We start from the raw sequence: 131,555 nt of genomic DNA on the forward strand, positions 1-131,555 counted from the left end.
TATAATCTCTATATATCTAAAGAACCTGATTAGTCTAATTATAAATGACAAACTTAGATGACTATTAGTCTATATAATTCTCAATATCTATCTAACTTAAAGATTAAGACAATAAACAACTGTGAAACAAATGAGGACAATGACCTCCAAATATAAACAATGTACAAATATACATTGCAGTAGGTAAATATATATCAATACACAAACATTATATAAGTATCTTAATCAGAGGTAGAAATGTACACAGCAATATGGTAAATATATACAATATATGTCAATACATAAAAATGTTTTAAACAGAGGTAGAAACATGAATGCATACAATAGTCAATACAATTTAACTTTGTATCAATATACAAGAATCTATATCAATATATTTGTCTAACAACAGTAACTCACAATTACAAATCTATTATCCCATCATCCCTCTTTTTTTTTTTTTTTTTTTTTTCAAAATGATCCCTGAGCTTATAAAATTCCTCCCCCAACCCTCAATCGTATACTAATTATAATCAACCCCTAAATGATGTCCCTAAACCCAAGGGCAAACTTTACTGGGAGAGGGGACGTCGTCCTCTAGAATTACTTCCAGCTGTCATGGGGGCGACGTTCTTTCTGGGGGATCCTGTGAAAGTAAAATGATGGTTAAATTTCAAGATCAATGTCTTTTAAAATTGCCAATAGTCTCTGAGTATTTTGTGCAGGTCTGGCCAAAATGTTGTATAAGATGTGCACCATTTCAGCTAACCAAGTTGGAACTGTCTTGTGCGGCTGGTATCCAAAGCAGGTCTTGTTGTAGCGCTATCAGTATCATGACGTCATATCAACCAGGTGGAGTTGTTGTTATGGGGCCCCATCTTCTTCCTGGAAACTTCAAATGTCACTTCAGGAAAAACTCATTGTTCATTATGAAAAACTTAAGCATTAATCATATGGACATATATATATATATATTCAATGAAAGACATGATAGATATATTCAATGAAAAGTATGATAGATATGAAGAAAAGCAAAGATGTTTTCTAAACTCATATTTCTTTCTGTCCCACATCATGGCTCTTGACATGAGACAGAAACTCCAGAAACTCTGGGTTTTTCTCTTACTAACAGGCTTGGAATTGGAGAGGGACTGAGCCAGAGTCCAACTTCAAAACCAGCTTTATAAATTTAGAAATATGGTTTAATATTACTTACACAACCCATTCAGTTTTCTTGATATTTCCTATCGGGCAGGTACTTTTCCATCTGTCAGTATCCAAACATCCAGGGTCCCTTGAATTTTTCAAAGATGAGTGTTTTCCTGTGGAGATAAGAACAGAACCCTGCCCCCATTCTATATGTTTTTCTTACCATCTGTATGAATATCATCATTGTAGATAAGTTGTCATTTCTCCTTTCCAAGAGGTTTTTCCTCTTCAAATCGAAACTTTATTAATTTTGATGGTATCCACAATTTTTCTTCTCCTGTGGAAACAAGAGCAAAACCCCTTCCCCAACGTAGCACATCTCCTGGCTTCCATTGAGAGGTCAGCACATCTTTGAAATAAATCGGTTGATTTAGTTCAGCAGACTTTTCCATTATCCAATGTCTCTCTGCTGCTGTCGTTCCTTTCTCATTAGCGTTAAGAAAATTCAAGGTTAATAAAGCATTATGTAATCTATTTCTGGGGGTATTTTCGGTCCCTTTCTGTTTGTTCAGCATATCCTTTATAGTACGATTTGATCTTTCTATAACTGCCTGACCTGTAGGATTATTTGGTATACCTGTAATATGTTTTATATTATAATAATCAAAAAAGCGTTTCATTTTCTTAGATACATATGCTGGACCATTATCTGTCTTTATTTGCGCAGGTATACCCATGATGGCCATAACTTCCAATAAATGTGTGATTACTGAATCAGCCTTTTCTGAGCTCAGGGCAGTAGCCCATTGAAAACCTGAATACGTGTCTATGGTGTGGTGTACATATTTTAATTTACCAAATTCTATAAAGTGGAACACATCCATCTGCCAGATTTCATTTCTCTTAGTGCCCTTTGGGTTACTCCCTGCAGGCAACGGTGTTTGATTATAGAAAGAACAAGTAGGACATCTCTTTATAATGTCCTTAGCTTGTTGCCAAGTAATGGAAAATTCTTTCTTTAGGCCTTTACTATTGACATGATGCTTCTTATGAAATTCTGAGGCCTGCAACACACTTCCAATCAATAATTGATCAATCTCAGCGTTGCCTTGGGCTAGAGGACCAGGCAGACCTGTATGGGACCGGATGTGTGTTATGTACATCGGACAAAGCCTGTTCCTGATTATGTCTTGTACCTGGATAAACAATGAAGTCAACTCTGTGTCATCTGGTATAAATTCAGCGGTTTCAATATGCAAGATAACTCTTTCTGCATATTGTGAATCTGTAACTATATTAAGAGGTTCTTTAAAATCCCTTAGCACCATAAGAATGGCATATAATTCTGCCTTCTGGACAGAATTATAAGGGCTTTGTTCCACCTTACTCAATTCATCTGACTTGTAACCTGCTTTCCCTGATTTATTTGCATCAGTATAGAACGTACGGGCTCCAGTTATTGGAGCATCACGTACAATTCTAGGAAGAATCCAAGAAGTTCTTTTTATGAGGTTAAGTCTACCACTTTTGGGATAGTTGCTATTAATTTCTCCCAAAAAATTAGCACAAGCTCTTTGCCACGGTTCATTGTCTTCCCATAACTTTTTTATTTCTTCAGTAGTAAAAGGCACTATAATTTCTGCTGGGTCTATACCTGCTAGTTGACGAAGTCTCAGCTTACCTTTTATAATTAATTCAGAGACTTTTTCCACATAAGTTTTTAATTTTTTACTTGGTTTATTAGGTATAAATATCCACTCTAAAATAATATCTTCCCTCTGCATTAGAATCCCTGTAGGAGAAATTCTGGAAGGCAATATGACTAGGATGCAGCTAAGATTTGGGTTCACCCTATCCACATGTGCCTCCTGTAATTTTTCCTCAATCATTGTCAGTTCCTTTTCTGCTTCAGCTGTCAGTTCTCTTGGACTATTCAAATCTTTATCACCATCTAAGGTTTTGTTTAAATGAACTATTAGATCAGGTGTTATCCCAACAGCTGGTCGTAGACTGGAAATGTCTCCTAACAATCTTTGGAAGTCATTAAGAGTCTTTAACCGGTCTCTCCTAATTTGTGCCTTTTGCGTTTTAATTTTCTCTAACCCTATTCTGTAACCTAGGTAATTAATAGAATTTCCTCTTTGAATCTTTTCAGGGGCAATTTGTAATCCCCACCTAGGCAAGACTTTCTTTACTTCTTCAAACATCCTTTCTAAAGTATCTTTATTTGGATCAGATAACAAGATGTCATCCATGTAATGATAAATAATGGACTTGGGGAATTGTTTACGAATTATTTCCAATGGCTTACTTACAAAATATTGGCACAGTGTAGGACTATTGAGCATACCCTGTGGGAGGACAGTCCATTGATATCTCCTATTGGGCTGAGAATTATTATAAGTAGGCACTGTGAAGGCAAATTTTTCTCTATCCTTTTCTTGTAACGGTATAGTGAAAAAACAATCTTTCAAATCAATAACTATAAGAGGCCATCCTTTTGGTAACAGAGAAGGCAAAGGAATTCCAGATTGTAGTGAGCCCATAGGTTGAATTACTTTGTTGACAGCTCTTAGATCTGTCACCATTCTCCATTTACCAGATTTCTTTTTTACAACAAACACAGGAAAATTCCAAGGGCTGGTTGATTCTTCAATGTGGTGAGCATCTAGTTGCTCCTGCACCAGCTGTTCCAATGCCTGTAGTTTATCTTCAGCTAGAGGCCACTGTTTGATCCATATTGGCTTCTCAGTTAGCCATTTTAAAGGTAGGGCTGTTGGTACCTCTAAAGGTTTGGTATTTGCTGTATGTTCTTGTACAGCCTGAATGGCTAGTGACCTTTTTCCATAATACCTCATCATATACTTCCCAGAATTATGAGTTCCTGGAACTACAGGAATGTTAATCTGGGTATTCCATTGCTGTAGCAGGTCACGGCCCCATAAATTTATGGCAATATTGGCTATATATGGCCTTAGTCTTCCTATTTGCCCTTCGGGCCCTATGCATTCAACCCATCTTGTGCTTTGTTTTACACGAGATAGGGTTCCAATTCCCAGGAACTGAACATCTACCTCTTGAAGAGGCCAATTCGGATGCCAAGATTCTGGGGTAATGATACTTACATCCGCACCTGTGTCTAATAAGCCTTCAATAAAAGTGCCATTTATACAGACTCTTAGCTTTGGTCTTTGATCATTAATAGAAGTCTGCCAAAATATACGTTTACTCTGTCCAACTGGGTTTTTTGACTCATCCTCCACATGGATTTCATCATTTAGACCAGTATTACTTTTTACAGCAGAAATTGGAGCTTTTAATTTTCTTGGTGAGGCACGTTCTCCACTGTGACTGGGAATGACTGGGCCACTGTTGGCTTGGGGGCCTGCGAGAGGCCCCTCAAGGAGTTTCCCGACGGTATCGGGTTGCCTTGTTTGTCTGTTGTTGACCTGCATTCATTGGACCAATGTCGGCCTTTACCGCATCTCCTACATATACCTGAAGGCCTAGGTCTCCTATCTTTGTCATTCCCAGAGGAGATAATATTCCTAGAAATTCTGTGCCTGCAATCCCTTTTCAGATGTCCTAATTTACCACAATTAAAACACCTGGCAGTTTGATGTCTCCTCATTGCTGTGGAAATCGCTTCTCCTACCCAAGATTCATCGTTATAGCTAAACGTCTCAACATTCATCGTATGCTGAATCCATTCATCCATAGGTGCTGATCTAGACTTTAAAGGCCCAATTATCTTTTTGCATTCTATGTTTGCATTCTCAAAAGCTAGAGATTCAAGAAGTATTCGTCTAGCTTCTGGGTCTGTTACCCCTATGTCCAGAGCCTTAATTAATCTTTGCAAAAAGTCAATAAAGGGTTCTCTCTGTCCCTGCCTAATTCTGGTATATGATTCAACCCTTTTTGCTGGATCTTGTATCCTATTCCAAGCATTTAAAGCTGCTTGGTGACATAGACACAGTACTTCATCATCATAAAGAGCTTGGACCTGTGGATCAGCATATTCTCCTGCACCAAGAATTTGATCTTGGGAAACCTCAATACCTTTTGCTCTTCCTTGCTGTTCCATATGTTTGGATTCTTCTCTAAAATAAATTCCAAACATCAAGGAAGGTCCATTATCTAAAACTGCAGACACTAACTGATGGAAATCATGGGGGGTAGCTCTAGCATTAGAAGCCCAAGTCCTTATCATTTCCTTTACGTATGCAGAGTGCAAGCCAAAATTAACAATAGCTTGCTTAATTTCTTTTAGATCATTCATTGCTATTGGCGTCCATCTAGCTTCTCTGACTCCCTTTGAGCCTTTAGAAGTTGACGCTTTGTCAGAATTAAGTATAGGGTATGCTGCTAAAACCTTTGGTAAGCCAGTTCTAATAGCTGGTGTTGGCATTGTATCCTGTCCTTGTGCCTTATTACTCTGTTCACCAGCTCCAATCATTTCTTCAATCATTTCAAGTCTTCTTATTATTGTCTTTATTATTGTCTCTTTTGAATCCTGAATCTCCTGACCTGCATGAGTTTCTAGTAAAGATTGTATGGTTCTTAGGAGTGCCATGATCTTCCTAAATGATAGAATATTCAAAAGAATACTGAAACCTAGTAACCAGTAAATTAAGTTATCCCCATAGTGATATAAACCTTGCATGATATAACCCATTGTATTGGTAACCAGAACAGTAAAATTCGCGTTGGAAACGAGAACTGCCATATTACCTATTATCCAGCAGGTGGCGCTGTTGCCAAGTCTCGACGAAAACACGGTCCTGTTTCAGAGTCCGCCTAGTATTTGTTAAAAACTGGAAAATGTAAGTTGCTCAACAAAGTAAATGTAATTAAATCAATTCCAGAGATGGAACCAGAAACCTAGAATCCAGGGGTAGAGAAGAGCAATCTGGAAGCTACTTATGCCTCCACGTGACAGAGTCACCCTGAGGGGTTGCAGCTTTCAGCAACCGCGTGCTCTGGTTCGCGCCACTTAAGAGCTGTGCTTGCAAGGGAGATTTGAAAACGACTCAGAAAAGAGCAAATCACGCGGGCAGAGACTACGCGGGCCTGTGGAGTTTAAATCCACAGGCAGCAGCTGAGGAAGCAAGGGCTCCCGCCAAGCCGAACAAGCGCCCGCCAAGCCGAACTTGCGGCCGCCAAGCCGAACTTCCGGCCGCCAAGCCGAACTCGCGGCTGCGAGCCGGGAGAGGTTCTAAAACCAAACGTTGGGCGCCAAATGAAGGCGTAAGTCACAAACAATGCCACACCAACTTGGGATTATGATTAATAGGGTGATATTTATTAAAAGGGGAAAAAACTTACAGATCACTGTCAGCCCTCTGCGTAACCCGGAAGGAAGTCAAGTCACCGGCGGAGCAGGAAGTGAAGAGAGCGAGGAGAGGGAAGTGGCCGCTTTTTTAAAGGGAGAGAGACCACACCCCAAGGGGCTGGTATCTCAGCGGCGATAGGCTGGAGGAGTGGGAGGACCTCCCGTAACATGTCCCTGTGGAACTTTCCGTCTCTCCATCCTGTCAAGGCCCCTGTGAGATCACTGGCTCCCCACTGGTTCGGTTTGACAGAGGTTTTCTAATAGCCCCCTGCTCATCAGCCTCTCACTGCTCAAATCCATTCTATAAAAAACACAATAAAGTTCATGCTCTTGGTGTAATGACGGCATGATTCATGCTCAGCCAAGAAAACAGGAAAATAGATTTTTAAAGTAGAGAGAAGAATACCGCCTATTTTATTTTATTTTATTTTTTTTTTTGGTTTTTCGAGACAGGGTTTCTCTGTAGCTTTGGAGCCTGTCCTGGAACTAGCTCTGTAGACCAGGTTGGTCTCGAACTCAGAGATCTGCCTGCCTCTGCCTCCCGAGTGCTGGAATTAAAGGCGTGCGCCACCACCGCCCGGCAGAATACCGCCTATTATGTTGTCATTTTAGTCCAGTTTTTTTGTCCTAAAGAAAGGGGTGTGTGTGTGTGTGTGTGTGTGTGTGTGTGCGCGCACGTGTGTGTGCACACACATGCTCCATAACATTTAGGGAAGTGAATGGGAAGCTATGGTGATGGAGACCTGTGAACACAGCTAAGACTGAGGAATGTGGACTCAACAAAGAAAGCCCGGGCAGACTCTGGCCAAAGGGTGGAAACAGAGGAAAATTGCACATGACGAAAGACTCAATTTAAAGACAACAAAGGGCAAAAGCAATAGAATATGGGTGTCATAAGGAAGAGGGGAACCAGAGATTCCTCCCCAGGGCAGCAGCTGGGTGACTGGGTAAAATGTGGTGGCATGTTAAGACCCAGAGATAAAAACAGATTTGGGAGGCAGAAGCAGAGAATCAGGAGTTCAAGACCATCCTCAGAGAACTGAGGTAGTAAAGCCCAGCCTACTGCTAGACCTTGGCTATATAAGAAAGGTGTCTGAGTCAGCTAGCAAACATTGCTGTCCCGTGGTCTCTGTTCTAGTTCCTGCCTCCAGGTTCCTCCTTCAGTTTCCCTCGATGGTGGATTATAACCTGTAAGCCAAACCAACCCTTTCTTTCCCAAGCTGTTTTGATCACTATTTATCACAACAATAGAACAGCAAACTAGAACACTGTTCTCCCAGCACCCACCTCAGGTAGTTCACAGCTACCTATGACTCCAGCTCCAGGGGATCCAATGCTCTCTTCTGATCTCTGTGAGCACCCACACTTTCATGCACACAACCACACACAGACACACAAGTAAAATTAAAAATAAAATTAAAGCTTAAAAATGACTTCCGGCATAATGAGCACTTCCCCATCCTGTCCTGTTCGTCCCTTGGGCTCCACACCATGTCCCTAATTTGTGTATGCAGGGCTTATTTTATTAACTGGATTACAAGGCCATTGTCATGTAAGTATATGCATGAGCATATCCATGAGCACACATGTTGAACATATTGCCTTCCATACCCATGATCCTCCCTTTCTCATCTCCTGTTCTCCTAGACAGTTTTTTAAAAAGTAGTTATGTGTATGGACATTTTACTTGCATGTATATAAGTGCACTACTTGCATGCCTGGTGCCTGAGGGCATCAGAGAGGGCATTAGATCTGAAGGTACGGGTGGTTGGGAATCAAATGCCATGCTGTGGGTACTAGGAATCAAATCTGGGTCCTCGGGGCAGCAATCAGCATTTTCTTGGTCGCCACTGTTCTGACGGAGGAGAGGAAATATTCATGTACTTTTCTTTTACATTTCTCAGATGTCTATTGAAGTTGAACATTTTTTTCAAATATTCATTGACCATTTGTACTTTTTTTTTCAAAAAAACCTTTTTTATTGATTCTTTGAGGATTTTACATCATGCATCCTGATCCCTCTCATCTCCCTGTCCCCCCACAACTTCACTTCTACCCTCTGCCTTGCAATCTCCCCTCCCCAAAAACAAAATTTAAAAGTGAAACAACAAAACAAAACAAAAGACAGAAAACCAAAGAACAAAACAAAGCAAAAAACCTTGGCAGGGAAGCTGTAGTGTGGCTAGGTGAGCAACACTGACCCTTATACTCCATCTTTTAACAATTGTCTGCTCATTTCATTAGATTATTTGTTGATTGGGTTGATTTTATGTGTGCATTTATTTTCTTGAGTTCTTTTTTATATTCTAGATATTAGCTAACTACCAAATATATAATCAGCAAGATTTTCATAGACTTTTTTTCTGAGATAGTGTTTCACTTTATTGCCCAGACTGACCTGAAACTGGCTATACAGATCAGACTGGCCTCATACTCAAAGAGATCCACCTGCCTCTGCTTCTTGAGTGCTAGTGTTAAAGATAAGAGGCATAATGTCTGACTTCAAAGAGCACTTAAAAACTTTTCACTTTAAAAAATATGTATTTATTTTATTAAAATAAAGAAGAGAACATCAGAACCCCTCTGGATGGAGTTTCAGATGGATATGATCTGCCATATGGGTGCTGGAAATCGAACCCAGGTCCTCTGCAATAGTATCTAGTGCTCTTAACCACTGACCCATCATCTCTCCAGCCCCTCTTTCTACCTTTTCGTGGGTTCTCAGGATGGAACTCAGGTTTCCAGGATTATAGGAAATCCCTCTACCCACTGAGCTATCTAAACAGCCACCATAGACTATGTTTGATGTCCATATCCGACTTCTGCCCTAATGCCAGTCCCAGGTGGGGCTCTGTTCTACCTGACCTATGTGTCAGGTTTACATGGCTAAGTCACGGTGACTAACCGAGTCCCTGTGCCAATGGAGAGATAAGAATTTTAAATGGCCCCTAATTTCAAACCTCAGAGGCAGAAGATGGACGAGGTCAGTCTGGATCATGGAGCTTTGGGACCCACTCTCGTTAGTGAGCAGAGCAAAACTCTCCCTCCGGAAATGAACTGAGGATCACCAGGAAGTCAGGCACGTCTAGAGGGTTTGGGGATGTTCCAATAGATGTGATTGCTGAGCCTGTGGAGACAGAAAAGAGCTGAACCAAGAAATCTGGACATTCGGGTGCAACCTTCATCTGCCATGCAGCTAGAAGTTCCCAGGAGTCGCCTAGACTAGACTCTCAAACAGACTCGTCTCTCTCAGGTCCCAAATGGCATCCATTCTAGCTCTCCCATGCAGGGGGCACCTTTTCTGCACCTTTTCACATATATCTTGGGTTCTTTATTTATAGTTCTTTGTAGTGAAAAAGAAATTGAAGACACATTCTTCAGGCTGGAGAGCTTGCTCGGTGGTTAAGACTCTTGAGTTGCTGCTCTCAGAGGACACAGATTCAGTCCCAGAACCCACAGCTTGCTCGGTGGTTAAGACTCTTGAGTTGCTGCTCTCAGAGGACACAGATTCAGTCCCAGAACCCACAGCTCACGCTCACAACTGCCTGCGTCTCCTTGCTCAGGGAATCTGAAACCTTCTGGTCTCCAACGGCACCTCCATGCAAATGACGTGCACACATAAAAGAAATAAATAACATTTTAAAACTTTATATTCTTCGTATTTCTAAATATTTAAAAGTACTTTTTATGTGGGGCTGGAGAGATGGCTCAGTGGTTAAGAGCACTGACTGTTCTTCCAGAGGACCTGGGTTCAATTTCCAGCACCCACATGGCAGCTCACAACTGTCTGTAACTTCAGTTCCAGGGGATCTGATACCTTCACAGCAATGCACATAAAGTTAAATAAATTGTTTAAAAAATACTTTTATGTACTCTCTATGTATGTTTGCATTCCACTTTCGAGCCTGGTGCTGGCAGAAGCCAGACGAAGGTGTTGGATCTTCTGGAACTGGGGTTATAGACACTTGTGAGCCACCATATGAGTGCTGGGAATCCAACCTGAGGCCTCTAGAAAAATAACAGATCAGGTGGGTTTTTTTTTTTTTAATTATTTTTCAAGACAGGGTTTCTCTGTATAGCTTTGGAGCCTGTCATGGAATTCGCTCTGTAGCCTAGGCTGGCCTCAAACTCACAGCAATCCACCTGCCTCTGCCTCCCAAGTGCTGGGATTAAAGGCATGCACCACCACCACCAGCCCAAACCAAGTATTCTTAACCCCTGGACCATCTCTCTAGCCATCCCCCCCCCCCTTCATTCTTTCCTCTTGAGATAGAAAGTCATGTAGCCTATGCTGGCCTCAAATGCTCTATGTACGGGGTGGTCTTGAACTTATGACCCTCCTTCCTTCACCTCCCAAGTGCTGAGATTACAGACATATGTCACCATCTCTGGCATATGTGTTTCTGGGGATCAAACCCCAAGGCTTCATGCTAGATAAGTACTCTACCAATTGAACTATATCCCAGACTCAAAAGTATTTCTCTACACAAAATGTAAACCTCAGTAACAAAACCCACGGCAGAAATAAACATTTCCCTTCTGAAGTTCACTATAATGAAAAGCAGAGGAATTTGAAAAATGTAAACAACCTAGAACAATGACAACCTTGGAGGAGACATAACTGATAAAACACTGGTGACTGTCTGGGTGTCCCTCAGGGGCAGATCCTATGTTTAGCAGTGCCAGACCTGGGTTCAGTTCCAACACTGATGCAAGTCGTCTGTCAGTGGCAACTGAATTAGAAGACATGAGAAGACCAAATCCTGTCTGCTGTGAGAAAATCGAGAAGCAACTCATTTGCACCAAGGACCCCTGCGAGGCCTGGGATCCAGATGTGCCAGGGAACGGCTGACTGGCTGACTCATGGTTAGAGCTGCACCTAAAGGGAGGAAGGCCGAGTTAAAGTCTGTTAGAAGCGGCTAAAACATCACCACCCGGTTCCTCGCTGTCCTTCGGGAGTGGACAAGTTGCCCCTTTTCCACTCAGAAAAAGGGACTAGGCTTCTTCAGGGAAATTTTACAGAACGAACAGGGTTTCTGGGCGGGGAACATGCCTCACAGATCGGTGCTCTGGGACCTTCGTGGAAGCTGGAAGTTTAAGTAGATCGTTGTCCTCACACCCCGCATAAAGATGCTGAGGTCATAGCTCTCTTCCTCTACTCAGCGAGGGTAGTATTCAGACTCATTCCCTCTCGACAGGAAACTAAGGGAAGCTTTTCCAGGAAATTTGGACAAGCCAGGAGGGAGAAAAGTTCCTACAGCTGTTAATACCAGAGGCTTCCCAAGGACTCTCCAGTGAAGCGCCCAGCTCATGTGCCCCGCGTGTACAAATGGAGAGTCCAGTGAGTGTCCCTCTCTTAACTATGTCGGTAGACAGTCCCCAGAAGGTGGCCAAATAAGATCCCAAGGCCCCTGCCTAAGAGGCAAAGAGAGCAACCGCAGAGACGGGAGTGGGTCAAAGGCTCTGGGAGAGATTCCTTCAAATCGCGGCAGTTGATGGGATGCCTGCTGTATTTGAGCTTATTGAGAGATTTACACTACCTAGGGAGCTGGAGGGGCAGGGCTGAATTAGCAGCAAGCACATAGAAACCAGACAAATGACACACAATCCTCCAGACGAGGAAAGGGAAGGCAATCCATTGGGATGGCTGGAAGGTGCGGGGACGTCTGAGAACGGTGGTCCTCACTTTCAGTTGAGCCAGCGGCTGGGACTCAAGAGTAGAGCTCTTGCTCAGCGTGTGCAAAGCCGTGAGATCGATTCCCAGCACTGAAAAACAGAACAAAACCAGAGTCGGTGTATACCACCCACTTTCCACAGAGACTGGTAAGGTGGCTCAGTGGTAAAGGTGCTCGCTCCTAGTGTGATGACCTGAGCTCAGCCCCTGGTACGAAGGGAGAACCAACCTCCACAGGTCTGCTGCGGTACACGCACAGCCCTCCCAAACACCGGACAAATGAAAATCCAGCAAAAATGGAAGCAAACTGCCCCGCAGATACAAAGAACAATAGGGTCTCATGTACCCCAGGCTAGACCTTGAGCGCCATCATTCCCAGTTTACGGGGTACTGGGGATTAAACCCACAGCTTTGGTTTTGTGCATTCTAAGCAAGCTCCTCTACCTTTTGAGCTACACCGTCAAGCCCCGCCTTCCCAGTGTATCCCTCCTTTTCAGTGAGCACCCCAGAGTTGTCCTCTGGTGGATGAAGCAGAAAGAATGTTAGTTCCGTGGGTCTCTGAATACTCGTGATTCCTTATCACCTCAGGTTGTTACTCATCCTCTTTCTTCTCCCCGGCCCTGACCCCACCCTCCTTCCAGTATCCATCACACCCAGTTACCCAAACCGGGTTTCCTTTGAATGTGTGGGTGCGGGTTGTATCATGGCCTGGATTATGTCATCAGGAAGACTTTGAAAAACTTCCAAACTGAGGTACCTGTCTAGGCAGTCCCTGAGGGACGGGCCCTGAATTTCTACTCTTTAGATGTATTCCATGCTTTGTCAAGTTTCAATTTATAATTATATTTTTTCTTTATTCCCCTTTCCCTTCCTTTCTTATTTGCTTTTTTTTTCTGAGACAGGGCTTCTCTGGAACTAGCTCTTGTAGACCAGGTTGGCCTCAAACTCACGGAGACCTGCCTGCCTCTGCTTCCCAGTGCTGGCATTAAAGGCCTGCACCACCACCGTCTGACGCCCCTCCCCTTTGTTTTCTTGTGGCCCATATACCACCCCTGGCTTTATTCGATACTAGGTATCAAACCTAGGACCTCATGCACGCTAGGAAAGCATTCCACTAACCGAGATACATCTCCAGTCCCAGGAAATATTAATGATGCCGTTTTCCTGTTTGATATTTCCCTCCAACTGAGCCTAGGACTATGCGCACACTAGACAGGCTCTCTCCCAATGAGCTACATACCCAGACCCGCTTGGATTCACAGTTATAATGGTCTACGCTTTCCATTGCAAATTGACTTACTCAGGGTGAGGGCTGTCACAAGATCTCCCTACTGTAGCCAGGCTGATCTTAAATGTGAGAACCTCCTGCTTTGGTCTCCCAAGTGCTGGAGTCACAGAGGTGTGCCACCATAGTTGGGTTGCAAATTGTTTTTTATTTTTAATTTACATTCTACATTCCCCATAGATAAATTTAAATGAACTTTACACACCCAATAAGATAAAGATAATAGTAATTAGAATATAAAACCAGACCAAAGTGAAAAGGACATGGAAGTGAGTGTTTCAGGGGACCTGTGGTAAAGTGATGTCATAAACTGCTGATACTCTTCCAAGGTCATTGGAGAGTAAGACGGTCCCCCGTGACGGGCGGAGATACAGCGCCACACTGCTGCCAGCATAGCCCCAGGGAGGTCTCCCCTTTAGGGAGAGACTCCACTCAGGTAGGAGCAGGCTTTTTGACTTGGTTGTAGAAAAGAATTTCAGAATAAGCCCGTTTAAAGTAGAATTGGAATTTATTAAGAGATAACAATGTATATTTTAAGTGTGACATTAATAGAAAGAGACTCAGAAAAGGGAAGACATACCCAAGTATGGGCATGGGTTCCCCAGAGGACAGCTAGCCCGTAGTTCTTACAGTGGCTTGGACTATCGTCCTGTGGTTTCTGGGTTCCACGCTCAGAGGTGTAATTAAAGGTTATGGAACCCGCTTTTGTAAACAAAGTGGTAAGGTGAGTTTACAGGGGTATTACCCGACTTAGTGGTCAGGGATCATTCTCAAACCCAGTGTATTTATTGCCTCGGATCTCTCTACCTGTGGGGCCCAGGAACAACTCAATCATTAGATCTGACAGCAAACGCCTTTCCTTGTAGAGCCATCTCATGGGCCCCAGTTCTTTTAGAATGCTCCTGCGTCTGTGGGCAGCTGGCTATTTCAGTGGTGTGTCAAGTTTCCTGATCCTGTCAGAAGAAAAAGCTAACCAGGTCTTTGGGTGAAGGGCCTTTTCTGTCCCTCTCATTTCCTTCTCTCATCTCCTTCATTTTCTGCCCTTCTGACCTGCCTTCAGCTAAGCTAGAAGTCTCAGGATTTAGGAGTTACCCCACAACAGCAAAGACAATTGCGATGGTTCGAATGAGAACTTTCCCCCTGACCTTAGCCTTTGAACACTTGGTCCTTGGTTGAGATGCTCTTTGGGAGGGCGGGAGGCTTAGGAGGTGTGGCCTTGTTGGAGGATGTGTGTAGGCCGGAGGTGGGCTTCCAGAGCTAAAAGACTAGAGCCTGGCGGAGTTCTTTCTGCTTGTGCTTAAAGATGTGAACCCTCAGCTGCTGCTCCCGAACCACGTCCTTGCCACCATCATGAACTCCAACTCTCTGGAACCATAAGACCATATAAACCCTTTCTCCTTTTGGGTGCCTTGGTCATGGTTTATCGCTGCAACAGAAAAGTAGCTAATACGCCTTCTGAGTACTGAAACTGTCAAGATTATGGTGAGCCACATCTAAAAGAGAAGAAGCTAAAATGTTCTTTTTGGGCACTGGTGTTTTTTACGTCTACTGATGGGGGTGTGCCATAATGTGTATGTGGAGGTGAGAGGATTCCTGAGGCTCCATCCAGGTGGTTTCCCAAGATACTGCTGTCATATTTGCATCCCAGGCAGATAGAAAAGATCAAAAGTGAGGAAGGAGTTTCCCTTCTCTATTATGGGTTTGCCCAGGAAGTCCATTTTTATTACCATGTCCCAAAGTAACCACAGGACACTGTAGTAGTACTTTTTCATCAGAACCACTAGCCTGAAAAGTATGACACAGAGACTTATTATTAATTAGGAAGCCTAAGTCATATAGCTTATGCTTGTTTCCAACTATAACTTAAATTAACACATTTATTTTAATCTACTTTCTGATACATGGCTTATGGCTGTTACCTCTCCTCCTGCATGTCCTGCTTCCTCTGTGTCTGACTGGTGACTCCATCTTTCTTCTTTCCAGAGTTCTCTCTCTGCCTGGAAGTCCTGCCTATACTTCTTACCTAGCTACTGGCTGTTCAGCTTTTTATTACAGCAATCATAGCAACACATCTTCACACAGTGTGCAAATATCCCACGAAGTTTCCCCTATTGTCTAACTGAAGAAGAAAGGTTTAATTTTAATACAGTAAGGACAATTATTAGGTAAGAATTACTTTCACAATGTTTAGCCCATATGTATTTTGGCAAATTTGGAGAAAGTACTGTATTATCTTAGTGAGTCCAAAGTTTTATACCTAAACTACTTTTTATCATAAGTATGTATTACCATCCTAAAATATCTTTTTAGACCTTAAAACATCTTTTTAGATAAACAACTTAAGCTCTTAAGTTTTTCAACCTTATAAACTTTACATCTCTTATGTAAGTTTTTTCTTTCTGAATTTGGTAACAAGGGAAACTGCAAGCTATAACTATCCAGTTTGTTTTGTATGAAGACCCCAAAATGTGAGCCTATTTCCAACTTGTCTGAAGGTCAGAGAGTTTACGCTTGTTCAAAGTTGTTGACAAGTGTGGCTATACACCCTGACCGAAGGGTGCAGTTAGTAGGTGTTTGGGCCATTAAGATGGCCCAGACAGGTAGATCCACTTCACCCTGACCAAAGGTCAGGAAATTCAAGCATGCTTCTGCTCCTTCTTTTGAACTGAGAGGTTTGACCTAGGGAGTGGCTACCTTCAGGATACTTGGTCTAGGATGGGTTCACAGTCTAAACAACAGAATGCTTTTCTCATGAATTAATGGCTTAATGTCTCAAAGTATTGAAGCAAGTAACAGTTCTAGCTGTCCTTTGTATCATGTTAAAACAGTCTTTTGTCTTTTTCCCCTGTTGTATTAGGGTTTAGAACAGAGTTTGAAGTCAGTCTGAGCAACACTATGAAACCAGCATAAAAGCAAAACAAAGCAAAATGGCACTAAACAAGGAAAACAAAAGCTGGGGCCTGGACAGATGGCCCAGTGGTTAAGAGCTTTGGCTGTTCTTACTGAAGACTTGTGTTCGAGTCCCAGCACCCACATGAGGCCTCACAACCATTTGTAATTCCAGTTCCCGGAGATCTGATGCCTCTTCTGGTTTCCAAGAATACCAGGCACCCAAGTGGTGTAGATATACATGCAGAAAGAACCCATACACACCAAGAAGAGGAGGAGGAGGAAAGAGGAGGAGGAAGAGGAAGAAGGAGGAGGAAGAAGGCAGAGAGAGGAGGAGGAAGAAGGAAGAGGAGGAAGGAGGAGGAGGAGGAAGAAGGAGGAGGAGGAAGAGAAACAGCAGCAGCAGCAGTAACTTTTGAACTTGAGAGCCTATTTCCTGAACAAGAATGAAACTTCCTGCTAGATGTTGTGGAACGTGCCTGTACCCCCAGCACTGGGGAGGGTGAAGCAAGAGGATTCAGAGTTCAAGGTCATCCTTCATGTACAGAGAGTTGGAGATCAATGGAGCTACAAGAGACCCTGTTTCCAAAGTCCAAAGAATAAACAAAACTGAACAAAAACCAACCCAACCCAACCAAAATAAAACCAATGCATTTCAATATTAGACAATATCTGCTGGGTTCTAGCCAAGGACGCAAGCTATCATACCCTCAGCCCTCTCTTCTTCTCCTGCCTCTCCTGATTGTGCTGGCAGTGCCATTTTCATACAGGAAAGGCTAACAGTATTCACTTTCGATTCTCATACCACAATCCCCATAGTGTCCGCTGGGCTCTGTGTCTAAACCTGGTGTTCATTACTGGTCTTCTCCCATGACAGGCTTATTCCTATTCTTGGAGTCATCGGTTTACTGGTGGTCTTTCCTTGTCAAATAGTCTTTTCCATACTGGTGAAGTCTTTAAAGTGTCTTTATTTATGTACTTATTTTTAAGGCAGGATGTCACTATAGAGTGCTGGTTTTCCTAGAGCTAGCTGTATAGACCAGGGTGGCCTTGGATTCATGGAGATCTGCCTGCCTCTGTCTACCCGGTGCTGGTATTAAAGGTGTGTGTCATCACACCAGGCTGTCTTTATAGTTAAAGAATAAGTTGGCTCAAAAATGATTGGTTTGTTTTTTTTCCCCCTTAGTTTCTATTGCTGTTAAAAGACACCATGACCACGGAAACTCTTAAAAGGAAAACATTTAATTAAGGGTGCTTGCTTACAGTTTCTGAAGTTCAGCCCATTGCCATCATGTCAGGGAACATGATGTTATTTATGCAGGCAGACATGGTGCTGGAGGAATAGCTGAGAGTCCTACATCTTGCAGCCAACAGGAAGTAAATCAAGACTCTGGGCAGTATCCTGAGTATAGGAAACCTCAAAACCTGCCCCAGCAATGCATACTTCCTCCAAGGCCATAACCACTCCAACAAACCACACCTCCTAATAGTGCCACTCTCTATGAGATCATGGGGCCAATTACATTCAAACTACCACACATTGTTTCTTTGAATATTGCAGTTGGTTAAATCAAAGACTAAGTGAGGTTTTGTTTGTTTTGTTTGTTTGTTGGTAGACAGGGTTTCACTTTGTAGCCCTGGCCGTTCTGTAATTCACTTTGTAGATCAGGCTGGCCTCAAACTCATGTGTGCTGGGACTAAAGGCATGCACCACCACGTCAGGCAAGATTTATTCCCTCATATATGATTTATTCCTTTTACATGGATATAATACATTTCTCTATCTCTGGCATTCAGCAACTTTACCAATATGTACCTTAATCTGCATATTATTTATAACAATAGGCTTATTTATTTACGTATTTCATTATTGTGTGTGTGATAGAGAGAGAGCATCATCTAACATTTAGCACTCTATCTTCACGACAGACTTCCCTTAGTGACAGGGAAAGGTCTGGGAAAGCAGCACTTGGGAGATGCCCTAATGGAAAGGACGTGGAAACACTTCCCTGGTAAACACATTGGACAGCGGCTGGCATGAGAGGCTTGTTTCTCCCTGCTTTGTCATGTTCTGTATTGAAATGATTTCTTGGTAATCAAATTCATATTTCTCTCTTGTTCACATAAGCTATAGTATTAAATATATATCTATCTGATGTAATGTGACTCCTATTAGACAACCCAAACACTGGCGTGCTCTTACAGACAGGTGCAAAGGGGAACAGACGTATAATCCACCTGCCTCGGCCTCCCACGTGCTAGAATTACACTCATGGCTAGAGCACAATTCTTACTTTATTTACATTTGTCTATTTGTATGTATGTGTGAAGGTCAGAGGACAATTTTCTTCTACCATGTGTGTCCAAGGAACTGAACTCAAGTCTTTAGGCTTGGCAACATGTACCCTTACTCACAACGCAATCTCACCAGTCCAGGGCACACTTTTAAATCAGCTCCTCACAAAATCTGTTTTCTCCTATCTGGGGCTATACCACACACGTCCCTCAGTTTTCGAGATGTTGTGGTCATAACCCCTAAGAACACATTTGTGACCATTGCTGGTCCCTTAGTCTCTCTCCCTTAGATCCCTCATCTGAATCAAGTTCCTCAGCCTGGAGGCTGGAACCTGGATCATTAGGGTGGCATTTGCACGTGGCTCCTGTGGTATTTCTGCTTCCCCTTTTGTCTGCTGATTTAGGGAGGAGCTGGCATCTCTGCAGGCATTCCAGCTGCTTTACTCGTGGCTGACAATGGACCCATTAAACTGGGCATTCCTAAACAGTGCCTCTATCTTTTAAAAATTCTTCCTCTTCCTTCTCCTCCTCCTCTTCTTTGAGTCAGGGCCTCACTGTGTAGCCTTGGCTGCTCTAGAACTCACTTAGGTACACTGGGCTGGCCTCAAACTCTGTAGGTTCCAGGAACAGTGAGGCAGCCTATCTCCAAAAAGAAGGTTGAGGAAGACATACTGTATGCACAATACACATAACAACACACACACACAAGAATGTATGCATAAAACCAAAGAAAAAACACAAAAATCAATTGAATGTTAAATCACAAAAAAAATACAGACCTAGCGTTATAATTTTGCTGGCCTTCCCTGTCAGTACCCTGTCCCTTTAAGAGACAAGCTCTGCCCACTCCCAATCTTGAGGTAAACTGGTCTGTTCTCCCCCCCCCTCCCTTTCTCCCCCTACATGCCCCTTTAATAAAACTTCACACTCACTCGCTGTCTGCATGGTGTATTGTTTCCTACCCACCGTGGCCAGGATCACTCGAAATCTTTCACCTAGTAATTTCACTTATATAACATGCAAGAACTCATCCCACTGTGATAGTACACGTCTATAATCCTAGTATTTGGGAGACAGAGGCAGGAAGATCAGAAATTAAAGGCTAGCCCAAGCTATATAACAAATTCAAGGTCAGCCTGGGCTACTTGAAAATCTGTCTCAAAACAAAACGAACCCCCAAAACAAGAAAAAACAAAACAAAAAGAAAACAAAGCAAAGCACAGGAAAAGTAAAATTCTGGGGAAAAAAAAGAATGGTAGAACTGTTAAATTCAGAGAATAATTGATTCTGGAAGTACAAGGAGGTGGACCTCCTAAAACTCCAACTAAATTTAGGTACTTTAAAACTGAGTAATAGCGCATGTTTCACCTTTGATTTTTAAACTGCATATTTATGTGTAGACGTGTTTGCAGGTGCACATGTGAGGTGGTGTGGATAGAGGCCAGAGGTCAGAGGTCAGTCTCAGGCATCTTAGCTCAGAAATACCTTTCACACACACGCCCTTTAAAAAGATTTTATTTATTTATTTACTGAGACAGTCTCACTATGTAGCTCTGGCTGGCCTGCAAGTCTCTCTGCAGACCAGGCTGGCTTCAAACTCCTGACTCTGCCTCCCGAGTGCTGGGGTTAAAGACATGGGCCACCACACCCAGCCTTACCCCATTGTTTTAAAAGATCAGATAGGGACAGTGTGGTGACTCAACCAGTCCCGCACTTGTCACAGAGCCTGAAGGCCTGATTCCTTGGACCCACACAGTAGAGAGAACTGACTCTCAAAAATGTCTCCTACCCCAAGTGTTCCCCTCCCTCCAAACACACAAAAGATCAAAACCAACTGCAATTTTTAAAGCAACTGTAAAAGATGGAGTTTTCTCTCTTTGGGGAGACTTTAAAGGTAGGGAGAGAAGAGAGAAGCTCTCGCTCCTTCATGTCCTCTCTCTCTCTGTCTTTCTGGCTTCTTTCTTTCTTTCTTTCTTTCTTTCTTTCTTTCTTTCTTTCTTTCTTTCTTCCTTTTTCTTTTTTCTGACAAGGTCTGATCACTGTAGCTCAGGCTGACCAGGACCTCCATGCCACCCAGCTCCTACAGGAGAACATCTGAACAAGAAAGTACATGAAGAAAAGAAAAAGACTGGTTGTTGGAGGCTGAGGAAGGGGGATGGCCACAAACTCCAGGACAACCTTGTTGATGTTAGAATCTCTCCTGAGTGAATCACAACAGCATCTGCACAGATTCTAGTTCTGTCCATACATTGGTAAAACACATTTCATTCTGCATTCTACTTGGGGCTTGCACAGACAGGAAAACACTCGGCAAAACCTCTCGGCTGGTGTCTCCTTCTCCTCCAGCACTCAGATGTCCAGTTTGGGCATGACGGTTCTAATTAACATTAGCAATTGTTCCCTCTCTCTCCTGTCTCCCTTTCTCTTTTTTTTTTCTTTCATGCAAGGGTCTTGTCCATGCCAGGCAAGCATTCTACCACTGAGCCCTGAGCTAACGTACTTCCTAACAGCAATTAGCAATAAGTGTTTTTTCTCTCCTAAGGTTAGTAAGCCTACGTCCCCCAGGTAGTGTTAGGATGAGGGAAGGAGACTTCTTCCTTTTTCTAGTAATGAGCACAAGAGATACAATGGTTTTTGTTTCTAGCATTTTTTTAAAAAAATTTATCCCTTTTAATGTTTGCATGTTTTGCCTGCATGTATGTATGTGTATCTTGTATGTGCAGTGCCCACAGAGGTCAGAAGAAGGTGTCAGATACCTAGAACTGGAGTTGGGAGCCACCATGTGAGTTCTGGGAATCAAACCTGAATTCCCTGCAAGAGCAACAAGTGCTCTTAACTGCTGAGCTATGTCTCCAAGCCCTGCTTCTAATATTTTAAGTATATTCAAAACATAGTCCAGGCATAGTGGCAAATGTCTGCAATCCCAGCATCATAGGAAGATTAGCAAGTCTATCATTACCCATTTTGCTTGACTGATTAGTGTGTATGCTTGATATGTGTACATGTTCATGTGTGTAGTGGTTCATGTGTATATGACTGGAATTCAACACAGGGTAACTTGCTTTGTCAACATCTACCTTAAGGTCTTTCACTGGCCCTGGGACTCACCAATTGCTAGACTGGCTAGCACACCCAGCTTTTCGATGAGTGGAGCAAGTGCTTTAGCCATTGAGCCATCTTCAGAGATTCCCTTAAAATATTTTTGACTTTTGTCTGTTTGTACATGTATCCACATACGTGTGATGTGTGTGAAGGAGTGCTGGTGTGTGTGCACAGCACATGCATGGAGATCAGAGGAAGACTTTAGGGAGGGGGTTCTCTCTTCCCACTGTGAGTTCCAAGGACTGAACTCAAGTCTCCACGCATGTGAATCAACAGCATCCTGCTCACTAGGGCCTTCCTATGTATCCAACGCTGGGCTCAAGCTCATTTTGTAGTCCAGGCTGGCTCTGAACGCATGACCTCCAGCCTCAGTCTCCTATGTGCTATGATTACAGACAGGTACCACCATGTCTGGTCCATTTAACTTTAATGCAGTATTATAATACCAGTTTTAATTTCCTGACTGCACATTGACTCATTTAATCTTCATATCTGCTGAGGTAAGAGTTTTTATTGCAATTGTGATGAGTTACTTAATTACACAGGTAGTAGAGTACACATTACATAGATCTTGAGTCATTTCATATATATATATATATACACATATACAGTATATATATATATATATGTAGTGTGTGTGTGTGTTTGTGTGTGTGTGTGTGTCAGGTACATGAGAATGTCCAAGGACACCAGAAGAGGACGTCAGCTCCCAGGATGCTGGCATTACAGGCAGTTGTGAATTGTTTCACCTGGGTGCTGGGAACTGAACTCACGTCTTTTTAAAGAGCAGCATTCACTCTTAACTGCTGAGCCATCTTGCTCATGAATCACTTGCCGAGTATGGAGCATATCTGTTTTGTTTACCCCATGCTCCACATGCCTAGGACACTGCCTAAAATGTATTTGTTGAGTGAATTCTGCAAGCAAAGGCTTATATATGTTAACAGCTTACCAACCATCAGTTACCAGTTAATACAAACATCATTTGGATTCATCTTCTTATTGGCACCCACAAAGTCTAGGATCACATGGTAAATTCCTAGCTACTAAGCAGTGAGCTGTTGAGAAGCGACGGCCACCTTTGAAAAGATATTACTTGATTTTGAAGTGTTTTAAGACAATGAAACAGGATTCAGAGGCAAGCGGCAGGCACAGCAGCATGTAACGTGCTAGGTTTCGGGGAGAAAGTGCATAAGAAACTCACTCCTAGCTTTGGAGGAAGTATTCTCAGGTTTGTCACAGCTACGACTTCCTTGGCATCTTGTCTGTAAGGAATGCTTTTTTTTTTAAAGATTTATTTATTATGCATACAACATTCTGCCTCCACGTGTGCCCACACGCCAGAGGAGGGCACCAGATCTCATTACAGATGGTTGTAAGCCACCATGTGGTTGCTGGGAATTGAACTCAGAACCTCTGGAAGAACAGACAGTGCTCTTAACCACTGAGCCATCTCTCCAGCCCCAGGAATGCTTTTCTTAACCTAGAGATCATTTGATTGTTCACAGGTTTTGCTTCTCAAATGATAGCTGCTGGTAGTGGGCTCCAGTTTGTATAGGCTGCCTTGGCACACTGTTCTTTCTTTCTCTCTCTCTTTCTTTCTTTCTTTCTTTCTTTCTTTCTTTCTTTCTTTCTTTCTTCCTTCCTTCCTTCCTTCCTTCCTTCCTTCCCTCCCTCCCTCCCTCCTTCCCTCCCTCCCTCCTTCCCTCCCTCCCTCTCTCCTTCCCTCCTTCTCTATCTCTATCTCTATTTTCTCTCTCCCTAGCTCTCTCTCTCTTCCTTTCTTTCTCCTTCCTTCCTTCCTTCCTTCCTTCCTTCCTTCCTTCCTTCCTTCCTTTCAGATTTACTTATTTCATTTTATGTGTGTGGGTGTTCTTGGAGGTCAGAAGAAGACATCAGATTCCCTAGAACTGGAGTTAGATGGTTGTGAGCCACGAGGTGGGTGCCAAGAACTGAACCCAGGCCTCTGTAAGAGCAACAAATGCTCCTAACCACTGAGCCATATCGGTAGCCACCCTCCTTATTCTTACCAAACTTGCTTCAAATAATTGGCCAAGAGAGCTGGATGGAGAACTGATGGCAGACCAAACAGTAACATGGTGAATTGGGTTTACCAAAGATGGAAGATTTTAATTTCAGAGGGAAGTATTACACAATAGAGGTGATAGTGATTGCCTATAACCTCAGTACTTGGAGGTCGAGGCAGGAGAATCAAGAGTTTAATGTCATCTCCCAGTATACAGGGAATCCAAGGCCAGCCCAGACTTCATGACACCCCATCTGAGTAAAGCAATTTGAAGGACTGGAGAGTTGCTCAGGGGTTAAGAGCACTTGTTGCTCTTCTGGAGATCTAAGTAGGGTTTCCAGCACCCATATCAGGCCACTCCCAACTGTCTGTAACTCCAGCTTCAGGGGATCTGGTGCTCTTTTCTGAGCTTCATAGGACACACACACACACACACACACACACACACACACACACACACACTGCTTCTTTCCACATTCAGCATGAGTAAGAGGAACAGTGAGAAACTAGCTCACCTCCATGCTCCCTCTTCTCACTGCAGCGCTGGTAGATGTCTGGATGCAGAGATCTCAGAACCTTGAATTCCCAACCAGACATCTGCCCAGAATACCAGCACTTGGAGGGCAGAATCAGGAGGTTGGTGAGCTTGAGGCAAGCCTGGGCTACACAGTGAGACCAAGAAAGAAAGAGAGAGGGATGGAGGGAGAAGGAAGGGGTGGAGGGAGAAGGAAGGAAGCAGGGGAAAGTGATGTGAATTCTCCAGTTCTAGTAACTACATAGGCATAAATTCTGAGGATTGCATCATGTCTAGAGCCATGGCATCCCCATAAAACAGTCTCTTGGTAGACTGTTGCTGAGTCATGGTGTTTGGCCTTTCTCCCTCTTCAAGTCAATTATCTACTACTTTTTGCACAGGCAGAAGAATTAAAACAAAAAACAGCAACAGAACATTTTCTAGTACATGGAGAAATTTGCATTTTATAAATTTGTAAAGCTTCATGATGGAATTTTCTTAGATTGTGTTAAGTTAATTTTCTTAGATGTAGTATGGTGTTTATTTTTGAAGGAGAGTATCCTGGTTATTTTTTTCTTGAGAGAAGGTTTTATTTATTCAGTTCTGGCCTTGAACTCACTGTGTAGCTGAAAATGACCTTAAACTTCTGATCCTACTGCCTGTGCCTCCTGAACACCAGGATTACAGGCACGCACTGCCAGAGACTAAACACAGCACTTGGTGCATGCTCGGCAAGCACTCTACCAATTGCAAGTACGTTTTCCTTTTTCCTTCGTTTTCTTTCTTTTTGCGTGTGGTGTATTTGCGTGTGCATATTTTTGCAGGCATTTTACTAACAACCATCTCCCCGCCCCATGCAGACTAATTTTTAAACCAAGATTCATGGTTCACATAACACATTGGTTGTTATCTACCTTTGGCCTTTGCTTTCTCTCTCTCTCTTTCAGTCACTAACATGGAGACAGGATCTCGCCTCATAATCCAAACTGGTCTAAATTCACTATGTACTCAAGAATAATTCAAACTCTGCCTTCCAAGTGCTGGGATTACAGATGTGCACCACCATATCCAGTTCACACGGGGCTAGCGTCTGAACCCAGGACTTCAGCATGCTAGGCTGAGCTATGTCCCAGTCCCAGAACTTCAGCATGCTAGGCTGAGCTATGCCCCAGTCCCAGGACTTCAGCATGCTAGGCTGAGCTATGCCCCAGTCCCAGAACTTCAGCATGCTAGGCTGAGCTATGTCCCAGTCCCAGGACTTCAGCATGCTAGGCTGAGCTATGTCCCAGTCCCAGGACTTCACGCATGCTAGGCTGAGCTATGCCCCAGTCCCAGGACTTCACGCATGCTAGGTTGAGCTATGTCCCAGTCCCAGGACTTCACGCATGCTAGGCTGAGCTATGCCCCAGTCCTATGCTGGTTTTTTAAAAGACAATGCCTAAGGATGGAGTCCTCATTGTGCTTTCAACTGAACCAGGAAAAATATACAGAAACTTCTAAGATTGAACCATACAGAATTTGCATATATGGAGAGAGCCAGGGTTTCATGTTTCAAAGGCTGGTCTTGAACTCAATATGGTGCCAAAGATGACCTTGAACTCCAGACCCTTCTATGTCTACCTGCTAAGAGCTTCCGTTACAATGGGTGCACCACCATGCCTGCCTTATTGGAATTATTTAAATAATATAAATTAAGATAACTTGGTAAATGATATTCAAACTAGAACAAAATTACTGGAATAGTTCAGAGACCCAGTATATACCAGCAGGGGAAATAAAGAAAGCCAGTGTTGGGTTTTCTTTAAGAGGAAAGTGCCACACTTCTATACCTTACCTGAGCACATGGCTCCTCTGTAAAGACTCCTACTGCCAAGGATGCTGACCTGAGTTTGATCCCTATGATCCACATGGGTGGAGGGACAGGAGCAGCTTTTACAAGTTGTCCTCTGACCTCCATGCACACCCACAGGGCGGCATGTGCACGTCCACACAGCTACACAGGCACACAAAATTAATTGATAGAATGTATAGAGATAAAAGGAGGCTAGTGCTGTGCTTGGCTAGCCTGCTGCTCTGGCCACGTCTCCTTAGGCACATCCTGGGGGCTGGTGCTGCCTTCTATATCACTCGCTACTTCTGTTAGTGCAGTCTTCATGCTCCCCCAAGCATCCATGAGTCAGGGAAGCTGGCCAAATAGAACTGCTGCCCCCATCCGCTTCCCTTTCTAAATTCGCTCCAATTCAGTTCCCTTTTCAGCCTTGGTCTCATGAAAAACCACCATTGGGAAATGACTCTGTGCCTTGAGGTGGGTGAAGAAGGGCCAGATATGCAGTTTCTCCCACTCAAGAAACAAGATGAGCTAGGCGGTGATGGCAAATGCCTTCAATCCCAGCACTTGGGAGGGAGAGACAGGTGGATCTCTGTGAGTTTGAGGCCAGTCTGGTCTACAGAGTGAGTTCCAGGACAGTTAGGGCTGTTACACAGAGAAACCCTGTGTGTGTGTGTGTGTGTGTGTGTGTGTGTGAGAGAGAGAGAGAGAGAGAGAGAGAGAGAGAGAGAGAGAGAGAGGATGAACATCCAAGAAATTGAATACCAGTTTCCTTCTTCATGCTCAGAGAACCCTGAGATCCCAAACAAAGCTGGCTAAGCCAGAATTCCTTGTGTCTTTTCCATGCCAAGCATTTCCAACTGTTGTGTGGTTGGAAACCTGTGGACTTCATCATTTGTGGGTTTTATGTTTTCAGTCTTACTGGGAAAGAGCTTTCCTACACTCAGGCTTTACCAAACACAAAGCAGAGAACTGATCTGAGAGAAAGGCAGCCAGGGCTTGCAGGTGTAGCTCAGCAATACAGTGTGTGCTTAGCAGGCAGGAACGCCAGGCTCAACACAGTAGCAACTGAGGGCCGTGCCCACAAGCCAGCACCAGCGGTGTGACCTACGGAAATAACTCGGCCTGCTTCAGTTTCCTTCCAAAACATGACCAGTAATGGTCATGTTATGGGGCTATGTTGAAGATTAAATATGTTAGTGTGTGTTACATACTAGGAACCTAGTACTCTCTCCCCCTTCCTTTCTATATTATTTGTTTGCTTGCTTTTCACACCAGGTCTCTCTCCATGACCCTGGCTGCCCTAGAACTCACTATGTAGACCAGGTTGGTCTTGAACTCACAGAGACTTGCCTGTCTCTGCCTCTCAAGTGCTGGAATTAAAGGCATGCCTGGCAGGGCCCTTCATTTATTTATTTGAACTTTTGGATACAGAGTCTGGATATGTAGCCCCAGTTGGCCTTGAACTCACTGTCCTGCCAAAACTGGGCTTGAATTAGATCAGTCCTCCTACCCCAGTTCCTCAGTGCTGGAGGACAAGTGTGCACCAGCAAGCGCAGGGATTTTTGTTGTTGTTTTGTTCTGTTTCTTCTGCAACAGTGGGGATTGAACTTGTGGCCTCACACACGGTAGGCCAGCACTCTACCACTGACCATATTACCTGTTACTGTTTTTGCCTGAAGCAGGGTCTCATTCTATAGCCCAGCCTGGCCTAGAATTCAGTATGTAGCCCAAGTTGGCTTTGAACTCTCAGCAATCCTCCTTCCTCCATATCCCAACTGCTGTGACCACTAGAACAGGCCAACTATGTCTGGTTAAGTTGATTGACTTGTGGTTGCTATTGCTGCTCTCAGGGCTAGGGATCAAACCTTGTGCATGCTAAGCAAGCACTCTTGCCCCTGAGCCTTCGTGAGCATTTTAATAATGAATATTTTTATCTTTATATAAAGTGGAGACAATAGCCATCTTACCAAGTCATGGTTGACACTAAGTGACTATAAAATGTTGGTGTGGGGTTAACGCAATACAAGGTCCTTTGCCAGCATTAGCTCTCTCTGTACCCATGGTTCATCCTGAGAATAGGTGCAGTATTGTCTATAGCTGATGATAATGGTGGCCATAACCTGGGAAAAAGAAGGAGGCAGATTTCTCAAGACAGAATTGGAGTTTAGGATTTAGACAGTGCAGACTACATAATAGTCCAGCAGTCCTGTGTCTTGTTTGTTTGTTGATTCTGTAGCCAGGATTAAGATGAGGCTGTCTCAATTTATTCTGGGACTCTTCCAACTAATGCCCCAGGCTGCCTCCCACAAGCATGTGTGAACAAAGGCAATAAATAACTGTGGAATGGAGTTGGCCTTGACTCCCAACTGTACGTGGAGAAGGAAGAGGAGCACAGAAAGTCACAATCAGAGGCAGAGTCCAAGTCCAGCTTCCCTGAACGTTGATGAATCTGCAGTCCTGACTCCCTGCTTTACCTAGACCCTTCCCAGAGCATGCACAGAGCAGAGGGTCACCGGGAGAGGCCACAATGCCCAGTGAAAGAGGCTCACCCACCCAGCTTTGCCCTAGGACAATCATACTTTCTTCTGGAAGACAGGAACCCTGGCAGGTAGAATCTTGCTCCAAAACTATAGTGCTAATCAACCCACTGCCTCAGCTGCCCACTCAAGGCCTGGTTGGCATCCACACTTGCCCCTGGCACTCCAGTCTGCAGAGGCCTTCACTTGAATGGGCATGGAAGGCTGGCAGGGTGCACAGGACATTAAAAATTAGGAGCTGAGATAATAAAACTGCCATCATTGCTTGCCAAACACTTCTACAAAAATATCTCTGCCTACTTTTCACTTAGGCAAGGTCTGGGCAGTGCTGGCCTCCGATGCAATTCTTTTCACTAGTTTTAATTGGGAACTTGCTCCTTTTGGGTTTTTTAGTGTGTGTGTGTGTGTGTGTGTGTGTGTGTATACCAGAGGGTATCCTTGGGTATCAATCTCAGGAATGCCTTTTACCTTCTTTTAGACTAGACCAGTAGGCTAGACTTGCTGGTCAGAGAACCCCAGGGATCCTCCTGTTTCTACCTCCCGGAACTGGGGTTACAATCATGTGATATTGTGACCAGCCTTTGTATGCATTTTCTGGAGATCAATCTCAGGTCCTTGCTCTTGCAAGGCAGGATATTTACCTACTAAACCATCTCCCCAGTGTTGGTGAAATCAGTGTTGTATGCCCACTGGTAGAGCAGGTATATGCAAGACTTTTGCTTGTTTGTCTTCAGATTTGCAGACTCTACACTCAATTAGTTTGGTATTAGCTTGGCACACAGGCCTTTTCTCTTTAGCCTGAGATGGGAGGCCACCATGTGTCCTGTCTTCTTGGGCAACATCTGGGGCAAGTCTTTGGGGTCCAGGTAACCTAGGCTGCCCACACTACTGCCCACATTTTCTGGACTCCTGGTGGCTACCCCACCCTGCCCTTTGCTCAGAGGTCACTGTGTGCCTGAGAGCCAGGAGAAAAAGCAGATGCATGAATCAGACACCCGAACAAACATTAACGGCCTTGCCACGGACTCTTCCAGTCTCCACAGCAAGTTATTCACTGGTTTATTTCCTTGTGCTTAGTCTGTCATGGCTCTAGAACAAACCAGACTTAATCCTGCCTTGTGGCCTTTGTGCAGTTCTTCACCCAGATGGCCCGTGCCTCTTCTCCTAGTTTCTTCTTCCCCTTGCATTTAAGTCATTTCTCCCCTGAGGTCTTTCTTAGCTGTGTTCTCTGCAAGGCATGCCGGCCCCCCAACCACCCCTTCTTTGCCCTGCCGTACTTCTCTTATCTATAGTTGGTCTCCCCAAACCGAAGTAGCTTTGCCTGTTTATTCTCACTGTGTCACTGGCCCAGTTATAACACAGGAAACAGCATGCTGTCTGCGGTATCTGTCAATTCCGTGAATGAATGTGGCAGATCTGTGAGCTGATAGGGCTTTCCCTATGCTGACGCTAGGCAGCCATGTGGTTTGGGTTAATCTTGTTCCCTTCTGTCCCTGGCTCGTCCATCTGTCCAATAAAGCAGGCACATGAGTTGCAGCGTAAGCTGCTTTCCAGCCGTAATAATTGATGAGTCCAGGCCATATCCACTTACCGCTGCAGAGGCCCAAGAAGAAGGCAAGAAGAGAAGGGAAGGGAGGCAGGAAGCAGCTGCCAGGATGACTAATTGGGATCTCAAGTCATCCCCCTGTGCCGATCCTTACAGGCCTCAGCAAAGCTTGGGACTAGCTTTTGAGACTCACATGCTCTCTTGGCCTGACTTGTCCCGAAATGACCACGGGTTACACTGAGAAAGTAAACCCATGTGTTACAGTGGTGGCCCTGGGGGTGGAGCAGGACTAGAGGAGTGCTAACTTGGTGCAGACCTTTTGTAAAACCAGATTTGTGCTCGCCTGGACCTTCTGGGCAGCAGGCTGGGTAGGAGCAGAGCGTGAAACGTGAGGGCAAGCGCCTCCCTTGGGTCACGAATTTGTCACGTGCTTGTCAGGCTGACCCACAGGCTTTCCTTGACTCCTGCTCTTCAGTAGTCTTCTATCTTCCCAGCTCTATCTATGGAGGCAGACGGATCCTTCTCATTTAAAAACGTGCCTGTTATATCCTGCTCTGCCAGTGGACAGAACTGACTGATTTCACCACAGTCCCCTCGGATATCCCAGAAGTGTCTCTTGTTCTTCTGGAATGCAACTCTAAATCCTGCCTCCATCTCTCACCTCCTGCCCCACACCTGGCCTTGGTCCTACTAACCCCTGACTTGTTCATGCTAGGCAAGACCTCTTCAGGGGAGCTCTGGGACTGTGGTGAAATCTGGGACCTTTTAGAGACTCCACTGAAGCCATATTTACATACAAAGAGTTAATCAATGGGGAAAAGAACCCAAAGCCCCTCCCCATTACAAATGTGAATTCTCTGGGGGAAGAGACAGAAAAGGCCAATAACCGAGCAGAGCTGTGTGGGTTGTAAGAATTCCCCATTCTCAGCAATAGGAACATGGAGTCCCTGCTTTTCGGCTTCCCAGTGTTTTATACTCTGAAGCTACAGAGTAGTCTGGACGAGGGAGAAAAGCTATAAGCATCTACCAGGCAAGGACTGTTTTGTCATGAGTCTTTCCCATTCCTTAACCTGTGGTGTGTGTGTGTGTGTGTGTGTACATGTTCTTATGAGTGTGTGCGCCTGTGCATGTAGTACATATATACACATATGTGTGGTTAGAGGTTGACACTAGGTACTTTCTTAAATCTCTTTCCTTATTTTTATCCTTAATTTAATTTTATGTGTGGGGGTGTGTCGTCTGCATGTACGTCTGTGCATTGCATGTGTGCCTAATGCCTGTATGGTTCAGAACAGGATATTAGATCCCCTGGAACTAGAGTTACAGATGGTTGTGAGCTACCATATGGGTGCTGGGAACCAAACCCAGGTCCTCTGCAAGAGCAACAAGTACTGAGCCATCTCTCCAGCCCAATCCTCCCCTCCTCCTTTGAGACAGGGTTTCACTATAGCCGTGGCTGGCCTGAAGCTCTCTTTGTAGACCAGGCTGGCCTCGAACTCACAGAAATCTGCCTGCCTCTGCCTCCTGAGTGCTGGGATTAAAGGTATGTGCCACCGTAACTGTTCCTCCTCATTTTAAGATCTTTTAAAAATTGTGTCTTTATATTTGTGTAAGAGCACATGGGCCAGAGGCCTTGGGTACCCTGCAACCGGAGTTTCAGGCAGTTATGAGCCAGCAATGGGTGCTGGGAACTAGCATAGGTCCCCTGGAAGAGCAGCAAAGTGCTGTTAATAGCTGAACCATCCCTCAAGCACCTCCTTATTTTCCTTATTTTTTGAGATAAAGTCCCTCAATGAACCTGAACTGGATGATCCGAGTGGGCTGTCTAGCCAGTGAGCTTTCAAGACCTGTCTGAGTCTGCCCTCTGCCCCCCAGCACTGGGGTTACAGATTCTCAGCACTCACGTGGGTTCTGGATGTCCAAATTCAGCCTTCATGCTTGCACGACGGTACAACAGACACTTGGCTGACCTACCTCCCAGTCCCATGGGTTGCTTGTTGTCTGGGCTTTTTTGTTTTTTGTTATTTGCTAGAGTCTCCTGAAGCTCAGGCTAAACAAGACTCATTATGAAGCCACAAAGTGTGACCTTGAACTTTTGAATTCCTGGCCTCCCTTCTGAGTGTTGGGATTTGGGGACCGCAAATATATTCTCCCATGTCTGATTTATTTATCGTTGGGGATTAAGCCCAAGGTTTTCTCCCTGTTAAGCAACCACTGTACTGAGTTATATTCCCAGACTTCTTTTCTAATTTCTTGAAACTGGATCTCACATAGTCTAGGCTAGCCTTGAATTTGCTAAGCCTGGCATTGAACTCCTTGATCCATGTACCTTTACCCCACAAAGCCAGGATTACAGGAGTATACCACACACTGGACCTTAACTCCTCTTTATATCTTTATTTCACCTCTATCACACTGCGAGCGCTCAAAGCTTCCTGCTAAGGGCTTGATCCACAGCATATGCACTACCTAAGAGAAAGCCAGCAGGTCTCAGGTCCAATATTCTCATTAGAACAGAAGAAACAGGCTCTTGTCAAGACCATATGTGCGGGAATTCTCCATGTAATTAGTCCTGGAAAGCTCTGGGCTGCTCAAGTGCAGTGACTACTTAGGCACTACGCAACGGGACCATCGCTTTCCTGTGTCTACTGAGCCTATACACATCTCCAGGGCTGGAGAGACAGCAAAGACAATGGTGGCAGAGGACCAGTGACAACCTAAAGATGGCTCAATGGGTAAAAGTACAAGACCGATGACCTAACTTCACCCACTGGAACCTTTTTTTAAAAAGGAGATTTGGTGTACATCTAATCCCATTAATCCTATGGGAGGTAGAGGCAGGAGAGTTACATAATTAGGACAACTAGCCTTGAGTGTGCAGGGCAGCAGCAGAAACAATAGCGAGAGGCTGAAGAGAGAACTCAGTGGTTAAGAACCCCAGTTTGGCTGCCAGCACCCATGTTAGACAGTTCACAGCCTCCTATGACTCTAGCTCCAGGCTTTGAAGGCCTCTTCTGGACTCTGATAGACACATAATTTAAAACAAAATAAATCTAAAAAATAAATGAGAGCCACTGCCTCAATGAGATAGAAGGAGAACAGATTTCCCAAAGTTGTTCTTTGACCTGCACACATAGTCTCCTAACACACACACACACACACACACATACACACACAATTTGAAAGCTTCCAGTGTTAAGGAAGTTAGTACTCAGAGATGCTTTCCAGCTCGCAGACAACCAGACGACAAAGCATAAAGGAGGAAGCATTGCAAGATGGTTCTCACGATAGGGACCAAAGAAAGCTATGTGGGTATTAAGCTAGGCTTGAAGGTTCAGGATGATGCAAAACTGAGGTCAGAAGCACCAAGCCAGCTCATTCATTTAACAAATCCTTACTAATCTGGTTACCATGTGCAAACGTCTAAGTATTCAGAAGTGAATCCCCACAGTTGCGGAGCTGCCATCCAAGTGCGGGTGGAAAAGCCACTAAATAAACTAATATATAAGCAACAGTAGGTTAGAGGGGTCGATGGGAGGTAAAACAACGCAGCCCCAACATGGCAGTCTCCGAAAACTGAACATTAGACTTACCACTTGAGAGGACTAGAGAGATGGCTCAGAAGTTAGAAACACTTGTTGCTCTTAAAGAGGATTCAGGTTCAGTTCCCAGCATCCACATAAGTGGTCTACAGCTCCCAGGAACTCCAGTTCCAGGAAATCTGGTGTTCTTCTCTGGCCTCTAGAGGCACCTGTATACACATAGTATACATATAGACATGCAGGCTTATACACATAGAAGGAAATAAAAAGTAGAATGGTTTTAGGAAAGGAACATGGCTCAGTGGTAGTGAAACTATGCATTTTAGGTTTTCTTTCAGTAACCTGAGTTTGGCAGTCAGGAGGGCCTCGAGGAGGCTGCCCCAGTTGGATAGCACATTACGTAATACGCCAGGAACTCAGAAACCTCACGGGAGGAAACAACTGATGACAAGGATAGCGCGCAGAAATAATGATCTTTGTTCTCGGGGTCTGCAGAACGGAAAAGGATCTTGTGAGCAGTCACAGGACAGCACATGTCTGCTCAGGTTCACCCACGTGAGCAGGCACTGCAATCAGCCTTTCCCACCAGGAGTCTGGGGACACCCGGCAACCATTTGCCTTTATTCTTTATGATTTATTTATGTGTGTGTGGGGGGGGGTTGCCTGCATGTATGTATATGCACCATGTGTGTGCCTGGTGCCCAAGGAGGCCAGAATAGGGTGTCAGATCCCCTGAAATTGAAGTTACAGATGGTTGTGAGACACCGTGTGGGTGCTGGGAATTGAAACCAGGTCCTCTGCAAAACCAACAAGTGCTCTTAGCTGCTGAGCCATCTCCCAGCCGGGTCCACGTTTTATAAACCACTCCTAATTGAACTTTCTGTCAGGAAAACTATGGACAAGGGTCCTCCATCTTCTCACTGAGCTGACTCTCCCAACAGAACCACCCACCTGGCCTCAACACCTTGTTTCCCAGCTTGGACTGGCCTGTCATGCAACAGGTAACTGGACTTGAGTTTGGCAACAGTAGATACACCTAACTTAACCAGTACAAGATCTTGGATTTAAAAAATTGCCATTTGATCCAGCATTTAAAAAATTGCCATTTAATTCAGTTTTTTTATGTTAGCATATATTAAGTTCATATTATAATAGGTCTCATGATGACATTTTCATACATGTATATTGTTGTAACCTAACTGCCCTCACTCCCTCTGACCGACAGTGGAACTTCCTGTGGTCTGTAATTGACAAGGATGTTTGTGTTCTTTCTGGATGGTGGTTTCCTACAGACACAGTAGAGGTATAAAAGGCTTTAGCTCGGGGCTGATTGCTGTGCCTGCTGTTCTTCCACCTGAAAAGAAGCCTTCATGTCTCAATCCAGGCACCCCCCTCCCCCGCCAGTCTCAGCATCCAGACGCGGCAGTATATAATGTATTTGGATCGTATTCACCCTCATTCTTCTTCCTTGCTTTCCTCACACTCTGATCCCCTCCTTTCCAGTGAGTTCCCCTTTTATTTTTATGTATTCTTGTGTATGTGTGAGTGCATGTGTGTATGTGTGTGTACGTATGTATGTATATATTTGTGTAGGTGTGTGCATAGGTGTGTGTGTGTATGTGTATATGTGTGTAGGTGTGTGTATATGTATGTGTATATGTGTGTATGTGTGTGTATGCATGTGGATATGTGTGTGTTTGTGTGTATGTATGTGTGTACTGTGCGTGCACGCATGAACTTGTGTCCCAATGACTTACAGTAGGGTTATTTACAGAAGTATGGACAACTTACCAGTGGTTACAACACTGAAGAAAATGTCTCTCCCTCCTCGAAGTGACCATTAGCTGACTACTGATTCTCCTGTTTGGTTTTTGAGTCAGGGTCTCAGGGTAGGCCACGTAGGTCTCAAACTCACTATGTGGGTAAGGATGACCTTGAACTCCAGATTCCCCTGCCTCATCTCTCAAGTACTAGAATAGCAGGCATGCATTAGAACACCTGGCTGGATCCAGTGATTCCACTTGTAGGACAGAGCACAGAAGATTTGAAAGCAGGGGCTTGAAGACAAAGAACTGAACTCGGGTACTCACGGTGGTATCATTCACAATAGCCAACGGGTAGAATCAACTCAGACGTCCGTTGTCCCGTGTACAAACAAGCATGGACTCAACATACGAATAAATACTATGGAGCTTTGAAAAGGAATGAACTCTCACATATGCTACAGTGTGTATTAGCTCTTGAAGCCCTTATGCTGAGTGAAATAAACCAGCCTCTAGAACACAAATGCTGCACGAGGTACCCAGTAGAGTCCAGATTATAGACAGGCTGAGCCTGGCAGCACAGACCTGCACACAATCCAGCTATTTGGGGATGACAGTTCAAGGCCTGTCTGAGTTACACCATAAGCTCAAGACTAGCCCTTGAGCTTGGGAGACCGGCTCAAAATAAAAAGAAGTTTGTTTGTTTTTAAAGGAACTGAGGGCATGGCTCAGTGGTAGAGAACTTGCTTATCATGGCTGAGGACCTAAGCTTTAATTCCCAGAGCCAGAAAAAGAAACCACGGAAGCAGGAAGTAGTATGAGGACTGGAGGGGCCAGGAGGGTTGGTTTTAAAAGTGCTTAGTGCTTAAAAGGCACAGTTTCAGCTGAGAAGACGGAAAAGCTCTGGAGATGCTACTGGTAGTGGCTGTGTTACCTAGCCTGTGCATGCACTTAATGTAACGGAGCCAGGAAGGCAGCTTAGTGGGGTATGCCTGCCTAGCATGCAGGAGGCTGTGGGTTTGATGACCAGTACTGGAAAACAGTAACAAGCACCCTAAGAGGAAAGAGGAAAGTGACAATGATAAATTTTATGTCATGTATATTTTACTATAATAAGAACAAGTCAGTAGGATTGGCTCACTCCTGAAGTCCCAGTACTCCGAGGGCAAAGGCAAGATCAGCTATATAGAGAATTAGAAGCTGGCCTGAAAACCAACCAGAAAACTAAGCCGTTAAGTAAAGAAAGAAAGAAGGTGGACCACTCACCTAGTATGCACAGGCCCTGAGTTCAATCCCCAGAACTAAACAGAAACAACAGCAAAGCCGAGTGCATGGAATTCAAGGCCAAGTGGGTCCACACGAAACCTTGAATGAAAAAAACAAAAACAGGGGGTGGGAGAGATTGGAGAGATGGTCAGCACTTAAGAGCACCAATTGCTCTTCCAGAGGCCCTGATTCAGTTCCTCAAACTCCTATCACAAACATCTGTAACTCCAGTTTCAGGGGATTTGATACTCTATTATGGCCTCTTTGGGCACCAGGTATATACATGGTGCTCAGATACGCTCACAGGCAAAACACTCGCGCACATAAAATAAAAATAATAAATATATCTAAAAAAATTTTAAAGGCACAAACAAGGGAATTGAAAAGGTGGCTCAGTGGTTGAAGAGCGCTCACTACTCTGGCAAAGGGTTGGCTCCAGCACCCACAAGACAGCTCACAACTGCCTCTAGCTCTACTTCCAAGAGATCACATGCCTCTTCTGAATTCTCTAGGTTCCCGCGCATACATGGTGCACATATCAGACATCCACATACATACATTAAATAAGTAAACAAACAAACAAAGACCGGTGGGTGGCACAGGTAAAGTAAAGGTGCCTGCTGCCAAGCCTGATGACCCGAGTTCAATCCCCAGGACCCACATGGCGGAAGGAGAGAGCTGACTCATGTAAGTTGTGTATACACACACACACACACACACGCGCACGCACACTCATGCACACACAGGCACACAAAATGTAATTAAAATATCTCTAAAATAAATAACAAACAAATCAGCAAATGCAAAAGTCCTGAGGCAGGAACATCTTGTCTGAAGCAATTTTATGAGAAATCATTGGTTTAGCTTTACAATTCTTTATAATTATAATCAGTTTTAATAGTGCCAGAGAAATAGCTTATGAATAGAGTAGTGGGGGGAACATCCTCACCTGCAGTAGGAAGGCATACACCGTGCATAGGGTAGTATTTGGTTGAGATGTGGGAGAAAGACTTTAGTTTTATTAGTCTCCTAAGAGCAGCCACTTAGGACCTGGTCAGATGTCCTCATCAGCTTAGACCATGAAACCCAATATGGACAAGTTCAACAGAACCGCCATATACGGGCAGCCATGCATGCTTCAGCATTGCCAGGGTTAAAAAAAATTTTTTTTTCAAGTGCAGGCACAGGACTAGAGAGACAGGTTGGCAGTTTAAAGCACTGACTGCTGCTCTTGCAGAAGACCTGGGTTTGATTTCCAGCACCCACATGGTAGCTCACAACTATCAGTAGCGCCAGTTCCAGGGAATCCAAAGCCCTCCTTTGACCTCTGCGAGCACCAGGCCCACATGTGGTATACATAGATACACACATCCAGGCAAGACATTCATACACATAAGAAAGTCCTTTTTCTTTTTCTCTTTTTTCTCCCTTTCTTTTCTTGTTTCCTTGGGCTACTGTTTGTAGACTCCAGTGACATTTCTTTCGGGAACAGGAGCACCCAGCCCCCTGAGAGCTGCATGTGACCATCACTTCATTTCTCTGGAATCAATTCTGCCAGGACAGGAACTGAGAATTCTTTCTCCATGACGTCTGGATGTGTGCTTTCTGAGAACACTGGGTTCCTGCAGTTCTCATTACCCTACCCTCTAAGCTCCAGGGTCTGGAAGAGGTCACTGCCATGAAACTCTTTTATGACTTTTGCCCCCAGAGAACTGGGGAGAAAGGTAAATAAAAACCTCATCCAAGATAGAAGGTTCTGCCCCGAAGATGTTTCCTCTCATAAAACCCAGAGTCTCATGCCACCATAAAACCCAGAGTCTCATGCCAGGGGCGTTTCAGAGAAAGGCGGTGCAGCCAAGTGTCAATTGCACCATCTTCGGAGCCAATGGTGCGAGGCAGCTCTCCTGGGGGTTCTTCAGCTGGCAGGTGCAGTAGGTAGTAAGATTGGCTCCCCCCCCCCAAGCTCTGACAGCCAGTGGCTAGTGCCCAGTGTAGCTGCCTTAAAGACTGCAGGGCACCTTTGACAGAGGTGATGGCTGTGGACCAGCAATGCTTGCAGAGAAAGCTTTCTTAACCTCCTGACCCCACCATCTTGGCCCAGTCCACCATCCAGCTGCCTGGACTCATTCTGATTGCAATTCCCAGGGGATTGCTTGCCTACTACTTGTAGAAACTAATACAAACACTACCCTTTTTAAGGAAACTAACTTAAAATGTAATGCTGAGGGATACTGTGGGTCCGTGGGTAATCTCTCATGGAACTTCCCCTAGAATTCTACGCTTGGACTATGTCTAAGTCATAGTGTGGTGGAAAGTCCATAGCAAGCAGGGATCAGAAGTCTGAGGTTGTCAAGAGTGGTTTTGCTTTTAATAATTGATGTCATTATTGTGGAATAGCTGACAAATTATTATATTTAATGCATATAACCATTGCTTCATATAATAATTTTATTTCTGTTTATTATTATTTTGCCTTTAAGAACTTGAAGGTTTAGCGAGGATATACCTCTGTACATACTATTTCTGCTTGTTGACTTCACCTCCAAGCCACTTTTTACTTCTGTCCCTTGTTTTGTGCCCCGGAGGCTGACCCATACATGGACTTCAACATAACCTCTTAATATTTGACATCCAAAGAGGCCAAAGAGGATCTCTCCAGAGCCAGTGGGGAAAAGGCAAGAGGAATCGGACTCAGTTCCTCTCCATTCTCTGACCTGGATGGTGTCGGCAGCTTTCTGGGTTCCAGTATCTTTCAAAGCCTCCCCATCTCCCATGCAGACCTCACAGAGTCTCAAAACTAGCCCTACAGTTGCCGCACCCTGACCTTACGTTGACATTCTCACGTTGAATTCTGCTGAAATGATCAGACCAGAGTGGACCTTCTGTTTCTCGACACGATTCTGACAGATACTGTCACTTAATGAGTCAGGGGACCCGGGTTATGTCTTATAGGCACTATAGCCTTCACACTCAATGGCATTTTTATCTCCACTTTGAAGATGAGCTCAGCATGAAAAGGCACCTGTCACCAAGCATGAAGACCTGGGTTTAGTCCCTCAAGACCCATATGGTGGAGAGAGAGTACAAACTCCCACAGTTGTCCCCTGACCTCTGTGGCCACCATTACACACACATGCACACACACACACACACACACACACACACACACACACACACAAAATGAATAAATAAATGTGTGCTAAAAAGTTTTAAAGCCAGTTCTTGCTGGGGGCCTGGCTCAGTAATAAAGTTTTTTCTCAGCATGTACAAGACCCTAGGTTCAAGAATTAGCATTGGATAAAAGAGACTAGTTTGTTTGTTTGAGACAGGGGATTTTGTAGCCCAAGCTGGCTTGGAATGTGCTATGAAACCGAGGCTGGTCCTGAACTCATGACCCTTCTGCTTCCACCTGCTAAATGCTGGGATTGCCATCCTGTGAGACCCTGCTTGGCAAAATGCCAGTTCTTACTTCTCCCCTCAGATATTTCACCAGGAAGCACATGCACTTTAAAAAACAAAACAAAACCCATTATTCTGTGTGCTCTGTGTTTGTGCTTTCTGAGTTTCACAATTTCAGGAACAACTTAAAATAACGTGCTGGGTTTTTGTTTAGTTGTTGCTATGTGAGCAGGAGCGGTGCCATGCACCTTTAATCCCAGCACTTGGGAGGCCGAGGCAAGCAGAGCTCTGAGTTTAAGACCAGCCTGCTCTACCTATCGACTTCCAGGCCAGCCGGGACCCTGTCTCAAAGAAACAAACCAACAAAAGTTGATACTGCCACTAAAAGGCAGGCACTTGAAGTCTTCTTCCTAAAATGCTCATGAGTGCTGAGTTCCAAAAGAGCTGGATCTCACAGCGATAAACACAATAATAGGTGGCCTGACAATATTTTATTTCTAAACTTGACCACAAAGTCAGGAAGGTAAAACAAAAATGTTTTTAATATTTTGGTTCAAACTGACTGGTATTTACTAATAGAATGTTAAAGAAAAATCTTGGTGTGTTCTTCTTTTCTTGGTTGGTTTAGTGATCCTTTTGCCTTGACCGCCAAGCTCTGTGGTCACAGGCATGTATCACTAAGGAGGTTGAGATTTTTCCTTTTTAGTTGACACATAATAACTGTCCATATTTATGGGGCAAAGTGTAACAGTACAATGCATATATAGTGTCATAGTCAAATCAAGAAAATTAGCATTTTCTCTCTTTATTTCTCTGTTCAGATTTCTATCTTCTGAAGAAACTGTTCAGCAAGAAAGATGCTGGCTGTCAGGCTTCATGACCTGAGCTCTATTCCTGAAACCCACATGGTAGAAGGAGAGAGCTGACTCCTACAAACTGACCTTTGACCTCCACACATGCATTATGGTATGTGTGCACACATACCACTCATAAATAAACGTAAAAAAAACCCTCTTCTAGTTCTTTGTAAAATATACAGTAAGCTATTGTAAACTGTAGTCAGACAAAGGATGTTAGTAGTTATTCCTCAAAGCTTGTTTAAAGAACTCAATCTCTCATTGTTTTCATCTGATTTAGAGACAGGGTGGATAGGGTTCTGAGGACTGCTCACAGTGAGACTCAGAGGGAGGTCTAGGTCTTGGGCGAAAGCCCTCACAGTGAGGGGACCTAGGGAAAGTCAGATGTCCCCATTCACCTACCACTTAAGAGGACTACACAGCATCCCAGCTACAGTCTAGATTTACAGGGGAATTGAGGGACCCTTCACATGCAAACAATCCTAATTACTGAGTTCTGAATGCTTCAGACTAGTAGGGTATGCACAGAGAAACAACTGCCAACAAGCATGGTAAGGAATACTATATTTGTCTCAAGTGGGAATCATCACTCTGGTCTTTCAAAAACTGCAGAGACTCTGTCAGAATAAATGGAGGGGCTCTGGATGGGCCTTTGAGGCTTGAATAAGAGTTAATGAGGTAGATAACATGGTTTAAGGTGGAAAAGAAGAGATAATGCCCATTTGTGGCTTGAAATAACTACCTAGAAGTGAATGTGCTAAGACAAGGAGCCATCCACACTGGCCGACACTGGCTGGGTTATTTATCATTGGATGTTGCACAGCCTAGAGGTAGAAGGCTGGACCACAACTGAGACCAGGAGAGGAGATCTTCCAAACTGATGGCTCTGGAATCAGAGGTGACTACCTACCTGAAGCAATATTTAGAGTGAATAAGACCATGCATAAACTAGAGTGACATGCAGCACAAACTAAAATCAAAAACCAGGTTTCTGCCCATTAGTGGTCCTCAGGTTCTTGCCCTTGAGAACTTCCCTTCTACTGGGTTACTTGATTTAACAGAAAGACAATGATTGATGAGGGGCTACACTTGCCAAATAATATGGGTCACACAGAGCTTTTCATGCAGAATATCAGCTACAGGCAGCAAAGAACTGCTGAGCCCCCAAGCAGAGCTGGGGACAAGGCAGGACATGGTATCCGGTGCCTCAAGTAGCGAGGAGACTGGCCATGTGAAGGGAACAAGGAGTCCTATGAAGGCAGAAGCTGGTCGGGTTGCCAAGGGCTTGGTTTAGACTCAGCCATAAGGAACAGCCCCAAGGTGAAAGGGAAGTTTTATAAAGATGGGATTTGCCGATATGGGCAGAATGAAATAAGGAAATGCAAGAAAACACATCCCGAACTCTCAAAGTCTTTGATAGCCATCAATCCATGTAGGTCTTGAGCTGAGTGTTTCTTCACAGAGATGTCCTTCCTAGGACAATGTTTGTTCTTTTCACCCTTTGTGAACTTGCTGTGTAATGGACGGTGATCTTGAATTTCTGATCTTCCTGCTTCCACTTCACAGCGCTAGGATTATGAGCATATACCACTATTCCTGGGTCACAGCGCCAGAGACCAAACCCAGGTCTGTATGCACAGTAGAGTCACTGTACCAAATGAACACCTTCCTAGCCCTGTCTTCTCTTCAATGAACTTTACTTATCCTCCCAAACACTTCTGTGAACCGGGCACGGTAGCACACGTCCTGAAGTCCCTGTGTTCAGGGGGAGAGGCAGAGGGCCACTGCAAGTCCAGGACCAGACTCACTTACAGAGCAAGCGCTTGGCCAGCCAGGGAGATATATTGAAGTCCTGCCTCAAAAAAGCCCAGAATGAGTCTGATGTGGTGGCACAAGCCTGTTCCTGAGCACTTAGAGACAGGCAGACTAATCTCTTCACCTCATCTATTGATAAATAGTGAGTTCCAGGCCAGCCAGAGCAACTTAGTGAGTCTCTGTCTCAAAAACAAAATAAAACAACAACAAAAATGGAAAACCCTAGAGAAGCAGGCCTTTCCACCTTTCTTTTGGATGGCGACCTGAGTCGAAGTATGCTTTTTCCAGTACTTTGGACTTTTTCACTTTTTCTAAAGCTCCCCTTTCTGCCTCATGACTGACTTCAAGCCTAACTCAAACAGTGTGGCTCTCCCTCCCTCTTTAAGCTCCCATCTATGAATATATAATAAACCTTTCTCTAAAACTCAAAGCAACAGTAACAACGACAACACAATGTTCCTGCCCTGGAGCCCCTATCAATCTCAGAAGTTCTTTTTCACATTTTCTTAGTGAATATATTCACTGTTGGGAGAAAACAAAACAAAACAAAAAAATTCCACAAGTACAAAACCAAGTTCAGAGTCAACTTATTGAGACAACTTATTATATTATTATTATAAGAGACAACTTATTGAGGCCAGCCTAAGAATAAAACCCTGATTTAAAAAAGCCACACAGTGGCAGGGCAAGGACTGTAGCTGGGTGGTAGAGCTTTTGCCTGCTATACATGGAGCTCTGGATGCAGCCCCCATACCACAGAACAAATAACAATTAAAAACAACCCCCCATGGATCATGTCTTTAATCCCAGCACTCAAAAGGCAGAGGCAGGTAGGTTTCTGGGCCACCATGTCTGACTTTTTGTGATTTTTGTTGTTGTGACCGATTGTCATACAGCCAAGGCTGGTTTTGAACTCCTAATTCTCCTGCCTCCACCTTTTAAGGACTGGAATTACAGGCATGCACCATTATGCCCAAACCTCCTGCCTTGGCATCCTGATGACTGGGATTACAGATGTGTGTCACCACCTCTGGATTTGATATGCCGACATTTGCTCACACATAGTACTGATCAACTGGTGTTTCAGGGCCGGGTCTAGGGATTTGGTTTGAGACTCTGGCTGATAAACTTTCCTTCCACAACTCACCCCAGCCCAGGCTTTGGCCTGCTGAGCCTCAGAGGCACCTGGCCTGCTTCCCTCAACAGCTGCTGACCTTTTGTCCCGGGTCCAGCTGCTTGTTTATCTTTCCTAGGCCATCCGAGTCATTAAAAGAATGGATTAGTTTGTTTTTCAGCTTCCCTGTTCTTTAGACTTCTGTTTCCTTGCTTGACAAGATAAAGAAGTTGGACTGATCTGTCTTTAACAGATATTTTTGTTGTTGTTGTTATCAGGGGGAGGGTCAGGAAGGAATGCTCAATGTGAAACAGAGAATGAGAGACTTACTCTGTTGTTTTCTACTGCGATGTTTATCATTGCATCCTAAAACAGTAGTTATTGGACAGAGTGTGTGGAGGCCCTGTGTGTTGCAAGTTGGTGCCATTATTCCTGACCTATAGGATCTAAAGCCCACCCAACAGTCTGTGCAGAGCTAGCTTTATGCTCTGGGTCAGAAGAAAAGTTGAGAAGAGACAGTCAAAGGTCTGAAGGTTTAGAGGTAGACCTCAGAAAATGGGTGGGTGGGGCTTGAAAATGGGAAACTGGGATTACAGGCAAGAGAGAGGCCCAAATCAAAGTTGCAAGGGCTGACATAGGCCAGCTGTGTCTGAGAACCTTAGTGTTGGGAGTTTATTGGAGAAGACAGGACGGTGGATGCAGACAATAGATAGTAATGAAGACAGGGACTCAGGTTTTTTTTAATTGCAGCTATTTATTGTCTGTGTATCTACGTGTGTTTGTGCATGCGCTCACATTTACAGTATACAAAGGTCAAAGGACAACTTACAAGAATTGGTTGTCTCCTTCTATCATGTGGATCCTGGGAATAAAATGCAGATTGTCAAGCCTGGTAGCAAGTTCCTCTATGTACTAAGCCATCCCGCTAGACTAAAGGAGAGCCGCGTCTCTAAGCGGGAATTTCAAACCCACTCTGTGGCTGACTCTGAGGGTCTTGCACTGGGCAAATGCTTCTGTGACATGTGTTTGTACAGGCTGCTGCAGGGGGGTGTAAAGGGTCAAATGACTTGGGGAAAAGCCTTGCATGCTTTGGCAGGCTGGTTTTTAAATTTTATTCCGTGGGAATGGATGAGTTTGGTAGTGGAGCAAAAGAGAGGTAATGAAAAAGTAGGTTTCCTACACGGGTTTGTGTTGTTGCTGGTACGAACAGTTTATATGCACCACATTCCAGTGAGAAGGGGCGGACAACTTGCAGGAGTCTGTTCTCTTCTCCCACCTCGTGGGTCCCAGGGATCAAATTCAGACGGCCAGGCTTGGCTGCAAGTGCCTCTCCCCTCTGATCCACCTCATAGCCCTCTTTAACATACATTTAATATTGAATTACAATTTGAAAAACTTGATAGGGACAGAGGTCCCCTGCAAAAGACTTGATTATAAAGCTTTATCCTCATGATCCCGGAACTCCAAACTCATCAGTCTCTCTCTGTTTAACAGTCAGACCAACCACATGAAAAGGCCAAGTTTACAGACTGAGCAAACACAGATGAAGGAGAGACTGACCTGCGGGCCTGAGAGTCTGTTTTCTGGATCCCAGCTGGGTTTTAGGATTTCTTCTTTCAGAGAGTTCATTTCTTATCATAGGCACAAACATTTCTTGAGTGTTTGAGAGGCCGAGATGGTTTAGGTTGTAAAGACTGGGAAGTTCCTGGTCTGATGGAGGAAGCGATCATTAAGCCACAAAGATAAACAAAGACTGAGCTAGAGGAGCACAGAAGGCTCAGGCAGTCAAGCTGGAGAGCGGCCGGGTGGATGCACAGCTACTGAACACTTTGCCGTGGTCCATACAGTCCGCACTAACTCATTTGCTCCTCAGCTCACAACAGCCTGAATGGGGTCGGTTTCTTCCCATGTCCCCCTGCTTTTTCTTTACTGGGGATTAACGTCTAGGGAGGTGCTCTTCCACAGATCTTTACCCCTAGACCTCCATTTACTTACGAATTGAGATGAGATTTCAACAGGTTGCTCAGGCTTGGCTCGGTAGTTCAAACAGAACTTGAACTTGAGACCTTCTTGCCTCAACCTCTCACTAGCTAGGGTTACAGGCCTGCACCACAACGTTAGCTATACATTGTGTTATACTATATATATTTTGGTGTTGTTGTTGGATGTTTGTTTCGTTTTGTTTTTAAACAGGGTCTCTTGTAGCTCAGGTTGCCCTGGAACTTGTCATGATATAAACTACTTTTTTTTCTATGACCATTTAGACCCATTTTTTTTTAAGCCCACATTTTTTTAAACACACTGTAACCTGTTTAGAGTTTTTTTCCCCATCCGCCTCTGTCTTTACCGAGCATCTGCAGCATTCTCTGAGCAAGTGAGACAAATCTTAAACTGCTACGTCAGCTGCTGGCATGGCTCGGCTTAGTGCACGGCGCTGGCACATGGTGCTGGTGGCTGGTTCCAGCAGGCAGGCAGTCTCCATACACCAAGCCTACCCAAGAGACGCGGTCACCAGGAAGCTGTGTCTGATTCCATGTCCCCAACTTTTCTTTTAAGCTTTTTTAGGCCTTACATGAATATACAGGGCCAGAAGTTGGGTACTGTATGTAGTGAATCTTTCTCTGTCCCACCAGTCAGCTCACAAATCAAGGAGATTATAATTAATATAATTATGAAAACTCAGCCAATAGCTTAGGCTTGTTTCTAACTAGCTTTTATAACTTAAATAAACCCCTCTCTTTTATTTTTTTTTTATTTTTTATTTTTTTTGCTTTTTCGAGACAGGGTTTCTCTGTGGCTTTGGAGCCTGTCCTGGAACTAGCTCTGTAGACCAGGCTGGTCTCGAACTCACAGAGATCCACCTGCCTCTGCCTCCCGAGTGCTGGGATTAAAGGCATGCGCCACCATCGCCCGGCTAACCCCTCTCTTTTAATCTACATTGTGTTACATGGCTCAGGTACTTATACTCTGTGCTGCCCATGCAGCTGCCTCTCCATCTGGCTGGCGACTCCACCTTTCTTTTTCCCAGCGTCCTCTGTGCCTGGAAATCCTGCCTTGCTATTGACTACTCAGCTTTTTATTAAATAAATCAGAGTGACACATCTTCACATTGAACAAAAAGATTATTCCACAATAGTCTCTTGTAGGTCAGGTTGCCCTAGAACCTGCCATGATATAGCAAAGGAATCCCTTTAGCTCCTGGTCCTTCTGCTAGAAACACAGGCATTCACTGCACACTGTGCTCTGAAGCTCCATATGTTTCTTTCCCTCATTTCCCCCCAGAAAGTGACATTCAAGCTGTGAGCTGATGATAAAAGAGTAAGACTAGAAGGGGGTGAGATGCCCTGTATGTATCACCTGAAGTTTATACAAAGAGCGAGAATATTCAGCCACAAAAGGTGTGCAATATTCCACTAGGCGGTGAGATGTCACTGCTGAGGACACAGCATGCTCTGGCTGTAGGACACACTGAAATCCAGCTGTGGCCCTGGGAGCCACAGCATGGACCCACTAGGTGAGAGGAGCCCACTGGTGCAATGGTGTCAAGTCTGCTGTGGGGTAACCAGTTGCTTTCTAATTGCATTTGAGGCCCACTCCATGGAAAGGAATTCTTAGAATGTCTGGGATTGTAAAACTGGACAAAAATGCATGGTTCAGAGGCCATAGGCTACAGGGAGGAAGCTACTGCTGTCGCTTGGTAACGGGTATGATACGCCTGTCAAATTATCTTCTAAATAACTATGCTTACACCCATAAGTTAGTGCTGCTCTCAGCTAAGCTTCTTTTTGCAATGGGCAGCTGTTAATAAGATGACTATCTGGTCACCGTGCTGGACTCAGTGAGCACTGAATGCTCAGCCATAAATTGGGGGTTCCTATCACCCCCTTTTTTGGCTTAGGAAATGCTACACAGGGCATGGCAGAAAGAGCTGAAGAAGCAGAGGAAGAGGCTGACTTTCTGAACACTATCCCCAGTATGTGGCCATGGCTACTGCATTTGTGAACTCTCAGCAAGTGTGGTTGCTGACACAGGGCAAGCACTAACTCGGGCCCATCAGCAATCCCTCATGAAGCAAGGAGAAGCTCACCAAGTTCCACCCATCCTTAACAGTTAATAGGGTGAGGGAGAGACATTTTTTTCAGTGTGTAGCAACTGTTAAGTTGTCCATGTACCTTCCTAAGAACAACCATTTACCCATGCCCCATCCGTAGCCCTAATGAAACTCACTGGGACACACGTGCACATGCACACGCACACATCACAAAAACCACGAGAGCAGAAGACCAGCTGAGAAGAGGAAGAAGATCAGTGAGCATGGGAAAGGCACAGAGAAGGAGAAAGGGGACTCATGTGATCAAAATACATTTTATTCACATATGAAAATGCCTTAATGAAACCCATTACTAAGTAAATTGATATAAAACTTTGAGAGAGAAAAAAATCCTCAAAAAGTGTGAAGACCGCTCTTGGTGGGAACAGTTCTCCGTTTGATTTCTCTTCTTTCAGACTCAGTATGAGCAGAGGCAGCCCAGGGCTGCAGTGCACTCTGGGGGACGTGGGTTAAATGATGTGGTTATTTTCTCTGCGTGACACTTAGACCTTGGTGCCAGGATCTGCGGGTTTCATGGCAACAACTGCCAGGGCTCCTGGGACAGTCTCCAGGCATCTAGAGCCCTGCAGTCTTGGCAGCCCCTGTTCCCCAAATGGACACAGCCGCAATCGAGGCCAAGAACCCAAGCATGACCTAGCAAACAGCTGGCAGGCTATTTTTAAAATCCAATTTAAAGTCATGTATGTATAAGCCCCAGTGGATTTCCCCGGGGAATCTTATCCTCAAGTGGAAAATGCTTTACGTCAAATAAGGTAATCTCTGCTTTGATTGCCAGCAAGCCCAAGTGCAGGGCCCTGTTGCCTACAGCACTGAGTGCTAATCCAGTTTAAGCACAAGTGAGGCAGAGCTGGGGAGTCAGCGTGACTGGAGGGCCTGGAGAGAAAGGTCAGGCCTACTGATATTTATCGGGTTAACCCGGTTACCGTGTGTCTGGATTGGTTCAGTAAAAGAAAAGAAAACAAGGACATGAGCTGAAGCTCAGGGAAGAGAGAGTGAGGTGTGGATCTGCCTGCCCTATGCCACCATGGTCTGGCAACCTTAGATTCCCTCATGTCCCTGCCCAGAAATTAAAAATACAATTAGAGGACTCCGAAGAAAGAGGAGGGAGGGAAACCGTGGTTCTGGAAGGAGTGGGCAGACAGGGCGGGAGGTAGCAGCCCAGCTCTGTACAGCCAGCTTGTCTGGCTCTGGTCACCGCCTCTTTTTGTGATCTTGTCACCCAGCTTAGGTGTCAGGCGCCAATGGGAAGATAAAGTATCTTATCCCTGGACCAGAGGCACAGTGCACCCTGCAAGGACAAGCATTTTGCTTCTCCTAAGAAACACATTTTTTTTCATACAGTAACCCAGATTTGTCTGTGTTTTTCTTCTTTGTAAGGTCTGATGTAACAAACTGGACAGATACATCTAGAGAAGGATGTCTTCTCTTTTATCCTGCACTGGGCACTTCCCGCTGCTCCTGCCTCAGACTCGCCTAAACGGAACTAGGTGTGGTGCTATAAGCCTTTGATCTCAGCACATGAGAGGGGGAGGCAGGAGATCAGGAGTTCAAAATCCATCTGCATAGAGTTCAAAGTCAGCCTAGGCTACATAAGGGCCTATTTCAAAGGACTAAAACATCAATAGCATGCATTAAGAGAGAGAACACAATGAGCATGGAGATCTGGGGTTGGGTACCCAGAACCACATTAAAAAACATAAGCCAGGAGAGGTATATGCTTGCCATTCCCGTGCTGGAGACACAGAAACAGGCAGGTCTCTGGGGTTTAGTAGCCAGTTCCAGAGCAGTGAGGGACCCTACCTCAGAAAGGTGGACAGTGTCCTGAGCACCCATGCTGCTGTCCAACCTCCATGGGAAGTCACACATACCCGCATGGGCACCTGCACTCACAAGCACACCCAAACACATGCAAACAGACACAAACAAAAACAAAAAACAAACCAGGATAAACCCAAAGGGCTCTTGGCTACATCCACTGTGCCACAGCCCCCGCCATGCTATCTAGCCTTCCCTTCCTTTCCTTGTCCTGGTCACTGAACAGAGAGAGCAGCAGACAGAGCCACAGGGAGAGTGACAGGCTTCAAGAGTGCAGAGAAGGCTGAAGTAAGTCCTGACCCAGATTCACTGTGATGTGTACAGTGACAGGCCCATAGAGGCCTGGAAGAGGCCAGGCTCTAGAAAGAAGCTAGTTCTACAGGTGAGGTATAAAGATGGGAAAGGAGCCAAATCTGGGAGGCTGCTGTCTTATGGTTGACTTCATCAGGAACCAGGCGTTCAATTATTCAAACGAAGATGAGGTGTGAAGATTACCTAGAGCTGAGGCCAGCCTGGTCTGCGTAGTGAGCTCCAGGCCAGTCTGGGTTTCACAGTGAGACCCTATGTCAAAAATAAAACGAAAGCACATGCCAGGCCTGGTGCATGGTAAATGCTATAAAAACTGGCATCATGGTTGACCAGAAAGCTGCCTTCCCCACAGACTGGCTGAATCAAAGCAAGCTGGTCCACATCTGATGCAGTTTTGCTCTCATCAGCATGACAAGCACCTTCAGTTCCCCCACCATCCATGGCATGGAGCAGCTTCAGACATGTCACTACTAATGTCCTCAATAGTGTTATCAGGGTCCCCACAAAGTACTGTAAACCTCGTATCCAGGAACAAATGCAAAATTTGGCAATCATCTTACTACTCGAAAACACAGTGATAAATTATTCTTTGATCTTGATCTTCTCATACAAATACATTCTGCTGGGCCTCCGTGAAGGCCGGAGATGTGGAGGCTAATGAAACAGTGCCTCCAGAAGCAACCTGCTCCATAGCTGCTCTCCACATTTTACCTCTGTAACAGATAGATTTGGGGATTTTTTACTATCTCTCATTACAATAGTTCTCAAAGGGAAATAGCCAAACTTTTATCATCATATATGAATGGATAAATAAACTGTGGTCTATTCATACAATGGGATGGGGAACTGGGAATTAACTATTCATGATTGCATGCAACAATACAGGTGAATCTAGCAACCATCACATTAATCTGAAAGCCAGTCAGAACTAGGCATATGAGTGTATGTTTGTACTCCCAGCACTTGGGAGGCTGAACACGACTGCTGAGTGTTTCAAGCCAGCATGAACTACATAGTGAGTTCTATAGAGATCCCATTTCAAAATAAAAAAGGGCCAGCAAGATGGCTTAGGGGGTAAAGGTGCTTGCTGCCAAGCCTGATGACCTGAATTCAGTCCATGGCATCTACACAGTGGAAGGAAAGAAGCCCTCCTGCAAGTTGTCCTGTGACCCCCAAAGGTATACAGTGCCTGTTTGTGCATGTGCTTGTATGCCCACCCACGCCTGCCCCAAAAATTTTAAAAAGAAAAGGAAAGAAAACATGTGTAACAGCAAGCTTACTGAAGGAGACAGTGGCATGACCTTATTAATACCACAATAGGAAAATGCAAGATATATGTGACACCATTAAAAGAAGGACAAATCCTGGGCTCCATGGTAACCTGGATCTGGCAAGTCTCCTGGAGGGTTGTTAGAGCTATCTGGGTCCAAGCATGTAGACAGTGTAGGACTGAGCCATCTCAGGCATTCACCCCGGGGCCTCTTTAGGAGGAAGAAACTGTCCACACAAAAAAAAATGGAAGTGAGATGACAGCTTTAGCTGTCCTCATTTTTTTATATTAACTAGGGAATAAAAGCCCTCAAAAAAATAAGCTAACAGCAGCATGGGAAGTGTCACACTGTCTCTCTCTCTCTCTCTGTCTCTCTGTGTGTGTGTGTGTGTGTGTGTGTGTGTGTGTGTTGCTCACTGAGACGGAGAACTTTTTTTTTTTAAAAAAGTCTCACACATTTCAGGCAGGCCTCAAACTCTCCACATAGTTGACAGTGGCCTTGACTCGTGATCCTCCTGCCTGTACCTCCCACTACTGGGATTACATTCACGTGTGGCCCATGGTCAGTTTATATGGTGTCAGGGCTTTGCGCGTGATAGGCAGGCACTCCTATCCTTAGCTCCTTTCTGGCTATTTTCTTGTTTTTTGCAGGGGGTTTCACTATGCAGCCAGGGTTGGGCTGGAACTGACTGTATTGACCAGACTGGCCTTGAACTTTCAATGTGTGCCACTCTGCCCCATTTGAGTGATCTTTTTCAAGACAAGAGATGTTCGGAGTTAAGATCTTATTGGGCAGGTATGGGCAAGCAGAAGAGGCACTGGTTTAAGCAAAGCTTAAATAACCAGGCCCTGCATTTGCAAGAGCAGACATTGGGGACCACTCCCTTCTGGTTTTCCCCTCTGTTCCACTACCACTTCCTCATCCTCTACCCAACTGCTAACTTCAGAATCTCCCTTGAGCAGAAAGTCTTTTCATCTCTATGCTTTCCTTATACTTGCTTTCTGCTACCATCTCTCCCCCCCAAGACAGGGTTTCTCTGTGTAACAGCCCTATCTGTCCTGCAACTGGTCTAGTAGACCAGGCTGGCCTTGAACTTTTTTTTTTTTTTTTTTTTTTTTGGTTTTTCGAGACAGGGTTTCTCTGTGGTTTTGGAGCCTGTCCTGGAACTCGCTCTTGTAGACCAGGCTGGTCTCGAACTCACAGAGATCCGCCTGCCTCTGCCTCCCGAGTGCTGGGATTAAAGGCGTGCGCCACCACCGCCCGGCTGGCCTTGAACTTAAAGAGATCTGCCTACCTCTGCCCCTGAGTGCTGGAATTGAAGGTGTGTGCCACCACTGTCCAGCTTACCATCTTTCCTGATGTAGTATCTTCAGCAGCAATCTGGTCCACATCAGATTCTTTTCTTTTCCATTTCCAATCCAGAATTCTGTGAGTTCCTGGTGTGCACTAATCCCTGGCAAGATCAACAAGCACCGTTCACCTCAGATGAGGAACTAATGACAGTGGAACAAGTCCACTCAATAGCGTGGTGAACCAATGAGTTTAACTGGGGTTACTCACAGAAGGCTAGGTCCCCAGCAGGAGCACCACTCAAGAAAACATCTCTGTCTCCCATAACTGGTATCTGCCTATTTACTGTCAGGGAAGGAAAGGGTCTTGGGAGTCTCTCACCTCACCTCCATAATGGGAAGTTAATGGGTCCAGTCTTGTGAAAGTCCAGAGTTAATGCTGGCTGCAAAGATAAAAGGACAATGGCCTTGTGGTGCTCAGAGAACAAATGGTCCACAATAGCTCCAAATCCCACGATGTGTTCAAACCTCAGTCCATCACCCCCAAGACCAAACTCACTTTCTTCTTCCCCAGCCTTTCCTAGCCTTTAACTTCACTAACCCCTTGCTTCCTTCTGGGTACTCACATGGGCAGCTCACCCTCCACTCAGCTACCTGCCACCTGGGAGGCCTCCTTCATTCCCTGGTTCTCATCTTCATCCAGCTGGGCACAACATTGCCTTCCTCTTTTCTGTTTGTTGTGTGTATGTATGTGCATCATGGCACACACATACAGCTCATGGGACAACCTGTGGCAGTAGGCTATTTTCTTCTGTTGTGTGAACCTATACTGCATTCATGTCACCAGGCCCTGATTCTAGTCTTTTATGCTCCCTTTCCTCCTCCTCCTACTGACTGCTCTTCAGAACACCCAAATCTTCACATACCATTGCTTTCATTCACACAGCTAAAACAATCAGCTCGCTCAGGAGAAGCCATCATTTCTCTAATGTAAAGTTCCTCTTCCTCTCATTCATCTCTTACGTTCCTTGGCTTCTTTCAAAAGATCCATTTTACTGATATTTATTTATTTGTGAGTGTGTGAAAATGCATGTTTGGCATGACCCCTGCGTGGGCATCAGAGGACAAATGGAGTCAGTTTTCTCCTTCCACCATGTGGCTCTTCAGGTGACCTCAGATGCTTAGGTTTAGTACCAAGCATCTCTACCTGTTGAGCCACCTCACTGACCCAAAAGATTTATTTTAAAATAGTTTTGCATATCCATAGTATATATATTTAAATATTATGAACCAAAATAAACCCTTTTTTTTCAAGCTGAAGAAATGGCTCAGTGAGTAAGAACACTTGCTGTACAAGCATGAGGAACTGAGTTAGATAACAACACCCATGTAAAAAGCTGGGTGTGGTTGTGCCCTCCTTAACCCCAGGTTTGTGAAGGGTGGAAAACAGGAGGGTCACTGGAGCTTGCCAGCCTAGCTCCACGCTCGGTGGCAGGACCTGTCCTGAAAGAAGAAGAGAGAGACTTACAGAGAAGGGTGCCCAGCGTCCTGCTGGGGCCTTCATGGACACACTCATAGCATGTACACACATGAACACGCTCAGAGTTTCCTGCAAAATACCGGGCACAGGGCTCATACTCACAATCCCAGCACTGGAAAGGCAGCAGTAGGAAAAGGGCCCCACGTCCAAGTCCAGCCTGGGCTACCGAGTGAGTTCCAGCCCAACCTGAGCAATAGTGTGAGACGCTGCCTCAAAAAGTAAGTTAAAAAATTCAAACATTCTAGAAAAGTACCAAACAACAATAGCAGAAGCAAAACTTCTCTTTTCAGGGCTGGAGAGATGAGTGTGTTCGCTGCTCCTGCAGAGACCTGAGTTCAGTCGCCATCCCCACATTAGGCAGATCACAGCCTCCTGGACTCCAGTTCCAGGTGATCTGACACCCTCTTTTTACCTCCTATAGATATCTACTTGCACACAAAGTCATACAGACACACACACACACACTTAATAAATAATAAAATTTTAACACAAACCCAGGCACATGATTTTGACATATTTTGCCAGCTTTTCTTTAGCAAACTCAGTGGCAGAATTGCTGAATCACAAATGTAAGTGCCCCAGTGTTGACAGACATTGCTAAATGCCCCTACCGAAGGGGTGGCTGTGTTTATACTGGCAGCACTAGCTCACAAGATTGCCTGTTTCTGGCATTCCCACAAACACGGGCATTACCAGCACTGGTTTGCTTTCCATCTTCCCTTGCATCTCTGTAAGTGTGGCTGATCTGAGACAAGGTCTCTCGAGCCCAGCTCACCACAGAGCCAAGGACGACCTTGAACTCCAGATCTTCCTGCCTCTAGGTACCAAGGTACTGGGATTACAAGTGTGTGCACCACGGCAGTCTTTTGTGTGCGGGTGTGTAATTGGAGATGGAATCTGCAGCCTTGCACTAGGCAAGGACCCTCAGCTACATCCCAGCTATGTTTCTTTCTTTTTCTCTCGTGTATAAGAGTTTTGCTTATGTATATGTGCGATATGTGTATGCCTGGTGCCTCAAGGGATCTGAAGATAGCTCTGGATCCCTAGAACTGGAGTTATAGAGGTTTATAAGATACTATGTGGGTGCCAGGAACCAAACCTGGGCCCAGTGCTTTTAACAAACGCATCATCTCTCTATCCTTTAGGAGAACCCTTTTCTCTGATCCTCAGGTTTCTACTTTCCAAATGCTGAGATTGCAGTACACTCCATCACCTAGATTGAGAAGTTATTTTTCTTTCTTCTTTTTTCTTTCCTTTTCCTTCCTTCCTTCCTTCCTTCCTTTCTTTCTTTTCTTTCTTTTTTTGAGCCATCTTCACTACATAGACCCAACTAGCCTTGAACTCACAGAGATTTGCCTGCCTCTGCCTCTGTCTTCCTAGTGTTGGGATTAAAGGCATGTGCTGGCTATACCCAGTCAGTTTGTTTTTACTTTTAAAATTTGTGTTTATTTTGTGGTGAATGAGGGGCATGTGCATGCCACAGTTCATGTATGGAGGTTGGGGACAATTACAAGAATCCATTCTTTCCTTCCACCCTATGGGTCCTGGGGACTGATCTCAAGTCGTCAGACTTGGTGGCAAGCACCTTTACCTGCTGAGCCATCTTGTTGGTTTAGTAATTTTTTTTAATGTAGTCTGGATCGTTTTTCCTAGCCATAGGAGACAGTACCTGTGGGATTTAAGTTTTGGAGTCTGTAGTCCGTTCACAGAGCCCAAGTTCCCTTTTCATAGGAAGGAGCTGCATGATGAAGCAGGCAAACTTACAGGCCATTTCCTGACCCAGAAAAGGAATTAGCACAGCAAAAGAACAAGGTTCTCTTATCTCCTGCAGGCTCATCCTCTGTAGTCCAGACTAGATCTAAACGGGTCATCTGCACACTTAAATGACCTCTTCCTTTGCAAACAGGGACTTGGCAGTTATATACTTACTTTAAATCAAAACTTTGAACTGAGGGCTACTATGTCACAGTATTGACATTAAATGAGTCATTTAATGTCTTTAGTATTAGTATTTAGGTCATTAAGATGAGCAAGGAAGAAGCTTTCATTTTGCCGAGAATCTTAGTGTGTGCAGAATTTCTCCGGTGACTATGACACTGCTGGAGTTCTGGGCACTTGGCTCATAAAAGGGTTGGGTTACAAAGGGGCCACTCACAGGAGCACACAGCGCTTCTGCCACTTTTACTCGGGGCCAGTGATACGAAACCATCTGCCAAGTGGTCCATATCTCACAGAAATATCCACCACATTTTAGCAGACCTCTTCCAGACAGCAGAGGGGAGGGCATCCAAACTCCCAGGGAAACCTGAGCAGGTCTGATTTTCCACATCTGAACAAATCCTTTGCTCCAGTCCTTGGCCACAATTCACTAAGCAGCAGATCTACTAGGAGTACCAAGGGGCTGCCTTTTTAGTCTCTAGACGAGGAAGCCTACAACCATTACTGCAGAAGTCTTGCTCGTGTACAACACTGTCTGCCTGAACTCCCACTTGCTGATAGAGGAGCACATCTCTTCCTGACAGTCAAGGTCGTATCAAGTAGCCCAGTGCCCCCAGCCCATGGTAGGAGCATTGCCAAACTACAGGCAGGAATTAAAGAGTAAGCATGCAGACCAGCACTTTTGCTTCATTGCTGCCGTGATCAGAGAATACCTAGACAAGCTTCAACCTGTGAAAGCTGTTAGTTATCAGAGTCATTGGTTTTCTTAACTCTTCAACTAGGCATGTCCAGCTACAGCCTGATGGGAGCTGCATGCAGCTGCCTAAGACCAGGGATAGATGAGATCTGGGAGGCTGGGAAAGAACAGCAGTCTCTGCTTACAATAGATAGCTATGAGAGCTAAGGCTGAGAGGGGTAAGTCCAGATGATAATGAAAAAAAAAAATCTCATCCTATTCCAACACTCATACCAATGGATCAAGTTAAAACAGCCATGGTTCTAGACAATGACAAACAGCTGGACTAAACTGCAATCAAATGGTGTCATCGCACCTGTAAGAGTCACTGGGTGGTGAGAGTTAGGCTTTGGTCACAGCAGATGAAACTCAAACCAGAGCTTCGTGCCATTGCTGCCTATTCCTATCTATCTATCTATCTATCTATCTATCTATCTATCTATCTATCTATCTATCATCTTATATCTGTCTTATTATTGGTCAAAGAGCAGGATAATCTGGAGACAGACTCACAAATCACCTTCTCAGTCCTTGGAGGTTGTGGAAATCAAATACAATGAAAAACGTGAAAGAGAAGAATATTCATGTTTTCTTCTGGGAATGGGAGATTTTCCTCAAATTCAGACACCACTGTTTTTTTTGCTGCTTTGATGGTTCCTTTCTGTCATCATCAGGTAACTGTCAGCTGCTGTAGTCCGGGGACGAAGTGCCATTTAATATGCAGATGAGATTATAATGAAGCTAGCTGGTGTTATTTAAACAAAACATGTCTCTGAGAGCTTCGTGTATTTGAACACTTGATCCCTAGCTGGTGGTGGTATTTGGAGAGGTTATAGAACCTTCAGGAGGTGCAGCCTTGCTGGAGGAAGCACCTCACTGGGGTGAGCTTTGAAGGATCTATAGCATCTCCCTACTTCTGGTTTGTTCACTCTGCTTCCTGTGAGTGACAGAAATGTAATCTCTCAGTTTTTTGCTCCTGCTGCCATGTCTTCCTTGACATTACGGACATCCAATCCCTGGAGCCATAAGCTAAAATAAACTCATCCTTATGTTGCTTTTGGTCATGATATTTCCTTACAACAACAGAAAGATAACTGTAACAATGGGGGGGGGGTCACCTGGCTGCTATCTTAGATGCAACCGGTTTTGGCAATCCCACCTGCTCAGGAACTTAAAATCAACAGACATCCTCGAAGTAACAGTAGAGTTGGGTAGAAATTTGGCTATTACACATGGGCAGCACAACGGGCTACAAGTGCACATTCTGACCAGTTGTGTGGTTTACAACTATAATCCTAGTTATACAGGAGGTTGAGGCAGGAGAATTGTAAGACCTAAGCCAGCCTGGAAAACTTATGGAAACTTTGACTCAAAAAAAAAAAAGTCTGTATCTATCTATCTATCTATCTATCTATCTATCTATCTATCTATCATCTATCTATCTATCTATCTATCATCTATCTATCTATCTATCTATCATCTATCTATATATCTATCTATCATCTATCTATCTATCTATCATCTATCTATCTATCTATCATCTATCTATCTATCTATCATCTATCTATCTATCTATCATCTATCTATCTATCTATCTATCTATCATCTATCTATCTATCTATCATCTATCTATCTATCTGTTATCTATCATCTATCTATCTATCTATCATCTATCTATCTATCATCTATCTATCATCTATCTATCTATCATCTATCTATCATCTATCTATCTATCATCTATCTATCATCCTATCTATCTATCTATCTATCTATCTATCTATCTATCTATCTATCTATCTATCTATGGGATTAGAAAGATAGATACCAGTATGAGAATGTTTACCTAGCTTCAAACCCAGGATTCATTCCTAGCAATAAATAAATAAATAAAAACACAAAAGAGTGGAGGGCTGAGGAGGGGTGGGAGAGAGATTGATTGATTCTGAGTTGGGTGTGATGACACAAACCTGTAATTCCAGCACTTGGGAAGCAGTCAGGAGGCTCATGTATTCACAACCAGGCTGAGCTACAAGGGAAGACCCTGTTATTATTGTCCATAATAATAATAATAAAGGTATATTCCGAGGCTCTATGGGATTAGGTGAGAGCTTGAACATATGGATTTCAAGGGCACCCAGTTTTAGCTCAGAACAGCTACCAGCGGGTAAGGAACAAAATGTTTTAAAAATGTGATTTTTGAAAAAAATCAAGTTCTCTATAGCTGAGGCTGGTCTCAAACAGCACCTCTTCCTCAAAGGACTGGGATTGCCTGTGAGAGACCACAAGTGCCTGGTTCCCACCGCCAGTTTTTCCCTTCAGTTTTCTTGTCTATTACCTTGTACCTACCTCTCTACATCACTGTGTTGCGGGTGTTAGCGAGAAACCTCAGAAACAGAGACCAGATTGAAACCATACCTGGTGTTGCCAGGTTCTTGTCAAAGAAAGAATTCAGAGATGAAAGCAAGTAAGAGGGGGAGAGGAAGATTTCAGAGCATATTCAAGAGGAAGTCCAGACTTCTCCCTACAAAATACTAGCTGGTATATTTTTCTAAAAGAAAATGAGGAATCAGGCAGGGTGGCACCCACCTGTGATCTCAATACTTGGGAGGTGGAAACAAGAGGAACAGGAATGTGAGGGCAGCCTGGGTTACATGAGAACCCTGTCTGAGCACAAAGACATACAGAGAGAAGAGGGCACTGGGTGGAGAGGGAGAAGAGAGAGAGAGAAGGGAGGGAGGTGGATAGGGAGGGAGAGAAAGGGAGAGAGGGGGGGAGAGGGGGAGAGGGAGAGAGAGGGAGAGAGAGGGAGAGAGAGGGAGAGAGAGGGAGAGAGAGGGAGAGAGAGGGAGAGAGATTATCTCTGGGTTGTATCTAGAGAAAAAGTTACAGAATTGTTAAGAGAAAACAGCCAGGCTGGCAGCTCAAGCCTGATATCTCAGCTACTCAGGGTCAGGAGGACAGAAAGCTCAAGGCCTCCCAGGGTTGCAGAGCAGGTTCAATGCTGGACTAGATTACAAACAGTAACTGCTACAAAGGAACTGGGGATACAGCTCCGTGGTAGAGCACTCGCATGTTCAATGACATGTTCAATCCTCTAGTGTTGAAGAGAGAAACCATACCACGTTTCCGTGAACAGTAAAGTGTGTGACGATGAAATATTCCTATTTCAAAAATATGACGTATTTATTGTTTGACTATAAAAAGATCTCATCAATCTAGATATCAGATCTTTGACCCAGGCTCATGTCCCCATCTGCTGAGTTGATGCCTGACTGGGATGAAGCACATGCCAATTTTTTCATCTATAAAACAGGAGGAGAAATAACTAGCAACTGCCCATTAGAGCTGTTGTAAGGTGCAGCCATTACAGCAATGCTCACCCAAGTAAACTGCAGCTTCAGCCTCGTTATCTCCTTCAGGGTCTTCTCACTGTACCACATGCATTTTTCCTATCCTTCACGTTAAGAATCAAGAGACAAAACAGAGAAAAATACAAAATGACTTTAAAAGTGAGGAAAGTGGGTCAGCAAGATGGCTCAGTAGGCAGAGGTGCTTGTTGCCAAGTCTTACGATCTGCATCCGATCCCTGGTAGAGCCCAAACTCCCAAAAGTTGTCCTCTGACCTCATACACACACCCACAAATGTACACACATAAACACACACTTAAAAATTTTATAAATGGGGGAATTTATATCCTTGTTTCTGATCCTGTTAGAGCTAGCTTGCTTCTGAAGGTACCTGACTAAAAGACAGGCACCCTTCTGGAGACATCTGGTATAGATTCCTTTCTCCCTGGCAGGTCCTTACACAGAAGGCTCGCAGCCTCAGGCTTTCTGGCATTTCAGCTTCAGTTGCCCAGTCTGTCACCTGGTGATCCCCACATACTCACTGTTGTTCTTGCACCCTGTTCCCCTGTGCTGAGTCAGCAGCCATGGCTGGGTTGGTTGGTTTGTTTGAAACAGAGTCTCTTGCAGCCCAGGCTCATCTTAAGCTCACTATGGCTGAAGGCTGGCCTGGAACTCTCGACCGTCCTGTCTACCTTCATCCCAAGTGCTGGAATGACAAGTGTGTGCTGCATGACGAGCTTTTTTGTTTTCCTTTTGGGGAGCCAGTGTGATGGCTATCCTTGATTGTCAATTCGACTACATCTGAAATGAACTAAACCCCAAGATGCTAGGTACACCCGTGAGGGATTTTCTTCTCAATTCAATCATTTGAGGTGGGAAGATCTAGCTTAAATCTGGGTCACCCCTTCTAGTGACCAATATAGTGGCAGCACATGGAAAAAGGAAGCTCTTGCTACTTGACTGCAGGGCCACATCTTCTGGTGGCAGCCCATATAAGGGACACAGAAGAAGTAAGCTCTTGCTCCTCGCCTGCTTGCCCTCACTAGTTCATCCCTTCCGCTGGCTTTAGAGACTACTTCTTTGGGATTCCGACACATACTGAACGCCAGCTGAGACATCCAGCCTCATGGGCCAAACAACTACTGGATTCTTGGACTTTCCCTCAGCAGACAGCCATGGCTGCAATCATTGGACCACAGCCTGTAAGCCACTAATAAATTTCGTGTGTGTGTGTGTGTGTGTGTGTGTGTGTGTGTACATATACACACACACACAAACTGGATTCTCCAGCTTGGGTGGGGGTGTTCCAGACCCCTGCTCTCAGCACACCACACAACAGCTCCCTGGAGCTGACTCATTCCATACTCCACCCCTGAGAAAGCCCACCAGCAGCAACTCCAACTCCCCAGCTGCCTGGGACCACACCGATCAGCTATCTAAGACCTGATCAGCCTTCCTGCTAGCTACCCAGAAGTGCTCTGCTTTGCACTGCCCTATTTATTAATTTTGTTTGATTTGGCTTATTGCATTGGTGGAGGAACCCAGCAACCAGGGATCCAATAATTATCATGTATATTCATTCTATCAGTTCTTTTCTCTATAGAACCCTAATCTGGACAGTATCTTGTTCTGTAGCACTGGTTAGCCTTGAACCTGAAGCAATCTTCCTGCTTCAGCCCTGGAGTGCTGGGATTACAGTGCCCAGCTCGACACATACATGTGCCAGGTAAATGTCTTCTCTCACTTTCCAGAACTCTCTCCCAGAAGCTCTGATATGACTCATAAGACCTGGGTTGTTCTATTTGCCGAATGGGTAACAAACACCAGTTTCCAGCCCTGTCTTTGAAAGCGTCCATAAGTCTCCCTGATACATTAAGATTCTCTGGGTTGAGAAATATGGAGCCTTCAGGCAGTGATTCAAATTTTCCCTCTGTGCTTTATAACAATTCAAATTCAACACATCTCATTAGTGCTAAATATGACTTAAACCAATAACTTCTGCTTTATTTTGCCCTCAGGGCACTAATTATGAAATCAGAAATCTCATCCTCCCTCCAGAACAGGATGGCCATGTGCCTCTCTGTTAGCTAAGGGCTCTCCATTTTATTAATTGTAAAGCTGGTCCCAAAGCCAAGGCAGGATCCCTTTCCATTGGTCTGGTTGGGTCTCCAAGGTTCATGTCCCTACTTGGTGTTCCTTTCCCCCTTTAGACACTCTCCAGCATCCTGTGAGCTGCATTCAGAGCGAGGCTTCAGCAAACAGACCCCTTATTACCATGGAGGTTATGCACCAAACTGGAATTGGAGCCATCCATCAACTAATCATCGAGTCTGCAATTTCAAAGAGCACTTAGCAGCTGAGTAAAGATTGAACCCTGTGAGAAATCTTTGGAGGTGAATGAAGGCTTCATCTAGGAAGTAGAAGCTGAGCTGGGAGGCACGGAAAGGGGGTGCCAGGCACCACCATTTTTAAGAGTCTGGAGTAGGAAGAGAACCAGGACTGTCTCCATGTCAGTACCTGCCAATCTTAACAGTTGTTCTCATAAATATTTACAGAAGAAAAGAACGGACAACGTGAATAACATAAGATGAAACTGTGTCCTTGTTCTGATGCATCAGTTGATGACTTGAACTGTTATATCACTCCATCTTTAAAGAGGGTATGCTCGGCGTTAGCCAAGCATGGTGGAACACACCTGAAGTTTTCTCTCTCGAGAGGTTGAGGCAGGGCAGGCTTGTCATAAATTCTAGGCCAGTCTGGGCTACACAGTGAGTTCCAGGCCAACACAGGCTGCAGAGTGAGACCCTGTCTCAAAAAACAAAACAGAATATGTAGAGAATTTCAGCTTTTGTCCCACCAACAAGTAGACACCTGTAAAAGATCATTCACTGCTTTTGCAGTACCTGTTAGAGGCCGGGCAGTGGTGGCACACACTTTTAATCCCAGCACTTGGGAGGGTGAGCAGGCAGATCTCTGTGAGTTCAAGGCCAGCCTGGTCTACAAAGTTCCAGGGCAGTTATACAGAGAAACCCTGTTTCAAAAAACAAAAATTCTTGTTATATGTTAGACACTGTGCTAAAAATTTCCTACTGTTAACCCAACTTTCCAGGCTAAAGACGAGGTGTAGAGGTTGCTTATTCTGTAAGCATGACCAAAGCCATAGCTGGAAGGCCCCTATGTTGACCTATGAGCAAGACGGAGTTAATAGTGTACAACTGAGTCTAATCCTCTTGGCAGGATGAGCCAGGTGTAGAGCCGGGCGCAAAGGAGGATCAGAATGCAATGAGCTAATCTCTGAATGCAATCCCCTTCCTCTGCCTCCCTATTAATGAACTTTTTAATTATCTTCTGGCTTCCATATAGATTATTTCTGCCAGAAGATAATGCACTGACCAGTCTACCTAGGCATGTTGGACTAGCTGGCAATTTTATTACTCATTGTGAGGTGAGTTATTCTTCATGGCTGAACCCTCTCTTTAGTCCCTAAAGCAAGTAAAAATTAAGAAAGTCTTGACTGCTTTCCCATGAGAAGCTAGTTTGAAAAATAAAACAACAAATAAGAAGCAACTATTGTCTCTTTTGTGACTTGTCTCTTGGATGTGGACATGAGCCTGTTTCCCTAGCTTCTTTGTTGAGGCTCCCAGCACAGCCCAAGAGCTTCCTTTGTTTCCCACGGTGCCTTTCTCAAACTCCCACCTTTCCACTGGCACACACCCTACAAGGAAAGGCTCCTTGCTATTCACAATGTACCTAATTTTCTGAGCCGCCAGCAGCTGGAGGCTGTTGTTCAGCTTCACAGTATCAAGAGCATCCTTATGATAGGAGCAGGCTGTTCCCTAACATTCTAAAAAGCTGTGTTCTTCACAAACGATAGATCTCACAGCCACCATTACAGCTCCAGGCTTGCCCTAAGGCTGGTCCAGCAGAGTGTGACACTGGTCTCACAGTGGCTCTCTGCCTGCAGTCAGCTCCCGACTCCATTCTTTGTTGGCGTATGTTTTATTTCACTGTTTCCTTTTAATTCCTTTCATGGGAAAAACTGAGACAACTGCAAAGGTTTGAAAGGGAAAGTGTTCTGAAATCGAGGCCATTTGACCTTGACAAGAGACCGAAAACATATTTGAAGGCTTGGATGGCGCCCTCCCCAACACACACACACTCCTTCCATATTCTCCCGAAAAAGATTGATTCAACATTCATTTTTCCCTCAGAAGCATGGAAAACCAAGCCGAGCAAGGTCAGACTTAGGACACAAGAGGCTCTAGACTCCGAGGGTCCACGAAGCAAGGCGAGGGGGGAGGGGAGGCTGGCAAGTGGCAATTGTTTAAAAAACAATACAGCATTCCCGTTAGTCGGCTTTATAGCCATTTCACCAGAGCAGTAAGTTATTCGAGAAATGACTAACAGCTGGGCCGGAGCCCCTTGGAATCTCTCGTCCCCCGCAAGGAACCGCGTAGGATGATGAAGGGCCGTGCACGGCCGCCTCCCAGGCCAGCCAACATGGCCACCTTCACATGGCGGAGAGCCACGCGGCGCCCGTGCACGAGGTGGGGAACGGCGCGGGTGGCGTGAGAGACCCTCGGCTAGAGTCACAGCACAAAACGGCCGCCATCCCCGCAGCCGCCGCTGGGGGGCGCGCGCACCGGCCTACCTCCGCGGGCAACGGTCGGAAGAGATGTACCATGTCCCCGCAGAGGGGAGACCGTCTTTCCTCCGGCGTGCAAGCCGGGAGGGACTAAAAGCCCGGCCTGCTCAGGGACTCACGTCTCCATTTACCTCACGCCGCTAAGATGACGAACTCCTGGCAGGAGGCGCCGTTGACTCCGCTCTCCCCCCCGTCGGCAGAATGGCCTCGCCCGTGCCCAGCGCGGCGCCCCAACCCGCCAATCTCCCCCCCCCACCTCTCCGCCCGCCGGTGGCGCATTGGCGCGCGACGCCGAGGGGCGGGGCCTGAGCCGGGCGCGCGCGGGCGCTGCTCTATAAATACGGGGCCGCTCCGTTCGCTCCGAGTCGCCATCCCGCCCCGAGCAGGAGCAAGCCTTACTCTGCGCGCTTAGCAGCTCCCTGCCTCGCCGCCGCTCCGTGTCCTCCGAGTCGCGTCCTCTCACCACCGCCGCCATGAACGGTCAGCTCAACGGCTTCCACGAGGCGTTCATTGAGGAGGGGACGTTCCTCTTCACCTCGGAGTCTGTGGGGGAAGGTCACCCAGGTGAGTGGACGGGGGACTCGGGAGCAGGACGGGGCGGTGGCGCTGGGGGTCGAGGCCGTCAGGCTCGGTGAGAACAGCGGCGGCCGCGCGCCGGCCTCTTGTGGTTCCCGGAGGTTGCAGTGTGCGGCCGCCGCTCCCCTCCCCCCATTCTCTCATCCCCATCCGGCGGCGCGCCCCGGCACGCGGAAGGTTCCAGAAAACGAGAAGGGCGGGGGCCAGCGACCGGCGCGGGGAGGGCCCTGTTTCCTCCTCTTTAGTCCCGTCGTCTGGAAAAATCTCAAGTGGGCGACCCCGCCCCGCGTGCTCGCGTCCGGCCGTCGGGAGCGCGCGCCCCGCATTGCAGCGGCAACCACGTGTTCACCGCATGTGGCATCAGGGCGAAGCGGAGCTGCTGGCCGCTCCCTGCCCGAGCCCCCGGGTTAGAAGTGGGGGCTGGTGTCTCCAAACGTGCTATCTCCATTATCCACGACTTCCGGTCACTGAAAATGCGCACGAGTGTGGTTGGACATGTCCTTAGGCCTCCAAGGTGACAGGCAGCCGCCGACTAAATATAGCGCAAGTTAGAGAGGACATCCCTTATTTGGAGGCTGCGTGAAAAGGACGAGGAGCATGAATTTAGTGCAAACCCCCATGGCATTAGGTTTCCTTTTAAAGTCTTCCCTTTGGCGCTTTCCAACGATTAAAGGAGGATTTATTGCCGGGCGGTGGTGACGCAGCCCGATCTCTGAGTTCGAGGCCAGCCTGGTCTACAAGAGCTAGTTCCAGGACAGGCTCCAAAGCTATAGAGAAACCCTATCTTGAAAAAAAAAATGTCACGTTTCCTTTGGCTTTGTCCACTGGACGGCCATGTTGAGATGAGTTAGAATGAAGCTATTTTTGGGAACTTTGGGATGTCATTTGAGCTCTTCTGTTAAAGGAGTCCACAGCAACATCCTTGATGGAAGGATCTGCTTTTAGTTAGTGGCCTAATTAATGATAGTGAACAAACCCAGTAGGACCTTGAGTGACAAATGAAATCTAAGTGTTGCTGTGGTGGGTTTTCCCTCAAGGAAAGGGGTGCCTCTCCATCGATTGGGTCGCTCTTTATTACAGTTGCTAGATAAGGTCTTAGGTGCTATGATTGGAATACACATTTTGGGAGAAAGTAGTAACAAAATTCAGGAGATTGGAGCCAAGCTTGATGGCACACTTTTGTAACCCCAGCGTTTAGACTGTAGAGACAGGAGATTGGGTTTGAGGTTAGCCTGGTCTACATGGAACACTTTGTCAACACCACACAGATTCCAATCCAGGATACTGTGTTTTCCAAATTGACAATGCATTTGGATAGTTTCCTGGATCATTTTCCTCTTGCTGTTCATAGTTAAAATTTATTTTCATGGTTAAATACAAAGAAAAGTCTTGTTTCTCTAAATGGTTAGCTTTCTTTTTTAGGTCAGAGTGCTTGGTCTACATATGACCTTGGTTTATTCATCCCAAGTACAGAGGTTTGGTACTAGTTAAAACTTGAGGAACTGAGTGTTTCTAATAGGGGTAATGGACTTTTTAGTAACCTGACAGTTGGCTTATTTAGCTCTTAGTGGGTTAATTTTGTAACCTATTTTAAGTGGAAGATAAAATAGAACAATTGATCTTTAAAATACACTATGAAGTTATTTCCTGGGATTGGCTTTGGAATTTCAAGATGATCATCATTTCTACTTTGACTCGACTAGGATGTTAAATGGGCTGAAAGTTTAAGCATATGACGCTGTATACAGTAATTTTTATTCTGGCAAATAGGTCTTGGTAAAGCAGTGCTTTTATTAACATATTAAAGCAATGAAGTAGAATTGTTCACTTCAAAGTTGTGAGTGGGGCCAGTGAGATTTGCTCAATGGGTTAAGAATGCTTGCTGCCAAGGCTGTTGTGATCAGAGTTCCTGGGATACATAATGGAGAGCCAGCTCCTCTCAATGTTTTGTGATCTTTACATGAACACCATCATACAAGTATTAGCCATGTATGCACAAATAATGCTGTTTTTTATTTGTTTAAGCCTAGAATGGTGATGCATACTTTAATCCACCATTCTGGAGACTGAGTCAGGACTGCCATGGGTTTGAGTAATATAGCTAGAATTCAATAGTTTCCACTATTGGAAACCATTAGTGTTATTTGGTTTTTTGGTGCAGCTAGGTATATATAATCTTTTGACAGCATGACAAGATTTTTGTATCTAAAAATTCACAGCTGTGCTTGGCCCCTCGGGTTGAACATCAACTGCTGGTTACATGATAGATAATAGTAATGGATAAATTGAATGGGGAATTTTTATTTTCCAGATAAGATCTGTGATCAAATCAGTGATGCTGTTCTTGATGCACACCTTCAGCAGGACCCCGATGCCAAAGTGGCTTGTGGTGGGTATACAATACTTGCTTGAATGGAAAAGGGGGCATTTGAAGGAAAGTCTGGTCTGATGAGAGGTTGAGGCTAGAGGTAGCAAATTAATGTCCATGTTGGCAATTTAGCAAGACACTATCTCAGAAGTAGAAAATGAACCCCAGGGATATAGCATGTTCAGTGTGGATTGAATTCCCCAGCTGGCACCCCTACCCTAATATTTTGGGCATAAATTTCTGTTTTATTAGAAACTGTTGCTAAAACTGGAATGATCCTTCTTGCTGGGGAAATAACATCCAGAGCTGCTGTTGATTACCAGAAAGTGGTTCGTGAAGCCATTAAGCACATTGGATATGATGATTCATCCAAAGGTATTCCTTAAATATTTAATTTTTATAAACTCATTTTTGCAGACGTAGAATATGATGCTAATGGGAGAAGCTTCTTACGTTCCTGGTAATCTTAACTGATTGCATAGTTTTACCATATCCTCTCAGCTTTCTGATCTAGCCTATTCTGTCCTCTAAAGTGTGTCATTTAGTGCAAGAGCAATATTTTATCTCAGTAGAGTGGCCAGAGGTCAAGCAGGAGTTAGCCCAACCAAGTTAAAGACCTTCTTTCAAACCATAATGCAGAGGGGGGCAATAAGTGAATCATGTTGAATATGGTCTATTAAAATATTGTACAGTAGATCTTGTTGCCATCGGTATTTTTTTCTCCTCTTAACTTTACCCTTTAGTTCTGTTTTTTCATTTGTTTGTTTTCTTTCTGTGATAGGGTTTTCTTTTTGTAGCCCTGGCTGCCCTGGAACTCAGATCTGCCTACCTATGCCTCCCGAGTGCTGGGATTAATGGTGTGCATGTGCCACCACCGCCACCTGGATTGGCCACTTTTAAGCATATTCCAATTGCTAGCAACACTTGTTAACATTTTGGAGTTACCACTAAAAAACATGAGAGTTATTGGAACACCTTGTTGTTTGCAGGGTTTGACTACAAGACTTGTAATGTGTTGGTGGCCTTGGAACAACAGTCACCAGATATTGCCCAAGGTGTTCATCTTGACCGGAATGAGGAAGACATTGGTGCAGGAGACCAGGTATTGTCATAGTTTATTGACATCTCTTAACATTGGATTCTAAAACTTGGATTTCTCTTTCACATTTAATTTTTCCTATTTCGTAGGGTTTGATGTTTGGTTATGCCACTGATGAAACTGAAGAGTGTATGCCTTTAACCATTGTCTTAGCACACAAGCTAAATGCCAAACTGGCTGAACTACGCCGCAATGGCACATTGCCTTGGTTGCGCCCAGATTCTAAAACTCAAGTAAGTGGTGGTTTAAAACTAATGTTCATCTCAAATTACACTAAAAGTCCTAAGTTACTTAATTATAGCTGACTGAGGGGGGATAATACTTGTCTTTTGCTATATTTAATCTTATGATAGGGAACAAAGCTGGTTAGACAAGTGTTCTGATCTATTTTGCATCCAAGGTGACTGTGCAGTATATGCAAGATCGAGGTGCTGTGCTTCCTATCAGAGTCCATACAATTGTTATATCTGTGCAACATGATGAAGAAGTTTGTCTTGATGAGATGAGAGATGCTCTAAAGGAGAAAGTGATCAAAGCTGTTGTACCTGCAAAATACCTTGATGAGGATACAATTTACCACCTACAGCCAAGTGGCAGATTTGTTATTGGTGGGCCTCAGGTAATAAATTATGAAATGTTTTGACTATTGTTGGTTACTTGGAAATTTTAGCTGCCCCCTCCCCCAGCCATATATATCCTACATACACTGTGTCTTGCATGGCCCATGCTACCCCCAAATTCACTATGTACCTGATGTTATATCACTATATACAGCTAATCTTAAAGCGTTAGGTTTATACATGTGGCTACTGCTAGCTACATAAGGATCTTGAATGATTCCTAATAGCCTAGTCAAGAACCACTTACTAGAAAAGATTACATGACTTAAACCCTATAATTTCAGGGTGATGCTGGTTTGACTGGCCGAAAAATCATTGTGGATACTTATGGCGGTTGGGGAGCTCATGGAGGAGGGGCCTTTTCAGGAAAGGATTATACCAAAGTGGACCGCTCAGCTGCTTATGCTGCTCGTTGGGTAGCAAAATCCCTTGTTAAAGGAGGTCTGTGCAGGAGGGTTCTTGTTCAGGTATGTAATGAACAGGTAAATGGGAAAAGAGTATTGAGTAAAAGTTTATATGCATCCCTATTTTATAACAATATATTAATGACTTTTAGGTCTCTTATGCTATCGGAGTTTCTCATCCATTGTCGATCTCCATTTTCCATTATGGTACTTCCCAGAAGAGTGAGAGAGAGCTATTAGAAATTGTAAAGAAGAATTTTGATCTTCGCCCTGGGGTCATTGTCAGGTAAAGATGGTAAAGCCTATTGCTAGTGAGAAATGGTGGGTGGGCATGTATACTGAAATCTGGAGATGAAGGTAGATTCTTCATATAGGGGAACAAATATTAATTCTTAAAACATGCCTGTTTTAAAAATATTTTAAATTGCCTGGAGAGGACCTAGCTGATGAAGTTAGTGTTCTGCGACTCAGTAACATTCTAAAAAGTTCTCCATCTTCAATACTAAGCTTTGTGCTTACATTAACTAAGGGTGCTACATTAAAGATTAATACGTTAAGGTGGGATGTTCAAAGTTACAAAGAAAATAACCATAGTTGGGCAGTGATTGGACCTTGGTAAGTATGTAATTGGAATTCCTGAGAATGATTTAAGTTTTCATATTTGTCAAGCCAGGGCTGGAAAACAACTGTAGTTACTAATAAAGGACTGTGCAAGCAGTTTGGACACGAGGGAAGTAACAACACTTTTGCCATGAACTTTTTTCCTAGCAAACCCCAGGGAGAACTGAACTCATTTTGCCAGAGCTCTTGAAATGAGTCTTGCTGTTGTTTTGCTTTATTTTGATTTAATGCTACATATTAAGTTATGGACTTGTATATTCCAGGGATCTGGATCTGAAGAAGCCAATTTATCAGAGGACTGCAGCCTATGGCCACTTTGGTAGGGACAGCTTCCCATGGGAAGTGCCCAAAAAGCTTAAATACTGAAAGTGTTAGCCTTTTTTCCCCAGACTTGTTGGCGTAGGCTACAGAGAAGCCTTCAAGCTCTGAGGGAAAGGGCCCTTTTCCTAAATTTTTCTGTCCTCTTTCAGCTCCTGATCAGTTGCAGTCACTCTAATCAATGACATGAATTTTAGCTTTTGTGGGGAACTGTAAGTTGGGCTTGCTACTCTGTCCCTAGGTGTTTTGTTCACCATTATAATGGATATAGTGAGCATAGGTGATCCATGTAACTGCCTAGAAACAAACACTGTAGTGAATAATGCTTTGAAATCGAACCTTTGTGTCCTATCACCTAATCCTCCAAAGTCCTAATTGCAATTCCTTTCCCACCAGATGCTGAAAATGTCCTTGTAATGTGCACGTAAAGTACTCGTAGTTTGACTATAGCCTTTGGCAATGCCATAGCCCTGTCAGCATGAATTTGTAATGTCTTGAGCTCTATTTATTGAATGTGAAGCCCCTCCCCTTATCCTCCCTATAACTTGGTCATTTCTAATTATGTAGTTCTTTGTCAGGGAGTTGTCCCTATCCAATCAATCTTGCATGAAACGCAAGTTTCAGTTGGAGCTCTAGCCTGACTTCAAAAAAAAAAGGCAGTTACAATTATAAACCATCTCCCTGGTGCTTATGCTATTAATTGCCACCTTTTAAACAGCACCAAATCAAAATCTCTCCACTTTTCAGCTGTCTTTGGAGGACGTACGTAATAAGGTTTTATTTAGTAAACCAATCCTATGCATGGTTTCAGCACTAGCCAAACCTCACCAACTTCTAGTCTAGAAAAACAGGCACTTGGCACCCTTGTGATGTCATACAGAGAAGTCACAGGGCAGTACCTGAGGGTCTGTAGGTTGCACACTTTGGTACCAGGTAACTTTTTTTTTTCTTTATAAGAAAGACAGTACTCCACTGCACAATAGCTCCTCCCAGGGTTTTAACTTTGTTTTATTTTCAAAACCAGGTCCAATGAGCTTTCTGAACAGCTGGTGTAGCTACAGAGAAACCAGCTTCCTTCAGAGAGCAGTGCTTTTGGCGGGGAGGAGGAAATCCCTTCATACTTGAACATTTTCTAATTGCTTATTTATTGTATTCTGGGGTATGGCGTAAGTACAGAGAAGCCATCACCTCAGATGGCAGCTTTTAAAAGATCTTTTTTTTTTTCCTCAACACCATGATTCCTTTAACATGTTTCCAGCATTCCCAGGTAGGCCAAGGTGTCCTACAGAAAAACCTTGGGTTAGACCTACAGGGGGTCTGGCTGGTGTTAACAGAAGGGAGGGCAGAGCTGGTGCAGCTGGCCATGGAGAAAGCTGACTTGGCTGGTGTGGTACAGAGAAGCCAGCTTGTTTACATGCTTATTCCATGTGACTGCTTGCCCTAAGCAAGAAAGTGCCTTTCAGGATCTATTTTTGGAGGTTTATTACGTATGTCTGGTTCTCAATTCCAACAGTTTAATGAAGATCTAAATAAAATGCTAGGTTCTACCCAAACTTGTGTCCACTTGTTATTTTCTATGGTAAAATCTACATGTGTTCTACCACCATTGCCAAAGAAAAGGTTTTCAACGATTAGGTCATGGTTTAGAAGCTTGGAGTGAACTCTTACTTGTTGCATGCTCTGGAGTTAGGTGTCTCCTCCCCATCCCTCAAGCACTGGAGTAGCAGAAGCAAGCAGATTCTCCTGAGTTCTGGGCTAGCCAGAACTAGTTTGCCCCTGCTATTGAAATAAATGGGGAAGATTCTCTGGAATTTAAGAAATGTGGATTTCTCTGAATGGGGACGGTGGCTTCTGTGGTAACAGGAAGGCACTTTAGTTTTTAGTATTAAAAGCAAAGTGTTTTTCTTTTTAATCTTTAATTATGCATACAGTTTTGCCTGGGTGTATGCTTGTACACTAGAAAAGGGCACCAGATCTCAATGCAGATGGTTGTGAGCCACCATGTGGTTGCTGGGAATTGAATTTAGGACTCTTAACCTCTGAGCCATCTCTCCAGCCCCCAAAGCAAAGTTTTTTAACTAAAGTTCATTAAAATTAGTAACAACAGAAAGCCCACTGCATTGTCTGGTAAAGGTTTAGTGATTTCAAGGAGCCTAGAAAGCCTTTGTGGCTCAGTTGTGTAGCGAGCTGCGTGGTGTCACACCTGATGGAGATGTATAATCAACTCCTGAGATGGCTAAGGCCTGACCTATGCTATGATCACGCAATGATTATCAGCTGCCTGCATATGCGGGAACCTATGGGCAGTGCCCACCTGGCAGTTCAGGGTTGGCAGCCCATGCCTACTTAAGGGCTGAGAGAAAAAGAGGTCAGAGAGAGAGGGAGAGAAAGAGATTGCTGTGAATAAAGTCCTGGAATAAACTGCTGCAAGAAGAGCTCCAGTGGTCGCGTCATCCTTGCAGGACGAGGGTGGCCGTGACAGTTGGAATCCCAGCATTTGAGAGACAGCAGACTTGGTTAGCAAGTCTTTATCTCAAGTCTTAGGTACCATTCCATTGTGAATAACCTTATTGGCTAAAGACAGGAGGGGATAGATGAATGATTAGTAGTAGGAACAACAATGATTGCTGAGCTGTATGTAGTAGTACATGCCTGTGATTTCAAATGTCAGAAAGCAGAGACTGCCATATATTTGAGTTTGAAGTTGGCTGTCTATATATCTAGGATATGATAGACCCTGTCTCAAAAAAATTCAGACATGGTAATGAACACCTGTAATATGAGTGTTCAGGACAACTGGAAGTTAAAGATTATTCTCTGCTATATAATTTATATTGGGATAGTCTCAGCTAAGGTCAAAATTGCTAAACTATGTGAGATAGCTGGCTTTTTAGAGTAGCATAGGACCGAGTATGTCCTAAAAGTACTAGGTGCATGAACACTAGACCAAGCAAGGGTACACGCTAAGTACAAGCATGAAGTATACACTGGAGAGTTAGTAAGGTCAGGTACAAGTTCTTAACATGAAAAGGAAATTTGTACTTTTAATTTTGCTGGATGTACAATGCTAGGCCCCTTAACTTTTTAAAGATATCAATAATCCATTCCCAGAACAACTCGGGAGAGCGTAGTTTCTCTAGCAATACTAATACAACTTCCTTCAAATGGTAGGGGCTGGCCTATCCCATGCTGGCCTTAAACTGATCTTGTCACCTCTTAAGATTACTGCTCAACCTGCACATGCATGGTAGACTAATAGTACCTCTATCAACTGAACTCCATCTCTAGCTCCAGGTAGCTTATCTAGTAATGTCTTCATCTCTAATCCATCCTAACATTTCTCCTGAGAAAACAGAAACGGCATCTTTGTGCAAACTGAGTACTTTGCATGAAATTTGGGTTCATTTCCAGCATACATTTGAAAGACAAACCTCCCAAACAACTTCTTGCTAGTCAAGGGTGACAGGTTAAGGGAACAAACAGCTGAGCCTGGAAAGGACATAGTGCCAAGGTACATTCATAGTGTTACTGTAAGAAAAAGATTATGAAGTTTGAGGCCAGCCTAGTGTAGAGAGTAAATTCCAGGGCTGTTATAGAAAACCTGTCTCTAAATAAAACAAAAAAACCACAAAACAGTTTCCCCTGTTAGAAAATTGGATCAGAGGGTTTCCTGTACATGGCCATCAATAGCCTATATACAATAATTTGTATGCATTAAGAGGGACTTCTGATGTCCATACTTGGGCTCAACCTGTGCAAAAAAAAAAAAAAAAAGTGGGTCTGACTTGGTCTATCCCTAAGTAGACTCTAGTATAAAGAATGAAGGAATAAGCCAATAGTAGAGATAAAAATAGGATGAACAGAAGATAGATGTGATGGGGCTTGACAAATGTAAGGAAAACCTCAAGGATTAATATTCAGTCATGGCTTAAAGAGCTGCCATTCACTAAGCTGATTTATACTAAAGCAAGCCATCTGGCTTCCCTATTTAGTAGTGCAATTCTAATACCATTGCTGCTGAAAAACTTGCTGGCTACAAAAAGGAATTGTAAATAAAAAATTACTTCGTACATTTAGTACCTGGTCATCCTAATCACTTGGAAATAATACAAGTTTTAAGCTATACTGCTTCAGCTTTACTGTCAGTGGTTATGAAAAAAAATTTTTAGTTTTCAATTTTTATTTTTATTAAAAATTTTCACTTCTTCCCCTCCTCCCATTTGGTTATGAAAATTATTAAGCAACAACATAGAAGACATAATTCCAACAGATTGCAGTTCAAATTGTCAACCCACTCCTGGATGCCTTTGGGTGAATTTTAACCTGCTTTCCTTTCTTCAAAGGTAAAATAAAGCCAATACTTCTTAAAGTACAAAGTATGATAATCCAGGTACATAGCAAGCACATGGTTTCAGCTGTTATCATTGTGGTAGATTCCTTTTCCTATAGTCAGCTTTAAAATGACTATAAACAAGGCATTGGTGGTGCACACCTTTAATCCCGGCACTTGGGAGGCAGAGAAAGGTGAGAGTTTAAGCCCAGCCTGGTCTACTGAGAGTTCCAAGACAGCAAGGGCTACACAAAGATTCCCTTGCTGTAAAAAGACAGTTCACACTGCTTCTAAAAAGAGCCACCAGTCTTGGGATTCAAATTCCCTGTTGCCTTGGATTCTGTAAACTATCATCTTGTACTTATAAGGGGTGGGGGATATAAAAGGAAAAGAACTAGGTTTGGTGATATTCATGTAATCACAAAACACTCAGCAGAGGGACTAGCATGAGTCTGAGGCCAGCCTGTATAGTATTGTGAAACCCTATCTCAAAATAGACCATTTTTCACAAATATCCAGGAAGCCCCCACATCTGCACAGAACATCTGGACTGCCCTCACAACTCAGAGTGAACATGCTCAGAATCTGGCTCTGAAGGATTAGGGTTTGAAGAATCGGTGTTTGAAGCACTTGACTCATCAACTGGTTCAAAAGGTCGCAAGTTTGCATATGTCACCTCTTGGGCTAGCTGCTCTAAAGAAGGGCGGCCTAATAGCAGATTTCGGAGTGAAATTCGAGTCATCAGGAAGCTGAAAAAAAAAAACAGTCCAAATTTATTTTTCTACATAACTCCAACCAAAGCCCTAAGGAAACACTTGGTCTTAGACCCACTCACCTGGAGACAGACGTCTACTTTACTGACCTTCCACATCCCAAATGCTAGGACCCTACCCCTCTGAAGGCTGACAGTATTCTAGGGTAGAATAGGAATAACCATAGAAAGATGGAAAGGTTATAGATAAAAAGAACGGGGAAGGGTGAGGAGGGGAAAGATCCCTAGGAGTCTCTACTGTTGTCCTCACTAGGGGAAAGTGACCAAACTTGCAAATACCTGATGGCAATGACAACTGCTTCTGTGAGTGAAACTTACCTGCGTCGAAAGACATACAGCTTTCGCAGCAAGAAGCGGAGGAATCGCTCATGGAAAGGGCTATTTCGCCGGCGTTCGATTTCTTGGCGTTGACGCTGCCGTCTTAGAAAGGTCTGGACCAAAGGTGTTGGCTCAAGACCTCCTTTTATTTCCCCTTCCAAAATAGGCTGAAGTTCTGGAGGCAGCGGCCCTGTTTCTGTCCAGAAGTCAGCAAAAAGGAACCAATGAGATGGACCCCTCTCTGACTCGGCCATTCCCATCTCCGAGAGACTTCAAGCACTCTCTTTGACCGTTAGCTATAACCCTGACTTCCTGACACCAGGTACTCTGTCAAACCTCCACACACTCACTCACCACTTCCATTCTCCACCTTCTCCTTTAATTCTTGCAGATATGCCAGGTCCTGCTCCAGTGCGACCTCTGTTGTGTTGACATAGATGTACATATAGCAGGAGGGACTCGATGATATAGTATAGACTTTATGGTACTCTCCAGCAGGCAACTGAGAGGATAACAAAGGATACATTTAATTCTAACTTCCCTAGCTAGCCTATGGCCTCGCTACTCTAATCATGCTGGCACTCTCTTTTCCTGTGTCTTGGAGTCTGAAACAATGGCCCCTAGAATCTGGAAAGTTTTTCACAGCCTCAGGGGTCCTCCTTTTTTGTTTCTCCTCCTAGTGTTGTTTTGAGTTCTGGTCTCACTGTGTAGTCCTGGAATTCTGTTTTCCTGCCTCAGCCTCCCAAGTCCTGAAAATGACAGGCATGTGCTTCCATGCCCCAGTGAAGTCCCTGCTTTCTGAGCCTCCCCTACACTACTGCGCTGGGAAAGACTTTATCTGTAATAAATGAACCCTATCTCTGTAGTAGGGAGCTGCAGGGCTGTGTTCCCACCGCCTGGCTCCCAGCTAGCTTTACCCAAAATAATTACACGGAAACTGTATTCTTTTAAACACTGCTTGGCCCATCGGCTCTAGCCTCTTACTGGCTAGTTCTCACATCTTGCTTTAACCCATATTTAATAATCTGTGTAACATCACGAGGTATGGCTTACCAGGAAAGATCTTAACCTGTGTCTGTGTCAGGTGGGAGAATCATGGTGACTGACTCGGCTTTCTTTCTCCCAGAATTCTGTTCTGTCTACTCCACCCACCTAAGGGCTGGCCTATCAAAGGCCAAGCAGTTTCTTTACATCTCCCTAAACTTCATGCCCCTTCTGCAGGTTTTGTTTTGTAGTACTACATCCTTAGCCTCTGTCACTGTTAACCCCAGCAAATACCTGCATTTTTTCTCCCGCCTGAAGAGTCTGGTTTTTCTGTTCTGCTACCAATTCCACAGTGACCTCTCCCTGCAGCAGCTGGATGCTAGTGTTGCCCAGGTCTTCACTCACAAAATTTTCTAGGTGAAGCCCTGCCAGAAGCAAGAGAATTCACTATCCCACCCCACCCTACCAGAACAGTCTTTCGCCACCATCACCTCCAGAGAGTTCCCTCCCTACCCCATCATATGCAATGTCTCTGCTCAAGGAAGCCAAGGAAAGACAGCACAATCTGCTCTCACTTTCCTCCATACCAGGGAAATCTGCAATGAAGACCACCTCAGTGTGGTTGTCCAGACTGCTCTTAATATCCTGTAACTTGGTCCTCCAGAGAGATAAGTCCATCAAGAGTGGCTGCACCCAAGGTGTGCGCTTGAAGGGGGACCAGACAGCCTGCACGATGTCCACACGAGGGTCAAAAAGCCTTAAAAAAGAAAATCATGTTCTGAGGAGGCAGTGGCCACTCACCCACCACTGATTCTGCTCCTTTCATCACTGGACCCATGGAGAGTGGACAGGATTTCCCAAAAGGAGAAATGCCTACTGTCAGCATGTTATTGCCAGTCCGTGGCAGAGAGAAGGGGAAAGAATGTGAGTTAGTGGCCACCTGAGGAGAAGGCATTGTGTTAACAGTGTCTGAAAGAATAGTCAGTTCGCTTTTCTCCTGGATGATGGTGCCCCCTGCTGGACACAACCAACTATGCCCACAACCAGATCAACCCCGACATGCACTAGACTGAGAGAGAGACAGCCTTGTAAAAAGCAAGACACCATGAGAAGACGTCAGCTTTTCATCTGGTCAAAAAGAGCTGTGCTTCATCTTCCCCTGTCTCTTGCCCACCTCTGCTGGAAGCGGTCATTGATGGAGACCCAAATATCAAAGTAGATCTGGGGCTCAGTGACATTGTACTTGGGAAGCAGCAGGCTCAGGCAAGTGGCATATTGCTTCAGCATGTCTGCATGGTCCTTCCATCGCCGGCTCTGTGTGAATACCTGTCCCAAACCCCCATATTAGTCCCACTTTGTCACTGCCAATAACACAAAGATCTTTACCTGCTGCCTAGTTAGAGCAGGAGGGGAAAGGAACTTGTCTTCGGATGTGAACTTTCATTGTTAGGTATTTACTCACCTTTCCAAAATACAATCTTAACTCAAAACAATGACAAACTGTTTCATCTCTATCCACATTTTTTAAAAAGTACAGCATCAGACATAATGGCTGAAAAGGGACCAGCCTGAGCTATAAAGACCCTGGCTTAATTAATTAAAAATATGGTCTGGTAGCCAGGTGGTGGTGGCATATGACTTTAATCCCAGCACTCGGGAAGCAGAGGCAGGAGGATCTCTGTGAATTCGAGGCCAGCCTGGTCTACAAGAGCTAGTTCCAGGACAGGCTCCAAAGCTACAGAGAAACCCTGTCTTGATTTAAAAAAAAAAAAAAAAAGGTCTGGTCTGGTGAGATGATTCAGCATGTTAAAAACATTTGCCACAACCCCCTGATGACCTGGATTATGTTACCAGAGCTCACAAAGCTGTAGAAATAACTGACTCCACAAAGTTGTCTCTACATGCGTCTGTCTGTCTCTCATGTACACACACAAGCACATACATTAAATTTTTTAAAATGATGAAAGGTTCAAAGATGAGGATGTAGCTCAATGGTACAGTATACACTTGTGGTCAGGCCCTGGGTCCAGCACCAAAAAAAAAAGAAGGAAGAAAAAAGAAAAAAAGAAGGTTTTGTCTGGTTTTGGAGAAGGTGCAGGGACCCAAATTTGTTTTATTTTATGACATGTATAGGACCAAATAAAATCCCAAAGCCCAAGGGGCTCTGAAGAACGGGCAGCATCAGGTGTCTCACCCCAGGGTTAAGGTAGCCAAGCTCGCCTGTGAGGCCATCGCGGTAGGTGATCTTTACATGCTGGTGGGAGCGAGAGTGTACCATCATGTCCCAGGAATAGCCGTACAGCCCATTTGTCCAGTTGTTGTAACCCTGGGAAGGCAGAGCAGACCGTGTTAGCTTGATGTCTCTCAACCTAACCTCATTCTCCAGCAAGGAAGAGCTAAAAGGCCAAGCCCTGCCACATCCAGCACAGTCCAAGCCCATGCAGCATGTAAAACGATCGCACAAACCTGGGTGAGGAAGTGGGAATACGGCAGGAAGAGCTGCTCCAGAAGGTAGAGCAGGGTGAAGACGGCTCCCAGCCGGTGGCGCAGCCCCGCCTTTGTACCAGCCTTGGCCCGGGTCCTCTTATAGACACAGCAGGGGCTGGGCCGAGGAGCATCTTTGGTAGGCAGCAGTTCTTGCAGCCATTTGGGGCACCGGGCTACCAGTTTCCGTGGCCATTCAGTTGAGCAGAAGAGGGGGCTGCTGGCCAGCATGACATAGGGAAACATGCCTAGGAAAGCAGGAAGAAAGTCGGCATGGTCAGGCTCCTCCCTTACGAAGTCCTGCTGAAGTGTTCTACTCTAAGGAGGCTCTTGGCTTCACTTTCTTGAGACAGTCTCACAAAGCATGTGCTGGCCTAGCACTCGGTGTGTAGCTGAGGACGACCTTGACCTAGTCCTTCTCACCTTTTCCCAAGGGCTGGGACAAGGGGTGAGTACCATTACCCGGTTTTGTGTGGTGCTGGGGGTGCACACTAGGGAAGCACTGGAGCAGCTGAGCCGCATCCCTGGCCCTAAAGGAAGTGCCTAACAGTTCTTCCCACAGACCCTCACTGTGCAACATGTTGTACCCAGAGGTCCCAATCCTCTCATCCTTACTTATTCCTACTTCACAGTGACCACACTGGACTCAGCTCAGCTCCTGCACCCCCCACCGCCCTGCCATCGCACACCGGCAGACAAGGCTCCTCTCCAGGCTCCCCACAGCCCCGCAGCTGCAGGCACTGACCTATGCTGAAGAGCTGCGAGTTCATGCAGTGAAAGTAGGACACGAAGAAGAGGCCAATGGATCTTGAGGCATCAAAGAAGAGCAGGAAGCCAGCCGAGAGGTCGAGGAGCAGGCCGCACCAGTGCACCACCAGCAGGCTTGTCAGCTCCTCGGACAGCACCAGCCTGCAGACAAAGGGACAAAGGTCCAGACCCAGGCAGTGGGGTCGCCCAGCAACCACAGCACGACTGAAGCACTAGGGACCTCAATAACCTGTCCCTAATGAAGGTCTACCCACCAGTGGGGTACAACAGCTAAGGCCCAAATGCACTCATAAAAATGCTCTACATTCGAGTTTACCAACCCCTTGACATTTTCAGGGGGCCTTTTTTTTCTTTTTCTTTTAAATATCCCCTGTGCGATGAGTAAAGCCCAGTCTCCAAGGATAAAATCTGATGGAAAAGTATACTACAGGGAATATACTACGGGGAATATACTACAGGAATATACTGCGGGGAATATACTACAGGAATATACTGTGGGGAATATACTACAGGGAATATACTGCGGGGAATATACTATGGGGATATACTGCAGGGAATATACTACAGGAATATACTGTGGGGAATATACTACGGGGAATATACTATGGGGAATATACTACAGGAATATACTGCGGGGAATATACTATGGGGAATATACTGCGGGGAATATACTGTGGGGAATATACTACGGGGAATATACTATGGGGAATATACTACAGGAATATACTGCGGGGAATATACTGTGGGGAATATACTACGGGGAATATACTATGGGGAATATACTACAGGAATATACTGCGGGGAATATACTATGGGGAATATACTGCGGGGAATACACTACGGGAATATACTACGGGGAATATACTACAGAATTTTCCCCATGGAAATCATAAATGAGAAGTGTTAAAAGGTAAGTGCTGAGCATGAAAGGGACCAGCCCTGCAGGCCTAAAGTGGCAGGATCTCTCCATGACACAGGACAACAGGATATCCAAGAGGAGTCCCAGTGAGAGCCAAAAACCAGAGGCCTCAAATCAGACTAACGACTCACTGCACTGAACACTTGCAAGTAATGATGTATGGACTAAAGCGTATACTGCGTGACCCACTGTGTCATACGACAGCATCCACGATGAGAGTTTTCCTTCTTTTCCTTTTCTCTTTTAAATTTTATTTTGTTTTATCCTGGGGGGGGTGCTGAAAGGGCAGAGGGCGGATGAGAAGAAACAGGGAGACGAGTGGGATCGAGATGCATGATGTGAAATCCACAAAGAATCAATTTAAAAAGTTAAAAAAAAAAAAAGGTAAGTGCCAGGGCTGGTCCCCAGCACTTCAGAAAACTGGGTGCGGCAGTGCACACTGTAATCCTAATACTTGGGAGGCAGAAGCAGGAAGTCAGGAAGCTGAAGGCCAGCCTGGGATAGATGATATCTTTTCTCAGAAGAAAAGAAAAATTTGTTTGAAAACACTGACTGCGTTGGGCTGGAGAGATGTGTTTCAGGGGACAAAAGTGTTTGCTGCTAAGCCTGGAGGCCTGAGTTTGCTCCCTGGGACACACATGGTGGAAGCCGAGAAGCAACTTGTGCAAACTGTCCTCTGACCTCCACACGTATCATGGCACACTGTGCAAATGTACCTACAAATACATGCAAACAGACACATGTGAAAATGAAACCGCAAGAGCAACTGCTTGGCTGGCAGGTCACATTTCAGAACGTGGAAAATAGAGGAAGTCGGGGGAGAAACGTAATGAGAGGGGGAATCGAAAGGAAAGGAAAACCTCACAGATGAAGCTGTTTTAGAGTTGGTAACAACTGCTTTGCGGGCAGGAGCAGCACCAGCTGTCTTCCTGAACTGTCTGAGGGGCTCTACAGAAGGCTATGGTCACTCCGCCTTTAGTCTCAGCACGCAGGAGGCAGAGCAGCTCTCTGAGTCCAAGGTCAGTCTGGTCTACATAGTAAAGTCTGGACCAGCCAGGGCTACATAGTGAGACCCTGTCTCCAAAAAAATTTAAAAAATAAAAAGGACAATAAAAAGAGTGGGGTCAGGGCTGGGGTGCTTGCCTTACATGGATAAGATCCTAAGTTCAATCCCCACTATAGCCAAAATGTAATAAAAAATTAACAAAAGAAACTGGGGGGCTGGAGAGATGGCTCAGAGGTTAAGAGCATTAACTGCTCTCCCAGAGGTCCTGAGTTCAATTCCCAGCAACCATGTGGTGGCTCACAACCACCTGTAATGAGATCTGGTGCCCTCTTCTGGCCTGCAGGCATGCATGGAGGCTGAATACTATGTACCTAATAAATAAATAAATCTTTAAAAAAAAAAAAAAGAAACCAGGGTTGACAAGGCAAGGACACAAGCAACTACCACTGTCACCCAAGGTAACAGCTGGGTCCTGGCTAATGTACCAAGTGTGCTGCTTCGTTTATTATCAACTTGCACAGGCTGGAGCCATCTGGGAAGAGGAAAGCATAGCTGAGGGATAGCCTCCATTAGAATGCCTAGGTCTTTCAGGGCACCGTCTTGGTTAACGATTGACATGGGAGAGCCCAGGCAGCTATGGGCAGCGGTACCTCTATACAGGTGGTCCTGGGTGGTATAAGAAAGCAAGCTGGCAGGCCTGGAGAGATGAGCAAAGAGTTAATACTGGCTGCGCTGCAAGAGGACACAGGCTTGAGGCCCAGTACCCACATGGAGGCTCAAATCTGTCTGTAGCTCCAGCACCAGGGGATCAGATGCCCTCTTCTAGATTCCATCAGCACCAGGCACCCATGTGGTACACATACATGTATGCAAACAAAACAATTACACACATAAAGAAAAGTTTAAAAGAGAAAACGGGAGCAAGCCATGGGAAACAGGCCAGTATGCAGCATCCTCAGCCGTCTCCACTTCGTTCCTGCTTCCAGGTTCCTGCTCTATGGAGCCCTGCCTTGGCTTTCCTCCATGATAGCTGCTGATTAGGATGTGGACTGGATGTGTGAGCCAAATAACCGCTTTCTTCCCAAGCTGTTTCTGGTCATGGTCTTCTCTCAGCAACCAAAAGCAAAGTGGGACACACTATGTCACCTGATTCTGATTCTTTTCTCTTCCTGACTGTCAATACTATAGTCTTCCATCTAGCTCGGCCTCCATCTTTGAGTATCACTGACTCTGCATTGGTCTGAATAGGGAGCTAAGGCAAATGACAGACACAGGTTACATAGACTTGGCAGACAAATCACCACTCAGTACCTGTAACCCAAGAAGGCCTCTGCCTTGACACTACTCACTTGAAGGGACTAAAGAGCCAATGCCGGGACAAATGCTCCATGGAGTAGCCCTCAACCCAGTCTGCATCCAGCTTTTTCACACCCGCAATGAAATACACAATGAAGATCTGTAAACACAAAATGTAGCATGATGCTTAAGCAAACAAAGAACCCATGTTTTTTCTGCAGAAAGCTCTGTGGTTAAGGATTTGCTGCTCTTACAGATGACCTGGGTTTGATTCGCAGCACCTTTGTCAAGCAGCTCACAATCACCTATAACTCTAGTTCTAGGGCATCTTCTTCTGGTCTCTGTAGGCACTGCATGCAAATGGTACACACATAGACAAGTTGGCACACATGCATACATAAATAAAAATAAATATCTCCTGAGTAAATTGGGAGCACAGGAGCATGGGAGAGGGTAGAAGGGGAGGGAAGAGGAAGGAAGGAAGGGGAGTGGAGAAAAATATATAGCTCAATAAAAACAATTAAAAAAATAAATGAAACTTTTTAAAAAATTAAAGGATAAACCTCCCATCTTAGCCAGTACCCAAGAAAGAATACAGCCATTCCTCTAACCTTTCATCACATAGACATTCATTCATCTAACAAACAAACGAAAAACAACTACCTATGTCAGGCACAAAGAAAAAAGTAATAATAAAAGCACAGACGTGATTATCTCATGAGAAGTCTAATCTAATAGACAAGGTGCTATTCATTCCATGAGGGGATGAGAACTCAGGGACTGAGGAACTGGAAAAATGAAGGGTCCATCTAGCTTTCCAGCAAAAGGAATAAAGAAACCACCAGGGCCAACAAGACGGCTTAGTGGGCGAAAGTGCAGGTCGGACAGGGCTGACAACTTGAGTTCGATTCCCAACAGAAAAAGGTGCAATGGGATGCATCTGTAATCATGGCTCCAGTGAAACGGGAGGCAGAGATAGGAGCCTGGAGTATGCAGCAGGACAGAAACATCAAGAGACATCCTGCTCAGCACAGTGGAAGGAGGGACCCAATTCCTAAGCCATCCTCTATCTCCACATACATGCCATGTGGTACACGCACACACACAAGCATGTACACACACATACACTAAATTAATAATTTTTTTTTGAGATTAGGTCTCACTGTATAGCCCTGGCTGGCCTGGAACTCAGTATGTAGACCAGGCTGACCTTAAACTCACAGATCTCTGCCTCCTGAGGGCTGGAATTAAAAATGTGTACAACCATGCCCAACTATATAAATAGGTATCTTTTAAAAACAAGACAGAATCTAGAAAGGCAGAGGAGAGGGCCTCTAGCAACAGCTCACAAGGAGCCCCTTGCCTATGAAACCCTACTCCTTGCCTGGGAGGAGCACAATGTGTACAGCATTCTCCATGAATGAGTGAGGGTCCAAGGCTGAATTCCCGGAACCCGTGTAAAGGAAGACACAGTGCTGGGCATCTGTATTTGCTGTTCTCCCACAGTAAGACGGGAGATGGAGACAGCAAATCCCTGGAGGCTCCTGGGCCAGCTAGCCTGCCACAGGCAACATCAACAACGAAGAAATGGAGACTCTGGGCTCGATCCAGCTGTAAGGTTTGGACACACACACAAGATTCCATACTTGGCCTCTCAGGACTGTGTAGTTCCAAAGGGGCACATGGACATTTTTCTTCTGGGCATTCAGCAGGCCATCCACAGACCTACAGGAAGGAGGAAAGACATGAAGAAAGGTCTCTTAGTTCAGCTACATTCCCACCCTCCAATTAGGCCAGTCCTATGTACCTACGAAATAGTTTTCAAACTGGACAATAGTGGCACACACTTTTAATCTCAGCACTCAGGAAGCAGAGGCAATTGGATACCTGTTAGTTTGAGGCCGCCTGGTCTACAAAGCAAGTTCCAGAATAGTTAGGGCTTTTATACCTAGAAACCCTTCCTCAAAAACAAACAAACAAGAATAAAAATCTTCAGTGTAGCAGGGTATCGTGGACATGACTACAATTCCAGCACTCAGGAGGCAGAGGCCAGGAAACTGCTTAAGTCTGGAGCCAGTGATCTACCTATGATGAGAGCCCGACTCAAAACACATACTTCAGTTTGTCCTAAGGAATCAGATCAGGTTCAAAGCTATAATAGAAATGACAAGGAAGAACAAATTTGAGGGAGAGTTTCACAAATCTAAAGGGTGGGCTGGAGAAATGGCTCAGGGCAGCAACCTGTGGTCATCCCGGAGCCCACAAAACCCTGGCCTCTGCACATACAGCACAGCACACGCACCCTTGTCCCCTCTACTGTGCTCCCAACCCCACATCATAGTAACTACAACTAAAACAACAAAATAGACTGGGCATGGTGCACACTCGGGAGACAGAGGCCAGCATAGTCTACATAGCAAGTTCTAGGACTACACAGTAAGACTATGTCTCAAAAAAAAAGTAACTAAATAACTAAATAATACAATCACAAAACAGGGAATGGAGAGATGGTTAAAAGCACTAACTGCTCTTCTAGAGGACCCGGGTTCAACTCCTAGAACCCACATGGTAGCTCACAACTGCCTCTAACTCCAATTTCAGGAAGTCCAGAACCATATTCTGACCTCCACCAACACCAGGAACGCATATGGTACACATACATACATACATGTAAGCTTAATATATACACACATGAAATAAAAAACACAGACACGGGGCTGGAGAGATGGCTCAATGGTTAAGAGCATTGCCTGCTCTTCCAAAGGTCCTGAGTCCAATTCCCAGCAACCACATGGTGGCTTACAACCATCTGTAATGAGGTCTGGCGCCCTCTGCTGGCCCGCAGACATACACACAGACAGAATATTGTATAAATAAATAATTAAAAAAAAACACAGACACGAAGGTGCATTAACTCATGCACACACACACACACACAAATAAACATGTATAGTACATTATCTCTTTTATTTTGTTTTGGTGTTTTGAGACAAGGTCTTTACAGCCCAGGCAGGCCTAGAAGTCACCATGTAGACCAAGCTATAATCCTCACGCCGCTCTGCTTCTTCAATGCTGGGAATAAAGGTGTGCACCACCACATTCATCTACACAGTCTATTATCTCAAAAGGGGAGGGGCTGGGAAAGTGGCCCAGGTCACTGATCACTTGCCTAACCCATACAAGGCCCTGAGTTTGACCTCCATTTCCATAGGGGTAAAAAAAGAAAAATAAACTCAAAATCCTCCCCAGCAAAATAATGCAGAGCATAAACTGACATTTATAAAACTGGATCCAGGATAAAGGACTCCTGACTTTAAATTTTATCCTGCGAGAGAATGGAAAAAGCTAGGATACTAACACCAGATTTACTCTGAGGCAGAAACCAAGCAGGTTTGGAAGAAGTTAGGGAGAACGGGGCTTACACTGTGGGCGAAAGCCTAGGCCTACAGTCAAGGACAATGAGGACGTTTGTTTCCTGCCTGCTGTGTAACCTTAGGCAGAGTCTTTATCTTCCCAAGACTTACTTTTTCATTTACAAAATTAGTTCACCTCTAGGGACCTCATATTTGTTTGTTTTGAGACAATATAGATAGCCCAGGCTGGTCTCTAATTCAAAGCAATCCTCTTGCCTCAGCATCCCAAAGTGCTGGGCCTGAGCAACTAAACCTGACTCTTCATAGGTTTGAATAAGGAAAAACATTTAAATATGCCTGCCACAAAGAAAGTCCTGAGTATGTGATAGTAATTTTTTCAAAATGTCTAAAAATAACAAAAGTGGAACCTGAAAGTGGGGGATACCTGTCAAAATGACCTCTTAATTCTCTAGGATCAAAGCTAGACACCCTGAATGGGTTTCAAGTTTGGCAAAGGTGAGGACTGGGGTTTGGGAGCGTAACCTTGTGGTAGTGTACACGCAGGAGGCCGGGGCAATCCCCAGCACACGGGCACACACACAAAGCTTTACGGGAGAGAAATGTGTACTCATACATCACTGCTGAACCATCCCCACCAGCTCCTCTCACCGAACAAAGAGAGCCTCAAGGTCTCCTGCCCCACCACCCTGGCTCCAAGACTTTGCCCCACCTCCCCTGAGAGATGGTCACCTAGGCCAGAGCGGAGTGGGTTACTTTCTCCTAGTTGCACTGCTGGGCAACCCTGGTGGTCCCTCTCCTCTTGGTATCTGCTATCATCTCCACCTCACAGGAACTTCTACATTTGGCTCTAACTCTGCCTCTCTGGGCTCACACACAGAAAGTAAAGTCTGCACCCTGGAGTATATGAAAACAGCTATGTCTGGCTTTAGTCTTCTCTTCTTCTAAGAGGGATACAGGAGTGATATATCAAGGTACCTGGAGAGATATGGAAAAAGTAAAGGGGTGGGTGGAGCCATTTTCCTATGTCATTGCAATCACCCAACTTTCTGGCCCTTCCCCTTCCCAATCGATCCAAGTCAGGCAAGCAATATAACTTAGTGAAGAAGGGCATTCACCATCAAGGCTACCTCAGGATTCCCCAGAACCCACATGGAAGGAGAAAACAGGCTCCCCCAAATCCATCAAAGTCAAAGTATGATCTCAAACCATACTTTGCAAAACTTGGTTTAAAATGTCTTTGAGTCAACATGGTGGCTCGCAGCTCTAATTCCAGCAGTCAGACTAGGAACAGAGAATAGCAAGTTCAAGGCCAGCCTAGACGATGTAGTAAGTTCCAGACCAGCCTGACACACAGTAATACAAATCCCACCTGAAACCCCCCTCCCAAAAGACCAAAGCACCAATAAAAATTGTGCCTATGCGACAATTTCTAGAACTTCACTGGGCCCTGTCTCTCTAGCAAGCATCCTGACCCAGACACACCTTACCCCTACTTTTCAGGGCACATACCAGTAATGGTTTGCATCCATGAACGTCAACTGAAAGGCCAACAAACCATACAGATAGGAGTGGTTGTTCCACGATGTCTTGTCCAGGAGAAACACGTACCAGTAGGGTAGCAGGAATAACACACAGCTTAGCCGGTAGCACAGGCCCAGCATCATGCCCAGTGCCCCTGGGGGTTTGTGAGGAGAGGATTCAAGGTCAAAGTGTCACCACAGGCCCAGCTTCCCTGGGACCGAAATTAAGAAAGGTCAGCAGGCATTTTATAACCAGGCAGAGCACTAAATGAAAGAAGAGTTGTGGGGTCGTGACGGCTCACATGACAACAGAGGAGCAGCATGAGGCCGAATCACGGAGGAAGTGCTACAGACATCAATGACTTGTTCACCAGCATGCTTCTGCTGCGTCATTCTCCCTAGTTCAGATCCCCAGCACCCAGTTCCCCTCACCCAGAAACATGATGGTGTAGACAAGGTACATCCAGTCAAGCGGCAGAGGGCGCAAGGCATCCAGCAAGGGAAAGCGACACACGTCCAGCCCATCCAAGTATTTTCGGTCCAGGGAGCTAAGGCCCCGCTCCTGGGGAATGTCCAGGAGCATCAAGAACGCTATAAAAGCAAGTGAGGGAAGACAGCTGTTAACATCTGCTAAAGAGGCATGATGTAGCTCTCAGTACGCACAGCGCCACACTTGAATTTCACCACCAGCCTGGCTACACAGTGAGTCCCAGTCCAGCCTGAGATAAATAGAAAAACCTTGCCTCAAAAAAACAAAATGATAGTCACTATTATTAGTCCCTACTATTAGTACTGAGCCTATTCTTGGCTAGGAATTACGCTAGTTGTGTGGTCCGACAAACCCTAAAGCTCACAAGCTGATTCCCACCAGTAAATCATGCACATACTTTGTGAAGAGGTAGTGAGGCTGGAAAGGTGGACCCACTGAGCAATCATAAGGACTGTAGTTCAGATCCCAGCACCAATAACAAGCTGGGAATTCTATGCAGCTGTAAGCCAGCTGTGAAAGGGGCAGAAACAGGAAGCTTGCTGGCTTCCAGCCTGCTGAGGAACCGCAAGCCCCAGGGGCTCAGGGAGAGACTTGGCCTCAAAGGAACTAGTGAGTGGAATGTGACAGAGACCGTTTTCTAGCTTCTGTGCTCATGCACAGGAACGCTCACCTGTGCACACATGTGGGAGTGTGAACACACGTGTGGGAGTGTGCACACATGTGGGAGTGTGCACACATGTGTGGGAGTGTGCACACACAGGTAGGAGTGTGCACACACAGGTAGGAGTGTGCACACATGTGTGGGAGTGTGCACACACGTGTGGGAGTGTGCACACATGTGTGGGAGTGTGCACACACAGGTAGGAGGTGTGCACACACAGGTAGGAGTGTGCACACATGTGGGAGTGTGCACACACATGTGGGAGTGTGCACACACAGGTGGGAGTGTGCACACACAGGTAGGAGTGTGCACACATGTGGGAGTGTGCACACATGTGGGAGTGTGCACACACGTGTGGGAGTGTGCACACACAGGTAGGAGGTGTGCACACACAGGTAGAAGTGTGCGCACACAGATAGGAGTGTGCACACATGTGTGGGAGTGTGCACACACAGGTAGGAGTGTGCACACACAGGAGTGTGCACACATATGTGGGAGTATGTACAAACACTCACACAATATACACACTAAAATAGAGCTTTAAAAAAATACTTCACAAGCCAGTGATCCTAGAATACACCTTTAATCCCAGCACTGGGGAGGGAGGCAGCGGCAAGCAGGTCTCTGTGAGTTCTAGACCAGCCTGATCTACATAGTGAGTGGCAGATCAACCAGGACTATACATCTAGGGCAGTGAAATCCTATCTCAAAAAATAAAAACAAACAAGACAAACAATAACAAAATGTCACAGAGCTGCAGAAAGATTAAGTAAGAGATATGTACAAAACACTATAGAAACTGTTAGGGTTCAATTAATTACATCTATAAAGATACACCCTACTGAACCATAAAAAGTGCTCCGGGGAACCTTCTTTTTTTTTTAATTTATTTATTATGTATACAATAGTCTGTCTGTGTGTATGCCTGTAGGCCAGAAGAGGGCACCAGACCCCATTACAAATGGTTATGAGCCACCATGTGGTTGCTGGGAATTGAACTCAGGATCTTTGGAAGAGCAGGCAACGCTCTTAACCTCTGAGCCATCTCTCCAGCCCCCCGGGGGACCTTCTTAATACATTTTTTTTTTGCCTCCTGACATGATGTGGGATTCCCTTTTGTATGCTGTGAATACAATTGGTTAATTAATAAAGAAAACTGGCTTAGCCTGATAGGGCAAAAGAATAGAGGTAAGCAGAGAAAACCAAACTGAATGCTGGGAGAAAGAAGGGCAGAGTCAGAGAGAAGCCATGGAGCCCCGCCAGAGCCAGATGGAACTTTAGCCAGTAAGCCACAGCCACATGATGATACACATATCAATAGAAATGGGTTAAATTAATATGTAAGAGTTAGCCAATAAGAAGCTAGAGCTAATGGGCCAAGCAGTGATTTAATTAATACAGTTTCTGTGTGATTATTGTGGGGCTAAGCGGCCGGGAACCAACAAGTAGCCTCCTTATTACACTGACACACACAGGAAGGCAGTGGTATTTGGTCAACACACTAAGATAAATAAGGGACACTCGGCTCTGGAAGCCAGTTTGGGATCAGGCAGTTTCTCAATCCCAGAAGCAGTTGCGTTAGCCAGTCTGGTTAATTATCTGTAGGGGTATTTACCCGTTCATTACAAGACATCTAGTGCATCAGATGCCAGCCACCATTACCTATTCCTCTTCTTCAAAAGTTCTAACTAAAAATGTCTCCAAGAAGCAAAATGGTCTCCAGTTGGAAGCTACTGGACTTACAGGAGTAGAGTCTCGGCACATCCTAACTCTCTGAGCTGCTAGGGCAGTGTCTCGGCACATCCTAACTCTCTGGGCTGCTAGGGCAGTGTCTCGGCACATCCTAACTCTCTGGGCTGCTAGGGCAGTGTCTCGGCACATCCTAACTCTCTGGGCTGCTAGGGCAGTGTCTCGGCACATTCTAACTCTCTGGGCTGCTAGGGCAGTGTCTCGGCACATCCTAACTCTCTGAGCTGCTAGGGCAGTGTCTCGGCACATCCTAACTCTCTGAGCTGCTAGGGTGTTTCTCTGAAATACTTCATTCCTAAGCAGCTTCCTGACATGAATAAAATGGGTCCCTTGTCAGGTGTGATGGTGAAGCAGGAAGATCAGCACTCGAGAGGCCAGGTAAGTCTGACCTATGGAATAAGACCATTTCAAACACCAAAGAGAGCTGGGGAGATTACTCAGTCTTGCTGTACGCATGAGAGCCTGAATTCAGATCACTAGCACTCATGCAGAAAGCCTGGCACAGTCAATCTCAGTGCTGTGGAGGTTCCTGGGACTTGCTGCCCAGCCAGTCTAACTCAATTGGTGAGCTCCAGGCTCAGGAGAGACCCTGTCTTAAAAAATAAGGTGGAGGGCTGGAGAGATGGCTCAGAGGTTAAGAGCATTGCCTGCTCTTCCAAAGGTCCTGAGTTCAATTCCCAGCAACCACATGGTGGCTCACAGCCATCTGTAATGAGGTCTGGTGCCCTCTTCTGGCCTGCAGGCATACACACAGACAGAATATTGTATACATAATAAATAAATTTTAAAAAAAAGAAGGTGGAGAAATGATTAAAGAAGACACCTGACGTTGACCTGTGGTCTACATGCACAAGTGCACAGACCAAAGCATTTCTGAGCACTAAACCCTAACTAGAGGTGACAAGGCCAGGTTACGATTCTAACTTCCAAAGAATTCTTCCATTATTCCAATACTTTCAGCTCTAAGGAAAAGAATACCTAAGAAATAACTAAGAAATAGGTGATTGCACTAGAGAGAATGGCTCAGCAGTTAAGAGCCTGCGCTAATCTTCCAAAGGACCAGAGCTCGATTCCCAGCAGCCATATCAGGCAGTACAATTGCCTTTTACTCCAGTTCCAAGGAATCCAACACTCTCTTTTGGCTTCAACAAGCAACCAGATACCTGGCATACATTCACACATCCATACAGAAACTATCCTGGTTAATCTTGGAACCTCCACTGAGAAAATACCTCGAAGCAGACTGGCCTGTGAACACTGATGTGGGAGGGCCCCGCCTACTGCGTGGACAGGTGATCCCAGGTGGTATAAGAAAGCAGGCGGAGCAAGCCACGAGGAGCAAGCCAATAGCCACTGTGGTTCTTCCATGACTCTTTTCCAGTTCTGCCCTCCAGGTTCCTGACCTGACATCCATCCCTTCATGATGAACTACAACTGTAAGCTGAAACAAACCCTTCCTTTGCAAAGTGCTTTTTGTCATGGTATTTTTATCACAGTAATAGAAGGCAAACTAACACACACACACACACACACACACACACTAAATCTTAAAAAGAAATAGGATGTCATTTTCTCAAGCCCAGCCAAAATGTCCAGGACCAGAAAATAGACTTACCAAAAAGAAAACGAAAGACAGCCAGGTTTGCGGGGTCCGTTGGTCGGTTAAGCAGGGTCACGACACTCTGCCAGCTAGATAAATCTGTCCATTCAAACCCCAAAAGTTTCTCCATGCGGCTGCCCTGGCTGAGCCCTGATGTCCGTGCAGACTTGTTTTTCTGCACTTTATCTACAACCAAGAAGTGGGGGAAATGTGTGCGTAGGAAAACCGAAGTCCCCACAGCCTAGGGTATCCACCCCACTGGGTTCTCCCATTGATAGGACTACCGCAAGCTTCTGGGTGGCAGGCCCTCCTCCAGGATCCTCCCACGGACTCACAACACAAGACTACCATCTCTCCCAATATGCCACTTCCTCACTAAGGTCACCATCCCTCTCGCCAACCCTCAGCCAGCCTACCTGAGGAGGTAGCGGTCCGTGCAGAGTCACGGTGCACAGCCATGACTGCAGAGACAGACAGCCCTCTGCAGCCGACCGCGAGCAAGTGGAAACCCACTACTGTCTTGGGCTCCGCCCCCTCGACACGTCGTCAACACTCGCGCGGCAGGCCGGAAAGCACCCCAACCGCACTGTCGTGAAGGCCAGAACCCACGGCCGGGGACTCAGGCGTAGGGGCGGGGCTAAGTGTGTGGGCGGGGTGAGGGGCGGGGCGGAGGGATCCTGAGCGTAGGGTTGAGCCCAAAGAACTTGCGGAGCAGGAGGAGGAGGGGCAGGGTAAGGAGTTGGGGGCGGAGGATGGACAGCGCAGGGGTAAAGGGTCACGCGTGAATCTAACCTTGGCATTGTAAGGGAGGAGTGACCATTCCCAGAACAAGTGTCTCTTTGCTAACTACCCATCACATACGCCTGTTTTGTTGTTTTGAGACAGGGTCTGTCTTTGTAGCTGTGTAGTCCCGAGCTCGTTTGTGTAGACCAGACTGGCCTCGAACTTACAGACAACCGTCTGCCTCCAGAGTGCTGGGACTAAAGGCTTGTGCCACCTTTTGAAACAGAACTAGCCTGGAACTCGAGGCGATCCTCCTGCCTCTGTCTCCCAAATGTTTGGACTGCAAGACAAAGACTCATACTTTCCTAACCTCTTTATGTCCTTCATCTCTGGGTTTAAATGTACTAAAGTGCTTCCTGGCATTCAAAAAAAAAAAAAAGAAAAAAGACAAATGGTGCAAAAGGGCAGATTTTTCCAAAGACGCGGCCTCGAGAGTTAAGGATGCACTTGGAAGAACTGCCCCTGCTTAAAGTGTGCCAATATGTTCTGTACCTAAAGGAACTCCTAAATTTAAAAGCAGCAGGAAAGTTAAAAAGAAAAGAAAAAGGAGAGATAAGGAGCAAGCGCTCGCTGTCCAGCCATCAGTCAGACGGTACTGAACACAGTCGTAACATTCAATTCGCTACTGGAGTTGGCCCACAGGATAAGGAAAAGTATCCCAGAACAGAACGACTCACCACCATTTTGGTGGTGTACACTCTTACACTGTTGGAAACAGAGGAAACTGGATTTTATGTTTATTTTTGTTTTATTTTGAGATAAGGTCTCATGTAGCCCAGCTGGCTCAAACACTGCAGGTAAGGATTATGTGAATATTGACCCGACAGCTTCTACCTTCTGAGTCCTGGTTACAAACATGTGCTGAGTTCTGTCTTTTTTTTTTCTTTTAAGTGTGTATAAGTGTGAAATGCTCAGGCTCAAACCCAAATTCTAGAGTATACTAGTGTGTGTAAGCGTGTAATGCTCAGACTCAAACCCAAATCCTAGAGTAAACTAGTGTGTGTAAGTGTGTAATGCTCGGGCTCACACAAATCCTAGAGTAAACTAGTGTGTGTAAGTGTGTAATGCTGGGGCTCACACAAATCCTAGAGTAAACTAGTATGTGTAAGTGTGTAATGCTGGGGCTCACACAAATCCTAGAGTAAACTAGTGTGTGTAAGTGTGTAATGCTAAGGCTCACACAAATCCTAAAGTAAACTAGTGTGTGTAAGTGTGTAATGCTGGGGCTCACACAAATCCTAGAGTAAACTGTGTAAGTGTGTAATGCTTGGGCTCACACAAATCCTAGAGTAAACAGTGTGTGTAAGTGTGTAAGGCTGGGGCTCACACAAATCCTAAAGTAAACTAGTGTGTGTAAGTGTGTAATGCTTGGGCTCACACAAATCCTAGAGTAAACTAGTGTGTGTAAGTGTGTAATGCTGGGGCTCACACAAATCCTAGAGTAAACTAGTGTGTGTAAGTGTGTAATGCTAGGGCTCAAACCCAAATCCTAAAATAAACTAGTGTGTGTAAGTGTGTAATGCTCGGGCTCACACTCAAATCCTAGAGTAAACTAGTGTGTGTAAGTGTGTAATGCTGAGGCTCACACAAATGCTAGAGTAAACTAGTGTGTGTAAGTGTGTAATGCTGAGGCTCACACAAATCCTAGAGTAAACTAGTGTGTGTAAGTGTGTAATGCTAAGGCTCACACAAATCCTAAAGTAAACTAGTGTTTGTAAATGTGTAATGCTGGGGCTCACACAAATCCTAGAGTAAACTAGTGTGTAAGTGTGTAATGCTGGGGCTCACACAAATCCTAGAGTAAACTAGTGTGTGTAAGTGTGTAATGCTGGGGCTCACACAAATCCTAGAGTAAACTAGTGTGTGTAAGTGTGTAATGCTAGGGCTCACACAAATCCTAGAGTAAACAGTGTGTGTAAGTGTGTAATGCTCGGGCTCACACAAATCCTAGAGTAAACTAGTGTGTGTAAGTGTGTAATGCTGTGGCTCACACAAATCCTAGAGTTAACTAGTGTGTGTAAGTGTGTAATGCTCGGGCTCAAACCCAAATCCTAAAGTAAACTAGTGTGTGTAAGTGTGTAATGCTGGGGCTCACACAAATGCTAGAGTAAACTAGTGTGTGTAAGTGTATAATGCTTGGGCTCACACAAATCCTAGAGTAAACAGTGTGTGTAAGTGTGTAATGCTTGGGCTCACACAAATCTTAGAGTAAACTAGTGTGTGTAAATGTGTAATGCTGGGGCTCACACAAATCCCAGAGTAAACTAGTGTGTGTAAGTGTGTAATGCTCGGGCTCACACCCAAATCCTAGAGTAAACTAGCGTGTGTAAGTGTGTAATGCTGAGGCTCACACAAATCCTAGAGTAAAGTAGTGTGTGTAAGTGTGTAATGCTCGGGCTCACACCCAAATCCTAAAGTAAACTAGTGTGTGTAAGTGTGTAAGGCCAAGGCTAACACAAATCCTAGAGTAAACTAGGCAAACACTGTACAACTGAGTTACAACCCCAGTTTGGAAGGTATTTGTAAAGATTTCTTTTTACTTATGTGTATATTTTTGAATCTCTATGCCTCATGTGTGCAGAGGCCAGAAAAGGGCATCAGATCACCTATCACTGGAGTTACAATGGGTTGTGAGACCTGGAATGTGGTACTGGGAACAGACCTGTGTCTTCTGCAGAGTAGTAAACTCTCTCAGCAATGGAGCACCTTTCCAGCTCCGATTTTGAACAGTTTTACATCGAGAAGATTTTCAAATGAGTATCTAGGTGTGGAGAGATGGCAGCAGTTCAGAGCATGTATAGTCATGTTTTTGTAGATAAACTGAGTTTGGTTCCTGGTATCCCCATTAGGTGGCTCAGAACTGTCTTTAACTCCAGTTTTTGGGGGGGGTTCCAGGCCTCTGGCCTCTGAGGGCACCTGCAATCATGCACACATTCCCTCACGCAGACATAAACACATAACTAAAAATAAAATCAAAGAATACATCAATGCTAAATGTAGTGGTATAAACGTATAATCCCAACACTCAGAAGGTGGAAGCAGGAGTCTCAAGAGTTCACGGTTGCCCTCGGGTACGTAGTAAGTTCCAGACCAATTTATGTAAAAAGAAAAACACAAAATAAACAAGCAAACAAAAAACCAAAATTATATAACATACACATATACACATGTATGATGACTTATTCAAAGACAAAAATTATTACATGTTTAGACAAATTACATCTGTAACACAATAGATCACTGGTCTAGCATGTGGGAGTCCTTGTGTTTGATCCAGCAAGTACTACAAATTTTTGTGGAAAATAAATATATTTTGGACCCAACTATAAGGTCCTTGTGGTGGTTTCAAAGAAAATGGTCCCCAAAGGGAGTGCCACTGATGGGAGGTGTGGTGATGTGGGATTCCCCTCTGTATGCTGTGAATACCATTGGTTAATAAAAAAAATTGTCTTGATCCCATGATAGGGTAGAATAGAGCTAGATAGAGAAAACTAAACTGAATGCTGGGAGAAAGGAGGTGGAGTCAGTGAGATGCCATGTGGCCCCATCGGCGACAGACATGCTGAAACTTTGCCAGTAAGCCACAGCCACATGCTGATACACAGATTAATAGAAATGGGTTAAATTAATATGTAAGAGTTAGCCAATAAGAAGCTAGAGCTAATGGGCCAAGCAGTGATTTAATTAATACAGTTTCTGTGTGGTTATTTCGGGAGTCTGGGTGGCTGGGAAAATGAACAAACGAACTCCTACAACAGTGTGGCCTTGTTAGAGAAAGTGTGTCTATGTGGAGGTAGACTTTTAGGTCTTCTGTGCTCAAGCTACACCCAGTGAGACAAACCACTTCCTGTTGCCTACAAGCCAAGATGTAGGACACTTAACTACCTCTCCAGCACCATTTCTGTCTGAACAGCACAATGAATGCCCTACTATGATGGTAATGGACTGAACTTCTGAATGTAGTCGAGCCACCACAAATAAATGTTTTCCTTTATAAGAGTTCCCATGGTCATGGTGTCTCTTCATAGCAATAGAAAACCTTACTAAGACAGAAATTGGTACAAGGGACTGTGTGTTGCTGTGAAAGGCCTGACGGTTCTTTTGTTTGGGGGAATTTGGACTTTAGGAGTTTGGGTTAGGAAAGCAGTGGGATGTTTTAAGTGCTGCTTAATGGGCCATACGAGTAGGAGCATGGAAGACCTTAGTGATACGGGTGATTTGAGCTGGGGGGGTGGGGGGAGTGGGGGGAGGGCTGACTCAAGAAGTTTCAAGGGAGGGCTGGAGAGATGGCTCAGTGGTTAAGAGCCCCACCTGTTCTTCCAAAGGTCCTGAGTTCAATTCCCAGCAACCACGTGGTGGCTCACAACCATCTGTAATGAGATCTGGTGCCCTCTTCTGGCCTGCAGGCAGAGCACTGAGAATACTGTATGCATAATAAATAAATAAATTTAGGGGGCTGGAGAGATGGCTCAGTGGTTAAGAGCATTGCCTGCCCTTCCAAAGGTCCTGAGTTCAATTCCCGGCAACCACATGGTGGCTCACAACCATTGGAATGAGGTCTAGTGTCCTCTTCTGGCTGCAGACATACACACAGACAGAATATTGTATACATAATAAATAAATAAATATTTATAAAAAATAAATTAATTAATTAAAAAAAAGAAGTTTCAAGGGAGAATAATTTTAGTGTGTGTGGCCTAGAGATTAATCTTGTGATATTTTGGTCAAGAATGTGGCTGCTTTTTGCCCTTGCCCAAAAAGTTTATCTGAGATATTGCCTGTGAGTCAGGATATAAGGACTCTCACTCAGCTCCTGCTCTGGCACCATGTCTGCCTGCATGCTTGTATGTCTCTTATGACAATAATGGACTAAACCTCTGAAAATGTAAGCCATTTCAACTAAATGTGTTCCTTTATAAGAGTTGCTGTGGTCATGGTGTCTCTTCATAGCAATAGAAACTGTAACAGAGAGTCCTCAAGATATAGGCCTCCTCAGAACCAAACACTTCATGGCAGACCTGGTGTGAAATGAAGACAGTCCTTCCTCAATGCTCAGATAAGGGACTGGAAAGAAGACTCATCGGTTGAAAGCACTGGCTTCTCTTCCAGGGCACCTGGGTTTGATTGCTAGAACCCACATGGCTGCTCACAACCATCTGTAACTACAGTCCAAGGGGATCTGATATCCTCCCTGGCCTCTGCAGGCACCAGGCACACACATGGTAGAAACACACTCGCAAGCAAAACACTTATACACAGGGAAAAATTAAATCTTATATTTTAAAGATGTTTGGCTTGACTTTTGAGTATATACTGAGACATGGAGAGGCCAAGTGAAAAGCACAGAGTACGCATCTAAAACAGATTAATAAGGAACTAGTCCTTGATCTTCTCTGTGGAATCTGCCCAGTGATCCTCTGGCAGTGTCCTTCAGGTCCTGTTGATCTGTTTCCTTGACAAACTACAATTATGGAATCTGATAATATTCCATATCAAAGTGACATATTCTTTTTGACAATTTATTTCCCTACAGGCTACCTCTTCAAATCACCTAAAGTTGCTTTTATAACAAGAATTTATCAGGATAGGTAGAAGCGGCACATGCCTTTAATCTCAGCACTCAGGAGGCAGAGGCAGGTGGATCTCTGAGTTTGAGGCCAACCTGGTCAACAGAGCAAGTTCCTATACAGCTAGGGCTACAACAGAGAAACCTTCTCTCAAATAACAAAAATCAAAAGTAACATTCAGATATTCAGAGTTATAGCAGCATTTGTCTTGACACTATAAAGTCACAGTGTTTTTCTGTTTAACTTCTTAAAATTTATGTATATATGTACGTGTGTGTTATGTGTATGCCATGTGTGTGACCACAGAAATCAGAAAAGGTGATCAGATCCCCTGAGGCTAGATTTACAGGCAGCTATCAGCTGCCCACTCTGAGTGCTGGAACCTGAACTTGGATTCTGGAAGAGCAGTTAAGTGCTCTTAACTGCTGAGTCATCTCTTCACCCTCACTTTAACTATTTCTAAAGTTCTTTAATTTATTTTTCACTACTTTGTGATCCAAACCCAGATGACCACTTAGTGGTAAACTGTAGGGATCTAAGAAACAGAGAGTTAAGTACAGAATATTTCAAGAAAAGACTGAGAAATATGCCATGTGATAAGACCTTGAAGTTGGAAAAACCTGAATTATAGGTGGAATGAACTTTAAATCACTATCCTGTTTTATAACTGGAGATTTCTCATCCCACCTGGTCCCACAGCAACTTCTAAAATAACCACTCAGATGCTTAATATTAATTACATACTGTTTGGCCTATTTGCTCAGGCTTATTATTAACTAGCTCTTACAACTTAGATTAGAGTTGACTTAGAAATGAGTTACATTTCTATTAGTTTATACTTTACCACAAGGCTGGTGGCTTGCTACCTCATATCTTACTTCTCTAGCTGCAACTGCTTGTGTCTTCCCTACTATGCTTTCTTTCTCCCTGTATCTGTTTGGATTTCCTGCCTGGTTATATTTTGCCTGGCTATTGGCCAAATCAGCTTCTTTATCAATCAATGTTAATAAGGCATATTTATAGCATATAGAAGAACATCCCGCATCAGGTGGCTCACACCTTTAATCCCAGTACTTGAGAGTCACATGCTTTTAATCCCAACACTAGGGAGGTGGAGACAGGAAGGAATATGGCTGGGCAGAGAGAGGAATATAAGGTAGGAGGAAATAGGAGCTCAAGGTGCTCAGTCTGAGGATCTGTGGAGACATGACCATGCCCCCTTTGGTCTGAGGATTCAATAGAGGTAAAAAGTCTCCCTAGTGGCTGGCTCCTTTACTTCTCTGATTTTTCAGCATTTATCCTGATATCTGACTCTGGGTTTTCCTCTGATGGAGGAAGGTCATTGGTTAATTAATAAAGAAACTGCTTGGCCTGATAAGTTAGAACATAGGTGGGTGGAGTAAACAGAACAGAATGCTGGGAAGAAGAGGAAGTGAGCTCAGATGCCATGCTCTCCTCTCCAGGGCAGACACGATGAAGCAAGCTGCCAGGTCAGACATGCTGAATCTTTCCTGGTAAGACTGGTGCTACACAGATTACTAAATATAGGTTAGGCAAGATAAGCCACCACCTCGTGGTGCTACACACATTAATAGAAATGGGCCAAGAAGTGTTTATATGAATACAGTTTGTGTGTTGTTATTTTGGGTACAAAGCTAGCCGGTGGCCAGGAGCCGGGCCGTGGAACACAGCCCGTAGCTCCTTCTACAAAGACCAATTAGAATTTACACTATACCTGGTTCTGAAGCTCTGTGCTCCTTCCTGGTCCTGGGGGATGAAGACAGAAAGGTGACAGCCAGCATTCACTGAAGGAATCAGTGAGCCCCAAGTTTATGGAAAGATCTCATCTCAGAGAGACCAGGTGGAGGCTAGAGAGATGGCTCAGTGGTTAAGAGTGCTTGTTACTGTTGCAGAAACCAAGATTTGGTTCCCAGCAACCATATGATGGCTCACAGCCTTCTCTCACGCCAGTTCCAGAGGATCCCAACTCCCTCTTGTGTCCTCTTGGGGCACTGCATGCACACGGTATAGAGACACACATGCAGGCAAAATAAACACATAAAATAAAAATAGTAAATAGGGGGCTGGAGATATGGCTCAGTGGTTAAGAGCATTGCCTGCTCTTCCAAAGGTCCTGAGTTCAATTCTTGGCAACCACATGGTGGCTCACAACCATCTGTAATGAGGTCTGGTGCCCTCTTCTGGCCTGCAGACATACACACAGACAGAATATTGTATACATAATAAATAAATAAATATGTTTAAAAAAATAGTAAATAACCAGGTGTGGTGGTACCACGCCTTTAGTCCTAGTACTTGGGAGGCAGAGGCGGGTGTATCTATGTGAGTTCCAGGACAGCGGGTCTGTTACACAGAGAAACCCTGTCTAGAAAAACCATAACAACAACAACAATAATGTCTTCTTTTAAAGCTCCGATAGAAGCTACCAGCCATTAACATCTGGGCTATGCCCACATGTATGCATGCACACACACATACACACACTGCAGCATGTGCATTATGTGGCCGGTGTCTTCACTCTAATTTGGTTATGAGACAACCATTCATCACTGCTCTGACAAGCTGAAGTGTAGAGAGCTGTGTGGAGCCGCACATTAAAGAGGGCGCTGGCTTCCACCCTCCACGATCCCGAAAGTGAGTGCTCTCTGATAAACAATTCCTTATTTGGCTAAGACCGGACTCTTGTGATCATCACCTGATGGTCGCAAGCTGCTTGCGTGTGCATGGACCAATGGATGGTACCCACGTGGCTATCCAGGGTTGGTAGCCCAGGCCTACTTAAGGGCTGGGAGAGGCTTGCCCGGGGAGAGAAGAGAGAGAGAGAGAGACAATTGTAAAAAAGGTCCTGAATAAAACTGCTTGCAAGAAGAGCTCCGGTGTGGCGTCATCCTTGCTGGTCAAGGCGGTTGCAACACTGAAGAAATAACCTGGGGGAGAGAGATGCTCAGCACTCATCAAAGGAAACAACATTATTCTAGCAGCATCCACTCCTTTTTTAAAAGGTTTACATATTAATTATGTATACAGCATCTGCCAACATGTATCCCTAATGGCCAGAAGAGGGCGCCAGATCTCATTACAGATGGTTGTGAGCCACCACGTGGTGGTTCGGACTTGAACTCAGGACCTCTGGAAGAACAGCCAGTGCTCTTAACCCCTGAGCCATCTCTCAGCCCACAGCATCCATTCTTGTCCAAGCCTTCCAATGTTATAGATTTGTGGTTACATGATACACTTTATGCTCATAACTGATGTGTCTGAGGAGTTGGTGTTGAATTTATACCAGCAGAACAGAAAACATATTGTGTTTACATGTGAATGGAATAACCTGCTTTCGTTCTACAGAAAACAGAAATCAGAAATCAAACACTCTTGGAGTTCCAAAATCGAGCCTCAAAACATTTTGCAATTTTTTTATTTAAATTGCTAAGAGGCTTGGTGCTATTGGCTAATCTGCCTTCCAGTAAATACACTGCATCTTGGTTGGGTTTCTGTTGCTGTGATGAAACACCATGACCAAAAGCAACATGGGGAGGAAAGGGTTTCTTTCAACTCCCAGTACCACATCACAGCCCATCACTGAGTGAAGTCAGGGTGGGAACCCACGGGAGGAACCTGGAGGCAGGAACTGCAGCAGAGCCTCTGAAGGAACGCTTCTTACTGACTTGCTAGTTCCTGGTTTGGTCAGCCTACTTCCTCATACAACTCTGGATCACCTTCCCTGGGGTGGCACCAACCCAAGTGGACTGGGTCTTCCCACATCAACCACTGGTCAAGAAAAATGCCCCCACAGGCTTGGGCAAATGACTCTAGCTGGTGTCGAGTTGACAAAAATACTAGCCAGCACACAGTTCTTACTATAGCACCTATATAAATAGAACAAACAGTCACGGGACAAGTGGATCAGCTAATAGCTCTAACAGAAAGAAGTTGACTTTTCTTCCATAAACCCCAAAAATATATTTCCCACAAAGCTCAGTGTTGTTTTATATACAGTTCTCTTACATTTTTTGTTCAGTTAAACATAGCTACATTCTTTTTTTTCCCCCTCTGTGTAACAACAGCCCTAGCTGTCCTGGAACTCATTCTGTAGACCAGACTGGCCTCAAACTCACAGAGATCCGCTGCCTCTGCCTCCCAAGCGCTGAAATTAAAGCCTGTGCCACCATCACCCAGCATAGCTACATTCTCATATTAGCTTCTCTGTTCAATCTGTTTTGAAATGTTAGTTAAAGGATAGGAGGGAAATGTGGCCATACACATATTTAACTGGACAAGAGGAAAAATCAATTTAATAGCCTTTTTAAAAATCATTCTAGACTCTTCTCTGGTACCACACATATCCATACTGTACAGGTGGTTTTATTTATTTATTGTATTATGATATATTTGGGGTGCTTGTCTGTGTGTGTGAGTTGAGAGCACTTGTGGGGGTCAGAGAACCACCTTAAGGTGCTGGTCTCCACCTTCCATCCATAGGTCTCTCTGCTGCAGCGAAAGTCGGGCTCTCTGGTTTGCAAGCATCCTGAGAGTCTCCTGTCTCTTTCCCATCTCCTCTGAGAGTGTGCTGGGGTCACAGATGCTTGCTCCTTTTCATTCAGCTTTTTTTGATTCCGTGGAGCTCAGCTCAGATCATCAGGCTTACACAGCAAGTGATCTTACCTAGACAGCTAATATTATTTATTTTTAATAGCACTGGAGAACACCGCTTTCTGTGAACTCAGCAAGCACTCTACCACTGAGCTATAGCTTCAGTCCTTTAAAAAAAAAATTATTATGTATAGTGTTCTCCCTGCACGTATGCCAGCAAGCCAGAAGAGGGCACCAGATCCCAGTACAGATGGCTGTGAGGCACCACGTGTTGCTGGGAATTGAACTCAGGACCTCTAGAAGAACAGCCAGTGTTCTTAACCATTAAGCCATCTCTCCAGCCCAATCCCAGTGATTTTTTTAAGGAGAAAGGGAAACACAAACCAGAAAACTCCTGGAAGCTTGCAGGGCCAGCTCATTAATCTGCCTAAGTAACAGTGAATATCAAGAGACCCTGTCAAATAAGATGGATAATTAGTACCAACATCCAAGATTGTCCTTTGACCTTCATATGCACACCATGGCACACGTGTGAACAGACAAAACTACACACATTGCAATCCAGGGAGCAGGGGATGTAGCTCAGTTGGAAGAATGCCTGCTTAACATGCATGAAACCCTGGGTCCGGTCCCAAGCACCACATAAAATAAGGTGAGGTGGTACACATTTGTAATCCCAGGAGGTGGAGGCAGGAGAATTAGAAGATCACAATTATCATTACTTAATTGGATTACTTAATGAAATAGCCTGGGATACACAGCACCATTTCGAAAAAAAAATAAGGGCATAGAAAGATGGCTCCGTAGTTAAAGAACACATACTGCTCTTTCAGAGACCCAAAGTTCAATTCCCTGCACCCAAATCGGGCAGTTCACAGCTGCCTGTAACTTCAACTCTGATGCTTTCTGGTCTCCATGGACAACTACACTCATGTGCACACATCTACACACACACACAAATTAAAATAAAATAAAGGGGACTAGAGACATAGTTCAGCAGTTAGAGCATGGACTACTCTCCCAGAGGATCAGCGTTCACTTCCTAGCACATACTTGGAAGCTCACAACTATTTGTAACTCCAGTTCTAGGGGATCCAAGACCTAGTTCTGGCCTCTGTGGGTACCAAGCTCACAAATATACATTCAGGCAAAACACTCACATATATTTAAAATAAATAACAATCAAACAAAATATTTTTTAAAACATCAATAGGGTAGCAGGAGCCATGTCTCATCATTAAGAGAGCTTGCTTCCTGGCACCCACATTGAGTGGTTCACGACCACTGTTGCTCTGGTTCCAGAGTGATCCTATGTGTCTGGCCTCTGAGGGCATCAGACACACACACACACAAGAAGAAAGAAAGAAGAAAGAAGAAGGAAGGAAGGAAGCAAGCAAGCAAGCAAGCAAACAAGCAAGCAAGCAAACAAGCAAGCCAACCAGCCTGGAAGTATGATTTAATAGTTAAGAACATTTACTGCTCTACCAGAAGAGAGTTTGGACCCTAGCACCTGTATCAGTAGCTCACAGGCACCTGCATCTTCAGCGCTAAGGGATTTGATGCCCCCTTCTGGTCTCCAAGAGTACCACACAGGCATGCAAGCAAAATCTCACTAGGTAGCTCTGACCTGCTTGGAAGTCACCAGGCTGGCCTTGAAATCACAGTGCTCTCCCTGCATCTGCCTCCCAAGTACTGGGCTTGGCCTTAAAATAAATAATTTATAATTTTTAATAAATAAATGTAAAATAAAACAAACAAAAAATTCAAGCCCGGCATGTTGGTGCATGACTGTAATCCCAGTACTTGGGAGATTAGCTGAATAGAAAGTTTGGAGCCAGCCTAGGTTACATGTGACACTGTCCCCAAAACACAAAGGAACAAACAAAGCATAAAATGAATAAAGGAGCACAGAAGTAAGTAGCCAACTCTGTAAATATGCGACAGTAGGAACATGGATGGATACTGTTCCAATTTGCTGCCTCTGTCTTCCTTCTTGCTGTTGCCAGCATCACCAGTGCAAATGTCAACATGGTGGTGTTATTGTAGCTGCTGTCCTTGAAGACCCCAGGAGCTCTGAGCCACACTGAGCAGCACTGCTAGCAGATGTAGACATGAAAGCAGGGGTTATTGGGGCCAGATGTGCTTGGCAGCTGGAAGCACTAGATCAATAGTGTTCCTGCTGTTGGGGACATGTCCACTGCTAGGTTATCCTAACAGGCAAGGCAGGTCACATCGCTTTGGAAACTACAGACCTATAAGAAATGGGTCTCGCAATCACTATCACACTGCGGCCCAGCAGGCAAAACATCTGTACACAGAAAACAAAAAGTAGAAACCTGTGGCCCAGAGGGAGTCAGTGCGGCCTGGAAAGTTTGCATCGACTCTTCTAGGATCATGCACAGTGGTACTTCTGGGCTGTAGCTCAGCGGTAAAGTACGTGCCTAACGTGCATGAGGCTCTGAGTTTGGTCCTCAGAAGTACCCACCCGCCCCAAGTTAATTCCACCGATGTTTAACATCCCAGTCTGTTATATACAAGTGGCTCGCTCTTGTAATCCCAGCACTTGGCGGGTAGAGGCAGGAGGGTGAGGAGTTCAAGGCCATCCTTGGCTATATATTGAACTGGAGATCAGTCAGACGATGTGAGACTCAGTCTGAAAAACAAAGTGGGGAGGGGAAGAGGGAAGCCGGCAGCCATAGAATGGAGGGATGGAGAGTGGAGTTTGAGTAGAAGGGTGTACTTAGCAAGTGTCAAGTTCTGAGTTATCCACAGGACTAATCAGAACGACAATAACTGTGGTAGCTTTAGTAAGAATGATCCCCATCCATTTGGACGTGTGGTTCCCATTTGGAGGACTGCTGGGAAGAATTAAAAGGTGTGTCCTTGTTGGAGGAGGCCAGTTCAAAAGCCTCTCCAGGCCCAGTGTCTCTGCCTGCTACCTGAGGATCGGTTTGTGAAGCTCTCACTGCCTCTCCAGCGCCATGCCTGCCACCAAGCAGACTCCCCACCATGATGACAATGGACCAAGCTGCTGAAGCTGTAAGGCAGTCCCCAGTTAAATGCTTTCCTTTATCAGAGTTGCCATGGTCATGGTGTCTCTTCACAGCATCAGAACACTGACTAAGACGATGACGAAGGCGGGCAGGATGGCTCAGTGACTGCTGCCAGGCCTAATTGCCTGAGACTGAGACTTGGGACCCACTTGGTAGAAGGAGACAATCAACTTCTGCAAGTTGTCCTCTGACCTCCCCTTGAACACGCGTGTGCGTGTGTACTCTCACACACACACGAAAAAAATTATGGGCTGGAGAGATGGCTCAGTGGTTAAGAGCACTGGCTGTTCTTCCAGAGGTCCTGAGTTTGATGGAGGTGGGTCATCTGTCTATCTGTTGCTTTCATTGGTTAACTAATAAAGAAAACTGCTTGGTCTGATAGGGTAGAATTTAGATAGGCAGAGTAGACAGAACAGAATGCTGGGAGAAAGAAGCAGATTCAGTGAGTCGCCATGGTTCTCCCACTCCAGACAGATGCAGGTTAAGATCTTCCCTGGTAAGCTACCTCGTGGGCTACACAGATTATTAGAAATGGGTTAGTCCAGGTGCGAGAGTTAGCCGAGACTGGAACTAATGGGCCAACCGGTGTTTAAAAGAATACAGTTTCCGTGTAATTATTTCGGGTGAAGCTAGCCGGGTGGCAGGACGCAGCCCAGCCCACCAATCTTATCTCAACACTGAGTTCAATTCCTAGCAACCACATGGTGGCTCACAACCACCTGTAATGAGACCTGCTGTCCTCTTCTGGCCTGCAGATGTACATGCAGGCAGACCACTGTATACAAAATAAATAAATAAAAATGAAAAATTAATGATATGGAAATGATAGGCAACTTCTGTAGTCATTTATCTAATAGGAGTGAAGATACGCTAAAGAGAGACACTTGTGCTCCTGCTTAGGCTGTCAGACTATTGGTTCCAAAGAACTTTCTCCAGGATTCCTGAACTAGAGTAAGGGAAAGGCTGAAGTCTGGTGTCAGGCGGGAAGAAGATGCCTCCCAGGAGAGATTTCACAGAATTCTGTCTACTATCAGATTACTCGGTCGGCCAGGCTAGAGTAGAGGCCCTGAGGGGTCCATGGTTTAGGGAGTGCACACCGGCCAAGCCTGCTCAGTTATGCAAGCCTCTTGTCCTCTATTTGAGTCTAAACCTCACGTCAATACCCTAAAGGTGGACTTGGGGTCACTTGACCTCTTTATTTGCTGCTCTCTCCAATGTGGACACATCAAATCAATCTCCTCTCTCTGTTTCTATTACTTGTCTCTTTAATTTATGTCTTGGGGTTTGGTGGCCAAATCTAGCTTGTTGGGGCTTTTATAATCCAGGTTTTGACCCTAAGAACTCTAGCGGTACCACTAGAGTAGAAAGTCCTAAATCGTAAATACATTCTATGGGAGCACTGGGGAAAATGAACTAGGAGATTAAGAAAGTTTTCGTCAGTTTGTTTTGAATTTTGGCCTGTGGTGCAGCCCAGCTGCTAGAGTGCTTCCTTAGCGTGCACAGGACCCATTGATGACATCTAAACACAGATGGGCAATGGACCTGCAATCTCAGGGACGGGGAGATGGAAACTGGCCATTCCCTGGGGCTTGTCGGACAGCTAATGTAGTCTAGTTGGTGAATTCTAGGCCTGTGAGAGACCTTGTCTTTAACAAAAAAAAAAAAAAAAAAGTGGCTGTTGCCTGAGAGGAATCATACCCATTGTCCTCGGACCTTTACTCCCAAATGTACCTGCACACACAAGCACACACATGCACACACGGCAGTAGCATTTGAGCTGGCTTTAGTATAAGTACAATTTCAGGTTGGAGAGATGGCTCTTCAGTTGTGAGCAATGAATGCTCTTCCAGAGGGTCTGAAATCAGTTCCAGCACCCACATGGCAGCTCACAATTGTCAATAGCTCTAGTCCTAGGTGATCCCATGCCCTCTCTGGCCTCTGACTACCACCACACGGTGCGCAGGCATACATACGGGCAAAACACCAGAGAGAGACAGAAGGGAAAAGGGATTTCGAAGTCAAGGACAACTTCCTTTGAGAAATTGGAAGTTCTGGGTGAGCTAGGTAGGTGGCAACATTCACCTAGAGTCTTCTGGATACAAGAAATACATCTGTCTTAAAAAAACAAAATGTCGGGGGGCTGGAGAGATGGCTTAGTGGTTAAGAGCATTGCCTGCTCTTCCAAAGGTCCTGAGTTCAATTCTGGTGCCCTCTTCTGGCCTGCAGGCATACACACAGATAGAATACTGTATACATAATAAATAAATATTTAAACAACAACAACAACAACATGTCCAGGGGCTGGAGAGAGGGCTGTTCTTCCACAGAACCCGAGTTCAACTCCAAGCATACACGTGACAGCTCACACCAGTCTGTAACTCCAAGATGTGATACCCTCACACAGATGCACATGCAAGCAAAACACCAATATGCACATAAAATTAAAAAAATTAAATTAAAAAACAAACAAAATACCCCACCCCCGGCATACAATTAATGGGTTGCGCTAATTCAACAGCCTTTGCCTAGTGACCTGCTTCGGTTCAGGGAGCAGCTAGTTTCCGGTGTACCCCTTCAGAATTCATACAAAGCCTTCAGCGTTACGTCTCACGGAAGAGTCCAAAGGCTGGGAGATAAATTTCTTCATGGGTCTTCCCTAATAAAAAATGTTATTTTGTTTGCATTGTGAAGAAATAAACAAACAACAACAACGACAACAAAACCCCACCTTATTTAGCTCTAACGTTAACATCCAAAATATTGCATGAGTTGCCGTAAGGGGAAGCTCTGTCATATAATACTGAGTAAGGCACAGCCCCTGCCATCTGCCAAGGAAAATTAAATCATTTAAACTAACAGTTTTCTTTTTTTTCAGACAGGGCCTCACTATGCAGCCCAGTCTAGCCTGGTACTCATTTCTCTTTCCACTTGAGGCTCCTGAGAGCTGAGATCACAGGTGTGTGCCACTACCCCTGTGCTAGGCGCTTTTTTCTTTCTAAGTTTGAGATGTGGTCTTTCTGTGTGCCCAGGCTGACTTCAGCTTCCCAAGTAGCTGGGATGACAGGTGCCATGCCACTACCCACGTTTAGCAATTAAGATTTTTTTTAAGTGGAGTTGGGAGGTTCCAAGAGGCCTGCACTCAGGCCTGCTGAAGGTTAAACCACAGAATGTTCCGATAGGCTTGGGTAAACAATTGAAGTCAGTATCTGCTGGCCTTCGACATTTCTCAGCAGGAGTACCCTCAATAATTAACAAGGAGGCTTACAATCTAGGATGTCTGCCCAAGCAATAGCTGCCTCCCAAAACCACTCTGGAAATCCCCAGTAGAAAGCAAAACCAAAGGAGCCCCTGCCTTTGCCTCCTGCACGGTTTTAGGGTGCTCCAGTCCAGTCTGTCCAAACAGCTCCTAGATAAATGCTCCCCGACCTTAGTTTGACGGATTCTGTGTTTGTCTGTTTTGGTTTGGTTTCTGAGATGATCTCAGTATGTAGCCTTGGCTGGCCAAGAGCTTACTATGTGGACCAGGACCTCAAATTCAGAGATTCATTCTTAAATTTTTTTAAGTAGTGCTGTGTTTCATAATTTAAATATAAATTGGGCGTGGTGCCCCATGCTGGTAAACCCAGGATTGGCAAGGTTGAGGCAGGCGGATTATCATAAATTTGAGGCTAAGATTATATAACAAAATACAGTCTCAACAATAAATGAAAAATGTACGTCTTGGAGAAGCAGAATGTGTTTGCAGCTACAAGCATGCATGGGAAAAGGATAAACATGGGGGAGAAAGACGCAAATTCAATTCTGCTGGGAATTCCAGAAATAAAGAAATATGAGAAGAATTTCCACAGGCCCAAGGAATGAAGAAGCCCTTCAGCAAGGAAGGGTGTTGGAGGACAGGCATGGGTAGGGCTGAAAAGGCTGTCTCCTGAAAGATTGGGAAAGTAGACGGACTCCTGGAATGCCTGCCCGGAAGTCTGCCTTGAATCGGGAGGCAAGGTAAATTCACTCAAGTTTGTTTGGGGAACTCAGCGAGTAGTCGCTAAAGGATGGATGGGACCGAAAGGTAAGTTTGGAAACGGATGGAGTTGTCTAGAGCAGAGACCAGTGGACACCCACTGGGAAGCTGGGGTTGGTGAAGAGAATGAACATGTAAATGACCAAGAAGGAATGACAGTATGGAGCCACCCCAGTGTGGTGCTGGGATCAGACCCAGGGCTTGGCTTGGCTAGAAAAACAGTCACAGAGCAATGCCCAAGCCTTTGCTTTATGCTTGCTTCATTTTGTAGTTCATTGCACACACTGCAGCCCAGACTAGCTCTCCTGCCTTACCACCCAAGCTGCAGTGTGTGTCACTGTGCCTGGATCACCATGCCTGGATCTCCATACCTGGAATCACCATGTCTCGATCACCATGCCTGGATCACCATGCCTGGATCTCCATACCTGGAATCACCATGTCTCGATCACCATGCCTGGATCACCATGCCTGGATCTCCATACCTGGATCACCATGCCTGGATCACCATGCCTGGATCACCATGCCTGGATCACCATGCCTGGAATCAGCCTCCTTGTTTTTATTTAGTTTGAATTTCTTCTCAAGGTAGTTTTGTTTTTAAATAACAAACAAAACGCAAGGCTCTCCTACAGAACAGCCCTTCAAAGGAGGCATGTAAAGTATGAAAGTGGCCCTAAATGCAACAGGCCCACCACACATTTCTCCCGGACAACAGGCCTTCCTGCTCTGCAATCACGTGGGGCATTTAACTCGTCAGCCAAAGGAAACTGGCTCTCCCCAAACCTGGCATCTAGACTGAAGTATGATTGCTTGGTTGAATTTGTTTTCGAGACAAGACTCTCTCACTCTTTAGCCGGGTCTAGCCTGGAACTCACTATGTAGCTCAGGCTAGCTTCCAACTTAAAGTGATCCCCTACCCCTGTTGCTCAACTGCCAGAACTCCATGCACGAACAATCATACCCAGCTTTTGTTTGTTTGTTTAAAAGATGAGGTCTTCATATGTAACCCAGCCAGCGTAACACTAGTTGCCTTTTCAGGCTGTAATATTCCTTTTCCCTATTTTCTCATTTTCCCCCCTTTCTCTCACTTGCGTTTTTCTTAGTTGCCCCTATTTGTTTTCAGACGGATTCTAGCTATAGCTGTATAGCCAAAGCTGGACTTGAACTCCCTATCCTTTTGCCTCCGACACTCAAATACTAAGTACAGGAATGCCTGACTTTTTTTGTTTTATTGTTTTTGCTTTGAGGCTCTGTTAGCCTAGGCTGGTCTCAAGCTCACTGTGAGCCCAGGCTGGCCTCAGACTCACTGGAATCCATCCTCCTGCTTGGCCTTCACAGGCTGGAATTAGAGGAGTGAGCCACATGCCTAGCATCAAAAGTGATTTTTGCAAGTAGCCTTCATTCTCATTCCTATCTGCAGAACCAGAAACTGGAAGCTCCAGAGGGAAACGGCTTATCTGAGGTTACCCCAGCTGAATCAGCAGCACAGCAGAAGATCGTAAGACAGAGACCATCCTTAAAACACTGCCATGGCTTCTCTAGACTCGACCTATGACCTGCTGTCCTTATTCCTTACAAAGTTACGATCAGTCACTGAGGGTGAGTCCTTCCGCCACCCCCCCCCCCGCCACCCCCCCCCCCGCCACCCCCCCCCCCCCCCCCCGTCAGTCACTGAGGGTGAGTTCCCCCCATCAGTCACTGAGGGTGAGTCCTTCCGCCGCCCCCCCCCCCTCCCCGCCTCCCCCGCCGTCAGTCACTGAGGGTGAGTTCCCCTCCCGAGGTCTGTATTGTGAGGCTGCAATCCCAGCACAAGAATGGGGAAGACAGTAGGATCATTCTCAATCATTCTCAACTGCACCATGAGCTCCAGGCCAGTCCCAGCTCCATAAGACCTTGTCCCAAGGTAAAAAAAAGAAACCACACTTTAACAAGGGACACAGAAAAGTTACTGAGCTTTTTATTTCTTTTGAAGCAGACCACTCTCTTCTTTCTAGAAAAAAAATCCATGCAAAACAATCTCAACAGGCTGCTCCCACCCCAGAGGCTAGGGAGCTCTAGGTTCAGTGGAAGGCAAGGGGGAGGGGAGGCAGGAAAAGGAACACCTGGGCATTTTGGCTCGCACCTCTAATCTCCAAATTTAGGAATCTAGGGAGGAAAGATCATTGAGTTTCAGACCAGCCTGGACTATATCATATTCCAGACCACCTGAGCTCCATTTGGAGATTCCGTCTCAAGATACAAAATAAAATAAAAATAATAAATCCCAAAGAGAGAACTGGAGAGATTGCTCAGCAGTTGAGAGCACAAGCTGCCCTTAGTTCAGTTGGCCACACCCACATCAGGGGGTGCCCACAGTTCCAGGGATTCCAAGGCCTTCTGTGTCTTTCAGGACAGTGAAAGGAGAGGCAGCTGTGACTCAACAGTAGACCCTGGCTTCAACCCCCAGCACCCATCCCCAAAGAGAAAAGCATAAAGTTTTTATTAGTTGTGCAGTTTAATTTTCTCTACTAGTCAAATGAAAACTGTACAAGGGGCTGCATGTGCAGCTCAGATGGTGGAGCCCTCACCTGGCACTGCAGGGAGCATTAGATTCAACCCAGCACCATACGAAAGCATGGTGGTGCACGTGTATCGATCTCAGCTGAATGAGTCCAAAGCGCCATTTCAACTGCCATCAGTTGGCTGGTTTACTGAAGTCATGGTCTGGCTGGCCACAGCTCACGCTATGTAGCCTGAGGTAGCCTTGAATGTGACTGCCCCGGCCTCAGATTCCTGAGTTATGGGATTACAGGTATGGGACATCACACCAGCCTATAAGATATTAATGAAATTTATTAAAGTGTAGTATTTTTATACTACATTTTTTTAAATCTGACATGCACTTTATAGCCTCAGTTGTCACTAGCCAGACTGTGACTGTTCAAAGGCCACATGAGTCAGCACTGTATTGACAATACACGTAGAGATGAAGGGTTTGGGGGTGGGAGGTCTTGGGGCAGACCCAGGGCTCCAAACATTCTGGAACTCACTAAGTAGACCAGTGCCTCAGACTCACAAATATTCCCCCTGCCTCTGCTTCCCAGGTGCTGGGATTAAAGGCACCCACACCTGGCCCAGATGGGTTATGTCTCGTAGACCTCCTTCAGTTCAAGATGACTCTTTTAAAATACAATTCTTTCCTTTTAAAAATATTTAATTTCATTTTTACTAATTCTATTTATTTATTTAGTTAGTTAGTTTTGACAGAGCATCACCACATAGCCCTGGCTGGCCTGGAACTGGATAAGAAAGCCAGGCTGGCCTCAGACTCACAGAGATCCACTTGTCTATCACTATCATTTTAAGTGTGTGTGTGTGTATGTGTGTGTGTGTGTGTGTGTGGTGCACAATAGTACAGCATCTGCTGGGGCCAGAAGAGGACGTCGGATCCCTTGGGGCTAGAGTTGCAGGAAACAAGCTGCCTGATCCGGCCGGGTGCTGGGAATCAAATTTGGGTCCTCTGGAAGAGCAGTGCGTGCTTTAGTGGATGGCCATCTCTCCAGGTCCCAGTTCTTTCTTTGTGACCACTTGAGCCCTGCCTCGCCGAGAGAACCTGCAGACTCTAAAGACTTCGTTTAGAACAGACATTTTCGTCACCTATTGACCTTTGGCTAAGACCAGGTGTAGAGCTGACCTTTTCTGTTGTAACCTCATTCCCATTTATTCTAGCTGTTTCTTTTGCTTTACTGGGTTGTGCAGTTTTAAGGGGTTGCTGGGGCACTGGAGAGACAGCTCAGCAGTTAAGAGAAGGTATTACTCTTGTAATGAGTCTTTCTCTGTCTTGCCTGCCAGCTCTCAAATAATGACACAGAGACTTATTATTTAAGAAAGCTCGGCCTATAGTTTAGGCTTATTCGTAACTAGCTCTTATAACTTAAACTAACCCATTCATATTCATCTACGGTCTTCATGTGGCATTACCTCTCTTCCATCTTGCAACTTGTATTTCCTTTCCACGTTTCCTGATTTCTCCTGAGTACCTAGATTCCTCATTCTCTTTCTTTCTCCCCTCAGAAGTCCCGCCTATACTTCCTGCCTGGGCTGTGCAGGTTTTTATTACAACAATCACAGCAATACACCTTCACACACTGTACACCTATCCCATAGCATAGTCTCCCAGAGAGAGTTCAGTTCCCAGCACCCACAGCAGGCAACTCACAGCTGCCTGTAACTCACAAGGAACCTGACACCTCTGCCCTCAGGCATACCCACACATACACATAATTAGAAATAATAAAAATAATCCTTTAAAAAAATCTAATTTTTAAAAAGTGTTACTAGTTGCTTTAATTTACTTCCGTAAAACTAAGCATGCATTTTTTTGGGGGGGATGCAGCTCATCCAGGAGTCCCTGAGCATGTGCAAGAGAAAACACAAAGTGTCTCAAAATGATACAGGGATTCTAAATTTATTAAAGGCTTTTTTGTTTTGTTTTGTTTTGTTTTGTTTTCGGCTCTTATTTGTCAGAAGAGGGAAGAACTAAGATTTCCTCCTTGGCACTGTTATTTCTTCTGGGGTGGGAAAGAATGTCTGCCCTCTTGGTGCCTTGTTATTGTTCTGTCTTGACAAACTCCATCCGGAGAAGAGCAGATTTTCTCTGGCGTACAGCCACACGTGGTGGAAAAACCCTTTACCCCAGGCCCCCTCCTAATCCATTGGACAATCTTTGGACAACTGACCAGGGTCACCAACCCCCATGGTGACCTTCGGAGGGAAATACAGGACTGCTGAACTCTAGAAGGAATGGAGGGGTTGGTGAGAGAGCCGCCGTTTCCCGACTGTCCTCTGCCCTGCGGACACTGCTAAGGTGCCCTACCCTTTCTGTTCACACTCTTCCCCATGGCCTAAGGTCAGCCTCGGCACCTGACAAACCCTGAGAGGAGAAAAAGATTCTCTCAGACCCAACTTGGAACGTTCCTAGAGTTTAATTATGTGTGTGTGCACATGTGTGTTTATATACCCACAGAGGCCAGAAGAGGGCATCCAGCCCTCCCCCGCCCCCCCCCCCCCCCACACCCCAGCTGCAGTTTGTGGGCAGCCAGATGTGGGTGCAGGGAACTGAACTTCTCTCCTCAGGAGCGGCAGGTGCTCATAACTGCTGAGCCATCTCTGCAGCCCCGTTTTCTGGGGATTTTAGTGCTTTCTTCTCACTCAGGTTGGCCCTGGGGAACAAAGGTTGCCCAGCGAAATATTTTCACCCTTACATTCGTTTCTATCTGAACACGGCTAATTTAAGTCCCTGAAAACTAGAATTACTTCTTTGAAGCATAAAAAGGAGAGTTCACGGGTTTCTGAAACTTAGGAAGGTTGGTTGATCCTTTCTTTTCTCTTTCTGGACGACTTAGACACTACCCCCCCCCCCCCCAATCCCGGTCCGGAGTGCCCTGTTGCTTTAAGCTTAAGCTTTTGTTTGGGAGGAGACTGGGAGGGCGGCCGAGGGCGGCCGCCTACCTGGAGAAACCTGCAGTTAGGTGTGGCAGGAGCCGGAGAGGCTGGAGTCGCGGGATGGGCAGGAGGCGGGCAGAAAGTTGGAGTAAGCAGGAAGTGAAGCTGTGGCTGCGCTAAGTGGAAACAGACTAGGCGAGACTGTGAGGCCCAAGAGCTCCGAGACATGGTGAGTGGCGTGGGGACTAGGAAAAGAGAGATTTAGGGGGGCTGCTAGAGGGGGATCGGGTCTGGGGGTTGCTTGTGTCGAGATAGGTAAGTTGGCGACAGTCAGAGGGCTGGCCCTCTAGGGCCAGCGCCGCCTCTGTCTCTTTACTTTGACAACTCGTCCACAAATAGCTCTGCACTCCCGGCCAGGGGTTCCTGACACTTCTCCACCGCCTTCCTCCCGTGACCTCGGTGCTGGATCGGATCAGGGTTTCGGTGGGGGCTGGGGGACCCGAATTCCAAGCCAAGCTGCTGCGCCGCACCCTCCCCCTCCTCCGCCTCCTCCAGCTGGGCCTGAGCCCGGTGTTGTGACATTACCGGGCCACAAGCGCCCCTGCTTTTTGGGGCTCAGATTCCAGCCCAGCGGGCTGGAGTTCTCCCTCCTAGCCTCGCACTGTATATCTGCAGACCTCTGTAGATCTGCCTGGCCACCAAAAGCAGCCCCTTCTCTAAAAACATTAGCAACAGCGCCTGAGTTTGTAAAGCAGCCAGGCGTCGGTTCTCCCTGACAATCTAGCTTCAGCCCACACCCCGTGACTGGTACCTGAGGCCCCCTGGGTCACCAGGGAGGAGTCCATGCCTTTTCCCTCCTAGTTCAAAAGCCTTATCTAGAAGCCGTCTGCAAAGAGAGACCGCAGCGGGGAGAACTTTTAATATCTATATAAGCAGGCGGTGGTGTGTGGCCTACACCAGGCGCTAAACTCTGGGGAAAGCAGAAGTGTGTGGTCCAACGCTCAGGATGCTTTCTGGGGGCCACAGCTGTCTCCAGAGGTACTTGGGGTGGTTGGGCCAGGCAAGGGTGCTCTGCTGGCCAGCTCTCACACTTAGAGAGAACCCACTAGGATTGGGAAGAGGGTAGCTGTGGAGACCAGTGAACAGTAGCTGCGCACCGCTGAGGAGAACAGAAACGCTGGCTGTGTCATCTCCTTGACTCTCTTTGTGGAGAGTGGAAATAGGGATAGGTGGGTGTGTGTTGTTCAGGGACCCTGAAAATCCCAAATAGAAGGCGGATGATAGTTCAGAATCAAATCTCATCTTCAGGGACTTAAAAACACACAAATGTGGCAGCCAAGGTGGCTGGTAGGTAAAAGGGCTCTCGGTGCGAGCCTACCAGCCTGAGTTCAACATCTCCCCAGTTCTACCCATCCGACTGGAGAAGACAACCCACTCAGGAAAGTTTCCTCTGACCTCCACATGAGTGCTGCGGTGTGCATGTATATCCCCCACTCTGCATCCACACATATACATACATACGTGTGTGTGTGTGCATCTATATTACACTTATACAGGACTCGGTTGGTAGCATGTTTGCCTGGCATGCATGAAGCTCTGGGTTTGATCCCCAGCACCTCATAAACGAGGGCTGGCTGTGCACCCCTGTAATCACTCTCAGCACAGGGTAGGTAGAGACAGGAGGGTCAGCTGTTCAAGGACATCCTACTTAGGAAGCGAGGCCTTCCTAGGCTGAGACCCTATCGCAAATAAATAAGTAAATAAATAAATAAATAAGGAAAGAAAGAAAGAAAGCTGGGGCGGTGACTCAGTGGGTGAAGTGCTTGCCACGTAAGGATGGAGATTTGAGTTGGATCCCCAGATGCGCATTAAAAAAGAAAAAAAAACCCAGGTGTGGTGGCCACAAGCACTAGGTGTGATGATGGCTCACAGCGCTAGGGTGGGCTTGATGGCCAGGCTAATCTGAGAACCCCAGGCCAGCTCTCGAAAAGTCAGCCTGAGGGGGGTGGGGAGAAAAAGCAAGGTAGCACGCCGCAGGAGCACCTGACCACAGGAAGCTAATCTCTGGCCTTTCACGGTGGGATACACACCTCTGTACCCCGCCCCCCGCCCCCCCCCCCGCATGTGGATATAACTAATATAAACAAAGAACGTTCTCTTGGTAACAGTTAAAGTATTAGAAATGGCTAAAATCTGCTTCAGTTCTTCAGCCTCCTCTGGCCTCTGGCTCCTCTGCTGTTTGGCCTAATTAACCCCTTTATTGACATCCAGGAGGACGCCAGTGGGGGTGCCGGAAATGACCGAGTTAGGGACCTGCGGAGTGAGGTGGAGGGAGTCAAGAATATCATGACCCAGAATGTGGAAAGAATCTTGGCCCGAGGGGAAAACTTGGACCATCTCCGAAACAAGACAGAGGACTTGGAAGCCACGGTGAGCTGGGGAGCAAACCGGGACTAGAAGGAGAGATCTCATGGTGTGGGGGGAGCTCTGGGGGGAGAGGCAAAACGAGCAGACGGGATGGCAGACTGCCATGTCCACCGGCCTCTTGCCTATTCAGAGGACTGTTGATTTCCCTCTGTGGTTGGTACAGAGTCCAGTGAGTGGGTCTATTTGGTCTTGGGCGGAGGGTCCACCCACAGAGCCACTTCAGAGATAGCTCAGTCACCTGCTGCATTCTTAGGCTTCTTTGGGGCTGAAGCTAATTCTTCTTTTGAAGCCCTTGACAATCATTTGGAGTTGATGTTCCCAGGGCAAGTGGCCCTTGGCTTGTAGCATTTTCCACAAGTTATTAGGCTGGTAGTGGGAAAGTAGGGTTTTGCTGAGTCTGCTTTAAAACAGGACTGGGAAGAGCAGTGAAAGTCTTTGATCCCAGGACCCCTCTGCCTGCCAAAGGCCAGAATAATCTCTCCACATCTTGCTTAGATCTCTCCTCTTTGCAGTCATGGGCCTAGGCCAGCTTCTCAGGGAAGTTAAGTCCGCCATCAGCCAAGGCTCAGTTTCCACATGCTGTGGAGAACTCTGGCTTTCTGGGTCCCATGTGTGATCTTGGAATCTAGTGCTTTCTGTGAGGTAAGATGGAGACTTAGTGTCTGGAAGTTAACTTGGGGGATCAGGAAGCATTTTCTTACTTTCCCAACCCTCTGGAGAAGACAAAGTGTCATGGAGTCGGTAGATGTTCCCACCTGGAGCACACTCCTGTACCCTCAGCCTGTGGGTCTGCTCTCCAAAGGCCAGACTGCTCTGCCAATCAAACAAACCTAGACTATGAGCAGCTGTAAAAGACCCCTCCGTGTGCAGGCCAGAGGGGGGGGGGCAAGAAAAAAAAAGGGAGGCTGGAGATAGAACTCAGGCGGCAGAGTTCTTGACTAAAATTCATGATACCCTGGGTTTAGTCCCTGGCACCATATAAACAGCATCATGGTACATGCCTGTAATCCCAACTCTTGGGAGGCAGCATCAAGAGGATCAGAAGTTCAAAGCCAGGCCATCAAGATGGCACAATGGGTAAAGGCACTTGCTGCCAAGTCTAAGGACTTGATTTCCGTACCTGGGGTGTGCATGTTTGGTTGACAGACAAGACTCGATTCCTACAGAGTAAGCTCTGACCTCCACTCTGTATGCACACCACACATTCAAACATAGATAAGTCAATATCATTTTAAAAAGTTCAAGTTCATCCTTTGCTACATAGCAATGGAGGCCAATCTTTGCTATATGAGACCCTGAAAGAAAGAAAGAAAAAAAGGAAGGGAGGGAAGGAAGTGTTGTAATATGAGCGGCAGGGCTGCGTCCCCGGCACCTGGCCGCCCACATGGCTAGCTCTAGCTTATGCCCCGAAATAATTACACGGAAACTGTATTCTTTTAAACACCGCTTGGCCCATTATATCTAGCCTTTTCTCGGCTAACTCTCGCACCTGGACTAGCCCATTTCTAATAATCTATGTAGCCCAAGAGCCGGCTTACCAGGAATGATCTTAACCTGCATCTGCCTGGAGTGGGAGAATCATGGCGACTCCTTGACTCAGCTTCTTTCTCCCAGCATTCTGTTCTGTTTACTCCTCCCACCTATGTTTTAACCTATGAGGCCAAGCAGTTTCTTTATTACTTAACCAATGACCTTCCTCCATCAAGGAAGGAAGGAAGGAGGGAGGGAAGGAGAGAGGGAGGGAGGGAGGGAGGGAGGGAGGGAGGGAGGAAGGAAGGAAGGAAGGAAGGAAGGAAGGAAGGAAGGAAGGAAGGAAAAGAAAAGGAAGTCCTGGCCCCTGCCATGCTCAGAGGTAAGCTCCATGAGCTCATGAATTCTAACTCTGAAGTTGGCCTACAGATTGTTGTGGAAAGAGATTTATCAAGTAGGGTAACACATTGTAGCACTCAGTGGTCAGAGATAGATCTCTGAAGTTCCGATCCAGTCAGGGATATATAGTGAGACTCTGGCTCAAAAGTTAAAAGCAAACAAACAAACAAAGAACCCAGAGAGCTAGCCCAAGGGGTAAAGACTCCTGTCACCATGCCCAATGGCATGAGTTCAATCCCCAGGACACAACGTGGAAAAAGACAGCTCCTGCAGGTTGTCCTCTGTGGTGATATGGCAGCACACAGTGGTACAGCAAATGTTATCAAAATATTTTTTAAAACCTTTCCATTCCCATAGGCGGGTGTGGTGCCATACACCTTTAATCACAGTACTCAGAAGGCAGAGGCAGACAGATCTCTGTGAGTTCAAGGCCAGCCTGGTTTACAGAGTGAGTTCCAGGACAGCCAGGGCTGTTACAGAGAGAAACCCTGTTTCAAAAAAGCAAAACAAAAACAAACGAAGCAAAAGGAACTGAAAAACCTTTCCATTCCCACTGTGATTATTCGAATGTACTAGCAATAGCTTGATTCTGTACAAAAACCAATTCATGAGAGCTTCAACAGATCTTTATCATAGATAACCCTAATACTATCCCCCTCATAGGACTTCTCCTGGCAGCTACAGGAAAATCAGCTCAATTTGGACTTCACCCATGACTACCCTCCGCCATAGAAGGCCCAACCCCAGTCTCAGCTCTACTCCATTCAAGCACTATAGTTGTTGCAGGAGTATTCCTATTAATCCGATTCCACCCCCTAATCTCCAATAATAGTACAATCTTAACAGCCATATTATGCTTAGGTGCTGCAACCACCCTATTCACAGCCATCTGCACGCTCACCCAAAATGATATCAAAAAAAATCGTAGCATTTTCAACATCAAGTCAACTTGGACTAATAATAGTCACACTAGGTATCAATCAACCTTACCTGGCCTTTCTTCACATCTGCACCCACGCATTCTTTAAAGCTATACTATTTATATGCGCAGGGTCCATTATTCACAGCCTCAATGACGAACAAGACATTCGAAAAATAGGAGGACTAGCAAAAACCATACCATTCACATCTTCCTGCTTAACAATCGGTAGCCTAGCCCTTACAGGAACACCATTCCTCACAGGATTCTACTCCAAAGACCTAATCATCGAAGCAGCTAATACCTGCTATACCAACGCCTGAGCCCTATTAATTACACTAGTAGCCACCTCTATAACAGCCGTTTACAGCATACGAATTATTTACTTTGTACTAATAACTAAACCTCGCTTCCCTCCCACAATCATTATTAATGAAAATAACCCATTACTAATCAATCCAATCAAGCGACTAGCATTAGGAAGTATCCTAGCAGGATTTTTATTTCATATAACATCCCACCAACAACCGTTCAAGTAATAACTATGCCATGATACCTAAAAATTACAGCTCTAATGGCTACCATTGCAGGATTTGCAATCGCACTAGAACTCAATAATCTAACTAATAACCTTTCACCAACCAAACCCTCACCAATAAACTCGTTCTCAACTTCCCTAGGCTACTTCCCAACAATTATACACCGACTACTACCCCTAAAAACACTCAGTGCAAGCTTCAAGACAGCTCTAACTATACTAGATCTTATTTGACTAGAAAAAGCAATCCCAAAAGTTACCTCCACCATCCACACATTCACCTCTTCCACACTAAGTACTCAAAAAGGAATAGTAAAACTATATTTCCTCTCATTCCTAATTACACTAATTTGTATCCCTATAATCCTACTCACCTAGTTTCCACGAGTAATCTCGATAATAATAAATACACCCATAAATAAAGTTCAACCAGAAACAACTATTAACCACGCAGAGCAACTATACAAGGCAGCTACCCCTGCACCCCCTTCACCTATTAACCCCAATCCATCACCATCATAAATTACCCATCCCCCCATACTATTAAACTCTAACATCAACTCTATATTTTCATAATACTTACTTACATACAACATAGCTATCTCCATAAAAAATACTCATAAATAAAATCCCAATTGCCAGTCAACTAGATACTCACGCCTCAGGATAATCTTCCGCAGACATAGCAGTAGTATAACCAAATACAACTAACATCCCCCCTAAATAAATTAAAAACACCATCAAACCTAGAAATGAGCCCCCAAACCCTAGCACAGCTAAACAACCTGAACACCCACTAACAATTAAACACAACTCACCATAAATAGGAGAAGGCTTCAAAGATGTGCCTAAACAACCTACTGCAATTACTAAACTTAAAAAATAAATTAGTTCTGTCATAATTTCTACATAGACTTTAACTATGACCAATGACATGAAAAATCATCGTTGTAATTCAACTATAGAAACACCTAATGACAATCATCCGAAAAAAACACCCACTAATCAAAATCATCAACCACTCATTCATTGACCTCCCAGCTCCATCAAACATCTCATCATGATGAAACTTTGGATCCCTGCTAGGCCTATGCCTAATTATTCAAATTCTTACTGGACTATTCCTAGCTATACACTACACATCAGATACAGCAACAGCATTCTCATCAGTAGCCCATATCTGCCGAGATGTAAACTACGGCTGATTAATCCGATATATACATGCTAACGGAGCCTCCATATTCTTTATTTGCCTATTCTTACACGTAGGACGTGGAGTCTACTACGGCTCTTATAACATAATCGAAACATGAAATATAGGAATCATCCTACTATTCGCTGTAATAGCAACAGCATTCATAGGTTATGTACTCCCATGAGGACAAATATCATTCTGAGGAGCCACAGTAATTACAAATCTACTATCAGCCATCCCCTATTTCGGCACAACACTAGTAGAATGAATCTGAGGCGGCTTCTCAGTAGATAAAGCTACCCTTACACGATTCTTCGCCTTCCACTTCATCCTGCCTTTTATTATTTCCGCCCTAGTATTGGTTCACCTTCTATTCCTACACGAAACAGGATCAAATAACCCAACTGGTCTAAACTCAGACGCAGACAAAATTCCATTCCATCCTTACTACACAGTCAAAGACTTCCTAGGAGTTCTTATCCTATTGATAGCTTTCATAATTTTAACTTTATTTTTCCCAGATATTCTTGGAGACCCTGATAATTACACTCCTGCAAATCCACTCAACACTCCACCACACATTAAGCCAGAATGATATTTCCTCTTCGCCTATGCCATCTTACGATCTATCCCTAACAAGCTTGGCGGTGTCCTAGCATTAATCTTATCAATCCTAATCCTAGCTCTCATGCCACTCCTCCATACCTCAAAACAACGAGCACTCACCTTCCGCCCAATTACGCAAACAATATACTGAATCCTAGTAGCTGACCTCCTTATCCTCACATGAATCGGTGGTCAACCAGTCGAATACCCATTCATCATCATTGGACAAGCAGCTTCGATTGCCTACTTTGCCATCATCGTTATCTTCATGCCAATCGCAGGCATAATCGAAAACAACATCCTAGACCTAGATTAAATGTCCCGATAGTATAAACATTACACTGGTCTTGTAAACCAGAAATGAAAAAAATCTTTTCTCAGGACATCAAGAAGGAAGGACTACTCCCCCACCATCAACACCCAAAGCTGATATTCTACTCAAACTACTTCTTGTACATAAATTTATTTAACACATAATACATTTATGTATATCGTACATTATTTACCCCTAGCATATAAGCATGTACCATATATTAATTATCTAAGACATATTAATCCTTTATTAACATTAATGTACTAAACCATGTCTATTAAGAACAACTATTTAATTAATGCTCTTTATACATAACTGTATTATTCCCCATACCCCATTAAGTCATAAACTCTTCTTGTCCATACGACTATCCCTTACCCCATTTCATCTATTAATCTTCCATCCTCCGTGAAACCAGCAACCCGCCCACCTTATGCCCCTCTCCTCGCTCCAGGCCCATTCTAACTTGGGGGTTACTAATGTGAAACTTTATCAGGCATCTGGTTCTTACCTCAGGGCCATAGAATGTTTTATCGTCCATACGTTCCCCTTAAATAAGACATCTCGATGGTACGGGTCTAATCAGCCCATGCATGACATAACTGTAATCCCTGGCAGTTGGTATTTTTTATTTATGGTCTGCACCACCTCCCCATAGCCGTCAAGGCATGAAGTTCAACTTATCCTGTAGACGAACTTATCATTCAAGTGTCATTTATCCCCATACGTACCCTGCCAACATATTAATTAATTGGACCGGGACATATATATAAGTCGTATTAATCATATAAATGTTCTTCCCTCATAACGACCCTCGAGTGCATATTCTTCATGTTTGTTAGACATAACCTCCATCAACCTAAACCTTCCCCCCCCCCCACCTAGCCTCCAAGAACAAGGGACCATTTCCGGGTTCTCGTACATTCGTACAAACGGAAAAATTTGTTTGTTTGTTTGTTTGTTTGTTTAGAGGTAGCTATACCCTAGCTCCAGCTCTTTGTCCCAGGTTGTTACTCCAGTTTATAATGTAAACATCTACATTCCGGCATGTGGGCCTCCATTTGTCCTCTGGTCCTGAGGGAAGGAGCACTGGGTCACTACATTGTCTTGTCCCTAACAGTCTGAACACTTCAAGACAACATCGCAGAAGGTGGCCCGGAAGTTCTGGTGGAAGAATGTGAAGATGATTGTCATCATCTGTGTGATTGTTCTTGTCATCATCATCCTCATTGTGCTCTTTGCCACTGGCACCATCCCCACTTAAGAGCCCCTTTCATCCCACCCTAGTCTTCAGGGGTAACCCTCCCTAATGTGTGCCAAGAGGGGCCCTCTCCTGCCCTCCTCCACAGAAATGCTGCTTAGTCCCTGTGACGGCCTCCCGCTACATCATATGCTCCAGAAGCACCTTGATCCCCTGGGAGGAGAGAGCTGCAGTGTGGCTGCCTCTCATGGGTCCTGAGAGTGGGGTAGAAGGGCCTGCTTGTGGTTGGGAGACTACTGGTGACTGGTGGGCAATAAAGACCTTTCGGTGTCCCTGTGTGTATGAGGCACTTTCCTCTCTCTCTTTTGCCCTTTGCCTTCTGTTTCTCTCTTCCTGAGGATCCCCTCCCCTCCGGATGGGTTTCTCCCAATCTAGGATCAAGATGGTGCAAAGATAGAGAGCACAGCTTTATAGAAGAAAGATGGCAGCTCAGAGGCTTCGCAACACCTGGATTACAGCTGTGAGTCACCATACCAAGCTAGAATCAATACTTTTGTCTGACACACGCACACACAGACACACACACACACTCTCTCTAGTGTGTGTGTATGTGTATACATATATATGTATGTGTGTGCATATATATATGTGTGCATTATATATATGTATATATATGGACTTTTGTTTTTTAAAAAGTATGGGTATGTGAATGCAGGTGCCCCCAGAGGCCAGAAGAAGATGTCGGTTCCCCTGGAATTGGAGTTACAGCAAGCTGTGAGCTGCCCATCATGGGTGTTTGGAACCAAACTTGGGTCCTCTGCAAGGACAGTTTGCACTCTTTTTTCCCCCTTAGGTAAAAAATTTAAATTTGTTTATTATTAATTAAAGTGTAATTATACTGTGTTGTTCTCTCCAGCCTCCCCATGCTCCCTCCTGCCCTCTCAAATTCATGGCCTCTTTAGTTGTTATTGTTTTACACACACACACATGCACACACACAAATACAGCCTGCTGATGTTTGGTGCTGCTTGCATGCTATGATTTCATATGATTTCAGGGCTGACCACTTGGTGTTGGATAAGCAGGTAAGGAGCTCATGTCTGGGGAAGACTGATTTTCCCTCTCTCAGCATCCCTCAGTTGCCTGTTGTTTTGTCTAGGGCTGGGGCCCCTGGAGAGTGCCCCTTCCACGTTAGCGTGTTTATTGATGTCCTTGTTCAGGTCTTCTGTAGGCAGCTAAACTACTCGACAGTTTGCACTTTTTGTTTTGTTTTAGAAACAGGGTTTCTCAGTGTAGCTCTGTCTATCCTGGAACTCACCCTGTAGACTAGGTTGTCCTCAAACTCAGAGACTCAGAAGTCCACTTACCTCTGCCTCCCAAATGCTGGGATTAAAGGCATGCACCACCACCACCCGGCCAATTTGCACTCTTAACCAAAGAACCATCTCTCCATCTTCTTCCCTCCCTTCCATCTCAAATATATGTGTGTATGTACATCCGTGTGGTGAATGCAGGTGCATGTGTATCTATATGTGCTTGTATGTGTAAGCCAGAGGTCAATGTTGGATGTCTTCATTGCTTTCTACCTTACTATCTAGTGTGTGCCCTGTTTTCCTTCCTTAATGGTACTGGGGATTGGAGTTATAGCTCCAGCCCTTACCATACTTCTTGAGACGTGTAGGCTGAGGCTGCTCATTCATTCCTGGCCACCCAGACCCGAAATAATCACACAGAAACTATATTAATTATAGCCTATTAGCTCGGGCTTCTTATTAACTAACTCTTACATCTTAAATTAACCCATTCCTATTATTTTATATTTTACAACAAGGCTTGTGGTTTACTGGTAAGGTCCCTGGGGCGGTTGTCCCCTTCAGAAGCTACATGGTATCTCTCTGACTCCTACTTTCTCCCAGCATTCAGTTTAGTTCTCCTGCCAGGAAATAGCCTAGCTCTATTCTGCCCTGCCATAGGCCAAAGCAGCTTTATTCATTAACCAGTAAAAGCAACACATATACAGAAGGACTTCCACATCAGAGACGGGGTCACTCAGTAAACCTGGAGCTCAGGGATTTGGCTAGGATGGCTGACCAATGAGCTCCAGGGATCTGCCTGTCTCCACAGTGCTGAGGTTACAGAAGCCTGTGTCAGACATTTACAGGGAACTGGAATCCTAACTCAGGCCCTCATACATGCACAACAAGGGCTTTCCCTCCTGTTTCTCCCAAGCCCTCCTGTTTTTCTTCATAGCACACTGTTCATAGGCCACAATAAGGATTTCCTAAGGATCTTACCACAAGGAGAATTAAAACCTCCATAGCACTTTAGGGTAGGATGTGGAATTCAGTGTCTTCCTTGGACCTTGTTATGTCCCTTAACTAGTCTCCTGGATGTGTTTGCAAAGATATGACATGCCATGTAGAACCTGATTCAAGGGCTCTTCCGCCATTCTCTTCTATGGCCTTGGTATAACTCAAGAGCCAAACGCTGAAGAAACTAGTCAGCTTTTCCTTTGTTTGTCGTTCTGTGTATTCTGTTTGCCTTTTCCCACCATTGCTCTTCTGGGTCTTTACAGGGCCCTGGATCTCAGCTGTTCTGAGGGGGTGGGGGCAAGCATCTCTCCCCCGAGTCCCATGCTGGTCACAGTCAATGTCACAGGACAGGCCTGCAGCACAATGAGCTTTCTGTCTTCTGGACCCCTCCTCCCCACCAGGTTCTTCGTCAGCACTGTTCTTTCCAGGGCCCAGTCTGCATTGGTTTGTGGGAAGGGTTCTTGGCTACCTCTACCCCTGTTTCCTCCACAGCCTTTCCAGAATTAGAAACAACCTGTTGTTGGGAGGATATGCGGAAAGGGCAGGGTTAAGAGACAAAAGTTGGAGACTAAATAGAGACCAGATTCTGGAACCATGCTCCTGATTCCAGGCAGGACCGGGAAAGTACCAAATAGCCCCTCTTGGTCTGTTTTGCCATGGCAACACCTACCCTCTCTTCTCCAACCCGCTCTGAGGTGCTGTGTCTAAGCTTGGAAACCAGTGGTCTGTCCTCACAGTGGCTCAACCCCAGGGAAGAAAGCCTCTGATCCTTTGGTTAAGAGGCCTCTTTTGGAATGTCAAGGGCGGTCTGGAAGATGGAAGACGGCTTTGGTGATTTCTCCACAGACGTTCAGGAAGGCTATGCAAATGCTGGAGATGCACCAGCAGCCTCGGCACAGGAATAGGCCTGCAAGTTTCTCACGACGAGTTCGGAACAGAGAAAAGCCAGAGCTAGCACTCCCACAGTGCTTTCTTTTTACATTGGGGTGAAATTCTTAATCAAGTCTCACTTTGTAGCTTTGTAGCCTAGCCTAAGCTGTCCTGGAACTTACTATGTAGTCCAGGTTGGTCTCAAACTCAGTCAGCCTTCCTGCCTCATCCTCTCAAGTATTGGGATCACAGCCATAAGCCACAGTGCCAGCTCTGTTTGTCTTTTTGTTTTGTTTTTAGAGAGGTTCTCATGTAGTAAACACTGACTTTAAATTCACTATATATAGTAGCTGGGCAGTGACGTCGTGTGTCTTTAATCCCAGCACTTGGAAGGCAGAGGCTGGTGAATCTTGAGTTTGAAGCCAGCCGGATCTACAGAGTGAGTTCCAGGACAGTCAGGGATACACAGAGAAACCCTATCTCCAAAAACCCCACTGAGTATCAGACCAGGGCTGGAACTTCTTCTTCTTCTTCTTTTTTTTTTTTTTTTTTTTTTTTTTTTGGTTTTTCGAGACAGGGTTTCTCTGTGGTTTTGGAGCCTGTCCTGGAACTAGCTCTTGTAGACCAGACTGGTCTCGAACTCACAGAGATCCGCCTGCCTCTGCCTCCCAAGTGCTGGGATTAAAGGTGTGCGCCACCACCGCCCTGCAGCTTGGAACTTCTGATCCTTCTGCCTGGCTCCCCCAGTGCTGGGATTTCAGGCATCTACCACCAGATCAAGTTTCTGTAATGCTGGAGATCAACCCCAGAGCTTGGTGCACACTAGGCAAGCTCATGTCCCGCCGCAGTTTACAGCTGAATTTTTCCCTTAACACCAGTCTTTTTAAAAAATATTACTCTTTTGAGAGGCCAGGTCACCATCTTGAACCCCAGATTGGTGCCTAGTTCAATTATCGTCAGAGAGCCTTCATCCAGCAACTGATGGGAAACAGAGAATCACAAGCAAACATTAGGTGGAGTTCTGAGAATCCTGCGAGAGCGAGGATAAGAGCGAGAGGAAGGATTGTATGAGCCAGAAGGGTCAAAGCACACTATAAAAAAACCCACGGGTGGGAGGGGGGGGCTGGAGAGATGGCTCAGTGGTTAAGAGCATTGCCTGCTCTTCAAAAGGTCCTGAGTTCAATTCCCGGCAACCACATGGTGGCTCACAACCATCTGGGATGAGGTCTGGTGCCCTCTTCTGGCCTGCAGACATACACACACAGAATATTGTATGCATAATAAATAAATATTAAAAAGTAAAGAAAACCCACAGAAACAACTAACTTGGGATCACAGCTCACAGAGACTGAGCTGACAACCAGGGAGCCTGCATGGGACTGCCCTCTGCATATATGTGACAGTTGTGTAACTTGGTCTTCTTGTGGGACTCCTAAAAATGGGAGCAGGGGCTGTCTCTGACTCTTTTTGCTGGCTCTTGGGGTCCTTTTCCTCATACTGGGTTGCCTTACCCAGCCTTAATACAAGGGGAAGTGCTTAGTCTAACTACAATTTGATATGACATGTTTGGTTGATATCCATGGGACGCCTGTTCCTTTCTGAATAGAAACAGGGAAGGAGCAGGTTGAGAGGGTGGGCAAGGTAGGGAGGGACCAGGAGGAGAGGAAGGAGGGGCAGCTGTGGTCGGGAAAAAAATGAATAGGTAATTTTCAGAATTACCTTTTCTTTCAATTACTTTTATTTCATGTGTAAAGATGCTTTGCTTGCATTTGTGAATATGTACCACATACATGACAGGTGCCCTTAGAGGCCAGAGCAGGGCATCAGATCCTCTGAAGCTGAAGTCATAGAGAGTAGTGAGCTGCCATGTGGCTGCCGAGAATTCAGTCTGGGTCCTCCAGAGGAGCATCCAGTGCTTTTACCCACTGAGCTAGGGCTCGCAGCCCACGTTTTAGTCCTCGACTAAGAACATAAGACCTAATATATTTCCCCATGAGTTTTTTGCGAAGTTCGGATTACAGGTATCATTGCAAATCTTTTGCCTTTTTGATTACACCTTTCACACAGTCCTTAAAAACAAGCTCATAGCCTTGAAGTTGGCCTGGGGCTGGACTGGACCAGTGGGATTTAGGAAGAAGACTGCTTATCTGCTCATTGGCTCCTCTTTAATTTTTCCCAGTTCTGCAAGAAAAGCTGTGGTATCCTCACCACCCCTCTCCTTCAAAATCCCATCTTCCTCACCTGCTAGAGGTCCCCCACGGCAGGCAGCAGGAATCGAAGGGCACATTCTCGGGCTGGACCATCCCTGTTTGTTTTCCTTGCAGCAGCTTGCTCTCCAGCTCGGGTGTTCTTCAGGACTTCCCATGTTTGTGTTTTATCTTTGTAGGAAAGGAAAGATCTCTCTACTTGAGTGCTGTTCTGGAAGCTAGCTCAGATCTATCTTTTCCTTTTCCGCCTCTTGTTGGTCGCCGTTGTCATCTTTTATTTCAGGCTGGGATCCATCCCTGCAACTTTAGAGGCTCATTCATCCATACATCATTGACACTTTTAGCTCACGGAAATGTCTGCAGCATTTTAGCATTAAAAAAAAAAAATCCCCACTCCCCCGTGTCTGGCCATCAGAGGACAATTTGCAGGAACTGGTTCTCTCCACTA

General features: G+C 45.2%; 3 protein-coding genes and 1 long non-coding RNA gene across 8 annotated transcripts; 2 read left to right on the forward strand and 2 right to left on the reverse strand.

Annotated features, from left to right (window-relative positions):
* Window positions 1-8,424: 8,424 nt before the first annotated feature.
* On the reverse strand, window positions 8,425-65,152 carry LOC142856405 (uncharacterized). 4 transcript variants are annotated; one of them, XR_012911639.1, is made up of 8 exons: window positions 65,049-65,144; window positions 60,305-60,378; window positions 53,093-53,153; window positions 52,769-52,874; window positions 45,476-45,625; window positions 12,001-12,226; window positions 9,768-11,339; window positions 8,425-9,587 (listed from the first exon to the last, which is right to left on the reverse strand). It is a non-coding gene; the product is annotated as an uncharacterized LOC142856405 (long non-coding RNA). The 4 variants fall into 4 exon arrangements; XR_012911638.1 differs by lacking the exon at window positions 65,049-65,144 and adding an exon at window positions 58,892-58,950 and having other exon boundaries at window positions 60,305-60,333; XR_012911641.1 differs by lacking the exons at window positions 53,093-53,153; window positions 60,305-60,378; window positions 65,049-65,144 and adding an exon at window positions 52,982-53,092.
* Window positions 65,153-65,264: 112 nt separating this feature from the next.
* Mat2a (methionine adenosyltransferase 2A) lies at window positions 65,265-72,476 on the forward strand. The gene is made up of 9 exons (XM_075983824.1): window positions 65,265-65,481; window positions 67,805-67,882; window positions 68,114-68,236; window positions 68,851-68,963; window positions 69,050-69,193; window positions 69,361-69,579; window positions 69,865-70,047; window positions 70,137-70,270; window positions 70,869-72,476. Exons 1-9 carry the CDS (start codon window positions 65,391-65,393, stop codon window positions 70,969-70,971), a joined length of 1,188 nt encoding a protein of 395 aa, XP_075839939.1. The 5' UTR covers window positions 65,265-65,390; the 3' UTR covers window positions 70,972-72,476.
* On the reverse strand, window positions 71,345-93,776 carry Ggcx (gamma-glutamyl carboxylase). 2 transcript variants are annotated; one of them, XM_075983823.1, is made up of 15 exons: window positions 93,611-93,742; window positions 93,210-93,380; window positions 89,127-89,285; window positions 88,684-88,849; window positions 85,447-85,525; window positions 83,854-83,960; window positions 80,557-80,720; window positions 79,794-80,059; window positions 79,522-79,653; window positions 78,502-78,653; window positions 77,915-78,084; window positions 77,622-77,752; window positions 76,698-76,845; window positions 76,344-76,539; window positions 71,345-76,002 (listed from the first exon to the last, which is right to left on the reverse strand). In XM_075983823.1, the coding sequence occupies exons 1-15, from the start codon at window positions 93,651-93,653 to the stop codon at window positions 75,810-75,812; spliced, it is 2,277 nt and encodes a 758-aa protein (XP_075839938.1). In that variant the 5' UTR covers window positions 93,654-93,742; the 3' UTR covers window positions 71,345-75,809. The 2 variants fall into 2 exon arrangements, 1 of the variants encoding a protein (XP_075839938.1); XR_012911637.1 differs by lacking the exon at window positions 78,502-78,653 and having other exon boundaries at window positions 93,611-93,776.
* Window positions 93,777-116,720: 22,944 nt separating this feature from the next.
* Window positions 116,721-126,050, forward strand: Vamp8 (vesicle associated membrane protein 8). Its single transcript, XM_075983826.1, has 3 exons — window positions 116,721-116,879; window positions 118,922-119,080; window positions 125,638-126,050. The coding sequence occupies exons 1-3, from the start codon at window positions 116,877-116,879 to the stop codon at window positions 125,779-125,781; spliced, it is 306 nt and encodes a 101-aa protein (XP_075839941.1). The 5' UTR covers window positions 116,721-116,876; the 3' UTR covers window positions 125,782-126,050.
* The last annotated feature ends 5,505 nt before the right edge of the window (window positions 126,051-131,555 follow it).

The sequence above is a fragment of the Microtus pennsylvanicus genome, chromosome 8 (genome assembly GCF_037038515.1).
Source record: "Microtus pennsylvanicus isolate mMicPen1 chromosome 8, mMicPen1.hap1, whole genome shotgun sequence".
Taxonomy (NCBI): Eukaryota; Metazoa; Chordata; class Mammalia; order Rodentia; family Cricetidae; genus Microtus; species Microtus pennsylvanicus.

What these genes read in the sequence shown, in the direction of transcription:
- Mat2a (XM_075983824.1), top strand. Translation starts at nt 65,391, where the DNA reads ATGAACGGTCAGCTCAACGGCTTCCACGAGGCGTTCATTGAGGAGGGG. An exon ending in GCAGGAGGGTTCTTGTTCAG is followed by an intron (nt 70,048 to 70,136) that starts GTATGTAATGAA and finishes AATGACTTTTAG; the next exon opens with GTCTCTTATGCTATCGGAGT. An exon ending in CGCCCTGGGGTCATTGTCAG is followed by an intron (nt 70,271 to 70,868) that starts GTAAAGATGGTA and finishes TGTATATTCCAG; the next exon opens with GGATCTGGATCTGAAGAAGC.
- Ggcx (XM_075983823.1), bottom strand. Translation starts at nt 93,653, where the DNA reads ATGGCTGTGCACCGTGACTCTGCACGGACCGCTACCTCCTCAG. An exon ending in CTACACCATCATGTTTCTGG is followed by an intron (nt 88,850 to 89,126) that starts GTGAGGGGAACT and finishes ACAAACCCCCAG; the next exon opens with GGGCACTGGGCATGATGCTG. An exon ending in AATGACCGCTTCCAGCAGAG is followed by an intron (nt 78,085 to 78,501) that starts GTGGGCAAGAGA and finishes TTCTTTTTTAAG; the next exon opens with GCTTTTTGACCCTCGTGTGG.
- Vamp8 (XM_075983826.1), top strand. An exon ending in CAGAGGACTTGGAAGCCACG is followed by an intron (nt 119,081 to 125,637) that starts GTGAGCTGGGGA and finishes TGTCCCTAACAG; the next exon opens with TCTGAACACTTCAAGACAAC.